Genomic DNA, 144,179 nt, shown 5'->3' with positions numbered 1-144,179 from the left:
ACCCATGATCCTGATGAGAAACGCTCCACCAGTCAGAGAATCATGATCATAAAAGTTCACCATTAAGCTCTGTAGCGAACAGCCATTCCTATGACATACTGTTCTAGCCTTCAGTTTTAAAACTACTTATATATATGCAAATACAAAGGCAAGAAAAAGTTACAAGTTTAGATAAACACGATGGTGCACTAACAAAACACAAAAATTATGATCTTTCATGTCTTTATCGAACATAGCCCATTAAACATTCACAGTGCTGTGGAAAAAGTGAGTGAACCCTCAGATTTAATAACTGGTCGATCCTTCTTTGGCAGCATTAACCTCAACCAAGCATTTCCGGTAGCTTTGGATTAGACTTGCACAAAGTTCAGAAGGAATTTCATCTATTGGGTTAAGGTCTGGGCTCCGAATGGGCCACTCCAAAAGGTAGATTTTCTTTTTTTTGAAGCCATTCTGTAGTAAATTTACTTCAATGTTTAGTTTACTTCAGCTGGCACAAAGCAACCCTGGAAGCATCCTTTAGGACATCTTGATAAACTTTAAAAATAGATTTCCCTCAATGATGGCAAGTGGTCCAGGCCCCGAACAGCCCAAAATCATAATGTACCCTCTGCCGTATGTGATGCCCCTTTTTATGTCACACATGTTCTTCCCAAACAATTCAGCCTTAGTTTCATCTGTCCACAAAAACATTTCCCAGTAGCGTTGTGGAGTGTCAAGTTGGTCTTTGGTAAACTTCAGGCGAGCAGCAATGTTTTTGTTGGAAACCAGTGACTTCCTTCGTGATGTCCTGCCATGAACACATGCCTGTTTAATGTTTTCCGTATTGTAGACTCATGAACAGAGATGTTAACTAGTTCCAATGATTCCTTCAAGTCTTTAGCTGTCACTCTAGGGTTCTTTTTTGCCTCACTGAGGATTCTGCTTTACTAAATCGTCTCCCTTTATAGACAGTTTGTCTAACTGTGGACAGATTAATGTCTAAGCTCTTCGAGATAACTTATTAACCCTTGCCAACATTACGCAAAGCAACAATTCTCGATCGAAGGTCTTCTGAGATCTCATTTTCTTGAGGCGTGGTCCATGTCAGCAGAGGGCTCTTGTGAATAGCAAACTCAAAATGTTTGAGTTCTTTTTATAGGTCAAAGTAGCTCGAACCCACACCTCCAATCTCATTTCATTAACTGGATGCCAGGTTTTCTAACTCCTGACTGTAACTAGCATTTGTTGGTGTCAATAGCATATGGGGATTCACATACTTTTTTCCAACCTACACTGTGAATTTTTGAATTATGTATTCAACATGTAAAATGTATTAGTTATTAGTTAAAACAGAATGTGTTTGTTCATTATTATAACTAAGATGAAGTTCAAACTAGATTATAAAACACATTTATACATAAATTCAGGTAATTCTAAAGGGTTTACATATTTTTGCTTGCCACAGTGTCTACATATTTTGCAATAAAATTAAATTGTATTGTTTCTTATAATCAACAACTCTACATCAATTGTTTTATATTTGTCCATAGTTTTTAATTTAATGTCATTTGCATTGCTTCATGGGATTGTAGATCATGCCCTGTTGAAATGCATTAATTAAACAGTTGTGTACCTTTTACGTTTTAATAAATTTACGAATTTATTTTATTGAGCATGTTGGTTTGGTTCATGGCTTAGAATTCTTTCATGAAGGATTTAATTAAATCCCTATGCAAGAAATTAATAAAAACAAATCTTCAAGAAAGATGGCTGAAAAAGTATGTGCCCAATTCATTGTAAAGTGCTGACTCAAATGAGCCATTCATTTGAGAATCTGACGTATTTACTACTGATTAAAAACTGGCCATAGTAAACACCGGGTCCATGGCATGGTATAGTGGTGTAGCTTTTGAGAGTGCTGAAAAGCTACTTGATTTAAAAACTAGCAAAGCTACAACCTCTCTACTTAGAAATTTTGTTTAGCCAAAAACTTCGCAATTTGTAGGGAAGCTACTGCCCATCACTGCATATACAGTATATCTGTCTAGATAATTTAATTTAAGTTAATTTATTAATTTTTTAGGAGAACACTAACATATAGATGACCTCAAAGCTAACAAACGTTGACTAAAATCCCTAAAACTCCTATTTATTTATTTTTCATGGGACCTTTAAGAGCTATTAAATAAAATGTGAGTAATATATAGCTGTGGTTCCCAAATGTGTACAGTGTCGTACCCCTCCAAACATTCAACATCCTTTTGCGTACCCCCTGATCATATGATCATAGTTTAATAATTTGTAAAAAAAAATAAAATGTATATTACCCATGGTTTATCTAGTGCTTACTATAGTGTAGTAAAATCAAAATAACCACAAATATGATATTGTTTACCTGTATTATTGCGATGGTTTAACTATGAATATCAAGGATAAAATATGCTTATTTTAGTAAAACCATAGTACATTTATTGCGAGGACACACACAACTATTTCAGAAAACATTTTTTATCCCGCTCTGTCTTCTCAGGTGCTCCATACTTTGAAATGCTTTTTGTGTATTTGACTGTTTTAGCCTTGTCCCAACATAGACTTTCAAAATGAAACTATGAGAATTCAGTATAAAATACAAATTATTAAACTATGATCATCTAAACAAAGTGTTAAATAAATGTAAAACATGTCCATATTTATTATGAAAAAAAAATATTTCTATCATTTTTTCAAAAATATATATAGTTTTTTCTTTCCAAAAGTGACAATACTGTCAAACCTCAGGGATAACGTATCATAAAATCTAACCATGGACCTAAAGGGCCTCAAACACAACACACAGCTGACCTCAGAGGAGTTATCCTGCTCTGATGTTCCTCAGTGACACCTGTGAGAGCTAACAGAGAGATCCCTTGCCCCTTTTATCTGTCAAACTAGTTTTACCATTTCTAAGCAGTTTAAAATTACACAGCGCAGGTGTTTTTGAGGCAGGATTGGGCAGACAGACAGGTATGTCAGAGCACAGCCAATCACTTGTATTCACCACAAAGATCTTTCTTGTCTAACAACAACCTTTCCACTGTAACATCATGGCTTTGGTTACTGATATGCCCCTCCATCACACACATTCGAGCGCCGCCGGGTGAGTTTCAAAGCATGTAGCTACTTTTTAGGAGGTCCTGTTTGAAACACAGGGCACCTGTCACTGACAAGGCCCAATGCTTGGATTTCTGGCCAACAGCCTTCAATCCTTAAAGGGGCTGCAGATAAATGTTTAAACAGTCCTATCCTCTGTAGCATCCTCAGAAGTTTTTTTCATGAAATGAAGAGGGTGATTGTGGTCAAATGTCTTGTTTGTCCCTCCCACAGGAGTCAAAAAGAAGACGAGGTATTTCTTTACATTGAACTGAAAGATATTTCTTTTGTTCTATTTTCTACAATGTAAGGGGTCAAATTGACTCAAACTGACATATAATTTTTAGACCTGGTATATTAATGCATTGATTCAGTCTCATTTCTGAGTGCATGCCTTCCTTGTGGTAAAACAAAGGATTAAACTTCAAAAACTTCTGCCAACTGGATTTTGATTAGGTTTGAGAAACATAATAAAATAATCTGAATTTTGAAGCTACAGTACTACTATTATTAATATTCTATTATTATTATGCTAACACATACATTCACTGTTAGTTCCCTTACGAGGGAACTCGCGATGCGTTGATGATGCTTCCCAAAGCATCATCGACGCATCGTCTCGTTCCCTTCTCAGGGAACTAGGGTTACAGTCGTAACCTGAGACGTTTTCATATTTTTCCAACATCAACATTACAGTGTGAGATTTTGTTAACACTTTTTTTTGTAAAAACAAAGGCAGGAAACACATGCCCTTCAAGCAAGCACCCTTGAGGCTGCATTTCATGCAGCTAATGCATGTTCATATTTGTGTTTGGATATGTTTGGAACATAGCCACGTTTGATTGACACCAATCTGTGGTTGGTAAAACACTTTCTACTGTGAAACAACAACAGTCAGTTTGTCAGTAGCCCTTCATTGTGACCTGGGTGTTCAGCATTATGCAGCTAAAGCATGAACTTCTACAGTGGTAAAATATATCTAGAAATCCATCTCAGAATGGATCTAGAAATATTCTCAAACATCCTGATAGTGTGGGAAATTATTTTATCAAAAGAGGAGAGTCATTAGATGTATAAAACCAACAAACATAACAAAATAGTACCAAAGAGTACTATTGGCAATACCAAGTGTTTTTGGACATGTAGGGTGAAGTATGGTATTCTGGGATATTTTGTTGCAACTCCGATTGCTATAATGCCATCACAACACTTAAAGGGCACCTATTATGCCACTTTTCACAAGATGTCATTTTAAATCTTTGGTACCCTCAGAATGTGTCTGTGAAGTATCAGTTCAAAATACCCAACAGATAATTTATTATACCATGCTGAATATGCCAATTTTTGGGTGGGAAAAAAACAGCTGTTTTTGTGTGTCTTTAAATGCAAATGAGCTGGTGCTCCCCACCCCATATCCAAAATAGGGCGGAGTTTTGACATCTCTGCCTCAGATAACTAGACATCATAAGCAATATGACTGCCAGTGAAAATAGTGGTGTTCAGCCCTATATGTTTGAACCGGAGTCAGACACTGCTGAGGGAGAGACTCCGTCAGAAGTAACAAATCTGAGAATGAACCAGGAAGTTTCAGAATGGTTATTTGATAAATGTATTTATTTGTTGTAGAGTTTTTTCAGCATTTTTGCAACGATGGATGAGCAACACACACACATACAAATACTGTTACAATGTTCGTTATGCTCTATAACGAAAAAACACACACAAACAAACATGTCCGTCGGCAGCATCCGTCGTGGGTAGGGCCAGTACAATGTGACGTCACTTTGTACAGAATCTGCAAATGGCTTGTTCTGAGACAGTTCTTATGATTAATGGGTATTCAAAAAAGATTACTGGGTGGGTTTTTATCATTATAGGGTGGTTGTATACACTCTCTGCCAGCACACATTTATGTTCAAACACCATGTAAAAGTGAATTTTGCATAATAGGTCCCCTTTAAGACAGACAAATGACTTAAATATCTCAGATTGTTCACCATTTAAAAATCAATCATTCGATCAATAAACATAAATAAATAAACAGCACTTATTTACAGAAGGCTGTATCACCCTAATTCATGCCGGCTTGCAATTTTGACCAAATGTCAGAGCAAGTAAATGATTGAGTGAGAGAATAGTAGAGAGAGGCAGATGGAGGGAGATTTGAAATGTAAAATTACATATTAGATTGTTTGAGTTTAGTAATAGTAATGCTTGAACATTGCAATACTATAAACATATAAATAATATAAAATCTGCTGATAATTACTCACTGAGCACTTTATTAGGTACACCTGTACACCTACTTATTCATGCAATTATCTAATCAATCAATCATGTGGCAGCATGGCAATGCATAAAATCAGATGCAGATACAGGTCAGGAGCTTCAGTTAATGTTCACATCAACCATCAGAATGGGGGACAAATGTGATCTCAGTGATTTTGACCATGGCATGTTTTTTGATGCCAGGTGGGTTGGTTTGAGTAACTGCTGATCTCCTGGGATTTTCACGTACAACATTCTCTAGAGTTTACTAAAAAACTAAAAAACATTCAGTGAGGCCACTTTATAAGGAACATAGTGTTTGTATGCACTTTGTAATCTCTGTTCTCTTTACCCCATATACAGTGCATGCGGCTATAGGTAAGTTTCCCTTCTAACGTTATACTCCAGGGTTCCCCCAGCGCATACGAACATGAGCACTCTTCAAAAACCTAAAAGAACACTGCTATCCATTTACATGGCCACATAACCTGAATCCCTTTATTGGCATAAATAAACTGGCCGTGGATGATGTTTCAGAATGCCACTTTCTACAAAAATCTCTGAATAAGAAGTTTCCTTAAGTGCACTGACATGAGGTCTTATGACTTACAGAATGATATATATAGTATACAGTATACACCATAAACAAACATGAAACTATGCTTCTAACCACAGGTGGAGAACTGTAGATTCAAACTCATAACTTTGTGATGCTGTTTGCAAATATTCTTTGGAACTACTGTTTTGGGAAACACCAAATCTTTGAACTATGTTGGTAACGATTGAACTTGCAACTATTGTTGGCTAATGATGCTTTTTACACAGCAAACTTGGCTCAACCATGCAAGGGCATAGATTTGGTTTGAACATTAAAGTGTGAAGCATTTTAGGGGAGGTTCCTCTATGTACATGTATATACATATATGCATGCTAAAATATAACACAGTTTTGATTTATTTTGGATTTTGTTTAGTCACAACATAGTGTGTGTGTGTGTGTGTGTGTGTGTGTGTGTGTGTGTGTGTGTGTATGTATATACTGTTTGTATGTATAATATATATAGAAAACAAACGTCCAAATGCAGCAGAGTAAGGCATGCTAAGAGTGCATTTGTGTCAGTAAATAAATGTGGCACAATAATGAACTAAATCTTAAAAACCATAAAACTGTTGCTTAATTTGATCAATGATCCGTGAATTTATTAGAGCTCACATGTATATTCATTCTCTGGGAACCAGGCTAAATAAGCAAGCCCGGTTATTGCATTCCAGGCACTCAGACACTCCTCAGAGATCAAATACATGAATGACCTGAACCATTAATTATTACACATACACAGTAACTCTCGAGAGTGCGCTATAATCAGCCAGTAATCAAGGTAGTTCAGTATGCGAATGCCCACTTCCATTAACGGGGTAACGGCTGCCTCTTCGACCTTCGTGAAGATGTGAGGGGACAGGGACAAGCCGAAGTGGAGGACCTTGTACTGATACGCCTGACCGTCGAACACAAACTGTAGGAAGGGTCTGTGTCGAGGTAAAATCGAGATGTGAAAGTAAGTGTCATTTAGGTCTACCACCGCGAAACAATCTTGATGCAAGATGCACGTCAAAATGTGCTTTTGTGTCAGCATCTTGAACAAGAGTCTTTGCAAGGCCCTGTTCAGAACTCGCAGGTCCAGGATTGGCCACAACCCACCGCCCTTCTTGGGAACGATGAAGTAACGGTGAACAGAAAAGGAAAAGGGAACAAAAGATTTTTCTACCGGCCCTCCACCGGGGGATGGAGTAGTCTGACTACCAGCTCTGGAGTTCCCGCAGACATCACGATTCTCAGGTCTTTCATCTCAGGGGCACTATGGGCCCTCCTGGGGGTCTTCACAGCCGGCTGAGAGGCGAGGGGTGTCCCTCTCCTGTGGGGGTCCTACACCGGGGCCGAGGGCTGGGCTCGGGCTGGGGCGGAGCTGCTTTGGTTTGTGTCGCCGCAGGGGGATGCGGCGACAGGATGCGGCGAACAGACGGGGTGCGCATATTTAAGCCATGCCGGAGCAAGATGTGCTGGATGGCCTCCATCTATTGCTCCACTGCCGAGAACTGCTGGGCGAAGTCCTCGACGGTGTCACCAAAGAGGCCGACCTGGGAGATGGGTGCATTAAGGAACCATACCTTATCTGCATCCCTCATCTCGACCAGGTTCAGCTCCCTTTTATACCCATATGTCGGGTGCAAATGCATGCAAATTCTACTTGCCAATTCTCATTGGCCTTTTCTAAAAGATCTGAAGGTGTCTGGGGCTCTCAAGATCGACCCCTAGTGTCACTACATCGACACAACTTTGAGAGAGTGACAGAAGGGGAAACATATATTTCCATTTATCATGGTACTAATATGGGAGGGGGGGTTGTACTTGCTTGTTTTTATTATATTATATTTCTCAATATTTTGTCCATAATTCATGTAAGTTTCAACCCCTTTATTCTAAATTATGTTTGCCCCTATGAAAGTTTACCATATTTCTTCCATTATTTAACAGTGGCATTTGTAATGATAAGGTCATTTCCACAAGTAAGACCATGGATGGCTCCTCATTGCTGTGGTAAGTGCATGTACATGGTTTCTGGCCAAATGACCAGTCAAATACATTGCCATTGGTCGCATATATGGTGTGAGGGATCCTATCGCAATTTTAAATCCTGTTTGTCTAGTAGCTATATGACTAACTGGACTTTATGACTAACTTGAGGTAAAATTGAGTCAGGGGCCAAACTCTCTGTATTGAAGCCTGTAGGGGGCTTCAAGCTCTACCCCGGGCACTCCGGTGCCATCAACCTTGCCACGTATCATACATAGTTCCCATATCAAGCATCCTAGTTCTGTGTCCCCTTACCCTATAGTATCCCCAACCTCTTCCTCATGTCAACGAATCCTTTATAGTGCCCACTTACCCAGTATTCATAATCCGTAGTTTCCCACACATCTACAGACACAGTATTGAGCCCATATACCTAGTAGCCTTAGTCCCCATAGTACATTGTTGAGGGGCACTGGACGTGTCACCGTGTGAAATTTGGGGTCTGTCGGACCTACCGACGCGATGCCACGCCTTACTCCATGTGCAACGTATACCATACATTTCTATATTCTGTTTATGGAAACCACTCCGAAACCTCCAAATGACTCCAATTTGAAATGTATATCTTCTCAGGGGTCCCCTAGACAGTGTGCAAAGTCTGATGTCTGAATGAGTTGGTTAAGTACTATATTGGTCGACTTGTGAATGAAAAGTGACTATAAGTGAATATTTCTAGAACATATTTCCTGATTTTTTTTCAAGTACTTTCCCAGCACCAATCGAAATAACATTTCAATATGTTATTCATGAGGGCTCAATGAATAAGCATTTGAAGCCCTTAGGTGTTTGCATCACATTTAAGGGTGTTTTCAATCTGTCATACAGGAAGATTCCACCTGCAATATATGTAATGGCCGCCAAATACATGGTCTGTGGGCACTCAGTTTTTAAGCATATTATTCACTTTTTTACTTGTAAGGTAGATGAATGTGTTTTATGAATAATATGACATGTAAATCAATTTCAGACAATTTCAGATTTTGCTGAGTCACACAGGAAGTGCCCAACTAACCAGCTCAGCTCCAAATGTCCAAAAATCTACATAATCTTGTGGGTGTGTCCTCAGAGAGTGTCCAGATTTACTTGACCCTTTGACCTATTTTGACACAAAATTTCCCCCTTTTTTTTTTTTTTTTTATTTCCCAAGAGGGGTCAAAAGGTTGCTGGTACATGACACTCTAGATCCTCAAAGTCCTGGGGGCCCCCGATCGAGCCCCAGAATTTGGGGGCTCTATAAGCTTTCAGATTGAATTTTCAAACCCTACCCTAGCTGACGCTGAACATTCAAAAATCTCTGTCCATGCATAAGTGGAAGAGGGCTGTGTGAGTGATTCTTGCATAAATGGCAAAAAAAAAAAAATTTCTAGAGCCTTGTCCTCTTAATATGATGTTTGGGGTGACCTCAGGCTACCACTGGGTGAAACTTGGGGCCTGTGGGACCTTTCTAGAAAAATTCCACCTTCAATGTATTCCATTAATTTTTTATACAATTTGGTTGGACAGTGCTCAAAAATCTCTAAATGTCCAAAAATCAACATATATGTCTCGTGGGGGTGTCATCAGACAGTGTCCAAAGTTACGTGACCCTTTGACCTCTTTTGACACAAAATACACCCATTTAGGGATGGCTTCCAAAAACCAAGCATGAAAATTACATTGGTTTACATGGCGAGTTGGTCGTCTCAAAAAAAAGAGGGGTCAAAAGGTTGTAGGACCTTGAAAATTTACATCCTTGACCATCAGGGGCCCCCAAATCATGTCCTACAATTTTGAGGCCCTGGGTGCTTGTTAAGTATTAAAGGCTCTAATGAATGTACTGCTGCACTCGGGCCTACATGGCAGGCTGTCTTGTTGTTTCCTATGGCAGGCAGAGAGATCTATTGAAAATAATGAAAAATAGTTTTCTGCATCCTAGGTCTTAGTCCCCTATTGAGGGGCACTGGACGCGTCACCGTGTGAAATTTGGGGTCTGTCGGACCTACCAACGTGATGCCACGACTTCTTCAACGTGCAATGCATACCATTAATTTATATACTCTGTTTATGGAAACCACTCCGAAACCTCCAAATGAATTTGAAATATCTTCTCAGGGGTGCCCTAGACAGTGTGCAAAGTTTGAAGTCTGAATGATTTAGCACCCTTAAATGAGTGCTAAATTGGCTGACTTTTGAGTGAAAAGTGACAGTTATTTTTTCTGAATATGTTTCCTGATTTATTTTAAGTACTTACCCTGCACCGATCAAAATGAAACTTCACTATGTTGTTCATTCGAAGCCCATAGGTGTTTGCAACACATTTAAGGGTATTTTAATGTGGCTAAACAGGTGGTTCTATCAATAATATTTATTACAAATATTCCTTAAATACTACATTTAAATTAATGTTCATAAACCTAGAATTTGGAGGCCATTAGGAGGTGTAGAAACACTTCAGAAACCTATTAGAATGTTTATTTACTACAGGAGACGCAAATTGACATGAGCAAACGTCAGCCAATTGGTGCTGATTGACATACAAAGTAACACAAAATCAGTACTCATTGAAATTTATAGTAATTTACAGTAAAAAGAAGGTAATAAATAGAAAGTGAAAATAAATGGACAGTGAAAGTATAAAAACATTCAAAGAAGATGGTAATATTTGAAACTATTAAGTAATAACAGTTTGTAAAATTGGAAAGTACTTTATACATTGTGAATAATGTTTATTATGGTTTATGCAAAAGGAGATTGTATTAAAGAGTTATGCAGAAGGTGGGTTAACATTGGTCTGATGTTTTGTCACTGTGATCAGCAAGTCTGTGGATCCAAGGGCTCTACAAGGAACATATTATGGGGAAAAGTACATGACTTAATATTAAGATCTTAAAATAGGCTATATACTCAGAATAACTGGAGGCCAAAGCAATACCATCATACAGAACTGGTGTGTGCTCTTTTCCTGTTTTATCCGAACTATAATACACATAACAGAAAGGCCTAAAGTCTCTGACACCTTGTCATTTTGCACTCGTTATCTAATGTACCTGTGGATGGTGTTGCAGGTTGTGGCCCTAGACCTGCTGGTGTTGTGCTGATCAGGGTCTGAAGAAGAAAATAAATAATAATAATGCCAAGATTGAAAAAGTAAAGGGCATAGCATTAATGTAGATCCCCTAATATGATAATGTTTTAAACACTGACATATTTTATTAAAAAGATATCAACCTATTCATAGATTGCACAATTTATTGGCAGCTGCCCCAAAAAGACAGTCATCACAATAAGGCTCAAATATTAACTGATGTCCAGAAGCACAAGTACAGCAGGCTTAGCATTTATAGTTGTATATTTGTACTTTTTGTTTTACTTTTTCAAAAAATGTGATTATCAGAGATACTTCCTTCATTCTGGTCAATTTTGAATGCATTTGAATCATAATGTAACCTATGAACAGCAAATCAAATTTTAGCACAAATATTCTCTACTCGAATTGGTAATGAAAATGTTTGTAATATTTGCTACCTGCATGTAGGAACCTCATCCTGTAAATAATAGCTATAAAAACTTCTTATAAAATAATATTAAGTATGCCAATAGAAAAATGCTTTTTGATCATATTGTATTATAGATCATGTATTAATGATCATATTGTATTATAGATATCGTAATTGCTTGATAGTCCCTTACAGTGAGTTCTTAAAAGTAACGTATAACAGACGTTATTCTCATCACTGGGAATACTCAGTATTCATATACAGTGGTAGTTGCAATGTAAATTCAGTAGCATAATTCATAAATAGCTGCATCTGCCTCATAAATTCACTGGCATCATTCATATACAGCAGCATCTCCCGTAGAAATTCTTTGGTATCATCCATAGCAGAGGTAGATGCCATAGAAATGCATTGGCATCATCCATAAACAGCGGCAGATCCTGTAGAAATTCACTGGCATCATCCAGAAACAGCGGCAGATGCAGTAGAACTACACTGGCATCATCCATAAACAGCGTGATCTTCCGTAGAAATTCACTGGCATCATCCATAAACAGCGTCATCTGCCATAGAAATACACTGGCATCATCCATAAACAGCGGCATCTGCCATAGAAATACACTGGCATCATCCATAAACAGAGGCATCTGCCACGTAAATTCACTGGCATCATTCATAAACAGATGCATCTGCCATAGAAATTCACTGGCATCATCCATAAACAGCGGCAGATGCCATTTAAATTCAGTGGCACCAGCCACAAACAGCGACACATGCCGTAAAGTCAGCGGCATCTGAGCATGACACTGGAAGTGCCGCTGCTAGATGGCGCTGCCGCGATTTGAGCCTGCTGTCTCTCCATCTTCGTGGCACCTCCGGTTGCTCCAAAAAAAAATCTCACTGCTCTACTCTAACAGCAAGACCAGTGGGCCGGCTTAAGCAGTGTCGACGATAAAGTAGGCATTGATCTGCTTATGCAGAGGCTGGCCTGTACTGATGCCATACCTCACTATGATATATTAGTGAGGAGGAAGTAGAGAACAAGTCATTTTGGCACCTTGCTTTCAATAAAGCCTTTTTTTTCTTTTGGTCTGACAAAGTGCAATGAACTCTTATATGTCAAGATATCATGGTAAGTTTGATTTTCCAATTCATGACCCCTTTAAAGTGAATCCTCGCATGTTCATGTGAAGGGCAGTCAACAAACATTTGTAAAATTGCTTGGATAAAACGCTCTTAACGTTAAGATCGATTGTTATTTGGAAACACAGCCCAACCGTTCTTTTCCCATTCAAGTAGATAGGAGCTGCACTGGCATGACTGGAAATAGCCTCCTGAGAGCATTGAAAAATGGCTGACAGTGGACTGACTTGCTAGATAAACTTTCTGTTTGCTCTCATTGGAGCTGTTCCAAATTGTACCAACAGCCTTGTCAATTGATAAGGTACACTTTCTCTTTTCAAATACTTTTTTGTGTGATTTATTTATTTTGATATTTTTTGCAAACCAAAAACATTTCTTACCATTTTTAAGACATTCAGTCTCTCGGAGGTCCTCTTGCAGCCTCAATGTTGGTAAAATGAACAAATCCACATATTCTGAAGACAGAATAAGTTATAAAGGGCTTCACTGTCAATGTCATCTGCCAGTCTCCTGAAGTGGAATCATGGTGGGTCAACAGCAGTGTCATGGGCTTGCCCAAGAGGGGCTCAAACATTATCCTAGCTAGTGAACGCTCAGAATTTGGCATTGTGTACAAAGTACAAACCTGTCCCCCAAAGATCAGCTGGTCACTCCAAGGTGCTTTAACTGTGATCAAATTGATCCAAGTTACGCTGGCATGCAGTACACCACAAATATTGCATATTTAATATAACGCTTCTTGTGTTTAACACGTTTTATTTGCGACTGGATGCAAATACCACGTGTTAAACACAAGAAGCTTTTTTTTTGCAGACAATACATTTTACTTTAAAAGAGAGACTTTAGGACAATGTTTCTTAAAGGGAAATAGAAGTGCAGCAGTATATGAAAAACTGTGTTTCATTCTCTCAAATGTCATAGAGATTGATTCTCTTCCTGCATTACCATTCTAATCAGTGGTGTAGAACCACGTGTAAAAGAAACACACCAAGCCTTGGGCTATGAAGAAATTGAACAAGGTCTGGGAAATTGTGTCCGTGCTTGAAACAAGTGTTATGTGATTGTTTACTTCATGTCTTTAAATTGCATTTCTTCCGTTTTAATTCCTACGGCATTGAGGGTGGGAGGTGGGAGGTATTTTTTTCACAGCAGCCCACTCATAACATTAACGTAGCCTCTCCAATGCTTACCAAATGCAAATGTCACGACCCAGTACAGGCAGCCCAAGGGTGGGTTTGACAGCACTGTCACCATGAAATTCAAGGCAAAGTTGAGGGACACCGCATAGCAGGTGACTGCTTTTGACACCTGCAATTACAAACATGGGCTCTGGAACATGAAGGCAGAGCTCTGAGAAAATGAGTTGTGTGCACGCGGGCGAGAACATTTTGTAGTATGATATTATAACTCAATATACTATCGTGTTTTCCAGTTCAGCAACAGAGAACACAGGTTTAGCAAGGCTGTCCAATCAGCTCCTCATATACAAGAGATAAGAAAAATGTTTAGCTTTAATATTTTCATGGTTCAAAGACGTGTCCATCACCGCAGTCACTGCACCATTCTACTGTCACTGCAGCTCTTTCACAAAATTCCCAGCTTCAACAGTAAATGTCTAAATAAGTCAAGATTCCTCATTGTAATAAGATGTCTGAATTATGTCCTTAAATAGTTATATAGTTGTTTTATCATTACTCCACTCAACAGTCTAAGTTGAAAAATAACAACTTATAGTTTCTCCAATGTCGTGGTGTAACCTATAACAAGGCACATTGAGGAAAAATGTTATAAATATAAAGTGGAATCCATTACATGGGTAGTTGCTAAGTGTTCACTTCTGCTGTAGCTGCGGAGGAGTAAAGAACAAGGATATTATCAGCAGGTAAACAAATACTCAAAACCTTTGTTTAGAAATATAAAAAATATGAATCAAAGATTTAGAGACTTCATAAATGTAATTACTGCATCTCAAAACCAAATATGAATCTTTGGGCAGGGGCGTTACAAGCATTTTAAAAGTGGGAGGCACAGCTGTGAATGGGCATGCATGGCTCTCAAAGACCCAACACTTCGACACATGCACACAACAACTGCTTTGTGATACACTTTTAGTACAGTCAACGGCTGGCACACGCACCAATAAGGTAAACAGATGGGGACTGTGCGTGTGTCAAGAAAATCTGGCCTAAAGTCCAACAGTCTATTCTGATGATGAAATTTGCACCACGCATACTGTGCGTGGAGCGATCAGCAATGCAGACAACTGTAGTATAGGGGACATGGACATGTAGGGCTTTACAGTACAGCATTAACCTTTTCGAGAGAGTTCCTCCAGTACTGACGGATCCTTTGAGTTCTTTAATGCAAGCTTTTATAAAAATCTCACAGCAGATGCACTGGATGACATATTATATACCTGAAGATCAGATTATATATTTTTGAAGGATACTGTATTAGTGATTTTAATGGTGCAGGATAAGATGAACAGGCTGGTCACGATTAAGTGACTAGGATAGATTGATCATACAGAGACTGTTTGACATTCCCATTACCCTTCAAAAGGCCTTTTATTTCCCACAAACTTTTGAGTGTTTGTGTGTGTGTGTGTGTGTGTGTGTGTGTGTGTGTGTGTGTGTGTGTGTGTGTGTGTGTGTGTGTGTGTGTGTGTGTGTGTGTGTGTGTGCTACAGAAACAAAACAAAATCAATCAGCATGGTATAGCAATTATCCATAGGTGCAAATAATTATAAACAAATGTCAAATATAAACAGGAATTGATTTCACGAAAGAAAGACAGATGTGCAATACAAATTAATAAATTCATTTTTAATGGCTATTATCATCGCCATTACACCATCTAAACTAACAAACTTCGATCACAATGGTCATTTTTAAGTAAACAAATCAATCCAATAACAAATATCACCTATACATACTACAATTGCGATAATAGTCACAAAAACATCAAACAATGAATGAAATCAAAGCGGGAATCTACTACATCACACTCAATAAAATGGGCAATTCACACATTAGCATGCTGTCACTATAACCTGCAAGCTCAAATCTACAAGTGAACAAATACATCAATGCAGTGCACGTCATAAAGATCAAGTGTATTTCTCAATTAATGAATTAACCGAGAAATAAATGGAAAGACCAAACAAATCTCAAATATTCTGTTGTATGTTAAGGGTGGTATTGGGTTTGTCCAGTAGGGGGCGGTGGCGCACTGTGTTTGTGGGCTGTAGCACTGTTAAAAGCAGAGAAATGCAAAAGACTGTAGATTTGCCAACGAAAAGTGTTATAATTGTGGTGAAATTGGACATGTGAATAGAGTATGTAGAATAAAGCCACAAGAAACTGGATGAATACCAGTGGCATCCACTTTGTGTCCCAGAAAAATGACATCCTTTTCCAAGAATTTACACTTTCCCCTCTTCAACCTCAAACCATACTCCCAACCGCTGCAACACTTGATCCAGTGTCCTCAAATGCTCCCCATCATCAAATGCTCCCCAAGGATGAAAGGCCTGGCCAGGAGTTACCTGTGGTGGCCAAATTTAGATGCTGACATTGAGGCCCTAGTAAAAGATTGTACTGTGTGTCAAGTACAGAGAAACGCCCCTGTGGGTGCACCACTTCATCCGTGGGAGTGGCCACGACAGCCGTGGAGAAGAGTGCATATGGACTATGCTGGTCCATTCCTGGGGAAGATGTTTTTAATCTTAGTTGATGCCCATTCTAAGTGGATTGAGGCATATCCAGTAAATTCAGCAACAACAGCGAATACTCTTGAGTGCCTCAGAGAGAGTTTCAGTACCCGCCATGGCATTTCTGAAATGATGGTGTCTGATAACGCTCAGTGTTTTGTAAGTGAAGTTAGCAAAGAATTTATGTCTAGAAATGGCATAACGCATGTTACTTCTGCCCCGTATCATCCATCATCTAATGGTCTTGCTGAGCGGGCAGTCCAAACTTTAAAGGACCTCATGAAAAAAAGTTCTGGGAACACTATGGAGACCAAGTTGCACAGAGCATTGTTTAGTTATCGTATTACACCCCAGTCTACAACGGGATTGTCACCTGCAGAAATGATGATGGGGAGGAAATTGCGATGCACTCTAGACCAAATGCATCCTGACTTCACCAGCAAAATTGAATTGAAACAACAAGTTAAAAAAGAGCAACATGACCAACATGCAAAATCTCGCTATTTTGAAGTAGGAGATACGGTGTACACTAGGAACTGTGAACCTTATGATTCTGATGTTGTGTAAATGGATGCTGATATTAAAATGCCTGAATCACTCAGTACGGTGTCAACACTTGAATCTTCAGATAACTGGGAGCCTGAGAGTTCGAAATCTGGATGTCAAAGAAATCAATTGCCAGATTCACCCAGTGCTCAAAGAATGCCTGAATTGACTCAAACTGCAGATAGAAATGAGCCTGAGAGTGCATCCTCTGGATGTCTACGACGTTCAGTAAGAGAGAGGAAACCACCAGCATATCTTAAAGACTTTGTGACATAAATAGTGTCATCAAGAAGAACATTAGATCCTATTGAATTATGAATTGTGTGAAAAAAAAAATCACTGTAAAATTGTCCTAGAAGATTTTGTGTCTTGGGAAAGGATTGCCTCTGAGTTAAGTGGAGGGGAAATGTTGTATGTTAAGGGTGGTATTGGGTTTGTCCAGTAGGGGGCGGTGGCACACTGTGTTTGTGGGCTGTAGCACTGTTAAAAGCAGAGAAGAACGCGCAGTGTGGGTGCTTGTGTGTGTATTGCTGGCAACAGAGACCAATCCGAAGTTTTCGTGTTCTCTGAGTTTTTCCTTGGTATCTACGATACAACAATTCACATTAACATCAAAGACGCACACTAGGAAAAGGAAGAAATTGCTACCACAGTGTGCAGCGATTTCCATTCAAATGAGCTTGACCATGAAAAGGTGCGCTCGTCTGTAAAGCACCAAGAGTTGTATGGCTGAATCTACCTGACATGCACTTCAGAATCAGAATCAGCTTTATTGCCAAGTATGCTTACACATACAAGGAATTTGTCTTGGTGACAGGAGCTTCCAGTCTACAACAATACAAACAATACCAAAAACAGCAGCAAGACATAGGTAATTAAAAACAAAAGACTGGTGGTGCAGTCATTGGTGTACAGGGAGAAGAGTAGTGGGGAGAGCACACATCCCTGGGGGGCACCAGTGCTGATGGTACAGGTGGTGGAAGTTAATTTTCCCTGCCTCACAAGCTGCTGCCTGTCTGTCAGAAAGCTTGTAATCCACTGACAGGTAGAGGTGGGAACAGGGAGTTGGTTTAACTTAGTCTGGAGTTTATCTGGTATGATTGTGTTGAAAGCCGAGCTGAAGTCCACAAAAAGGATCCTTACGTATGTCCCCGGTCTGTCCAGATGTTGCAGGACGTGATGCAAACCCATGTTGACTGCATCATTCACAGACCTGTTTGCTCGATAAGCAAATTGAAGAGGGTCCAGAAAGGGTCCAGTGATGTCCTTCAGGTGGGCCAACACCAGTCTCTCAAATGACTTCATGACCACAGATGTCAGGGCGACAGATCTGTAGTCATTAAGCCCTGTGATTTTAGGTTTCTTAGGGACGGGGATAATAATGGAGCGTTTGAAGCAGCATGGGACTTCACACTGCTCCAGTGATCTATTGAAGATCTGAGTGAAGATGGGGGCCAGTTGGTTAGCACAGGAACGAAGGCACGCTGGTGAGATGCCATCTGGGCCTGGAGCCTTCCTTGACCTTTGCTTCCGAAAGACACGGCACACATCGTCCTCACAGATCTTGAGTGCAGGTAGTGTAGCAGGAGGGGGTAGGAGGGGGGGTTGCAGGAGGTGTTAATGGTTGTGTGAAATGAAGGTCCGAGTGCATGTGGGTTGTGAAATTGGGCCTTTCAAATCTGCAATAAAACACATTCAGGTCGTCAGCCAGTCGTTGGTCCGCCACAGGGTTGGGGGTAGGAGTCCTGTAATTAGTAATTGTTTCAGGCCACTCCACACTGATGCAGGGTCGTTAGCTGAAAACTTGTGAAAACTTGTTTTTCAGCTTCTCAGAGTAGCTTCTTTTAGCCACTCTGATTTCCCTATTCAGTGTGTTCCTGGCCTGATTATACAAGACTCTATCCCCACCCCTGTAAGCCTCCTCTTTAACATGACGAAGCTGTCTTGAGTTTTCCTGTGAACCATGGTTTATCATTGTTGAATGATAAAAATGTCCTAGTAGGGATGCACATATCCTCACAGAAACTGATGTATGATGTAACAGTATCTGTGAGCTCGTCCTGGTCTGTAGCTGTAGCTTCAAAAACACTCCAATCAGTGCAGTCAGTTCAGAATGAAACTTAAAATGGTTAAATCACACATCTACATTTATAAACCCAAAAATATATTTATATGATTTAAAGTGTCTTGTGACAATTAGCAAACATATAATGTGTTATTTTAGATGCTTATAATTATTGATTATAATAGATTAGATGCAAATGTGCTTGCTGGCTATGTGAGCCGCCATATTGTTTACATCGCAATGCAGCATGGGATTCTGAGTTTTCGTTATAGAAGCATAGTAGTTTCTAAAACAAACTAGCCCTTCCACTAACTCAGCACCAGATGTTGTTTAGAATGAATGATGTACGGAATGGGAGAAGGCTCGAATGGACTGACTAGTTTATATATTCTTTTTTTGATGTCAATAAACATGGCCGAATCACTGCATCAAAACAGTGCTCTCCGATGGTAGGCCTAATGACTAAACTTTTATTTAATGATTGTAACTTATAAAAATAAAGATATTGTGATGTTGAAAAGACTATTTGAGCAGCTGGTTCATTATGACAGCCGATTTAGTTCCTCTCTTGCTGGTAAACACCAGCATGAATGCAGATTGCACCGGTTTGATCATACACCTCTAAACCCAGTTTATTGTAATCACACCGGTTTCATCGAATGTGCGAAATGGTTAATAATTATTGTATTTTTTTGGACAAAGTTGAATAAGTTTTAAGTTATTTCAATTATTAAAGTATAACAAATTTACTGCACAAATTTTGCATAATTAGCAGCAAATATAAAAATCCAGCCTTTTGCAATCTGTGTGGATTTCACCTAAAATCATGGCAAAGTACTAGAAAAAGTGTGGGGGACCGAATCATAATTTTTAAAGACTGGGCGGGACATGTCCCCACGTTTTCGTGGCTTCTACACCCTTGGATATGGGCACAATTATGTCATTACTTCAACAGCATTGAACCACAGCATGAGCAGATCTCTGCACCCTTAAGCCCAAAGCATCCTTCTATTTTGATGCGAACGCTTAGCATCTGCGTACAGTCGAACACTAGCCTTTCAAAGTCTACTTCACTTGACTGTGTGCGCATACACAGACGGTTGGCGCATGTGAGCTACGACTGCTATGATATACTGGACTATTTATCTTCAAGAGTTTAGATATATAAATATGTCTTATTATTCCATCAGACCGGAAATATAGGTACTGTATCTCCAGACCTCACACATGCGCCCTAGACGTGCACATCCACTGTTGTTTCCACATTCGTCTTCTGTTGTTTACTGGTGATAACATCTTTTAGCACTTCTTTGTGAAAGCAACTGCTCCATTGTGAGTGTTGCCACCTTGTGGACCCATTTATTAGTGCAAATAACTCCAAACGCATGCTGCACGTTCAGAGCTATTATTTATTTGAGCTTGTCGTAAACAATGACTTTCTATCAAAACACTAAAATAGTATTTGAAATGATTTATGATTAACCTAATCCTTAACCTAATAATTTTATGAATGATTTTTGCCACTTTGTGACGTCACAACAAGGACGTCTGTGCAGTGCACTCCCACTACCCGAAACTGTCCTCAACAAAGTGACGGCTGTACTGCCACCCAATTCCATTACAACATTTGTTAGTCCTCTGTTAGTCCTCTGTTAGGCATTAGGCTTATATGTTTTCTATTATTGTGAGATAATTTAGACAAATTAATGAAGATTTTTAACTTAAAACTTATAATAAATGTCTTTCAACGCTCAATACGTGTGGTCGCATATCCATCTGTTTAAATGGACATTATGAGTACTCCGGAGGTCTGTGTGCAGCGTTGGTAAATTTGTTCCTACTAAATGCCTTCCCTGCCTTTTGATTTTATCACTGAATAATTATTTTATTTTTCACAGTGCTGAAAATATGAAATTTACCTGAATTGAAAGAGTATCAACTGATTAAAAAGCAAGCACAGGTTAGCACTCAGACAGCAGAAGAAGCAAATTGGCGCCCTCTCGCGGCTGATATTATTGTACTATGTTATTGTTATTGCCTATAATCTGCCACCAGAGGGCGCCAAAGCCTATAAAAACAACATCACTTGTACTGTAGCTTTTGCAGCTCAAAGGTTATATTCTCGCAGGCTATCAAGCAAAAATTAACTTGATCAGTTGATTATTGAATTCGAACTTGTTGTGGGACTGTCGATGATTAATGTGCACTGTCATGTTTTGTGTGTGTGTGTGTGTGTGTGTATAGAATCCAATGGTGCAGACTCGGCTAAATGATCAAGATAGAGGGATACTGCACTCAAAAATTTACATTTTGTCATCATTTACTCACACTCATGTTATTCTAAACCCATATGACTTTCTCTTTTTTCCCTTGGAACACAAATAGGGATGTTAAGAAGAATGTTAGCCTCAGCCACCATTCACTTTGTTGGTTGGTTTGAAACCAAGTACGCCTAAATAATAAATAAAACAGTAGAAAATTAGCAACGTCAAGATCTATTCTCAAGAACTGTAACTATTTTGCAGTGATATAACCATCATCGAGAAGTTTTGTTGAATATAAATAAAGGGCATTCTAATCCACTATAAAGAGGCAAACCAATCAGAGTAGACACTAAACATCACTAAATAACAATGTTAAGCTTTTGTTTAATTGGCCTACATAAGAGACTGTATTTGTATTTAGAGTACGGAAAGTCGAATACATTTCTCTTCGTTCAAGAGACCAGCAGCGCTCGACTGCCTCAGAAAGTTCAAGCATGGTTGGACCTTCAGATAACTAATGTGTGGTCAACATGAGGTCACGTCCACTTTAACACATACTTTGTAACTCATGGCTTCATTATTATAAGGCAGTGATTCATATCAATAACAGATTCTGCTGCAGACAGAAATTTTACTTTACTAAGGAACGCCCACAGGTGCTTTATAAATCTTCCCCTAAGTCTGAAAATAACACTCATAATGCCCTCAACTCCCACCACCACAAAGCAAGATATGAGCTAAACATAGCTCCTGACCATTCCTGTCAAGTTAAAGTTTCCGCAACAGACAACTACTGCAAACAGAAAGAGAGACGTCTTTAGGTATGACAAGAATGGCTTCAAACAAGATTATTGTATGCTGTTTGTCACAAACTAATAGGTATATATGGTACTAGTAGATTTGGTGCTACATGGTGCCTTAAGCATAAAGATGTTAAAGGCTGCAAAAGCCCAAGTGAACATAAAGATTTTGTGGAGATGTGAATATAGCAGAGAAGATTAAGCACTTTCTATCCCTGTGGAAGGCTTCTGTATGAATCAATATTATGTCAAGAAGTTAATTCGATTTTACTTCATTTGATACCATTAAAAGTTAAAACCTAGCCATCATCCATCATCCATTTGCCCATCTACTATATCTGTACTGCTGCGTTCCAATTTGCGTTCAGTGATTACTGCTGCCTACTTAGCATGAGATATCTGTTGAAGTTCACTTCACTCAAGAAAGTGCATTCCAGTCAGCCAATAGTGTCTTACAAAATGGACTTCACATGGTATTCAGCCATTTTATGTAAGATTCCAGTCCGAAGGGAGCATACATGTTCAAGTGGAAGGGCACTCCAAATGGACTGTGTAGAAAAGGAATAAGTGTAGACTGAGATATCGCTTCATTGGATGTGGAGAGGAAATATTAATCACCAATCATTGTGAACCATCATAATACTGATGTAGCTTGAGACGCTGGCATTTTTACTCAGCTTAACTGGCCTCAGATGTGCTTTCTATGCAGTTTTGCGTGAATGTAAAGAACACAAGATGCGACCATTACATACATTTTCATGACAATAGGTCCTATAATGGATAAGAAGACAGATATATTATATAAATATATATATATATACACATTTATTTCCCCCATCTGTAGAGTGTCCTGCCCACAACCAGGCATTGGTTGAGTCAGTGTTATTGTCTAGAGCAAGATGGGTCACAAACAGAGGAATTTCCATAGCGCCACAGAGACAGTGTTTACAGTTTTTGAGAAAATTAGCCTACAAATGGCTTACTTATATTTGTCATTGTATTTTACTCTGGGATAAGACAAAGTAATTTGACACAGAAACAGTTACACTCTTAGAAGAAAAGGTTCCATATAGAACCCTTAAGAGTTCTATCGCCCACTTCGTGTTTGGAACCCCTAAAAATGTCTTCAGTATATAGAACACTTTTAATGGTTTCATCAAAAGAATGTCCCATTCTTGGGACATGTTCCATTGCTGCTTAATGTAGAAAACATAACTTTTATTGCATGTCGTTTGGCGTCTAAGTAGGACATTATAGCTACCTTCTGCCCCATCTCTTTGTTTGATGAGGACTCCATTGAAATGCACCTATTCTTCCACTACAAACTCTTCAGTTCTGTTCTCTGGTTTGTGTCCAGCTTTGTTGTGTTTTCTGTTGTTAATATCGTTGATAGTCCTGTTGAAGTGAAACAAAATAATTTTTCGCTTGAACACCCCATCTCGCGAGCTGTGTAACTACTGTTGCTTTTGTGAAAAGAGCTCTAAAGGTTGCTTGCAGACGCAGACTCATGAATATGCGCAGGAGAATAACAGTCAGTGAACATTTTCACTAAATAATACATTTGATTTCGGTTTGTTTTGCACCAAACCTTATGGTATACTTTCTTAACAATCATGACTCTCATGGAGTAATTTATTAGACTTCTGAATTATACTTTTGTGTCCTTTTGAAGCTTGAAGAGGTGGTCACAATAAACTGCCATTATGACATCACTGAGCACAGATTTGTTACACAATTCACTTTATGTTATGAAAAAGAATGAATGTCATATAGGGTTATATAACATCACAGAGGTGAGTAAATAATTACTAAATTTGTGAGGAAAAATAAATGTAGTTTTAATTTTAATTGTTTTGTTTATTTATTTTTTAGAAGAGATTTATTTGGTGATTATCTTTCAGCCCTATACAAAATGTAATTATTGCTTTGTAATTTTTTAGCTCTACATTTTTGTGCCTTGCTTTTCTGCTTATTATGAAAGCCTATTTCCACCACATTGAATAAAAAAAATAAAATAAATGTGTTTTGTTAAGTCATATTCATGAGATGAAAAGTCTTAATTATTAGATCCAAATTCATAACATTGAGAAAATAATGTCATAATTATGAGACACTAAGTCGTCATTATGAGATTAAAAGTAATAATTATTAGATTTAAAGGCATATTTATCACAAATAAAAAAAAATATAAGATACTATATCATTTAATGGCATATAAAGACTAAAAGTAATACTTATTAGATACAAAATCATAATTTTGACATAAATAGTCAAAGTATGAGATAGTAAGTCATAATTGATTTTCAATAAATGTATTTGATAAAAATCACAATTATAAGATACTATTCTATTTTTATTTCATAATTATGATTTACTATCTCATAATTGTGATGTTTAATCTCATAATTATGAGCGTTCACTTTTCCATTGAATAAAACTTTTTCATTCTCATAAATATGACTAGGTATCTCATGATCATGAGGGAAAGGAATTTCATAGGGCTTTTACTGAGTTGCTATTGTACATGTAGAATTTTTGTTATAAAGAAGAAAAGGCAACATTTGTCGCCTAATGTAGCGGATGGGGAACATCTGCGCATGTGCACTCCACACACAGCAGAACATTTTGTGGCGTGAGCGGACGGAGGAGCGGGGCTGCGCATGCGCACTGCGGGCAGTATTCAGCCCTTCCATGACATCCAGCGGGACTGACTGATTCTGTTGCGCACACGGACAGAGGAGCGATCGTCAAATACATGATCCGCTTAATCCCTCAACCCTCCCCAACAGCCAGGACTGCAAGATAATTGCGTGTTAAAGTGGAATCAACAGGCTGAACGGACGCAGAGACGGATATAACGGTGATTTTGTGTCTTTAACGATCGGAATTTGTCGAGGATGAGGTTGATCAAGAGCACACATGCGGATGGAGGCGAGAAACACGAGCTGGCTCCTCCTTTCAGAAACCCGTTCGTGCATGATTTAAGATTCACAACACTTCAAAAGCTGCAGGTACAATATGCGTTGCGTGTTTGTGTCATGCATGAGGTGGATGTGTGATGTAGGCCATGGACAGTAAGCGATGCTCCTTTGCTTGTGTGCTATCAGTTCCTCTCTGGCCTGCTCAAATGAGAGTTTGCGTCCTGTGATACATGTTGCACACAGTTTCAAACAGCCTAACAGGACTTAGCATATGGTAAATGTTGAGCAATTGCGCTTTTATAGCTGTAGGGTCATCAACACATGCTCGCATGTGAAACTACAACGTGGCTTTTGTCTTTTGTGCAGATCTGCACCATGAGCTGCTGTTTGAAACATGCCAATGTGTTGCATACCAAACATGTGTGAGATAACATGGTGGCCTGGTAAATGTTGTTTGGATGTGTGTTAGTTTGAGTACTGCAGAGAGATGGCAGGTGCTGGTCAGATAATCAGCTTTAAAGGGTGAGGATGAACACATGTCTGTGCATTCATGGAGGTCCATATCAGTAAACTTCTATTTTTTTTTCTTTACAAAACCAGTGCTGTTCAATTAAATTGAACTCTGCTCTGTAGGTCCATACAATACAAGTGAACAGGGACTGAAACTTTTAAGCTCAAATAGCATATAAAGGCAGCATTAAAGTAATCCATACGACTCCAGTGGTTAAATCCATATCCACATTTATCATTTCACTTCTGAAGATAAGAAAATCTCCAGTTTCACTTTCACTTTCAAAATGTGGAAGAATGTGAAAGTGGCGATTTATAGTAAAATGTGACTTAAATGGTAATCTATTTTTCACCCACTCCTATCATGTCACTTCTGAAGATATGGATTTAACCACTGGAGTCATATGGATTATATTTATACTGCATTTATGTGCTTTTTGAAGCTTTAAAGTGCTGCTTACCATTCACTTGCATTGTAACCACTAACAGAGTAGATACATTATTCTACAAAATCTTTGTTTGTGTTAAGCAGAAGTAAATTATAATTTTGGGTGAACAATTCCTTTAAAGGTGCACTCAGTAACTCAGTAACTTTTTTCTTTTTTTTAAGATTCATTTTGACTTGACACCTAGTGGCAGGAGGCACATAATTCAAAATCAATAGTTTTCAGTTTCAGGCGCCATTGTAGAAATTCACTATTCACAGTTGGCCATAATTACTTTAATCCATGAGTGAAAGTGTCCAATAACAGGGAGGTTACTGAGATTAAGCAAGTAGTATTCAGTTGGTCATGTGATTCTAACATGGCAGCCCCCATTTAGGGACCCTCTCCATGTAGATTTAAACAGCTTTGATAAGGTTACTGATATGACTACAGTCCTCTTCTCGTGTAAGTATTCATGATTTTAAATTAATATATATATATATATATATTTTTTTAGTCAATGTTTTTTAATGAGGAATGAAAAATGACTGCGTGTGCCTTTTAAATAAAACAAATCTTAGATTTAATTATCACTACATGATTCACAGTGAATAATCCATGTTCTGTCATCTATTACAACATGCACAGAGTTATGCTCTACTGTGGTGATGTTAGCATATGAGTGGGTTCACACATTTGCTGTATTAAATTTGGCTGAACAACAAAATATAAACTCCAGCAACATTCCTCGCATCCAGCTCCCACCTTGGTCCATCCCATTCAGCGGCAGATGCACTGAATAGTTGTAGGAAGAGGGTGGGTATTCTTACTAGAAAGCATTTGATTGGACAAGGTTTCTCAACTTCTGTGACGTCATTGATTTTTCTGAATCTTTTTTAGCTGGAAGAGAGAGACTGCAGATTTTAAAATTGTATATCTTCTGTAAACAAAATTTGTGAACATTTAGAAGTACACTAGCATTAAGCATTACTTTAATGGGCTAAAAGCAGCAAAACTTACATTTTGATTTCACATGGCCTTAAGCAGACAAAATTACACACGCCAACTTTAACATGGTCAGGGTCACAAGGTTGTTTGCATTTGAGAAGCAACCTGGAGGTATAGAGACCGAGCGCAACGTGTCATAATCTGAAGACCACGGCCACCGGGGGGGGGGGCAATCCAGCCGTCTCCGTTGACTTTGCATTGCGAGAGGCTGCCTCCTTGTCATTTATAGCATATAACAAAAGACAGAAAAATGCCTAAAAGCTGCTGTGTGACAAGGTGTACACAGCAGCTTTGAAGCGCAATTGACAGTTCAATTTGACTTAACAATTGAGAATATGGACCAATTGAGAATATGGACCGTCTAAAACTTATGTGTTTTTTTTTATGCACATTAGTGGAATGGGATGCTCTTTAACAGCCAGGAATGTTCTTTGCAATAATATAACTTGGCGCTGTATTGTTTAGTTATCCAATGCACCCCAGGGCTTGACAATAAGGACTGCCCGATGGCCCGAGGCCAGTGTGAGAGATTCAGGCCAGTTGCTAGAATGGTCAATTGCCGATCGGGCCAGGGCTGCGTTTATAACATTAGTGCAAGCAAATAACAAGCAAGAGAGAACAAAGCCTTCTAACCAAGGAGCGAGCGCTAGTATATTTATCTCGCAAAGACGCGCAAATGCATAATATACTGAACGCGCCAAGGCACAGTCGCGTGCATGCACAAGATCGTGCAGACACAGAGCGCACTCTCTTAGCACAGTCCTCGCTCTTTTCCAAGTGTCTTTGCAGCAGCTATTACCAATGTGTAGAAAATGGCAGGAAAAAAACACAATTAATGAAGTTCTTAGTGGGATTTAACGTTATGTGCAACATTTTGAGTATCCCCGCACGTTCCGTGTTCACAGTGGTGAAAATTGGTAATCCACACATTGGAACACAAGAAGCAACAGTTTCAAAAATCCATGTCTCTCCATGCATATGTCTCATCTCTCTTCGTGCAGCTTAGTCTGTTTAACATGCATGTGCTCTTTTTAAAAAAATTTTTTTTTAAAAATCGCTAGTTTTATTCCCACTGTAAAACAAACAAACACATTTTCTCTCAATAATTTGCCTGAAGTGATTGAATAAACTTTGTTAAACCCCAGTTATAGACAAGTCTGGAAATCACGAGCTGCTCAATATCCAAAATGTAAGAATACCTTAATTAGGTAATGTTTCAAATCGTAAACATTAATTCGACATGAAAATGTCGTTTGATATGAAAAAAAGCAAGATCACTACGGCTATTATTGCATGAGCTGTTCAGCTGCGTGGTGAAGATGAATATTTGAAACGGTCTACTTCAAATCATCCTCATGAAACACCTGTTATATGTCTCATTTCTGGACCATACAGGTGTTTTTGTTCTTTGTATATTAGTCAGTGTTGGTCTTGTTTGGGTTGTCTGATTTCATGTTATATACACATTAGGCCTAATATCTACTTACTGTATATTACACATCACAACTGATTTAGTAGCAAGTCTGTTCTCTCAGCCAATAATCAAATCTTTAACTCAGTGACTCAATCTTTGATCCTTCTTGTGAAAACACTACACATGGGCAAAAGTTGCATGACTAAACAGGTGACTGAAAACCCATCATCTCCCCCACACAAATCTTGGCTTAAAAACACATGAGTAAATGGTAGGACGGCTGAGGTTAATATGATGCATTTATTAATTTATATCTGTAAAGTGCACATATGGGATTAAATCATAAATCATATCTTGCAAATTGTAAATGTTATTCAATTCTGGGGGACATTTGTATTTTACATTTTTTTTTCTCCCCAATTTGGAATGCTCAATTCCCAATGCGCTTTAAGTCCTTGTGATGGCATAGTGACTCCCCTCAATCTGGGTGGCGGAGGACGAATCTCAGTTCCCTCCACGTCTGAGACCGTTAATCCGCACATTTTATCACGTGGCTTGGCAGTCAGCATCTTTACTCGCTGTGCTACCCAGTCCCCTGGGAGACATTGTATTAAAAACAAAAAATATGTACGAAATATTCATCTTCGGACATATTATTTTTAAAGCCATGATGGTAAATACAGCTATTTGTCATTTTTTTTGTTGGGGCCAGTGAATATTTTGGCAGGGCCAGTAAAAATCTGAAGCACTGGCCCAACCGGGGGTGTTGAACGAAGGAAACAACGTCAATTTAAAAATCAGCCGAATTTAAAATTAAAATGTAGTTTCTCAGCCCAATTGACAGCCCTAGTGCACAGTTATTCATTACATGCTACGCATGTCCCCGGCATAATAAACACTGGAGCGGATTTACTTTATGGAGAATAGAGACTTCATCCACAAGAGGTGAGTCAGTTGTGTGAGAGAGATGGGCACTCTCTATCATATGAGCCAATTTAGTCAAAAACTAACATACACAAGAGAGACCCATCGTGTGCTTGATAGAGACTGAACATCAGCCAGAAAAAAATATATAGTTTTAAAATTTTAAACTTCAGCAAATTATTATTTTTCTTATTTTTTTTTTATACAGTATCTGTGTATATATAGTAGGGGTGTGCGATATTGACAAAAAATGATATCTCTATTTTCTGGGATTTTGCTGATAACGATAAACGGACAATATTCTGCGTCCAAAAAAAAAAAAAACATTGTAGAAATCTTATATTGTACTAGTTCCCTCTTATAACATATTAATAACATAGCATGATAATATTGATTGTTGATTTTATTAATCAAAATAATATATTGAAAGAAAAGAGGTCTTTATTATTTAAAACTGAAGCATTTAAAGGTGGGGTATGTGATTTTCTTTTTTGATCATTTTTTCAAAATAACTTGAAATCCTATTCCTAACCCACTTACTGGCTGTAAATTAGAAGCACTGAAATGAAAATTAAGCAATTTAATCATCTGTGGAACGGGCAGGACTCGAAAAACTCCAGCCAATCATTTTCAAGACCATCTAGAATCATTGGACAGAAAATGTGTCAATCAAACGGTCGTACCATGCCCCCTCCCCCCACCACCCTGGCGCGCGTGTCCCGTTCGATGCGCATACTCAAAGCTCGTGACCCAGTAACAGGAAGCGATTGCATTTATGTATGGAGAATAGAGCTTTTATAGTGCTAGTGGGGTTGTTCCACATTTCTATGAATCCTGTTTTGAATAGAAGACCGCTGTACAGACGCCAGGGCTGGCGATGTTCTTTTTTTACAGTTATGAGAAAATCAGCTCTACACCTTTCAAGAGTGGTATGCGACCCCCTCCTCCTGCTGTGTCAACAATTTGCTCTGAAAAATTGTCTGACAGGTGAATGCACTGTTTGACTAGTGAGTCTAGAACACTGCTAGAACACTGCGCATCTGAGTTTTCGCTCGTGCATGATTGCGCGTCCATGTTTTTCGAATGGGTGGAGTCAGGGCCAGCGTTGGAGGAGAGAAGGTAGGACCTTAGAGTTGTGTTTTTTCAAAATCTGCCGGCCGTTTTGCAAATCACATACCCCACCTTTAAGTAAGAACAATACAAAACCCTGCTCTGCTGTAAGGTAAACTGTGCAGCATACAAGCAAGAAGCAAAAATATGACATTGTAAGAGCACGCGCACACACACACACAAACATCCAAAAAAAAAAGAATACCTTGATCAGACTTCGCTTTGGATAAAAGCATCTGCCAAATGCATGAATCTAAAATGTAAATTTGGCCAATGTGATACTTTCGGTATCTGCCAATGTTTGGTCAGTGTTACTGTTAGTTCGCAAATCTACCAACACCCTTGTCAGTGGATAGTGCACATACATATATATATATATATATATATATACACACACATTTTAATTAGGGCTGTGAATTGATAACATTTTTAACTAATTAATCACACAGTTTTATGTGATTAATCGAGATCAATAATTTTAAATGGTACATTAAAACAAGCATTCAAATATAATTATAAAAATATTTAGCTCACACATTTGCCTCAAAGAACTTGCAAGTAATTGTTTATTCATTATTAATGTTTTTAATAATAATTAAAATATTTACATGTTAAAACATGTTTTGGTTTTAGTTTAGAGTTAATTCAACAGTTTTAAAGGTATAAATCTTTGGTATACACTATGGTTGCCACGGTGTACGGTGTTACCGGTTTTACATGGTACAACACCGCTGTGAAATTTTATCAAAGAAAGCCAGATGTTCTTTAACAACATATCACATTACACAGGCAGCAAAGTACACAAACTGACAGAAGACGTTTATTTGCAGGTAGCGAATATAATGTGCATGGTGGGTAACTGTAAGATGTCTCGGATTCAGAATGACTCAAGAAAAGCTATTAAAATAACAAAGTGGTCAAACTTACCATCACATTTACCGTCAGGCAAAGGCGGAAGATTACTAATACATATCAAGATTTAAAAACAATTATAAATGCTAACATAATAATTATAATGATGATAATAATCACTTTATAATATACATCATGGTTCGAGGTGAACATGTTTTTGTATTATTTTATGATTTAATCACAGATATACACTCTATATATAGAGTGACCCTGCAGAGTTGCGTTCACAATGAACTGCTCTCTGGAAATGAACCGAACTAAACTCAAAGCACCTCCTGAGCTGAAATGGTCATTTGCAGCATTCTCTTAGATGATACTATTCTTGCTATTTTTTAAAAATTTTTTCAGAAGACTGAAACAAATAAGAGTGAGAACCCTTTACACGCGCGTTCCACCAGACTGCACGACTCTGAACAAATAGTGTGTCAGACATGCACATAGATGGCTTTTCTATCATCTGTTGTTAAAAATATAATGAAGTGGGTTTCTTCAAGCACGTGTCTGTGTGTCTAACGGCATTTCTTGTGTCATTCTGAATCTGAGATGTCTTGCAGTTACCCACCATGCACATTGTATTCGCTTCCTGCAAATAAACATCTTCTGTCAGTGTGTACTTTGCTGCCTGTAAAATGTGATATGTTGGTAAAGAACATCTGCCTTTCATTGCGTTATTTAGGTTCATTTATCATGGGTCGCAACTATTCAACTCTTCATCAGGCAACTATCATTTTTTTAAAGCTATTCTATTCATTAGGCTATTGTATTGATTTATTCGAAGCGGTATCACCGTACACCGTGGCAACCATTGCGTATACCAAAGATTTATACCTTTAAAACTGTCGAATTAACTCTAAACTCAAACCAAAACATGTTTTAACATGTAAATATTTTAATTATTATTAAAAACATTAATAATGAATAAACAATTACTTGCAAGTTCTTTGAGGCAAATGTGAGCTAAATATATTTATGATTATATTTGAATGCTTGTTTTAATGTACCATTTTAAAATTATTGATCTCAATTAATCACATAAAACTGTGCGATTAATTAGTTAAACATTGTCTATCAATTCACAGCCCTAATTAAAATGTGTGTGTATATATATATATATATATATATATATATATGTATGTGCACTATCCACTGACAAGGGTGTTGGTAGATTTGCGAACTAACAGTAACACTGACCAAACATTGGCAGATACCGAAAGTATCACATTGGCCAAATTTACATTGTAGATTCATGCATTTGGCAGATGCTTTTATCCAAAGCGAAGTCTGATCAAGGTATTCATTTTATAATAATTATTTTTTTTTGTGTGTGCGTGTTCCCTGGGAATCGAAAACTTTACCTTGGGGTTATTAACGCCATAATCTACAGAGCTACACTGTCTTTCCACAGTACAATGAATATAATTTTTTTTACAATATGAGCATTTTTGCAATTATACGGCAAAAAAAAATGGTTATCTACTATATGTACATTGCATGGACCCGATTTCTCACTAACTAATCATATTCACATGTAAATCTGTGAGTAAGTGCATAAGTAAAGGTGTTTGACCAGCAGTCTTTTCAAGGACTGACAAACAATTAGCATGGACTCAATTGACCTCATGAAACCTTTAGCATCACAATGTCAAAGGCTTCAGTTCTCAATACCATGCCTCTGAAATCTCCCAGCTCTCTAATTAACAGATAGATCATAAAGCCTCAGGTAATGAGCCATTAAAAACTAAATGTGCTTGTTTGTCAGACACCTAGACATGGCCCCTTGGCTAGTCTGCTGTTTCATTGTTTTGTCACACTGCATTTGGACTATGTCCTAACATGACCCTGTTAATCTTTCCTTGCCTTGTAATGTGTCATGTGTCAGATGAATGTGATTTCAGACCAATTTGCCTCTTAAAAGCTATTTTATGATTAAAAAGAATATATCGACTGGGTCTTATGTTTTATGCATAAATCTAAAAGTAATCAACGCAACATCTCAAGTTGCCAAGTATAGGACAGTTATTCCTTTGTGTGATGATGATTTTGTAAGGACAATAAGTTCAAAAGTTGTGATCACAGTCTTCTAAAAGGATTTAAAATGAACTGCTTTTGGGGCCATTAGTAGCACAAACACAGCAGTTTTGTCCAAGCTGGGACTAATTATTTGCATTTGTACAATGTCCTAGCAGAAAATTACAAGTAATCACCTTTTCAAATCAACAAATTCCAGACATTTTCAGCAATTGTGTCCCAAATTGTCTTAGCAGCAAAACTAAAAACAAGTGAAACGAATATCACAAGTTAATATGATACAAAAGACTACAAACCCATGATAAGAATGCATGGGGTGCTTGGGATGCCCAGTCCAGTAGCAGTTGTGTCCTGTTGTTGGAAAAGAAAACATCAAAGAAACACTATGAATGTCATGAACTATGTTTCCAATGGATACAGTGTTTCCCCATACACATACTTGCATCATAAATGACTAGTAAGAATTAAATTTGTTTCTAGTAACTACAATAAGCCTAAACCTCGCACGCTATATTTGCGCAACAAGATAATAGTCTGGAGAGGATCCACTGAGAATTGATTACACGGCATCTATTAAGTCGGACCAATCAGTAAACTAATTGGGAGGGAGCAGCTAAGAATCAGCCTGATCTCGCATAATAATTGCCAGGTGTGTGCCAATTTCTCTTTAGCTGAAATCGGTATACATTGACCGAATTTGAAAACACTGCCTCCTGAGGCTAAAGCGGTAAGTATCGGTATACATTGACCGAATTTGAAGACACTGCCTCCTGAGGCTAAAGCGGTAAGTGTTTCAGAGCATATAAACAAGTGTGACATCTATCTATAGCTAGGAGAGGATGCCAGAAGCCAGTTGTAAAAAAATATATATATATATATATATAATGGTATTATTATTTTGTGTGTGTGTGTGTGTGTGTGTGTGTGTGTGTGTAGGGACAAAAATGTAACCACCTTATCATGCTCATGATTGTTTATGCAAACGTGATTACTTCCTGGTTTGATTGTTAATTGAACTGTGGTCTCCCATGCAACTGATGCAACGCACTACCAGTCCAGCCAGGAGGGAAAGTAATAGTTTTTGAGCCATTCCAAATATGTCCGATGGGAGATGGGGCATGTCAGTGAGTCTGCATACTATTGTCGATCCTAGGGTACTGGAACTTTTGGAAACAGCATGCAGACTTCCCATGTGATCATGTTGTAAGCATAGATCATAGTGTCAATGTTAAAAGTAAGGATTCTGTCCTGGTCAGGAATTCCATTTGTTAGGAAACAAACCAAAGAAGTTGGATTTTACTGATTTCTTTGATTTTTGGTTTCAGGGAGAGATGGGTTAACAAGGTGAGAGAGACCATAGAGAGCACCAGCAGTGCAAAGTGGGTCAAATATGAAAAAAAATATTTTTCCTCTAGACAAATATTAGCCAGTAGCTCATACATAACGTTTTTTTTTTTCTCCAGTTAATAATGAATCGTGTTTTACTTTCTTCCCATGTGTGACTAGAGCAGGTCATCGTTCAGAGAATTCACATGGAGCGAGTGGGCATGTTGATGATGTTGATGACATGGTATAGCTGCTTTGTACCCCTTGCCTGTATATTGCTTTCCATCTCCTGTCCAACATCCAAGAGAATTAGCCACCTCAAAAGCATCTTGAAAAAGCATCACCTATACGCAAACATTGCATAAGATCTAGGGTTGGGCGATGTCCCCTAAATTGGCAGTTGACGATGTTGACAGTAAAACATCGCGATGGACGATGATATCGTCGATGGGGTGGGTTATATAATTTCATATAGGCCTAATTTTCATAAATTATATGACAAATTATAATTTCGTTATTTTACTAACCCAACTAATGACTCGTCGGCGCTTTATCAGTAGGTTGCACGACACGTGAAGCATTTTTTTTTTTAGCTTTCACTTAAGAAGAGTTGTGCACTATTTATTTTAATATATCTCTTTACATAAATACTATTTTCCACTTAAAAACTATAATTTCGTTATTTTACTATCCCAACTGACTCATCCGGCTTTCCAATAGGTTGCACGTAAGGGGGAAAATATTTCTTCCACTTAAGAAGAGTTGTGCACTTTTAAGCACTTTTTATTTTAATATATCTCTTTACATAGATATTTTTTTTCTACTGAAAAACTATAATTTCGTTATTTTACTAGCCCAACTAATTAGTAGCCTACTCATCCGGGATTTTTAATATAATGCGCCTAAGAAAAAAAAGTCGTCTTTGGGCAGCCTTCTTGCGAAGAGAGCAGCCACAGCCACGCTCACTGATGAGCAAAAGGTCGAGGCAGAAATGACCATGTACCTGCAGGAAATGGCCATTGATGGGGAAGAGGACCCGCTGACTTGGTGGAAAACGAACGACAAAAGGTTTCCGTTCATTGCAAGATTAGCACGGAAATATCTGTGCATATGTGCTACCAGTACTCCATCAGAGCGGGTCTTCAGCACAGCGGGTAGTGTAGTTACTCCAATCCGCAGCTTATTAAAACCAGATAAAGTGAATATGTTGGTATTTCTGGCCAGAAACATCGAAATTTAAACATGGTCTATGGTGAAAGATAGTAGACTTCTTTACGCATTTTTCGCCATCCGTTGCGGAGCTATTCGATTTTGCACATTATTTTGTAAACGTTCATTTGTGTAGTTCATATGACCACTTTACTATATTTCAATAACATAATTTATTTTGTAGCCTGTGCTGAAGTTAATTGTGCTGCTAATTATAAGTGAAATGTTAATGCCGAGTTTCGGTCTGAGTGTTGTCCCGTTTTCTTGTTTTATTTGTTGTTCTTCTATGTTTTAATAAATGTGTGTTATTCATATTCACCTTGTTTCTTTCATTTGATTTGACATTATGGATTTATGGCCAAGGAAATTTTTCTTTAAAAGTATTAACCAGACAAAAGTTATTTGACGTTCGCTGGTTTGGGTTTATCTTAAACTGCCGCTTCAGTGTATACAAGAGCTATGTGACAATGAGCAAGATTTTCTGAGACACTACAACTACTAATAATGAATTAATAAAGGCTATTTTCTTGTAGCCTACAACATAAAATATTTTAATCTAAATGTACAGTGTAAGACATGTAAAAAAAAGACGAAGCTAACAATCAATATTTGTGTAGCCTGCCTGACACGGTATTTTCACAGACTAACACGTCACGTCTCTGGCATATACTACAGTATTTAAAATAGCATATATGCATTAGTTATATTCTCAATTTAATTTACAGAGCAATCCCTGCAGAGGTTTTAGGTTAACTATAGAAGAGACTAGGATTAGTGAGTCACACTAGCAAGACTCGCAAAAGGGGGCGTGGCATCACGATGGTGGCTCTACATCGTGATGTTGGTCAGCCATCACGATGGACGATGATATCGTCCATCGGCACAACCCTAATAAGATCTAATGACATGCCCATCAGTGAAATCACAGAGTGTACCATATTCAACAAGAAGAGGGTTAAAACTGCTGAGCTGCACTGCCTTCTTTTAGCATTGCTCTGAAGCTTTCCAATACTGAAATGTAATGATAGTGCCTCTTTTACCCTCTATCATTGTACCCTAGTGTGACTTTAACAGGCTGAACATAGTTATAATGCGTCTTGTAATATTGCTTTCGATGGTGTGTCGTTAAAGGGCCATTTGCACGTAAGCCCTTGTGCACAGGGCTCTGCTCGTATGCGCTCTTCCCAAGACATCTTAATGTCTCTGTTCGAACACCATACTGTTCAAGTTCTCGAGATAGCACATCTATTGTATACTCCTGTTTAATATCCAGAAGAGATTTTCATTTGCTATATCTTCAGTTGTGGAGGCTGGAACTAAATACTTTGCCTGCAAACCCAAGTAAAGCAGAGCCAGATTCTCTTTGGTATCTTGCACTTTAACACTCTCAACATACCTTGGTCTGCATCAGTTACACCAATTCCTTCTGGTACATTCTCTGCAACATGTGCTCCCTCACCTGGAAAAGACTGTTCTGCAACTTCGCATGGATGAACAGGTGCTATCTGGGTGACATTCCACATTCCTCTATGATATCTGGAAATATAAGATGAAAAGGATGTCTTTACGTTAAAAGACTTAGAACGTCCATCAAAGGGACAAGTTACAGTCAGACCATCTTGTATGAGGCCACTCAAGTGAGACACAAGCCCTTTAACATCTACATATTCTCCACTCAAAAATTAAATGAACACTTTAACTGTACAGACACACCTCGGTTCCAAGTTTGTCTGGTTCTTTTGTCTGGACTTGTTTGTGGCTTATGAACAGCTAAGCAATTGAAAGAGGTAAACCTTTCACAATCTTTATGGCCACATAAGAATAATACATTGTTAACATGTCTGTGTGATCTGCAGTGCTTCAGGTATTCAGTAAATGAGATGCATTTAAATACACATACATTACAAGCCAACATAACGGTAAGACTGCCTTATCTAATCTTGCACCAGACTAAGAACAGGTTGTGAGGGGACTCGGATGAAGGAGGAATGATTGCTATGCCTTGTCAGGCTCTCATATGCAACTCTGATTGAATTTAGAGCATTGACACAAGCGTAAAGCTTTCACATGATGAGAAACAGATGCTGAAAATGTATATATTTTATTCAGAAAGAAAAGGTAAACTGGATTGTTAATAGATTAGCATGGTTTGGGTTCCCTCTCACTCTCTCTCACACCAGAGGCTAACAACTGAGCTAGGCCAGCAGCAGTCAACCACAGCCTCACCAGACTCAGCCGTTTCAGATCAAGATCATCACACGAATACTAAGATGTAATGTGTCAGCACCACCACTGTTGACTGATAAAGGCATATACACTAGCATTGAACTTCATGCATTTTATCACAACTGCTCAGCAACACCACTGCAGCAATATGCCGCATGCTTGAAACTATCCACTCAGCAGTACATAAACTGCATTGCCAACAATCAAAGGTTAATCAAAGTTAGGACACAGTAACACATATGCAGTCAGGGTACCTCTGGGAATATCAACAAAATCTTTCAACGCGTGACAATATGCACACGATGATTAATGTGCCAGGCCCTAAGTTAATTTGCCAAACAAGCCAGATAGCAACTAATTTAACGTTACTTAAACAGTTTAACATTTGCAGTCATTACAGTACCAAACTTTATTTATGTTGGCTAAGTTAATATAGTAGAAGAACATACCACGGCAGCCCAATATCTTGCTAACTAGCAGGACCAAGTTTTGCAACCCTGGTGGGGAAGCAGATGGCTAATGTTAGCATTTGAACATATCGGACCTTGTGCGGACTGCCTGAGGCTAAATTTGGGGCTAGCAAAGCCTTTATCTGCCTGACGTCCACTAAAGTATTAGTAATGGTTAAAAGTAAATAATTTTAAAATGAGTCTGTTTAATATTCCTGGCTTATCTGGTAACGGTAGACATGGGTTAACAAAAGCTCAGCAACTCTTTCCAACAAAAACTATCCTTAACATACCGTAAATCATTTTAGTTAAAAAAATACATTTTAATTCTTGATTTTTACCACAGAAGTGAGAGAGGTTACTCCAACTCTGAAATCCAAATGAAACTTTGACAGTGTTAAATGACAAGCATGTGTGATTGCCCCTGACTCTTGCACGTTTCATGGTTAGTGGGGGTTCTTGCTCCCACAATGCAATGTGTAATTCAAAATACCTGAAAAATCAATACAGAAAATTCCTTCATTTTAACGGTACATTGGGCCCTATTTTTGCTAACTTTTCTTAGTGTACTGCTTGCTCTGCTTTTTACAATGTTTGCCTTAAACAAATAATTACATGAATTTAAGTAGTTCGCATCTTTTTGAGAAATCTTTATGATTTAATAAATCTTCCACCTTTGTCTAATGGACATGTTAACAAGTGAGATGTGCATTAGATTTCTACTAAAAGTCCCTGTGAAGTGCTTTGACAAGCACAGTTCGATTTGGTGTTTTGATGTATTTTCTAATGAAACAGGAAGTGGGGTTGGGACATGTCAAATGACTAATCCCCCTTTTTAAAAATAGCCAGTAGACTTTAGTTTACAGCCACACTTGCATGAAATCCATTAGATTTCTTCCAAATTCCATTTGATTTTTTTCTCATTCAGTTTTTTCCCAAAAGCTGTGTTTGTCATTTTATATTTTCTGAATTCCGTTTTTAAAATTAAATATGATAGTGTTATTAAAATGAATTTATAGAATTTGAATCAACTGAAAAACAAAATATTTTAATGAACCATTACCTTGTTTTGATCTAATGAAGTGCTTCTGTACAGATCCTCACAGCACAATCCAAAACACAGTACTAGATTTCTGTAAAAACCTGTGCAGCAGAGCATCACATCATAGTTTAAATTGATGAAAACAGTATATTGTGAGATATTCCTTAAATGTAATTATAATTATTTGTTTTATTTTTTGTTACTACAGTCTAGTCAAATTGAGCTTTAATTTTGATAGAAAGCCGAATGAAGCAATTTGAATTGGTTTGAATTATTTTGACGACAGCTTCACATCTCCGGATCATCAGTTTGATATATGACTTAAATGTACTTAATAAACCACAAAAGGCTGCAATTTAATTAAAATAAATATGTAGTCTGCATGTGCTGCACACTTCAAGCTTAATGTGCGCTCTGTTGTCTGTAATTTATTACAAGAGCGCACATGATTATGATGTGTTATCAGTGTATGAGCGACTGGCTTCATTAAATGTATATTTAAAGGTGCAGCATTTTTTCCTCATTATGGTTTTACTCGTAAAGACATGAATTGTAATTTTGCAGTATACATTGTATCCGGAAAGTATTCGCAGCGCTTCACTTTTTCCACATTTTGTTATGTTACAGCCTTATTCCAAAATGGATTATATTAATTATTTTCCTCAAAATTCTACAAACAATACCCCATAATGACAACGTGAAAGAAGTTTGTTTGAAATCTTTGCAAATTTATTAAAAATAAAACATAAAATAAATCACATAAGTACATAAGTATTCACAGCCTTTGCCATGACACACAAAATTTATCTCAGGTGCATCCTGTTTCCACTGATCATCCATGAGATGTTTCTACAACATTTTCTACAAAAATTCAAACAAACTTCTTTCATGTTGTCATTATGGGGTATTGTTTGTGCTCAAACACAACTGTTTGCAGACCAGCTGTATCAAACACATGACCATTTGTGCCCAAATTAAACTACGATCCCGAAATTCTGCAACAGGAGAGTTTATTCGTGATAACAAGCAACAAACAACATAAAAGACGAGCTTGCACCCATAATTGCACTGATTTGCACACAACTAGGGAAAACACAGAAGAAAATAATGAGGCAGCAGTTCAGTAGATTTTGATGTTTTCATTTAATTATTTATTTTTCTCCCCTGATGCCTTTCTCTACCCTTGCGCTCACTCCGTTTCATTGGCTTTTGCTTTATTGCTGGTCACTCGCTTGGCAGGACAGTGCGCATTCCTGATGATAAAGGTTTGAAATCCATCGTAGCATTTGCGACAGGGTCGTGCGATCTTCTACTCGCAAAGCAAACAGATGGAACAGTGCATACGAGACACTTGATACATTTCTGAAGCAACAACTGTGTTTTTTAAAGCGCTTTAATATCACCTGTGCAGGTGAGGAGAGGAGAATCTGACAGCTGCACTCTCATAGAAGAAGATATGTCTCTCATCCTGGACCAGCAACTTCCAGTTGTGCTTAAAAATAAAAATGAATAGTATAGATGAATTTTAAACAATGTTTAAACAAAAATAAATACAATAATATAATCAGTTGAAGTAATAATAGTATTGTGTGTTTTGACGGAGAACCAATATTTTTTTTTCTTGTGCTTTAAAGAGATTGTTTTGGTCAAAGGTTCTAAAGAAAGACCTTTAGATCTTGTCTTAAACTATTGGCTGTTCCAAGATCCAGATGCAAAACAAAAGGTGATGGAGCTTTTGAAGTGAAGGCCCCACGATTATGGAAAAGCCTGCCCTGGGATATTAGATCTGCTGAATCTGTGTCTGTTTTATAGTATTGTTTAAAGACTCATTTGTATAGACTTGTTTTTACTACTTTGTGTTTTACGGAGTGTGCTTTGATTTTTATATTTTGTGAAGCACTGTGCTAAATTGCTAAAAGGCACTTTAAAAATAATGCTATAATTGAAAGTTATTGTTACAGTGGGTAGTTCCACACCTCTGGATAAGACCTTGGCCCAGTGTGATTTATTAAATCTTAAAATTCTGTGATTGTGTCTGCTGTAGTGTTTTCAAGACACCAAAATTTCAGAAGTTGGTACCAATACAATTTCATAATACTCAATACCACAGAACACATAGGTAATATGCTATTGAACACACTCCTGCCTCCTTCCAATTATATCCCTTTACAGTACAGTAAACAAGAACATGTTTCTCAATTCAGGGCTCAACACTTAAGGATTTTTTTCTACTGACCTGGTTGGGCCAGTGCTTCAGATTTTTACTGGCCCTGCCAAAATTTTCACTTGCCCCAACACAAAAATTACAAATAGCCATTTTTATCATCATGGCTTCAAAAAATATGTCCAAAGGTAAATATATTTTTCATATCTTATGTTTTTAGTACAATGTCTCCCTGGGTAGCTTAGCGACTGAAGATTCTGACTACCACCCCTGGAGTCATGAGTTCAAATCCAGGGCATACTGAGTGACTTCATCCAGGTCTCATAAGCAACCAAATTGGCCCGGTTGCTAGGGAGAGGAGAGTCATATGGGGTAACCTCCCATGTGTAGTGTTTTCACAAGAAGGATCAAAGATTGAGTCACTGAGTTAAAGATTTGATTATTGGCTGAGAAAACAGACTTGCTACTAAAACATAGCAATGCCCTGTGCAAGTTAAGATTTCATTACAGAAATGCATTACTATTGTATAATAATCAATATAAAATTAAATCAAATAATATTCAAGTTGACTGGTTCCAAAAAGATGATGAAGATGATGATGAATACTGGGCTGACATCATATCTCAAAGTAGACAAAAACAGGTTCTCGGTGGAATACGAAGACTGTTTTTTGTTTTACTAACTAATTTATTTGCTTGTTTGTTTGTGGCTAAAAAGTTCTGATTTTGGTTAGTTTTAAGAGGACTCAAGTGTGAACCCTCAAAGAGTAACCTAACCTAAACACTATCAAATTTTGGTCAAAAGGATCATTTAGCCTTTTTTTAATGTATGTGTGTGTATGTGTGTGTATGTGTGTGTGTGTGTGTGTGTGTGTGTCATATTGCTTTTTAAATCGCAATCGCAAATTTTTTAAAAAAAAAATCGCAATTATTATTAATTTGTTTTTTTAGATTGTTGCTGCTCTAGTCTGAATCTCCTTTTGTCTTCCATGGTGAAAAGACATATGGGTTTGAAACAATATGAGTATGTGATAAACCTTTTTTGAAAGAACTTTAATTACCTTTAATTTGCATTATTATAATAATTTTTTATGTTTACCTGCACGAAGCTGCTGAAAGCAGCAGAATCAGTTGTTCTCCTGGCCCTTGATTCCTGTACTCTTAGATGGAGAGCAACTGTATTTTTACAGTGTGCTCATCCCCTGCCTCTGTGCATTGATATGGGATTTGGCAGTCTGTTGGTCTGTTATCGACTCCATTCGATCGGCTCAGTGGAAACCAGACATCTTGAGCTTTTCCAAGCCACACTTTGCCAATGTTGTTAATTGGTCCACTTTGAAAGCTATCAGTGCGCAAATATGGCCTAGTGCTGATAAGAACAAGACAAATATTGACAATAGATATTCTCCGTGTCCATAACAGCAGTCTGCAGATAAGATTTGCTTCTGTTTTGGCATGCTTTTTGAATCGAAAGATTTAATTTTTAATTGATGCTTTGGGGTAAGGAATGCTAATATATAGGGGTGCACCGATCTAAATCGGGCAATATTAGTCTTAAATCCGTGATCGGCCGATCATGCCTAGAATCAGGGCCGATCTTTTTTGCAGCACGCAGGGAATCACACATACACTGCTACTATAATGAATGAGCACTTGCTCAGCCCTTGAAGCATGAGAGCCATTGGAGGTGAATTGTTGGCAATTCTAAGCAGTCATGAATTTAAACTTTCTGATATTATGTAATTCACATAAATATGCCTTTTTAAAAAATATATAAGAATTAATTGTGTATGAATATTAAGTTGCTAATTTCCTACAGACATTACGGTAGTTATTCTGACTCCAAGCAAAGTGATGAGGCTAGAGGCTGCTAACGGGTATAAAAATGTATTAAACATGTAAATACAAAGCTGAGTGAGTACACGTGATGTAACTCGAGTCATGACAATCAGATGTGGAAGGATAGAGACTGTTTGGAACGTTCTCGGTGTCGATCAAAGATGCAGGTGCTCTCAATATCTCATTAGTCACTCATCTCAGCACTATTCTGTGATTATCCCAATTTAAATCAGATAATGTTGGCCACAATAACACTAATAACAGATGTAACTGTTTAACCTTCAATAACGTCACCGCATCTTCATGCATTTGCTGAATAAATAGTGATTTGTGGTACAACAATACACCAAAGAGAGTAAACAAATGATAGATATTACTCATTCTCACTGGAGCAGTTTTACATCTTGCAATGGATATGTTTTTCTTAATTTTGTAAGTATCTCTGCTGTGTGTGATGCTCTCATGGTTTCTGGTTGCCTGTATGTCACAATGACCTTTTGATATTGCACCAAACTTATTCATAACTGTTTTCAATACAAATAAATGTTAGCAATTCAAAATGTATGTAATTTTGGTAACACTTATAGGGCACCTATTATTGCATTTAAAATGTTCCTAATATTGTTTTGGGAGTCCCCAACAACAGTTTTACATGCATGCAATGACAAAAAACACTTGTTGTCTTATAATATGCATTTATGTTTACCTGATTTGCTCACCGACTCCCAAATGATTCGTTCAACGACTCATTTTTCCAAACCCGTCCTTTGCGTGATGCTAATCTGCGGTGATTGGTCAGATGACCCAGTCAGTTGTGATTGGTATAATCTGTGCAGAGATTGTCGGAAACGGAATGCCCATCACCGCTTTGTAGTAAAAAAATCAAAATCAGAGAAGGAATTTGAGTTGATTTATGTTAGCGATCATAGCCCAAAGTTCGGTGGTAAACACCCAATCAGTTATTGTTTGCGTTAGCCCAACGCATAAACATATTGGTAAAGCACTGCATTACTACAAGTTATTGCTCTATTCTTTATGACAACTCCAATAACATCGACAAACATTTCATATATTTCAAAAAAATTGACATTGGAGACCTAGAAGCTGCGCTGAGCATAACTTACACAACACACACAAATACTTATTAAGCATGCTAAAAAACACATAAAAGCAACAATTATTAATAATACTTACAGGTTGTGATTCGGAGGAGGAAGCTGATCCAAATAAACTTGGTACTGAACCTTCCTTCAGTATCAGCCGGCTCGCGAATCCACACTTGAAAGCATTCATGTTCGTAAAGCAATCGTCATTAAAATGACGCGAACACAGCACAAGGGTCGGGCTATACTTGTGTGGTATAGTTGTAAATATAAACTCTAGCCACTGATTCTTCACATGCTCATCCCTGGGCAGTGAAAAAAAGGTTGCTTTTGATATGCACTTCAGAACAAAGTGTCTTGTTGTCGACATGATGTTTTCAAGTTTTCCCTGGTGTCTGCGCGCGCAATGAGTGGGCGCGGCCAATTTGATAATTTTTCGTCTTGACGTCACAACGAAAAGGAAAATGACTCGTTGGAAAATCGATTCATTACATTGACTCAGAGTCGACTCCTACGTTTGAGAGATAATAACTTTTTTTACGGTGAACTTTCATATATAAAACTTTGCAGGATGTTTTTGTTCACTTAAATCTGTTACACACTACATGAAAGGTAATTTTCAAAATTCCATAATAGGTGCCCTTTAATAAAAAGGTAAAAATTTTGTATCATTAGTTAATGCATTGGGTATCATGAACAAACGATTGCTTTTAGAGCATTATCTTGAATGAGTATATTTTTTTTCTTTACTGCTCTAGCAGAAGTATGAACAAGTGAAAAAATACACTTATCAAAATACACTAATATTTAAGATACATTCTCTTAAAGCAAGTCTAAATCAAGTAAATATTGGTACTAGGGTTGAGGATCAACAACTACATCGTTATACAGTACACATCGTGATGTGTGTATATATGAATACTTATCTCAACATCACTATCCTTCACATTTAGGGATGAACAATATATCAGCGGCCAATATATTATTAATTTGTTTTGGTTTATTTGCTTGCGGCTGAGAATCTCTGACTGCTTGCAGCGACTTTCCTTCAGGCAGAGACTCGGACAGCCGCAAGCAACAGTGTGTGTGCGTACACATAACGTGTCTGTGTGAGTGTGAGCAGGTAAGAGCCAAACTAAAGCTGATGTCGCTCTGTGTGGATTTCAACATCTCTGCACCTTGTTACGTTGTTTTGGGTCTGGTTTTATTTATTTATTTTATCACTTTATCTAGGCTATTAGTACTGAAACTGCGTCACGATGTGTGAGAGAGATCTGTCTTTTTTGTGAGAGTGAGTCTTTGGGTTTGGTGTTAATCCATCTTGAACTTTTGTCCAGTACATTGCCTCAAGCATTACAAATATCATTGCTTATTCTTTGAGTTGGTGGTTCTCGATACGCTTAACTATATGTGTTTCTGAAACCCACAGCGTTTGTGCTACAGAATGAAATCACGTTGTTTGTTGAAGAGAGGTTTTATATTACTTTTTAAAGTGACTCGTGATATTTACTCAGCAAGCCATATATAGGGACCAGAATATCATCAAAACTGGGGCTATTTTTTTTTTTACTTGTGTCAGTGAGTAAACAAGTGAAACAAGCTTTGTACTTGTCACTTTCTGTGATTTTAGATTATTGTTTTGATGAGAAGCTTGCTGAAGTTTAGAAACTGTCTTATAATCAGTTATCATATTATAATAATTGTTTTCCCCTTGTCATTTCTTCCTTAGATTGGCTTGATGACATTGACGCTCTTCCCCATCCGCCTCTTCATCGCTGCGTTCATGATGCTGTTGGCCTGGCCATTTGCCTTCATCGCTACCATTGGCCGCTCCGAGTTGGCAGTGGAGCATCAGTGCTTATGGAGAAAGTAATCCATCTTTGAATATACACTAAATAGTTAAGATGCACAAATGGTATTGCATTAGGGCTGAACGATATGGAGAAAAAAATATCTAATTGTGATTATTTTTGAAAAATATTGTAATTGTGCTTTTATTTTATTAACATGAAATGAAAAATAGTAAGTGGTCCCATTTGACCAAAACCAAGTCATGGGCAAACATGCTCAACTGCCAAAGATTATTGTAAGAGGGTGTTCACACTTGAGACATCTTAAAAGAACCAAACTACATGTATTAAAAGTGAAACGTAGAAGACAAATTCACTTCGGAGTCACATCGTACCTGTACACTTTATTATAAGATCTCTTAATGATTAGTGGTCGACCGAAAAGGGTTTTTCAGTGGCTGATGCCGGTATCTAGAGAGCAGGATGGTCAATATAAATGAAAAAAAATATATATATTTTTTAATAATAATTACATGTCTAACAGCAAATCAGAAGCACGTGCAGACTTTTTATCTATTTAGATAAAACGCGATAAACATACAAGGTCATATCATGATATAAGTTTTATTTCAATTAATCATTCAGCCCTATATTACATGACTTTAATCTAATTAACACTATTGAACAAAGACATTGCATAGACTTTCATTCTTCTTTCAAAACATGCTACAATATTTATGGTTTGTGGTTGTATTTGAGTTCACATCCGCTATTTCTTAAATGAGGAAGTTGATGGGTTGGACTCATTTGCAACATATGAGTGATAGTTGTACATTTGTAAACATTTACAGTATCACAGCACTTGCTGAAGGCATGTGAGAAAACATATAATTTTTTAATCTAAACATGCATATATTTTTTTGGTGGCCTGAATAACTGGTCGACATACAGTGCATCCGGAAAGTGAAAGAATTTGTTTGAAATCTTTGAAAATTTATTAAAAATAAAAAAACGAAAAAATCACATGAACATAAGTATTCACAGCCTTTGCTCAAGACTTTGTTGAAGCACCTTTTTACTTTTGAAGGCACCAATTACAGCCTCAAGTCTTTTTGTGTATGATGCTACAAGCTTGGCACACCTATTTTTGGCCAGTTTCTCCCATTCTTTGCAGGACCTCTCAAGCTCCATCAGGTTGGATGGGGAGCGTCGATGGACAGCCATTTTAAGATCTCTCCAGAGATGTTCAATCGGGTTTAAGTCTGGGCTCTGGCTGGGCCACACAAGGACATTCACAGTGTTGTCTCGTAGCCACTCCTTTGTTATCTTGGCTGTGTGCTTAGGGTCGTTGTACTGTTGGAAGATGAACCTTCGCCCCAGTCTGAGGTCCAGAGTGCTCTGGAGCAGGTTTTAATCAAGGATGTCTCTGTACATTGCTACATTCATCTTTCCCTTGATCCTGACTAGTCTCCCAGTTCCTACTGCTGAAAAACATCCCCACAGCATGATGCTGCCACCAACATGCTTCACTGTAGGATGGTATTGGCCAGGTGATGAGCATTACCTGGTTATCTCCAGACATGACACTTGCCATTCAGGCCAAAGAGTTCAATCTTTACTTCATCAGACCAGAGAATTTTTGTTTCTCATGGTCTAAGAGTCCTTCAGGTGCCTTTTAGCAAATTCCAGGTGGGCTGTCATGTGCCTTTTACTGAGAAGTTGCTTCCATCTGGCCACTCTACCATACAGGCCTGATTGGTGGAGTGCTGCAGAGATGGTTGTTCTTCTGGAAGGTTCTCCTCTCTCCACAGAGAAATGCTGGAACTTCCATTTACAGATGATGGAGGCCACTGTGCTCATTGGGACCTTCAATGCTGCAGAAATTTTTCTGTACCCTTCCCCAGATCTGTGCCTCGATACAATCCTGTCTCGGAGGTCTACAGACAATTACTTGTATTTCATGGCTTGGTTTGTGCTCTGACATGCACTGTTAAATTTGGGACCTTATATAGACAGGTGTGTGCCTTTCCAAATCATGTCCAATCAACTGAATTCACCACAGGTGGACTCCAATCAAGTTGTAGATACGTCTCAAGGATGATCAGTGGAAACAGGATCCACCTGAGCTCAATTTTGAGTGTCATGGCAAAGGCTGTGAATACTTATGTACATGTGATTTTTTTTTTATTTTTATTTTTTTTTTTATAAATTTGCAAAGATTTCAATCAAACTTCTTTCACGTTGTCATTATGGGGTATTATTTGTAGAATTTTGAGGAACATAATTTAATCAATTTTGGAATAAGGCTGTAACATAACAAAATGTGAAAGTGAAGCGCCGTGAATACTTTCCGGATGCACTGTATTGGTCTTAGCGAAGCATTAAATAATTAGGCTCCTTTCAGGTTTACCTGACCCCCAGGGATGTTTTACATAAGACACAAGACATTTTTGCATTTAAAAACAAGACGAAGCACAAATGATTGGAACAAAATACAGATGTCTAAATCTAAAGATGCAACATTTCCAAAGGGGGTTTGTAAACTGTCTAACAGCTCAAGTGCAGCTCGCTGTCAGCACGTTAATTAAAGGAATGGTTCACCCAAAAATTATAGTTGTCTCATATACTCACCATTATGCCATCTCCTTTCTGCGGAACACATATTAAGATATTCTGAAGGAGGAATTCATTTTTTTCTGTGCTATGTTTGGGGTCCAACCAACTTATATTAGTGTGTGTGTGTGTAATATATAAATAATATATATATATATATATATATATATATATATATATATATATATATATATATATATATATATATATATATATATATATATATATATATTAGTAGACATTAACTTATATAGACTATATAATAGCATGTAACACAATAATACTATAATAATCATGAAGGAAAATTGCAACACACACATAGATGCTAGAGAAACGACAAACACAGAAGAGGATCTTCATGTGCAAGCACAATTTCTGAAGCTACACTGAATTATTATGAGTACACATGAAAATTTACCTGATGTCCCAGTGTTCGCTGCATGTACAGTACCTTTGCTTTGTACAGTAAATATGGGAATGATCATTTAAAAATACAGTGAACCTGAGAGTTACGTTCACGATGCATCTAAAACATGAACTGTTCTGTGGAAATAAAGCGAGCTAAACTCGGATATCATTAGCTTCGACGGCTTTTATTTCATCTGTTCTTAAAAATACAATCGGGTGTGTTTCTTTAAGTGCGATTCTGTGTGTCTGAAGGCATTTCTTGTAATATGTCACTTTGGGGTATCTTTACAGTTCACCCTCCACACTGGAGGGCAGATGACCAAATTATTATTAATTATTGCTAAATTGCTAATTTCATACACTGGGTTCAGACTCCAGTGGATCAGTCCATGTCTTCTGAAGTGATAAGATCGGTTTTGGGTGAGAAACAAACCAAAATGTAGCCTAACTTCCTAACTTTTTTCACTTTAAACCTTGATATCTGCAGTCTCATTGGTGCAGTTATGATTTGAAGCTTGATTACGCTTCATGCTTGATCCAAATGGATCACATCATTAAACATGGATTTAACCAGTCAAGTCTTTTTGGAGCTTGAAAGTGTTGGACCCCATTGACTTGCATTGTAAAGACAAAAGCACCTCATAACTCTATCAAAATATCTTCGGTTGAACCATTCCTTTAAAGCACCACTGCTAAAAAATGCAAGCAAAAATCACTATTCGACTAGTTGGTTAATGGACAACAAGGCATCTACTGTATGTTGACCCATCACTTTCATTGAAGCAAAGCTTTTTTACCTGTTAATATGTTAAAAGCAATTAAAACTACTCTCATTATTCTTATAGAATTTGTTAGAGGTGAGTTGGGTGATTCAGCTGGCTGTCAATGATTACAGTATGTAGTGAGATGTGACTCACACTAGATAAATGACAGTCACACTAATCTGACAACACGAGTCTTAATGACGCACACTCGTGCTGTTGCCTTTGTAATGGCTATTTCAAGATCCCATTAGGAAACTGCCTGTATTTCCAGCCTCAAATTAAACACTTTACAAAGATGTAAATTAAGCCCAGTAATGTTAATAACTAGTAATAACCTTGCATGACCCCTAATTAATGCAATAATTGCCTTCTATTCAGATGTCAAATTGGAAAGCCACTTTCCAGTTTGCCCAACTTCCCAATCAGAACTCTAGCAAAGAACCCGATACCAAGTGAAAAAAGTGTAAACTGGGTCCAATGCACCATGTGATCCTGACTATTTCCAAAAATGGTTGGGACACGTGTGATTACATCTCATTTGTATTGTAAACACATATGCATTCTGATGTGTGTGCACAAGACTTCACAGAAAATTTTCGGCATGTCTGGCATCAACATGCAATGACACAAGTACATACTAAGTGATTTAACCACAAACCATACTATTGTTCACATGAACTGAATGGGCACAAGTGCGGCACCTCTCTGCTTGTGAGGTTAGAAGACAACTTTCACACTGAACAACCTAAGGTCTACATTAAAACTCTCTGAATGTAACCCTAGAATGTAACTCGATCTCTCTAACCCAAGCTTCTTCTGTAGGGTAGTGGACCTGGTGCTAAAGACCATCATGCGGGTCATGTGGTTTGCAGGCGGGTTTCACTGGATCAGCATTAAAGGCAGACAGGCTCTGCCAGCGGAGGCGCCCATCCTCACCCTCGCCCCACACTCCTCATATTTTGACGCCATGCCCGTCACCATGACGATGGCATCCATTGTGATGAAAGCTGAGAGCAAAGACATCCCTGTCTGGGGAAGTAAGTATTCCATTCTTGGCTTGATTTGTTGTTTTATTTCATTGGTCATATAATGTATCACATCATTTCATATCATAAGGAATCTCATTTCCCTTGGTCTTTTGAGATTAACTAGTTCATTGTACTATGAAAGCATACTACAACCTCCCCGGAAAAGACATTTGAAATTAAGCTGCAAAAAGGTCTCAAATTCCATAACTTATTGACACAAGTCAGATGAGTACTTGAACACGTGACCGCCAGTGTCAGAAATGAACTTTCCCATTAAGGGCAATATTTGCCTCATGGATTTGATTTTCAGGGGCATTATTTACATTTATGAGGGCTACAGCTGGGTATTGATACAGATGTCCTGATTCGATTCCAATTCACAAGCTCTGGATTTGATTTTGATTCAATATCGATTCATCGAGTATATTTCAGTTATAATGTCCCTTTTGCTTATATATGAAAGACATTGACATAGGGGAGACCACACCATTTGTTAAGTTAAATCAAAAACAGTTTATTTAAACATTAAATTATACGATGACATAATTTAAATCAATAAATACATAAAGTCAGTAAATGAGAAACAAAAGGAAACTAATCCAAAGTGTAGTGCAAATCAGTTAAATGTAGACTATGTGTAATGCAAACAAACAAAAAGGAGTAGGATGGTGTTGCCGCCGTAGCCATGCCGAGACGCACAGCCTTGAGCCTCCTAGAGACCTCTAAGCAACTGGCAGGAGAGGTTTTTAAACAGTCCCGTCCATCAGCTGCTGCCAGATGGACCGAAAACAAACAGCTCCCCCTTCAGACTGGGGGGAGAGAAACGGCCCAAACATTATTCGGTAATTGGTGGAGTGAGCACACCCAGCACGGCAAAGCCGGGCGTGACATCACTCCCCCTCACAAAACAGAGACCCGTATGGGACTCTGTAAAACTACATTCTACTCATTACACCATTTACCATAATCAATACTAAAAAACAAACCCAATACCACAAAACCCTCCGTGACAAACGGTGCATAATCCGTTATAACAGATACAGAAAATTCAAGCTCATCACATTGTACATTACTCAAACCTTTATCAACTGACGCTGTACATTGTGGACGATTCAATGTCTTTTCTGGAATTTTCTTATCTTTTCTCCCTGAGCACACACCAGGAACAGATGAGGTGCAGAGACTAACTTTTCCTCCATCAACCTTCCCACGATTTCGCTCCAATAACACCGGGCAATTTCTTTTCCAATGATTTTTCCCAAAACAGTAATTACAGTCTGTTTTAAGATCGAAATCCGATGGTTTACCACTTGTTGAATTTGAAAACACAGATGTGTCCGTATTAACACTACTATAGCGACGTTCTTTGTAATTCATGTTAGGACGCTGACAAAAATCACGAGCTGGAGTTTTGTGGATGAGAGAAAAATTATCAGCAAGAACAGCGGCATCTGCTGCTGTTTTCACGTGATGTTCGCTAATATAAGTAGCTATGCGATCAGGCAAAGTGTTCTTAAGTTGTTCTAATATCATAAGATCACACAACTCATCAAAAGAATCAACCCCTTCAGCTGTAAGCCAACGATGAAAAAAACTGGTTAATTCACCAGCCCATTCAGCGTAAGTCTGCTTGTCTGACTTTTTCCGTGATTGAAAACGCTGTCTATAAGCCTCGGGAATTACCTCATAACACTTTAACACAGCTGTCTTAACGCATCGATAGACCCTCTTTTCAGAAGACGGTAAAGCCACAAATGCCTTCTGAGCACGGCCAATTAACGTAGTTTGTAACAATACAGTTTTATCCTCATCAATCCATTTTTGCTCAGTAGCAATATTCTCAAATAAAGAAAAAAACACATCTGGATCGTGCTCATTAAATTTAGGCAGGAACCTGATCATACCCGCCAGGCCAGACTGCTGCGATTTGTCAAGTTTGCCTTCAGCTACTAACTGCAGTCTAGTACGCTCAATCTCACGCCCCTGCTCTAAACTTTGAAGCCTTTCCCATTCCAGCTCACGGTCCTTGTCTTTCTGTGCAGCTTCTAACCTTTTACGGTCCATTTCATTATCAAGCCTTCTTTGAACCAAGTCGTCATCTAATTTTTTCCTTGCCAATTCTTGTTCTAATTCCAATGTCTTTTGTTTCACTAGTAAATCATGTTGTAGTTTTAACATTTCGACTTGTTGTTCAAATGTTAATACACTGGATTTTTGCTGTGGATCTACAAACAACCTCGGAGAGTGGGCTCACTATCTAAAGTGCGCTCACTATCGGAGTCCGACGGTCCCTGACTACAGCGCTCCTTCAATTTCTCGTCGGGTAAAACATCCTTGTTAATTAAACACGCACGAATGAAGTCAAGCAGCTCATGCTTCTTAGCTCCCCTCGGCAATGTTACATCAATTTTATAGTGCTTGGCCACACTATGCAATTGTTTAATATTCAACGCTGCAAGCAAAACCACTGAAGGAGCAACCAAAAACTCCTCAAGTCTACTCATTATTACAACTTAAATTACAAGTCACCCATCAACAATCAAACCAGGCTATAGTCTAAACACCCAATAACATTACATCTAACCAAATCAACAAAACCTAGATCTATACCTCAACGTCTTTTGGGTTACTAAATTCCAACCACACAAATTAAATCGGGCGAAGTGGAATGTAGCTCTTATTACAGGACAACTACGGAGTTTTCCCCCTAAACATTTACCCCCCTACTAATCTAACCTATCTTCACACTAAGTCCAAGAACAAGGCTAATTTACTCACCAATACCGATGGAATCGTACTGTCCCGACCGAAGTCAATTCAGCCGGTGCTCCACGGCGGTGCCCTCGTTCAGACTTCAGTGACCAGCAACCTAAACCCACAACGCCTAAGCGCACTAATTGGGGATAAAACAGACTCCGTAACATGCCATGCACATTAGTAGACCTACAAACACACTTCTCCACTCAGCAAATACCTCTGGTTGGAAAAAAATCGCTCTAATCTGCGCAAACTACTCCCAAAAATGTCTCTTTCACAACCCAAAGGACTAACTTTAGCGATCAAAATACTAAACTGCTAACGTAACATTCAATTCATCAACTAAACACCTGATGCGGAACTCCCCAACAAACAAACACAACCCGTGTGAGCTGATTAGACTACTAGGCTACTATCAGTTAATCACCGTTACGTTTCATTCACAAAATGTGAACCAATGACGTAGCACTACCCACGCAACCCAGCCTACACAATATTGCGAATTAATAGTAGTCTACTCACAATTCGGGATCCAAAGGCTGGACGAGCCCCCATATGTCATGACTACCTGGCTCACAGTAGCAATGACATAGGGGAGACCACACCATTTGTTCAGTTAAATCAAAAACAGTTTATTTAAACATTAAATTATACAATGACGTAATTTAAATCAATAAATACATAAAGTCAGTAAATGAGAAACAAAAGGAAACTAATCCAAAGTGTAGTGCAAATCAGTTAAATGTAGACTATGTGTAATGCAAACAAACAAAAAGGAGTAGGATGGTGTTGCCGCCATAGCCATGCCGAGACGCACAGCCTAGAGTCTCCTAGAGACCTCTAAGCAACTGGCAGGAGAGGTTTTTAAACAGTCCCGCCCATCAGCTGCTGCCAGATGGACCGAAAACAAACAGCTCCCCCTTCAGACTGGGGGGAGAGAAACGGCCCAAACATTATTCGGTAATTGGTGGAGTGAGCACAGCCAGCACGGCAAAGCCAGGCGTGACACTTCTTACAATAAGTTGCTCGTATTTTTGCCCATTCCTCCAGAAGGAACTGGAGTAACTGAATCAGGTTTGTAGGCCTACTTGCTTGTGCATGCTTTTTCACTTCTGCCTACAAATTTTTCAGATGAGGTCAGGACATTGTGATGGCCACTCCAATACCTTGACTTTGTTTTCCTTAAGCCATTTTGCCACGACTTTGGAGGTATGCTTGGGCTTATTGTCCATATGGAAGACCCATTTGTGACTGAGCTTTAACTTCCTGGCTGATGTCTTGATATGTTGCTCAAATATTTCCTCATACATTTCCTTCCTCATGATGCCATCTATTTTGTGAAGTGCACCAGTCCCTTCTGCAGCAAAGCACCCCCACAACATGATGCTGTCACCCCCATGCTTCACGGTTGGGATGGTGTTCTTCGGCTTGCAAGCCTCACCCTTTTTCCTCCAAAGAGAACAATGGTCATTATGGCCAAACAGATCCATTTTTGTTTCATATGACCAGAAGACATTTCTCCAAAATTAAGATCTTTGTCCCCATGTGCACTTGCAAACTGTAGTCTGGATTTTTTTATGGCGGTGGTGGTATGGTATTTTACTGTGGATATAGATATTTGTCTACCCATTTCCTCCAGCATCTTCACAAGCTCCCTGTTGTTCTAGGAATGATTTACACTGTTCATACTAAACCACGTTCATCTCTTGGAGACCGAATGTGTCTCCTTCCTGAGCTGTATGATGGATGCCTGGTCTCATGGTGTATATACTTGCATACTATTGTTTGTACAGATGAATGTGGTACCTTTTGGTTTTGGAAATTGCTCCCAAGGATGAACCAGATTTGTGGAGATTCAAAAAATATTTCTGAGGTCTTGGCTGATTTCTATTGATTTTTCATGATATCAAGCAAGAGGCGATGGTAGGTGGAATTGTAATTATAGTCAATTAAAAGTAAAACATTCTGTCTGTAAACAGTTGTTGGAAAAATGACTTGTCATGCACAAAGTAGATGTCCTAAAAACTTGCCAAATGTATAGTTTGCTAATAGTGCTGCACGATTAATGACATCGCAATTGCAATGTCAGCCTGTGCGATTATATGACGACAAATGCTGCTGTTTTATTAAACAAATAAGTGCATGTGTGGACATGACAGCCCATTCTCTCTGAGAGGGGTTTGCCCATTTTCTACACGGCTAATAAAAAGATGACCAGTCAGTCTCAGTTTAGGTAGTGGAACGTGTGGTCATGTGAGTTTCCAGTGTTCAGCGTGGAAATCGGGTGAAAATGGATGCCGAGCAGACCGACACTGAACTGGTGGTCAGAAAAAATAACACAGATCACAGCTTTGCAATATATCTTTATTTTATCCTTAATTAAAATGCATATAATACAGGATCGTGCCATGTAAATAAACACAAACTCCAAAACTGTTGTTCTCTGTGTGGTCAGAGCCGCTTCAACCAGTCGCAGAAGAGACCGGGAGGGATTTAAAGTTCCGCCGGCTGATGTGCACACTAACACGAGACACTCGTCTCTCACCCCCACCGTCTGCAGCTTGCAATGTGTTGCATCATTGATGAGATCATCATAAGATCAATCTTATGTGAAAAATAACATTAAAATTACAACAAAAAGTGTGTGTGTGTGTGTGTGTGTGTGTGTGTGTGTGTATGTGTATTTTTATACACAACAACAACAATGGTTTGAGTGAACCACACTTTTATATCCAGTTTGCACAAAGTACATGTTTATATGTTCTTATTTATTGTTCTATTTTATTTAGGTGTAATATTTAGAAAATATCAAGTTTGTTGTAATACAAAATATGTATTACAAATATTATACAAAATAATTTTGTAAAAATATTTTAATTTGGAAACAATATGCATTTATAGATGTTGTTGCTAGTTAGTATGTTTGAGTTGAAAAATACACATTTCAGCATTATCCATAATCTATTTGTGCATTTTCCTTGATAAACAAGCAAGTTGACTCATGATACCATTTGTTTATTATATCTCAATATTAACCTCAATAATCGCAATATGACATTTTCCCCAAATCGTGCAGCCTTATTTGCTAATATTAAATCTGTTGCGTGGTTAAAAAATTAGTGTATGTAAACTTCTGACTTCAACTACATGCATATCTTTGTCACTTTTTCATTTATTGCCTCATGAAACATGGAATGTGAGAAATGGCATGTCGTTACTTACAGATAATCCCGAATTAAAACCAGACCCAAAAACAACATATGGAGCAGAGATGTTGAAATAATCCACACAGAGCAACATGAGCTTTGCTTTCATTCATACAAACACGTTTTGTGTGCGCTCACGCACTGTTGCTTGCAGCTGTCCGAGTCCCTGCTTGAAGGAAAGACGTTGCATGTAGTCAGAGATTCTCAGCCGCAAGCAAATAAACCTAATGAAATTCTCTGCAAAAATATAGAGGTAATTCCATTATCTGCAGGATATTAATATTTTGATTTTACAGGGTAATGGCTAATAATACATTGTCCACCGATATACAGTGCATCCGGAAAGTATTCACAGCGCTTAAATTTTTCCACATTTTGTTGTTACTGCCTTATTCCAAAATGGATTCCATTCAAGATTTTCCCAAAAATTCTACAAGCAATACCCCATAATGACAATGTGAAAGAAGTTTGTTTGAAATCTTTGCTAATTTATTAAAAATGAAAAACGAATAAATCACATAAGTATTCACCACCTTTGCCATGACGCACAAAATTGAGCTCAGGTGCATCGTATTTCCACTTATCATCCTTGAGATGTTTCTACAATTTGATTGGAGTCCACTTGTGGTAAATTCAGTTGATTGGACATGATTTGGAAAGGCACACACCTGTCTATATAAGGTCCCACATTTAATAGTGCATGTCAGAGCACAAACCAAACCATGAAATACAAGTAATTGTCTGCAGACCTCCGAGACAGGATTGTATCGAGGCACAGATCTGGGGAAGGGTACAGAAAAAATTCTGCAGCATTGAAGGCCCCAATGAGCACAGTGGCCTCCATCATCTGTAAATGGAAGAAGTTTGGAACCACCAGGACTCTTCCTAGAGCTGGCCAGGAGGCCAAACTGAGTGATCGGGTTAGAAGGGCCTTCGTCAGGGAGGTGACCAAGAACCCGATGGTCACTCTGACAGAGCTCCAGCATTTCTCTGTGGAGAGAGGAGAAACTTCCAGAAGAACAACCATCTCTGCAGTACTACACCAATCAGGCCTGTATGGTAGAGTGGCTAGATGGAAGCCACTTCTCAGTAAAAGGCACATGACAGCCTGCCTGGAGTTTGCTAAAAGGCACCTGAAGGACTCTCAGACCATGAGAAACAAAAATCTCTGGTCTGATGAAACAAAAATTGAACTCTTTGGCCTGAATGGCAAGTGTCATGTCTGGAGGAAACCAGGCACCGCTCATTACCTGGCCAATACCATCCCTACAGTGAAGCATGGTGGTGGCAGCATCATGCTGTGGGGAAGTTTTTCAGCAGTAGGAACTGGGAGACTAGTCAGGATCAAGGGAAAGATGAATGCAGCAATGTACAGAGACATCCTTGATTAAAACCTGCTCCAGAGCACTCTGGACCTCAGACTGGGGCGAAGGTTCATCTTCCAACAGGACAACTACCCTAAGCACACAGCCAAGATAACAAAGGTGTGGCTACGAGACAACTCTGTGAATGTCCTTGAGTGGCCTAGCCATAACCCAGACTTAAACCCGATTGAACATCTCTGGAGAGATCTGAAAATGGCTGAGCACCGATGCTCCCCATCCAACCTGATGAAGCTTGAGAGGTCCTGCAAAGAAGAATGGGAGAAACTGCCTAAAAATAGGTGTGCCAAGCTTGTTGCATCTTACACAAAAAGACTTGAGGCTGTAATTGGTGCCAAAGGTGCTTCAACAAAGTATTGAGCAAAGGCTACTACTAAATAAATTTGCAAAGATTTCAAACAAACTTTTTATGTTGTCATTATGGGATATTGTTTGTAAAATTTTGAAAAACTATGATTTATAGTATGATTTATAAATTTAAAAACTAAATTTAATCAATTTTGTAATAAGGCTGTAACATAACAAAATGTGGAAAAAGTGAAGCATGTACATTGATTTGCTAAAACCGGTACTGTCTCTTTAACATACCCTGCGTTTCTGTAAAGAGCATCTGTAAATGCGCACATGTTAATGAAAGAATGGCTTTGTCTTATTTGTGCCTTGCATGATTGGAAATAAATGTTTATTTATTTACATTTTTTGATCAGCAACTGACTTAAGAGAACAGAAAAGATATTAAAAGAGACATTATTCAATGACAAATGGGCTGTGTAGATCTTGTCTTTGGGCCCGCATTACACAGAACAGAAGATCTGTTTCTGAGATAACATTTTTTCTTGAGTGCGTGGTTCAATCATCTCCAAACTAAAATGGGCCGAAGAACCACCTCCTCCAGAACGAGGAAATAATGGCTGTAAATCTCTCTTGTGGTTTAGCGAGGAGACTGTGAATCTCTGTGCGCAATGAAGGCACATCCTGTGGTCGGACCACAGATTACAAATCGGCGGTGAAGTGAGGTGGCTGGTGTTCAAACTGAATCGAAACAACCAGTTCTGACACACCCGTGGGGACCTGCCACGCATTCGTGTAGCAGACAGCAGGCTTATTAATTCATCTGAAATGACCTCTAGCGCGTTCTTTGTGAGAAGATTGTGTATTTCGGCTCTTAAAACAGTTGCGTCTTCAGACGGAACCGTGGAAGATTGAACACCTGTTGAAATGTGGCGGCCAACTAGCACATTGGATCGTATCACCATATTCGATCATTTTGGGCACACAGTCGGAAATGCCCATAAGGGCTCGCCACTTGTCCGCGTAATGGGACAGGGGCCTGGTTTGTTCATTATATGATATAATGTGCCACTCACCAATGGGAAGCGTTTGTGCATAATGTGTGGGCTTTGAAGTGGGAAAGATCTTTATTTGAAAAAGTGTGAGCATCAGCCGGTGTATCAAATAGAGCGTCTTATTCTGCGTCACGCATTTCCGTGAGGGTCAGCCAGATATGATGATCCAAAACCACCAGATTGCTCATTGACTTGTCAATAGCCTGTGCTGTGACTTTCATTTTTCGCAGCTTTAAGTCCGTTGCGGTGCGGAGCTCTTTGAATGTATCTGGATTGTAGCCTTGCTCAACCATGTGCTTGAGGAGCTTAGCTTGGAAAATTTGGAGCACTGCCGTCACGTGGAGTGCTGAACCAGCTTTGCCCGCCATTGAGTATGCTTTTCCAGCCAGTGTGGACGTCAGTCGACATGGCTTGGAAGGATGAATGTGGTGTGATTTCCATGCCCTGCTACTTGCCAGGCTGAGATGTGCCACTATCATCTCTTCCACAGGGGTTAGTTGGGCATAACCTTTGTCTTCCCTGTGGCCCACTTTAGTGAGAAGAATGGAATCGCTGTGTGAGCGAGCTGAATAGGGTGTGTGCTAGGAATTTGTCAGTTCTTCACAAACACACCAAGAAGAATGGGGCAGATCTGCGGAACACTGTAGCTTGACGTCATCCGGACTGAAAGAATCATTCATCAAGGCGAGATTTTTCAGGTTCCTCTGGAGGTGACCACTCAAGACCAAGCTCTTTGACTGCCCTTGAAAGGACACGAAGCATCTCCTTGTCAGTTCACGCTCCTCGTCCTTGCTGGGGGAATGTCCTACATTGACGACTCGCCAGATGCAGCGAGAGACATATCATCTCCAACGTCAGAACCGCTGATTGTGACGAGGCCGTGGGCTCCTGCAGAGGGCCAAAGCTCGTGACGCCCATACTGTATCAGCAAAGAGGCAGTATATGGAGATTGAGGTGCGTGAGGTGCATATGCCGGCATGAGGTCCAGCTCAAATTCATGCTGCTCGACCTTGCGGCACTACCGTGCCTCCTCATCTGATCCCTCGGGAATCACAGAGGTGGTTGTGAGGGCGCAGGAGGCTGAATGGTCCCTCAGAAGGAGGGTGATTTGTGAGCAAAGCATCTTGAGACTCATGCACTCACAGTGAGGGCAGTCTGTCTCTATGAGAGCTGTCTCTGCGTGGGTGCGTCCCAGACAGTGAACGCAGCTCTCATGCTGATCTGACAGCGGGATGTGTCCCTCGCATAAAGAAACACTTACAGAACGGTATCTTTAAAAATACTTTTCTAGTTTTATATAATGTAGTCAGGACATTACTGATGTAAAAAAAGAAAAAACAGCACCATCACTATTTGAAAAAAGGCTTTTTTTTGTTTCACAAAAGCATTTGTCTTAAGATGGTTATTTATATCTTCAGCTTTAGTGTGTCCGTAGGAAATATAAATGTTAGACTCCCAAACATTACATATACAAATAGAAAAGATTAGAATAGAAGAACAAGGAGCCCTGCAAGAGATGTCATGGCACCCACAAAGACCCCCACTTAACATTGTGTCAGTCTGAGATTACATGAAGAGACAGAAGTAATTGAGACAGCTTAAATAGAAGAACTTTGGTGAATTCTCCAACAAGCTTGGAACAGCCTATCTGCCGACAAACAAGAAAAATGTCCAGGTGTACCTAGGAGAATTGGTGCTGTTTTAAAGGCAAAGGTGGTCACACCGAATGTTGATTTTAGCTTTTTATGTTTACTGGACTTAGTATAACATTAAGTGATAAATGAAAAATATTGATTTAATTATTTATGAAGACATCCTCACTATGCAAAATTTTTCACATGTGCCTAAAATTTTTGCACAGCACTGTATATACACAGAATCAATATTTAACCCGCACTATTACCCCTCCCAATCCCCAACGCCACCTTTGCCCTCAACAACATTCCAGTGGTCATTCATGATTATATATATGCACAAAATGAGGCTGTGCGCTCCTACTGAGGGCCGAAGCTTGTGACGCCCATACTGCATCAGCAAAGAGGCAGTATATGGAGATTGAGGTGCTTGCGGGGCGTGTGCCGGAATGAGGTCCACCTCAAATTCATCCTGCTCGACCTCACTGCCCTACCATGCCTCCTCACGTGATCCCTCGGGAGTCACAGTGGCGGGTGCGAGGTCGCAGGAGTCTGAATTGTCCCTCAGAATGAGGGCAATTTGTGAGCAAAGCATCTTGAGACTCATGCCGTCACAGTGAGGGCAGTCTGTCTCTGCGTGTCCACATCCCAGACAGTGAATGCAGCTCTCATGCTGATCTGACGGCGGGATTTGTCCCTCGCATAAGAAACACTTAAGGAATGACATCTTTAAAAAGACTTCTAGTTTTATATGGTAAAGTCAGGACATTACCGATGTAAAAAAAAACAAAAAAAAAACAGCACCATCACTGTGCAAAAAAAAATAAATGCTAAAATGCTTATTTGGAACTAGAAAATCACTTAAATTAAGCTTAACATTGTGTTTGTTTTTGAGTTGCCACAATATGCAGTAGACTGGCATGTCTTAAGGTCAATATTAGGTCAAAAATGGCAAAAAAGAAACCACTTTCTCTTGAAACTCATCAGTCAATCATTGTTTTGAGGAATGCAGGCTATACAATGCTTGAAATTGCCAAAAATCTTAATATTTCATACAAAGGTGTACACTACAGTCTTAAAGGACAAAGGACAACTGGCTCTAACAAGGACGGAAAGAGATGTAGAATGCCAGATGTACAACGAAGCAAGAGGATATTACGTCAGAGTCTCTAGTTTGAGAAATAGACGCCTCACATGTCCACAGCTGACAGCTTCATTGAATTCTACCCACTCAACACCAGTTTCATGTACAACAGTAAAGAGAAGTCTCAGGGGTTCAGGCCTAATGGGAAGAATTGCAAAGAAAAAGCCATGTTTGAAACAGGAAAAACAAAAAGAAAAGGTTAGAGTGGGCAAAGAATCAGACATTGGACAACAGATAATTGGAAAAGAGTGTTATGGATCTTAACCCCATTGAGTTTTGTGGGATCAGCTAGACTGTAAGGTGCATGAGAAGTGCCCGAAAAGACAGCCTCAACTATGCAAGCGCTACAGGAAGTGTGTGGTGAAATGTCACCTGAGTATCTGGACAAACTGACAGCTAGAATTATTTATTTTATTTATTGTAGAATGGTTTCAACTAGGTCTGATAGAAGGACACTCCCCATAGCATCAGCTTCCTGACACAATGTCAAGTGTAATGAGTCGTAAGAGAACACTACAATAGGTATTTATTTAGGATTTATTTCTGCTGGTCTGGTCAGGCCAGTATTTCAGATTTTACCATCCGTGCCATATTTTTTATTATTTATGTTATTCAATGACTGATATAATTTAATTAATGCACTTGCTGAAAAACTATAGCATACGATGAAAACAATACCTCATGTGTTTTCAACTAGTCAACTTGGAAATATTTCCACGATGACAAGTTAATATTTTGTGGTCTCAATTTGCAATAATAATGTCCAATCTATTGCAAAAATCAATTGTTTATAGGGTGTAAAAACAAATGAGCATGATAAAAAAAGATAAGACATGGTTGACAGTACAGCACTAGCCCTATAGGGCAAGTGACAGTTCCGTCAGCAGCCCAACCTTATCGTTGAGACCCTGTAATAGTTTTTTTTTTTTTTTTTTTTTTCTTCATGCATGCATCATTATCACTGTGTTATCATCATGGCTGTTTAAGTTTATTGACTTGTCTGTTTTCTCCTTGTGAAAATGCTACCATTTTTAAAACCGCTGTTGTAAAATGAATCAACGCTGACCTGTGCTCCACTTATTGTAATAGTGCGACCATCTCATCTGTTTGGTTTTTAAATTGTTAGTCGGCAGGCCAGCTGTCTAATGACATTTGAGGACCATGTGGAGCTCAGCAGACAAATAGAGAAAGAATTGAGCCGACACTGATGGATTGCATTAGTAATGCACCGTTGCAGGCTGCATAATCACTGCTACACAGGTGTCTTTCTCTTCTAAAATGCATCCAATTTTGCCACAATTATTGCATTATACTCACTCGCTGCTAGGTACTATGGGGAAAGAGACATATAGGAAGGCAATTCTACATATTTCTTTTTGAATTTAAAAAACTGTGCTAAATAAATAGTGGATTAGTCTGGTTGACAAGCAGCATGTGTTTACATGACGGCCTAGCACTAAAAGAGTGATTGATGAAGTGCTAGTTTAAATTTTGCTAGTTTTAATTTTGAAGTACTGTATGTTGACTGCTATATACAGCTTACAGAAAGATGCTGAGCTTCTGCTAGTCTCAACCTCAGATGGCACTCTGGACTGTCTGATGCATATTGTGTTTAAGCTGGCTAAAATTGGCTTGTCCAATCTGATTGACTGGCCTCTGAGTAACTTTCAGGATTTCACTGCGCACTGGTTAATATCCGTCCACAAGGATACAAAGTTGCACAAGTTCCCAGGCTTCTGCAGTTAACAAGGAACAAGTTGTTGGAATCATTGGCCATAGTTTGTGAAGTTTGCATTGAATCTTTAAAAGAAATGCAATATAATTTTTTTAGGCAGCACACTGGATTTAAAGGGATCTTTTTCTTTTACTATTTTGTGCTTTATTGTCATTCATTAATACACAGACGTAATAATTGATGTATGTCCATATGAAATCATAGACTGTCCCCTCAAAATCCAAACACAAGTGGTCAAAGAGGCGACCAGGTGTAACAGTGATGCGTCTCGCTTGTACACTTGTGATCGGATCACACAACGCATTAATACCAGGTGAACACGGGCCTCATTCAGGGACGAATGGTCATTTAGTTGATACACCCAATCAGTGATCAGTCTTGTTGTGTGTGTGTGTGCATGATGGAAAACAAGACTGTGAGTCATAGGGTGCCGACTGCAAGTCCCGTAGTGTGCGTTTGGCTTTAGCAAGCAGTGATGATCATTTCCACCCGTTGGATGTCGGAAACAATGCAAGGTGGACACATGCATTCTAAACTATTTGAATATTAATTTGGGTAAATAAATGAGGACTGTGTCTGTTGTAAGAGCTACACTTCCTGCTGCCAGGTGGTGGCGCTATGACCTTGACCCAAAATAGTCACATCCATGTGATTAGGCCCCAAGACTAAACATACTTTTCAATTTTTATCTTAATCACAAATTGCACACAGAAGATATGAGACCCCTCCTGTTTCCCATTTTTCGTCATTAATTTAAGACTAAACATACTTTTCAATTTTTATCTTAATCACAAATTGCACACAGAAGATATGAGACCCCTCCTGTTTCCCATTTTTCGTCATTAATTTATTGCCTCGCCATGGCAACACCATTCTAAATATGGTGATAGTCTCATGAATCCCCTTGGAGGAGTATTTAAAAGTTTAGTGACTGCAATATTAAAAAATTCCAAAAAGCCCAACTTCCTGTTGGGCGGAGATAATAACTATAATTATGACAGTTGTCTGGCTTGATGAGAACTATATATGTACCAATTTTGGTGACTGCGAGTTAGGGCTGCACAATAAATTGAAAACGAATCGCAATTACGGCTGCCACGATAATGTAATTGTGAATACTGATGATTACAGCGTTCAATTTATGTCTGCTGCCATTGTATCAATTTTTTCAATTTACAACGTGTTTATGCAGCGGTTGAGTATTCTAACCAATAACTAACATATCCATTGAAAACTGAAAAGGCAATGGCCAATCAGAGCAACTTAGATTAGTCCTCCGTCCTATCTGTGATGACAACTGATCCTAATGCGCAAGTTTTAAAGCATCTAAATGCACAGATGCTTCCATGATGTTCTAACTCTGTTCGCGTGGCACACGGCAATGAATACTGAAGAAACATCACCTGACACTTGAAAAGAAGCACTGGCTTTGAATGTAGCGTCAATACTCTGCAAATGAGCAACACAACAAAACTAAAACGATCCCATTCTAATCGAGGCACGGACATGGTGTAAATAATTGGTTTATTATGCTGATTTGACAGCTATGTTTTAATGAGAGCATTCTATTTAAAATAGAGCAGATGAAACGCAAGAAGACGTCCTGTTAGAACTGGACAGATTGACAAACTCAATTGAAAAATGTATTGCTGTCTACAGTAGGCTTTCTATCATGTCTGTCAAATCAATTTTTTGAATGCAAAAGAAAAAAAGTATTTGACTGCTTGGTTTTTTTGTTTTGTTTTTTGCTCCCTTCAACTTAAGCTAGTTGGCTAAATATATAATTTCACACCCTGTTGCTAGTGTAATTTTGTGGTACCATTGATTTCAAATAATTGCATGCTCATACTGTGCATTCAGAGTATGTGCGGTAAATAAAAAATCGAGCTATACACATTTAGTGCTCGAGCACTCTTCTGATGACGAAATATGCACCACGTGTCCTGAAATTTGCATCATGCGTTTAATTGCCATAGTCCAAAATATCCCTGTTTTTAGATGAAGCACATACTAACATGAAGTTCCCAAGCACTTTATCCAAAGCAAACTGGAGCATTGGATCTGTCCAGGCAATTACACCAAACACAAGACAAAGCTAGTTAGTGCATGCTAATTTTGGTGAAGGTTCTCCACAGAAGGTGTTAAGTCCCTGATCAGTCAGGGAAGCGTTGGGCTGCACACTGCAGTTTAATCCCTGCATAGTGGACAACTACATCTATCTCCACTCTCCCACTCAGCAGTGACCTGTCTTCATCTAAATCATCAGCCTCTCCTCCATACACCACCAGAGCATTGAGGGCTGTGCTGATGGATCATACCCCAGGGACGGTGACTCATTCCAGCCTGCAGCACAAGCTCTCGTTCCCTATGGCTCTGGTGCACAGTGATTGGATGTTCAGTATAGCATGGTTTGATGGACAGGTGGAACTGAAGGATGCACAGAGCATGAAGTGCGATGAGTTTCAGCAGCAACTGTAGGGAAGTGAAGGAGGAAGTTTCTTTATTGTGACACTCTGAAGTGTCAAACTAACTGTTAAGTAGAGAGAGAGAGAGCTTGAATTTGTTTCCATAGTAGCTTTTATTTTCCTCCAATGTGTCATTAAATCAGCTCCTGCAATCAAGCAGCTCATTAATGTCTTGATACTAAAAATAACTCCCCTTTAGTAAACCTTGTTTGCATACCCATGACAGCAGAGCACATGGATGTTCACAACTTTGAGTACTGTGCTTCAAATTACTCATGTCTTATGGGAGTCCTAATGCACCCGCATCCCATATAATAAAATCAATGAATAATTAAGGAAATTAAAAGGAAAACTTACATTAACACTTTACAATAAGGTTCCATTAGTTAACATGAACTAACAATGAACAATATTTTTTACAGCATTTATTAATCTTTGTTCATCTTAATTTCAACATATAGAGATACATTAACTAACATTGGTTAATGGACTATGAACTGACATGAACTAACAATAAACAATTGTATTTTTATTAACTGAGATGAATAAATATTGTTTTTTAAATATATTGTTCATGATAATTAATGTTAATGAATGCAACCTTTTTGTAAAGTGTTACCAAACATACATATGAATTGTACTATTAAATTGCACAATCATTTAAAAGTCAATAATGAGAATGTGTGAAGTGGTTGGATCTGCCACTGCTTTTAATAATACTTCCCTACTTTTAACAATAATATCAAATGGCTATGGGTTTGTTAACAACTACCTCTCTATAGAGCTGTTCATAACACTTTATTTCTGATGTTTTTAAAGAGAAACAACAAGTAGCATGTAAACAAGTTAAAACACAGATTTCTGTACATATTTAAAGAAACAGTTAGTCAAAAATTTGTAATTCTCTAATTTACTCCACCATGTTTTTCCGAACCCTTATGACTTCCGTGAAACACAAAAAAGTGCATTTTCAAAAAGTTTTGGACTTAGGATGGGTATTGATACAGATTTCTCCGATTTGAATTTGATTTGGATTCACAAGCTCTTGAGCTCTTGATTTGTTTAGATTTTTGATACAATTTGATTCAACTCTGATTCTTTTGGGTACATTTGAATTATAATGTCTATTTACTGTAGCCTATTTAGCTTTACATATAAAATAAAGAAATATTGTTAAAATTTAAAATATTTGCCCAAACTCTGCCATTCAGTAGCTGTTTATTTTACAGACATAATCAACACAAAAGTAAACTTTTTAAAGTAAAAGTAAAAAATGGATCTTGGGATTTTAAAGGTGCATTCGGTCATTTGTTTTATTGTTAAAAAGGTTTATCTCCTAAATACATTGTAATTTTGCAATATATGTAGGAAATCATAAGTACTCACATAAATATGAAGACTGCAGTCATATCAGTAATCATATAAATGCTGTTTTATTCTACATGGAGAGGGTTGGGGGCTGCCATGTTGGGATCACATGACCAGCCGAATACTACTCCCTTAATCTCAGTAACCATCCTGTTATTTGACACTTATTGTGTTAATTTTATACAATTAAAGTAATCATGCTGACTGTGAATCCTACATTTCTACAGTGGCATCTGAAACTGAAAACTATTAAATTGATGCTACATCCAAGCCGCTAAGTGTCAGTTTAAGTCCAAGAAGACACAAAGACAAAAGTTACTGAGTGCACCTTTAAGAAACAGTATTTGAAGTTCAAATGAAGATCGCGATTAATAAGAAAATCAATATTTTTGCCCAGTCCTGGTCTTAACGGGGTTTATTTGCCATATAATGAAAGTAAATACTCTGTCTCTCATACTTGGAAAAAGGCCAAAAAATATAAAACCACAGTAAAAGTAATCAGTATGAGTCATGCACTGTATTCCAAGTCTTCTGAAGCGATATGATCACTTTGTGCAATGAACAGCATAAAATGTAAGTTATTCATTCTCAAATCAAATCATTAATCAAGCGCTGTAATCTAATATTGCGGCCACGTCGATGGCATCAAACCTTGTTTATCATATCTGGTGTATAAAGGAGTTTGGACATATTGACCATATTTTGATTCCAGTATTTGTTTTATTATTTGTTGCTTTATTAATTAGTCATTTTGATTACTTTTAGTGCTTTATGTATTTATTTATTTTAAGATCTTTATAGACCACTATTCACTTTCATTATATGGCAGATTTTAAAAATGTCTTATTTGTGTTCAACGGAATAGTCATATGGTTTGGAACAACATGAGGGTGAGTTAATAATGACATAACTAGTCCTTTCAATTCTGGAAATTAACCAGCTTTCTGACTGCTTAAAGCAAGGTGACTTATGTTATTATCTTCATTACAAAAATATCTGGGAGATCCCAAATTTTTTTCATATCTTCATATCCTTCAGCTCTGATCAAATACATCCGACCAGTGTTTGTGTCACGGTCGGACCAGGACTCCAGACGGAAGACCGTGGAGGAGATCAAGAGAAGAGCTCATTCAGGAGGAGAGTGGCCTCAGGTACAATACAGTCACACATACGGACTATAAAACAGCCTTTGACTGAATGATTTGAATGTGTCTTTGTACATGCATCACATGTTTATCAATATTCCCATAGTTTCATGAAGTCTGCAGTCTTGACTGTAAAACAAGCACTTTTTCTTAGAACTCAAAGAGTATGAGCTCATTCCTTTCTAAACGATTCCTCATGTGGACCAGTTTTTTTGTTTTTTTTCCCCTCCTTCCCTAGGGTGATTTGTCATGTCAGTCCTTTGTTTAACAGCATTATTCAAGTTTTTACACTCTGTGAACAGATTAAACTCATTAGCCTGATATCTCTCTGCTTTCTAGATAATGATATTCCCAGAGGGAACGTGCACCAATAGATCCTGTCTGATTACATTCAAACCAGGTTTGTATGTCTTTATACACTTGCTGCTTAATATACCAAAGTACATGTTTTCAAAATTGTCTAGTTGGTCTTAAGGAAGCCTTTTATAATTAGGCTAGTTCAGGGTCACAGAAGAGATGAGCTTTTAAGGAATACATGGATGCTAAGGACTTTTATTGTACAAAGCTATCCTAGTTTTCACAGACATATGGGAGACCTACAGATATGCATAATAATGGTAGCATTGCGCACAGCGGATGATCTGAAGTCTGACTGTAATTGACTTAAAATTTATTGGTGAAGGCAGAACATTTGTTATAAAAGTATTTATATATGTCTATATATATATTAGACATATATATTGTTTTATATATTATTTTGTTTTAGAGAAATAAGTTTTTTTTTAATGTGATATATATATATAAAACGTATTTCTCTAAAACAAAATAATTTGTGCATTAAGGAATAAAATGAAGTGTGTCTGTTTAAAATGCCTAAAAATGTTTTTTTTTTTTGTTGTTTTTTTTTTAAAGGAGCGTTCATTCCTGGTGTACCTGTACAGCCTGTAGTAATTCGCTACCCCAACCAACTGGTGAGACATTTGCATTCTTGTAAAATTTGAGTCGGGAAATGTTCAAGGGATAGTTCACATAAAAATCGATGCATGATTTTAACTCACCGTTATATTGTTCCAAACCCACATGATTGCATGCAGGACACAAAATGAGATTTGTTTGCTGGTTATTGTACAATGGCAGTGGATAGTGATAGTGGAAGTTACTTTAAAGCTTTAAAATGTTTCAGAAATAGTCCATGTGAATCGTATGTCATATTCTTAGTCTTCTGAAGGCATACAAAAGTTTTTGGTGAGTAACAACCTGGAATTTGTTATTTTTCAGTAAAAATCTTGACTTCAGCCATTGCCACAAGAAGCAAAACAAAAGTCAAGATTTTGGCACTTTTTTTTTGTTTTGTTTTTTTGCTTTGCTTTAAAGTGGTTCACTATAAACTGCCATTGATTTGAAATCGGGGAACAGGACACCCTTCAAACTTTTTGATTTTGGAATGACATATGAGTGAGAAAGTGATGACATAACTTTCTGTAACACTTTTTATGTAATATGTACAGTGGTGGCCAAAAGTGTGGAATAATGTACAGATTTTGCTCTTATGGAAAGAAGTTTTTAAAGTGTTTTCTCCTGCTCATGTAATACAGTGAGCACTGGGATGAGTCTTTTCAGTGTGAGAGTGAATTTGCACAGGGTTTACAGATGATCGTACTATATTAAACTGTATGTAATGCTGAATATAATGTAGAATAATGCTAAGGGTCTTGATATTTGAAAGTCCTCCTGATAATTCGACGTAATGTCCAAGTTCACTAGTAAATTTATGCTATGGCAAACATTATAAGCCATACAATTTTTTTTAAAAGAATAGTTTATAAACATGTAATCAGTGAAAATACTATTTTAAAAACTATAATATTAAAGTACTTTAATGTATGTAATCGGTGTGTACAAGCATATGTATCTAACATAATTACTGGTATGTATTTTTCAGCTGGGCAGAATTATTAACATTTCTATTCTCGTGTCACTTTTACCCTCTGCTGGGCTGATTTGTTTTTTTTTTTTGTCCCACTCCATGCCCTTTGGATCATTTTACTCTTTAATGATGAGAATTTTTCTGCAAGTTTTACAAATAAAGGAACTGTTTCTAATAATAATAATAAATAATCCAAACGTAACATTTCAGGGTTTGTTCAAACTTTTGTGAGTATAGAATCATGAATTCAGTAATGTAAATCAAACCAAATCCTTAAGCCCTTTATCATATAGTTTAAAAAAAAAAATACTTATGTTTTAATAAAATACAGGAAATAAAACTTCAGTTTTTAGTTTTGTATAAATAATCGAAGATTAATTGATTATCAAAATAATAGTTAATAACTTGAAAAATTTCTATTACAATTAGATTTTTTTATTTTTTCTTAAACTACTTCAAAGAGTTCTCATCAAAAAATCCTCCACGTGCAGCGATGACCGCTTTGCAGATCCTTTTCATTCTAGCTGTCAGTTTGTCCAGATCCTCATGTGACAGTTCACCCCACACTTCCTGTAGCACTTGCCATAGATGTGTCTGTCTTGTCAGGCACTTCTCACGCACCTTACAGTCTAGATGATCCCACAAAAGCTCAGTGGGGTTAAGATCCATAACACTCTTTTCCAATTATCTGTTGTCCAATGTCTGTTTCTTTGCCCACTCTAACCTTTTCTTTTTGTTTTTCCTGTTTCAAACATGGCTTTTTCTTTGCAATGCTTCCCATAAGGCTTGAGAGTCTTCTCTTTACTGTTGTACATGAAACTGGTGTTGAGCGGGTAGAATTCAATGAAGCTGTCAGCTGAGGACATGTGAGGCGTCTATTTCTCAAACTAGAGACTCTTGTTTAGTTGCACATCTGGCCTTCCACATCTCTTTCTGTCCTTGTTAGTGCATCCTTTGAAGACTGTAGTGTACACCTTCAAATGAAATCTTTTTCAATTTCAAGCATTGTATAGCCTTCATTCCTCAAATATGATTGACTGATGAGTTTGTAGAGAAATCGGTTTCTTTTTTGCCATTTTTGTTTTATGTAATATTGGCCTTGAGATATGCCAGTCGATTGCATACTGTGGCAAATCAAAAACAAACACAAAGACAATGTTAAGCTTCATTTAACGAACCAAATAGCTTTCAACTGTGTTTGATATAATGGCAATGAAATGGCGTTGGAGTGATGGTTGCTGGAAATGGGGCCTGTCTAGATTTTATCAAAAATTATATTACTTTTTTCAAATAATAATGGTGCTGTTATTTACATCAGTAATGTTCTGACTATACATTATGATCAGTTGAATGTCACTTTGGTGAATTAAATTACCAATTTCCTCCTGAAACCACAAAATCTGTACATTTATTCTAAACTTTTGGCTGTGTGTGTGTATATATATATATATATATATATATATATATATATATATATATACTATATATATACATATATCATATATACACACACACACACACACACACACAGAGTATCTCACAAAAGTGAGTACTCCCCTTACATTTTTTTTTTAAGTATTTGATTATATCTTTTCATGTGACAACAGTGAAGAAATGACACTTTGCTACAATGTAAAGTAGTGAGTGTACAGCTTGTATAACAGTGTAAATTTGCTGTCCCCTCAAAATAACTCAACACACAGTCATTAATGTCTAAAGCGCTGGCAACAAAAGTGAGTACACCCCTAAGTGAAAATGTCCAAATTGGGCCCAATTAGCCATTTTCCCTCCCTGTTGTCATGTGACTCGTTAGTGTTACAAGGTCTCAGGTGTGAATGGGGAGCAGATGTGTAAAATTTGGTGTCATCGCACTCGCACTCCCTCATACTGGTCACTGGAATTCAACATGGCACCTGATGGCAAAGAACTCTCTGAGGATCTGAAAAAAAAGAAATGTTGCTTTACATAAAGATGGCCTAGGCTATAAGAAGATTGCCAAGACCCTGACACTGAGCTGCAGCACAGTGGCCAAGACCATACAGCGGTTTAACAGGACAGGTTCCACTCAGAACAGGCCTTGCCATGGTCGACCATAGAAGTTGAGTGCATGTGCTCAGCATCATATCCAGAGGTTGTCTTTGGGAAATAGACGTATGAGTGCTGCCAGCATTGCTGCTGAGGTTGAAGGGTGGGGGGTCAGAAAATAATGGTGGCCACAAAATATTGATACTTTGGGCCCAATTTGGACTTTTTCACTTAGTCCAAAGTTGCCAGAGGTTTAGACATTAATGACTGTGTGTTGAATTATTTTGAGGGGACAGCAAATTTACATTGTTGTACAAGCTGTACACTCACTACTTTACATTGTAGCGACAAATGACAAGTTTAATTTCTTCAGTGTTGTCACATGAAAAGATATAATGAAATATTTACAAAAATGTGAGGGGTGTACTCACTTTTGTGAGATACTGTATGTGTGTGTGTATATCTATATGTGTGTGTGTGTATATCTATATGTGTGTGTGTGTATATATATATATATATATATTTAATATAATATATGCTGTAAGTAAAGTGGCAAAAACAATGTCTTATAAATAAACATTCCTATAAGTGTTTAAAAGACATTACAAGTCAAGCTTGTAGAACGGAAGTTTATACAAATGCATGGAATACAAAGACGCATTCAAACAAATTTTGCATGTTATAAGTATTCATCCAATTTACTTTATAACTATGAATAGATTAAATATTATAACTGTAGTTACAATTATGGGCTTCATAGTGTTCAAGTGTTACCTATTTTTTGGTGATCTATCCCTATAAATTCAGAGTTTCGAGTACTAATGGATTAATCACTGTATTGCCTTGTTACAGGACTCCATCACCTGGACGTGGCAGGGACCTGGGGCGTGAGTATTATATTTCACACAGGCTTTTTTATAGCTTGAAAGCATTATTTTATAGCTTGAACTCTTTTTGTGTTCCTTTTTAATCAGTTTAAGGTGTATATTTATGAGTCACACTTTATATTAGATTGCCTTAACTGCTATGTACTAACATTAAATACATACAAGACTATGTATTTACTGTGTAACTACATGTTGTTCTGCAAAATATTTACATTTGCTGCTAGTGAGGTTGAGGTTTGTGTAGGTTTAGGAGTAAAGGCAGGGTTGGGGTTTGGTTTTGGGGTAAGGGTTGGTTTAGGGTTAACAGTGTATCTACCGATGTAATTAATTCAAGTACTGTAAATGTAATTACAATGCAACAACATGTATGAACATAATACGTACATTGTATCAAATGGATAAGGACATAGTTAAGGCCACCTAATTTAAAGTTGGTCCAATTTATGTCAAAGAGCAGAAATGCAACAGATTTCAAGTGTCTTAAAGGGGTCATATAATGGTACATGCACTTTTTCAAGTTGATTGTACTGAAATGTGTATTGGCTGTTCCTGTACACAACCATCCTATTATGATAAAAATCCATCCAGTGTTTTTGTTTTAATCTCCTTATATATTTTCCCCTGCCTCAAATCGAGCCGTTCGACCGTGTGACGTCACACGGTCGGACGCCCCTCCCAGGATTGTTGATTGACAGCAGTGTTTCAACACAGACCCGCCCTCGCTCGTGAGCGAGCTGTCAATCATAGTCCGTCATCATTGTTGATACACTGGAGCAGTGGTGTTCTGTTCTTCGGTGTAATAACGAACACAGCAGTCATTTTGATGTTCCTAAATCTGAACCGCTGAAGACGCAGTGGCTGAGTTTTGTTTACGATGGGAATATTCCCCACGAGCAACGTCAATGCATTCGTGTTTGCGCGAATCATTTTTCACCAGACTGCTTTATAAACGAGGGTCAGTATAAAGCTGGTTTTGCTAAGAAGCTGAAAAAAGATTCGGTACCAACTATTTATATTCCCTCTGCACCTCCAGAAGAAGCAAGTGTAACGTTTTATTAACCTTTATATTAATCTTTGCAAATCGCTTGCATGCTTCACAATGAATGTGGCTAACGTTACACTTTACGGCATGTTTTCCATAACGTTACGACGTTCTCAATATAATTCATAATCCCACGTTTATAATGAACAACGCGTTATGGTTATAGTGTTATTAAAAACTGTGTACGCAGGTGTTACAGTTAACATGGTAACACTAAGTTACACCTGGTTTACTTGTATGTTACTGATTAAGAAGTAATGTCAAAAAAACAGTTATACGGAGAATAACTCCAGAATGGAGGGGCGGGGTGACCAAAGCTCATTATCATTTAAAGTCATATGCTCTGAAACGGCGTGCTGAAAACAGAGCAGTTTTTGAACAGGTAAAATTAGTGTTTTCTTAAAATACTAATGAGAATTTTTAATAAAAGTATATTACAAAGTTTTCATTTAGACCCTAAAGATTCATATTAACTTGTACAAAAATGGCATTATATGACCCCTTTAAACAAAACCACTTTTGCCTTTTTTGTTTGCTGACTAGTTTTTCATAGTAATTTACTTTAATGATTGGACAACTTTGTGTCAGCTTGTTGTAAATCTTCAAACCCTGTATTAATGAAAGATTAATGATGATGTAACTGCATTCTCTTCTGTTTCTCATTCTCAGCTAGAGTAAAAAAACTAAATTTGAACACTGACTATAATTTTTTGATTTTTGCAGCTTTAAGATTCTGTGGTTGACTTTGTGCCAGCTTCACAATGAATTTGTGATTGAGGTGAGTCTCTCTGAAACAAAAACGTAAAAACCCATCTTGGTTTTGTTCCTTTTATGTTGTGTTGGCCTATTTCCTGGAATGTCACCTATTGACAATAAACCTATTTTTAAGCCTTGTTTTCTGAAGAAAATGAGTTGTGTTTGCCTGTGCGTACATTGCGTAGTCCGACCTTTGACTAAATGGCAACAGGTCTGGTCCATATTGCAGCTTATTCTGGTCAAAAATCACCTTTGTGTAGTTGATAGGCATTCAACTGTGTGGATCAAAACCAATTATGGATAACATTGGTACACAGACCAAGTAGTAGTCATTCGAACAGAACAAGGGGTACTGCATGGTTCAAAATTGTAAAAGTGTATGGCAGTGTTGTATCTTTTTACCTTACTTATTCAATCTGTATGCTGAACAATTAATCCAAGATGGATGGTACGAAGAACACCGCATCAGGTTTGGAGGAAGGTTCATTGTCATCCTGCAATATTCAGATGACAACCTTGTTTACCAAAAATGAAACCCTTTACTGATGAAGATAAAAGACTACAGCCTCAAGCATGAACGAAACCTGAATGTTAATATGAAAGTTGTCAACGATTTAATTTTACTTGGGACAACAATCAATGTCCACGGAAGCAGCAGTCAAGGAATCAAAAGTCGTGTTGTGTTAAGGACCCGAAATAAAAGTTCTTCTGCGTTCTTCGTACAAGAATAAAAAAAAAGTTCTAAACAGCTGAGCAATGGTGTACAGTTTGCGAACATTCAGACACCCACCACACCGCTGTAGGAGGCGTTTAGAAGTACATTTAAATAATATGAGAACACTACATGTAAAACCTTAAAAATCAACTATTTTCTTTTTGGCCAGATTTAGTTGTAAATTACGTCACACCTATTCGTTCTTTGATTTCGTACGAAGTATATTTGTGGCCAGTTGCATAAAGCACTTTAAGTGTAATTTTCCCTTAAGATCACCCTAATGTTTCTTTTAAACTTAAGGGTGTTGCAGGAAATAACTCTCAAGTGTTAATTAAGGGTTGTTATGGGTAAAACATCACAATCTCTTACGATTTCCCTTAAGTATTTATTTTTTACTTACTGGCCCATAAAAACCATTAAGTGTTGCATAAAGCCCCTTATCTGCCATTTTCCGAAGTAATTCCTAAGGTTAGGAAAACGTCACCTTAAGTATATGAGTTTGAAGGTTTATAAAAGTGAATAAATAGCTACATTTATACAACCAATTAAAGAGTATAGTGTGCCAAGGTGACTTTTTGGTACGGAGAATCCAGTTTAGACCATTTAAGCGATGTTAACAGTTGTTGCAGGAGGACAGATTTGACGGTCAATCTTGCAATATGAGAAATCGTGAACAAGCTGGAGGGCAATCTAATAGGAGCACACACAAACCAGAAGTGTACCCAGTATTATCTGCTCTCTGTATATTTATAAACCGTTCAAATGGATGAATTAAAGTCATACCACAAGTTAATTTGCGATTTATCACACATTTTTATATATATCCTACACCCCTACTGATCACCACTAATATTCTTAATTTAGGATGGCAATCAGTTCTCTCTACAGTTGCATCTTAACATCTTGCACCTCTAATCCAACTCTTACCGGGTGTTTTTCCAACACTCAAAGGTGTTTTTCTCAAAAGCCTGTAGAAGCAGAATCCTCCATTAATTGGTCTGCAAAATTTGTACACAAAAAGTATTTGAATTGATTCAGTTAGAAGATTGTAGCTTGGATACAAATGGAAATCCACCTGTGTATCCACCAGAAAATGAGTTAGAACAAATATTTATGCATTAATCATGAACTTCTGTGATTGGTGCATACTGATAAGTGTTGTGAAAACTAACAGGTGACATGCGACAACGCTGTTTACGTGCTGCTTCAGAAGAGGTCGGACAAAAATGTACACATGAATAATGATACAAAGAAACTTTAATAGTCATTAATATTAAAATTGTATCATAGTGTAAAGTTAAAGTATTTTCTATGTGGTAAAATTGCCCAATTGTTGGTCGATCTTCTGAAAGTTCGCAGAGAAATGCCGTGTCCATGGTAACAGTACAGTTTTATTACGGTAAAACCTTGCTCACTGTAGTAAATCCCCTAATGGTTTTCCTTACCCAATAGAAGTGTATAAGGGATCAAATGCAACACCCTCAAGTAAGGGGAAGTCATGCTTTAAGAGTTATACTTGAGGGAAAAGCTTGGTGTTTTATGCAAACGGACACTGGGCTTTTAGGCAAATCTGATGCAAGAGACCTCTTCAGAGCTTTCAAAAGCAAAGATGTCACCTTGAAGATGAAGGTATGTCTGTCCCAAGTCATGGTCTTTTCAATCTCCCCATTTACTTGTGAAAGTTGGACATTGAAAAAGGAAGACAGAAGAAGAATTGATGCATTTTAACTGTGGTGTTGGCAAAAAATATTGAACATACCAAAATACAAATCATTCTCAGAAGAAATAGGATCAGAATGTTCCTTAGTATCAAGAAAGGCGAGACTTCGACTCTCAAACTTCGGACACGTCATCGATTGCTATAAAAGGACATCATGTTTGGTTAAGTCGAGGGTAAATGAAAACTAGGGCTAACCTCATTAAAATGGATTGACACAATAGCAGCAACAATGGACGCAAACATAACTACAAACACTAAGATGGTGCAGAACCAAGCACATTTTGTTGTTATACATTGGGTCGCCATGACTCGCAGACAACTTAATGGCAATTAACACCAACAACAAGACAGGAAGTGCCATCTAACTGACAAATAAAGCGATCAATCACACTTGAAAATGTCTTTCAGAGATTTATTGTCACTAGCCACAACTTGTTGAATCCATCCAATATATAGTTTTGCACATCCCTATTCTAATCCTCTTCCATTTTCATACACGTGTACTGCGATGGTAGTTGTTTGTATTCTGGAATGTTTCTGAGCAGCTGGCTTTGGCTTTTCCTATCAGCATGCGAATGGTGAATTGAGTCTTGCAAATTCTCCAGACTCATACTTTTCATTAGGAATCCATTAACAGAGATGAATTATGAGCGGTAAAGAGGGACAAGGTGCTGTGTGTAGATCCTGCTGCTGTCATTATTAACGTGAAGCAAACACTCAGCTGTGTCAGACTGTGACCTCATTTACCCACTTGCTGAAGATGAGCACAGTCTTTTGGGGAGCTTCATTTGGCCTACATTTGCTATAAGTAATGTGTGTAATGACACTGAAGTATGAAAGTTCTGTGGGTTTGTTTGGGCTATGTTACTGTGTCTGGACTTTGCTTGACCTGGATATACAAAGATGTATTTTCTACAGATACTAGTGAGGCAGCCCACTCAAGAGAGTGTGAAGAGAACTGCTGACTGTTTCTTTGTCTCTTTGTCACAGTATCTGCCCATCTATACTCCCTCAGAAGAGGAGAAGAAGAATCCAGCGCTCTTCGCTCATAATGTGCGCCACTTGATGGCAAAGTAAGTTCAGATGGAAACTAAACTATCGTCACTGCCTGAATGTCATCTTTGTGTCTTTCAGATTCTGAAATATTTCTAGTCTATAAACATACTGTATATATTGTTTTGGTGTGAAAACTTTGTGAATTTGTTAGTTCTGTCAGACTTGGTTCACCATAAAAGACTTTAACAGGGGAATCTAATGAAACCTGTCAAGAACATGTTCAGATCACATTTCAGCCTAAAATCAAAAGATAAAAATTAAATATAGTTTGCAAATGAACACTTTCACATGTATAACTGGGACCCGCAGAGTAGCGTCACACATATGTGTTTCTGCAACAGCCAGTTACATTGCAAGCTTTTGCACTGACACATGTTGCACTGGTCAAGAGTCTGTAATGTATATTCACATAGTTACTCATACAGTCTTTTAAACCACAGGACAAGTTTGTTTTATATGCACACATCAAACTCATCACCAAAATACCACGATAAAAAGTTTATAGCTCTTATACGCACAGTCAATACATCAAACACATCCTCTAGTGGTTGTCATTCGTCAAACAAACAGAGATACTCAAGAGTCTTTTCAAGCTCATATGTTTATTTTATGTAACAAACAGCCTAATTGTCACTAAAGTACCATGATAAAAGTTCATAGCTTGTATATGCAGAGCCATCATATCTAAACACTATCTTCCCATGCACGCAGCCATGTCTACTTATTAGGTGCAGATGCGGTTTTCATTCACACAAACAGCAACTCGAGCAGTCTTTTTGAGCATATAAGATTTGTTTTCTGAAACAGATCAAACTATCACAAAAGCACCACGGTAACAGTTTAAAACTTATATACTCAGTGAAAAAATGCTGATTGAGCATGATTATCTGGTGCATGCAGCCAAGTCGGTTTACATTAGCGCTTGTCACACGCACACAATGTCTGATGCCAGACTGCTGATAATATTTATTCATTTGTTTTTTTTGTTTTTCAGCTATAAAAAATTATAAATACAAAAAGTACAGTACAGCAGACATAACCCATTTGTTTACATGTTTAATATATTATATACAGTATTTTATTAAAAGAAATTATGGCAAGAAACCTCTACCAGTTGGGCAGTGTCACATGCAAAAATAACTCACTCCAGGGTGTACTACAGGAGAATTTAGAAACCTTGAAAAAGTTTTGGACAAAATCTAATTTACATGGCTGTAATGTGGATAACATTTTTTTTTTTTTTAAACTTGGAAATACTTAAGTATAGATCTCTGCTGTACAATAATGGCCATTCCAATCTGTGGGCATTTTCAAACTGGGATGGATGTTTTTCAGCTATCCAATGAAAGTAGGGAATCTTGATGTAGTAATCAGTGGGCGTTTCCAAACCAGGATGTGTATTTCTCAACTATTCAATGAATGTAAGGACTCTCAATGTAGTAGATTTGAATTGTAATATGATAAACGTCATCTAATATTTCTACGCTGCTCAGCTTGTGCCATACACACGCTAGAGGGCACCACTCGATCACGCATAGCTGGCTGAATTCAGACTGTTTTATAAAATGGAGCCTTTTTCTATTTAGTAATCATGCAAGGCCATATGTAATGGTATCGCACTACATGATCTCTGTTTCTGACATAGTTGGGGCAGAACTCTAGGTCTATAACGAACCGTGGTATAAGTGGGATAATCCACTGCTTTTTTGCCTCCATGTCGTCCATTAAAATTGTTTAAAACAAACCTAGCCGTGGATTATCTTTTATATGAACGGTGGCAAGAAAATGTTTTCTGCATTAATTGCTCATAAATTGTGATCTCATCTTCATTAGTCACAAGTATAGACAAAATACAATGTGCTTAAGCTGACAAAAAAACAACAATTGTAATCTTTCATGTCTTTAACCGTTTTGTGGACTGGTAAGTGAATGCCTAGACTAAAGACAGCAAAAAAAAGCTTAGAGACCGGAGTAGGCAAACCTGGCATCCAAGTAATGAAGTGTGGGTTAGAGCTACCTTTACTTATAAAAAGCACTCTCTAGTCTGTTCTGCTGGTATAAGTAATGTCTCTGTGCTCGGCTCTCAGTTTGGACTGTCTAATCATTCATTTATTGAACTAAGTTATGAAACCCCTCTTCCCAGGTCATGTCTGAAATCCATTTTAACCTACCACAAATTCAAATCTATTGATTCTGTATCCTTTTCTGCATCAGTACAAACGTCATACCTTACAGATATTGACATCCTCACTAGATACAATGCATCCATTTCTAGTGCACTTGATTTAAATGCCCCTCTTAAAGAGTAAACTTCCACTCACTCATCTCAATTTGTTACACCTGAACTTTGCACTCTGAAAGCTGCAGGACACCGCCTTGTGTGTCTCTAATAAAACTGGTTTAACTGTTCACTCATCTACCTAAAATGGCCATTTGCAGACATACAAATCTGCATTGCTGCACGCTCAGCATATTTTTCTTCCCTTATCAATAATGCCTCTTCCAGACCCAAAACACTCTTTTCCACTGTTAACAAACTCACCAACCTGTTATTTCTGATTATGCTGAGCTCTGGCAGTCAGTTTTTCACTTCTTTCAAAATAAAATTAATTCACTATACAAACTTTTCCTCCTATCGTATCTCCAGATGCACTACAGGATTTCCTCACTGACCTCAATATTGGTGCATTTTCTGACTTTGCCCCTACTAGCGCACCTGCAATTACTTAGTTAATCAAGAAATTGAATTCTACTTCCTGTCAGTTAGAAAGCAAGTAGTTTTAAAGCTGTACATGGCCTTCCCCTCACTCAGGTCTTCTGACTCCGGTTTACTGCTCATACCACATTATAAGCTAACATCACTGGGTGGCAGGGCTTTTAGCACTATTGTTGCTAACATTATGGAACTCTAACCAACAATCCTTCCGTGACCTCAACACCATATATTATTACAAAGCCCACCTCAAATCATCTCTTTGCCCCATGTCATTCTGATTCTTAATTGATCTGGTGCTCTGATTGATCTGCCAAAGGAGGATCGACCAGTTATTAAATCCAAGGGTTCACTTTTTCCAGAGCACTTTGAATGTTTAATGGGATGTGTTCAATAATGGAGTGGTGGTGGTGTAGTGGTCTAAACCACATAACTGGCAAACTGGTAATCAGAAGGTCGCTGGTTCAATCCCCACAGCCACCTCCATTGTGTCCTTGAGCAAGACACTTAACTCCAGGTTGCTCCGGGGGGATTGTCCCTGTAATAAGTGCACTGTAAGTCACTTTGGATAAAAGCGTCTGCCAAAATGCATAAATGTAAATAAAGTCATGAAACATTATAATTGTTTGTGTCTTGTTAACTTGAACACATAGTTTTTTTCTATACTTGTGACTTTGATAAAGATGAGATCACATTTTATGACCAATTAATGCAGAAAACCAGCTAATTCCAAAGCGTTCACATATTTTTCTTGCCACTGTATTATATTGTGAAACATAAACTGGACATGTTCTTGACCGGTTGTATGACATTAGTCTTTATTTGGGGGGTTTATACAGTAACATGTCCAAACAGTTTAAGAGGGTGAAATGCTACAGTAAATTAGAGGGGTGCAAGTTTCAGAATATCACCTCTGTCAGTGAATGAAATGAGTGAGATAATTGTGTAATGTTGATGTGTTGTTGTGTGAAGAGCCCTGCAGGTTCCTGTGACAGACTATTCATTTGAAGACTGTCAGTTAGCTATGGCTGAGGGTCAGATCAGGCTGCCAGTGGACACGTGTCTGCTGGAGTTTGCCAAACTTGTCCGCAGACTGGGGTGAGTCACATTACAGCATATTTTTTAGGGAGATGTAAAAGACTCTGAAAATTTCCATTTTGAAATAAAAAAAGAAAACAAACGGATAACGAAAAAACTGGTGTGTTCTTTTTCTGCAGAAGTAAAACAAAACATGCACATTAAAATACAAAAAGTACATTTATAGCGGTTTTTTTTTTTACATTTTTTTTTTTCTTCTCATTCTCCCTTCTCAAAACTGAAATTGAATAGAAGAAAAGCAAAAATAAACACTTTTTTTCATTATTTACAAAACTCTTCTCATCAACACTTAAAGTCAGAGCATGTGACTGTTCAGATGATAAATATTGATATTCAGATTTTGTAGAAAAACTATTGTTATGGTGATTTTAAGGGTTATGGTAAAGGGGACTGGATTAGTTTACCGGACGTCTGTATGTTATTACTCCAGATGTCTGTACTGTTGATTTGCATGGGACTTAAGTTATGTCTGCAGAAATAAGTGATGAGAGAATATCTCCTGCATTTAACCACTGTAAAGGTTTCAGCAGATCCTTAAAGTCTTAAATTTACTTTTTAAAATGTAAGGTCATAAAAAGTCTTAAATATCTTAAATTGGTTACAAGAAGTCTTAATTATTTAGCTGAGGGCGTGAATAGAGGAGACGCTTAAAACAGCTAAATCTGCGTGATAATGATCATAATCATCTCTCTCATATGCATTTAGCAGCTGACGCTTAAGTTTAGTGTGAGCGCACGCAGGGAAATAAATTTTTACTGAACTTACGATGTTACAGATGTATAAACCTTCATAAAACCATTAATCAGAAATGCAAATGCCGTTATTCTGCATCTCCAAAAGCTAGCGATGCGCTAACACTGCCACTCCTGCTTATAAACGACAAAGCTATCAATGTTACATTTCAGCGTGAGGTTGGAGCAGTCTTTAGATGCCTTTCAAATCTCTGCGCTTCCTTATTTGACATGACCTTTGACAATAATTGTAAAGCTAACAGAACTACTCGGCTGCAGAGTTACACCTGTTATATCTCTCATCTCCATCTGACTTATACAGGGATTTTCTCTGACATCTGAATCAGTCGATATGACATATATTGTAATAATATACAAAACAATAATAATATAATTATAAAATATTATAATATTAATAATATACATAATATGAAAATATATTATCTATATTTAGTATGTAATCTGTTTTCGATATACAACATAACTAATTATTCTGCACATTTCTCTTTCATAATTTAATCTGTTTACATTTTCAATACATATTGTCAACTTTAAATGGCCATTTTTAAGGTGACTGACGAGTTTTGACTTTTACTTCAGATATTTCACTCAATAATAATAATTGTTATCACTTACCTTCATGCTGTTGCAAACCTGAATAACTTTCTTATTTCAGTGGACATCAAAAGCAGATATTAGGGAGTTTTGGTCACCATTCATTTTCATTGAATGGTAAAAAGATGCAGTGACAGTGAATGGTGACTGAGACTAAAACATTTTTAACATCACCTTTTTTATTCCATGGAAGAGAGAAATTCATACAGACTCAAGGGTGAGCAGTGATGACAGAAATTTCATTTTTAAATGAACTGCCCTTTAACTGCCTTTTAAGTATTTGTTAAAGGTATCTGCCAAGAAAAAATATATAACTGTTATTCGGCACATGCTAGACCTTATTCACAGTAGCGCCATATAATTGTTTTGACTCGAATGACAACGAGGCAGTGCGGGATAGACGTACAGTCTCGTCAATTGGCTGGACTGTAGTTTAGTAGGTAGTGTTTTTGGATCGTTCCGCAGACAAAACATTGGAAAAATATCTTCAAGAACACTCAGTAGATAAAAAAACTCCAGAAAACTTGTTGTGGAAAATCAGATGGGATATTGGAGCTTTTTACAGATTTACACCGTGCATGCCATTGAAGAGATGGTAAGTCTCTCCCTCACAGCCTCGTTTCCATTCCCATTACAAATCAAACATGGGGCTGCTGTGAATAAATTCTATAGACCAATTCTCTTATTTACAATAATATCCGTGCATGCGCTGTAAGTGGCGGTAGAAAGCCCGCTGACTGTTGTGTTAGATTTGATAGATTAGAGGATTAATCGAAAGTATGACACAAAACCATCATAAATACAAACATATAATATAAGCGATACAATTAGTAAAATAAAATGAGTGTAAAGTGATAAAGGCGAGAACCAGCTTGACAATATAAATAATATTTTAATGTAAAACTGAAACCAAAAGACACAAACATAAACACACACATGACTGTCAGCTGACCGTAAATGATCTCTCTGTCGCACCACCATTCACAGTCGGCCTTTATCCCTCTCTGAGGCTTAATAAGCCTGATAAGGGACCTGCTGTGCAGAATCACCACCTGGCCCCGCCCTCCGCCCTGTCACAATGAGTTAATGAATAACATGTAATCATGTTCAGTATAAATGTTTGCTATAAAGTTGTGAGTTGAAATGATCTCAGTCCAGTCAGATCTGTTGATGATCTTGAAGCCAGAGCAGTCAACTGGAGCCCTCTGAATAATTTCGCAACAACGCAATCCGATAAAGGTTTACATTTTACACGTGGATTTTGCCACCAATTCCATGTTTGTCATGAGCGGTAACATTGCCCAAGCACTGGTCTAATGCATCATGTCTTGCTGGAAAGCAAGTGACTAAAGAGAAGGGTCACAATATTTGCTGCATACTTTAGGCTACGCACATTCTTAATGAATTAATGTATAGTGTTAATGCACATAAATGCACAATAAAATATAAAAAACAGACATCCAAGTAGTCTCAGTGGTTTTGTATTTTCCAGCTAATTCATTTAATTTTTATTATTATTATTATTATTATTAAGAAAGTGTTCTTAAATGTCTTTTATTTGGCCTTAAAGGTCTTCAGTTTCATTCCTTGAAACCTTGACGTAACTGACCTATCAGAAAATGTATAGCAGGGCTGATTAGTTGTGCAGGAAATATTAAACATGATCATATACAGTATCTAGGATTATTAGAATACAGTTAATGGAATATCTGGCGAAACACAACAGAACTGGCGGTATTAGCCAGCCTGAAATCATATAATAAATTCTTGAATATAAAATATGGACAACGTTACATTTGTCACTCTGCAAAATATGTTCTAAAATGTGGGGGTGAATAACAACATTACATGCTTGTGGAGCTACTTTGCTCATTTTATATGCATCAGTCCAAACGCAACAGTCAGCGTTATCAGCAGTGAAGCGCGTTTTACCATTTCTGGTACTTGACCAACATCCACTTCAGACACTTGAGTAACTTGAGAAGCAACACAAGTTAAAGGGTTCACAGGTTGGACAGTGTAGATTCATTTGCTTTTTTTACCAGCTTGTCAATTTGCACAGGATTATAAATGGGTTATTTTTACTGGGTGTTTTATAGAAGGTAAAATAGCTACATTATAATCTTTATCGGCACAGGAATGTGCAATCCGGGAAAAGTCTGGAAAAATGACTGGCAGACCAATTCGCACGAGATTAAAATCAGGGAGAAACTCTGGTAATTATTACCTTTCCCCACGTCCCCGTATAAAACTAAGATCCAGAATGTACAGTATGATTCTCACAGGAACAGTAGAACATGAAGTAGGTTAAAAGTGTCAGTCCTCATTAGCCTTTACATGAACTTCCATGGACATTTCAGGAAATAACAGCCTACAGAGGAGTTACAGATAATTGGAAAATCGAATTTACAAAATCAATATTAAGGTTATTTTTCTAAAATGTAATTTTCCAAATGCATAATGACGTTTTTTAAAAGGGGAAAAACAGTTTTAGTTAATAATTTACCAAGGCAAATAAATGCTAAATAGTGCGTGCATGTGTTTTATTATTAATAATTTGAAGGAATATTAAAGAAGTAGTGATGCAGAAATCACACAAACCAAAATGGAAAAATATTTTCTTTATTTTTTACTAATTGTCGGCACATTAAGCTGGGATTGGAGACAATATATTAACATGGAAGGAAATGAGACACCGTTGGCATGTGCTTCTGCAACAGAGAATATTGCACTTCTGTCAGATGATTGTGTAGACATGTTTGACCATTTAAAACATGGCCAAACATCAGTTAAGAAACATTGAATATCTATATTTTGTAATACAATGTGAATTATGGCTCATTTTATAATTTTGGAAGTTTGTGAGATTTGTTTCATCCATGTGTGAAAGACCCTGTTTACACCTGGTATTAAGATGTGTTTTTGTTATCGGATCACAAAAACCACATAGGAGGCAGCGAAGCACCACCCATCACCTGTCAGTCAACCACTACGCTAAAACAATTGATTAAACTTTGCCGGTTATAAGCAGCTTTAAAAGGAAATATTGGATCAGATCGGGAAATTTGAAAAAGCGAATACGTATACAAGCATGAAAACTTGACAGATTTTCTTCAGTGTGCTTGATATCAAAATGCAGTGACACTGATGAGAAGCACAAACATCTGAGGCTGAACTAATAAAGGTACTCCACCAAAACAACGAATGATTTTGCTCAAAATGTTGTGTCTGCATCTGGGAGAAACAGCGCTCCATTTATTTCCGTGCTTTATTTTTTTTACTTTTGACATTTTGCAGCTCATTATCATGCAAAAACACGATGGCACAGTGATTGATGTATGTTGTCATGAAATCAGAGACCCACCTCTTGAAATCCGAACACAAGTTGTCACAGGTTACGCATTTAAGCGACCAGGTGTAAACGGTGATGTCTCGCCTGACCACATGTGTTCAGATCACCCGAGACTCATCTTAATACAAGGTGTAAAAGAAGTCTAAATGTATGAAAACTTTTTGTATTTAACATGTTTAATTTAAGGTTAAAACGTGAGAATCCTGAGAGACGTCTACAGGAATATGGGAACAGAGCGCAGAAACTCCAGGGAGAAAGACTGAGTCTGGAAGACTTTGCTCAGTTCCTGGACCTGCCAGTGTCAGATGTGCTCAGAGATATGTTTTCTCTCTTTGACGAAGTAAATCTGTGTTTCTTCTATTCACACATATATTTGAGTTCTAAATCCCAAAGTATACTTCGGTCAGATGTGAACGTTAGTCGTCTACGTGAGATGCAAGATGCTAATTTCGTCAATAGCAACCTGATTTTTCGAACCGTGCATACTCTAAATGCACAGAATGCACATGGGCCTGAAATTATTTGAACTATTTAGTGGGTCCAGAAGCTAGCAACACTCACAAATGAGCTGTTGCTGTCACGAAGAAGCACTTGATGTAATCGCCAGACATATTTATGGGTTTAAACTCTTGAAGATAATTCTCCAATCTCTCATAGCAGTCGTAGAGCGCATGTGCCCAACAACCTGTGTATGAGTGCAGTCAAATTGAACGCAGTCTCTAAACTTTCGCATTCAAAACCGGAGTATACTTTGGCTTAATATATTATCAAATCCAGATGACTGTGTGGTTATTTTAGGATATACAACCTACTTTATGTCTCTGAGTTGCATATGTGAGGTCTATCATCCATTTTTCATACAGGAGTTGTTGCTCAGGCTCAGTGAAATTAAATGTATCACTCTTTTCTCTCTCTGAGCAGAGTGCAGATGGATCAATGGATATCCGAGAATTTGTGATCGCCTTCTCTGTTGTGTGCAGGCCCGCAAAAACACTGGACACCATGAAGTTGGCTTTTAAGGTGTGTGTCAGAAAACAAGTGGAAAACCATCTACATTTCACTGGACTACATTATTTTTATCCGATAAAAAGTAATAGATTAGGCAGGTTTAAGATGTTATGTAAAGATCATTGTAATCGTGTTCATGATGCTCAACCTTGTTCTCATGTTCAATCATGTGGAGTTTTATTGGTTTGAGATGTTTATTTGTTGAAAATGGGTTTGTTTCAGATGTTTGAGGCAGAAGAGGATGGTGCGATCACAGAGAATGAGTTTATCTGTATCTTGAAGTCTGCACTGGGGGTTGGAGAACTTGTTGTCAGTCGTCTGTTCAGATCCATCGATGAAGAGGACTCTGGCAAACTCAATTTTGGTGAGTATAAGGGTTCTTCTTTCCTGGGTAAATATATAGATTTTTCGATGCATCGCAATCTTTATTTGAACAATGTCAATATTGATTCTTCAATCCCAAGATCGATGGAGAAGATTAGTGGAGATGTTATCAGCACAGAGGTCCTTTCCCTGTGTTGAGAGTAAAAGTTTGGTTTAACTCGTTCTGTGTTTCCAAAGAAGAGATTCACATATCCATATGTAATTGAATAATGTCTCTTTTAATCCATTTTTCTTTCAGTCAGTTGTTGTTTAAAAACAACAAAAAAGAAACATTTAATTCTTATCATACATGGATGCACTAAAGTACTGAAGTCTTCCCTTTTTAAATGTGCTGATGCCTCTTGTCTTAAAGAGACCGTACTGATTAAAACATGTTCTACATACCAACGTAAAAACTTTTAACATGCATGTGTGTGAGCGCGTGTGTGACACAATATATGCAATTTCAAGACATGAATTGATGGAATAGACTAAATTTGAACATTTTCCAAAGGTAAAATGTAACAAGTTTAATGAAAAACTAATGTTTGTACCTAGAAGGTTCCTTTTATCTCTCAGCTAATGGAAGTATATCAATTCCCAGCCCCAATTTAAATAATTTTTTTTTGCACCTAAAATAGTTTTGCAAGTTAGATTTTCATGACCATTTTCCACCTTCTTTAGTTGTAAAATTTAATTTGTCATATTACCCCTGTAACACAAATATCTTTCCTAGGGATGCACCGAAATTTCGGCCGCCGAAAATGTTCGGCCGAAAACCGGAAGTGCCATTTTCGGCCAAAAGAGAAAAAAGGCCGAAAATATGAGCCGAAAATATATACCTCCTCGCCCCGCCCTGCAGTGCTCAGATTTCAATCTGGATCGATGTAGCCCTTATCACAGCTGTTAGATAATTCCACAACGGCGCTACCAAACAAAGGCGATCATGTCAGCGGTGTGGAAATTCTGGAAAGTTTCTGATAAGGACATCAAATTTGCGATCTGCAGTGTTTATTCAGCAGAACTTTCAAGATACATATATGCAGAATACAGCAAGTGATTCTACAGGAAAATGTCACAACTAGCGCAGCTACACCACAACTTGAGACGTATTTATCTGAACTACTCCAGAAGCGACAATCCCCTTGACTACGGTCGCATAAACAAACACCGATTTCCTTTGCTTGCGCGGATTGCGCACAGGTATTTATCTGCCCAAGCACCAGCACAGAGAGTGAGAGAATGTTCAGTGCAGCATCTCATGTTCTTCATGAGCTTTCTGACAGGTGAGACTGTCAGAACGTTTAGCAACTTTTGTTCTTGAAGAGAAACCTGTCACTTGTACTTAAATAGAAAGCGGTCCAATATGATGTGTAATTTAGTTCAATTACTGCCGTTTTGCACAATAATGTTCACTTAAAGTGTACATACGTTTACATAAACAGAATAGAGCACTGATCTATATATATAATTATATATTATAGTTATATATAGATCAGTGGAATAGAGGCCCTCTGCCATTCTGTGTTCTGCCTGTTGTTTTAATTAAAATTACTGTTGCATATTTAAACTTTTTGAAAGATGAGTTTAAAGTTCATTACTTGACTCTTGTTTTGCATATAATAGTTTTCTAAAACTTTACATTATTTGGATAATTGTTAATAAAATCTGTAAAATTAGATTTTTACAGAACTGAAAGAAGAATAATATTTAATATAGTTTTAATATATTTTTTGTCCAATTTTGTTGTGCTACTTTCAATAAAAGTGTGATTTATTTTATTGGTTTGTAGTTTTTCAATTCAGATTTATTAAATTCATGAAATTAATGAAAAAGTATAAAATGAATACAATTATACACAACATTTTTTTTTTTTTTAAATAGGTAAAAATTTCGGTTTCGGTTTTCGGCCAAGTGCATCCTGGATTTTCGGTTTCGGCCCAGAATTTTCATTTCGGTGCATCCCTAATCTTTACTCTGGAAATCTAGAGCAGGCTTTCCCAAACGGGAGTTTGTGAGATTGTGAAGAGCTTGAGTAAATATATAAACTCAGCAAAAAAGAAACGTCACTGTATTTTAAAGATCATTTTGTTAGATCTTTACTGATCTTTACTGTAAAGGGTTTAAACAATGTTTTCCATGCATGTTCAATGAACCATAAAAAAATTAATGAACATGCACCAGTGGAACGGTCGTAAAGACTCTTAACAGCTTACAGATGGTAGGTAATTAAGATCACAGTTATAAAAACTTAGGACACTAAAGAAACTGTTCTACTGACTCTGAATAACACCAAAAGAAATATGCCCAGGGTCCCTGCTCATCTGTGTGAACGTGCTTTAGGCATGCTGCATGGAGGCATGAGGAATGCAGATGTGGCCAGGGCAATAAATTGCAATGTCCGAGACAGTGCTACAGGGAGACAGGAAGGACAGCTGATCGTCCTCACAGTGGCGGACCACATGTAACAACACCAGCACTGGATCGTTACATCCAAATATCACACCTGCGGGACAGGTAACGGATGGCAACATCAATTGCCCGAGTTACACCAGGAATGCACAATCCCTCCATCAGTGCAGGTGTGATATTTGTGGAGTGGTGGTGGCGTAGTGGGCTAAAGCACATAACTAGTAATCAGAAGGTCACTGGTTCGATCCCGCCAGCCACCACCATTGTGTCCTTGAGCAAGGCACTTAACTTAAGGTTGCGCTGGGGAGATTGTCCCTGTAACGTGCTGTTTGGATAAAAGCATCTGCCAAATGCGTAAATGTAAATAGGCTGAGAGAGGCTGGACTGAGGGCTTGTTGGCCTGTTGTAAGGCAGGTCCTTACCAGACATCACCGGCAACAACGTCGCCTATGGGCACAAGCCCACCGTCACTGGACCAGACAGGACAAGTGCTCTTAACTGACAAGTCGCAGTTTTGTCTCGCCGGGTGTGATGGTTTGACTCGATTGAATCAATGAGTGGTGGTGGCGTAGTGGGCTAAAGCACATAACTAGTAATCAGAAGGTCGCTGGTTCGATCCCCACAGCCACCACCATTGTGTCCTTGAGCAAGGCACTTAACTCCAGGTTGCTCCGGGGGGATTGTCCCTGTAATAAGTGCACTGTAAGTCGCTTTGGATAAAAGCGTCTGCCAAATGCATAAATGTAAATGCATAAATGCATTACACCGAGGCCTGTACTCTGGAGCTGGATCAATTTGGAGATGGATGGTCCATCATGGTCTGGGGCAGTGTGTCCCAAACCATTCCCAAACAATGTGGGCAGGGTGCATTATTCTACTGAAAGAGGCCACTGCCTTCAGGGAATACCATTGCCATCAATGGGTCTGCAATGATGTTTAGGTAGTTGACACTTGTCAAATTGACATCCAAATGAATGGCCGGACCCTGGGTTACCCAACAGATCATTGCCCAGAGCATCACACTACCTCCACCAGCGACTTCCCACAGTGCATCCTGGTGCCATCACTTCACCAGGTAACACGCACACGGCCGTCCACGTGATGTAAAAGAAAACGGGACTCATTGGCCCAGGCGACCTTCTTCCACTGCTCAAAAGTCAAGTTCCAACACTTGCGTGTCCATTGTTTGCATATGCAATGGTGGTCAGGGGTCATCATGGGCACTCTGACTGGTCTGCGGCTACGCAGCCCTATACGCTGCATGGTGCGTTGCACTGTGTGTAGTGACACTTTCCTCCCGTAACCATCATTAAAATGTTCTGTACTTGTGCCACAGTAGACATTGTGTTGGTTCGAACCAGACAGGATAGCCTTTGTTGCCCTTCGATGAGCAGGGTTGGGAGGGTTACTTTTTAAACTTATTCTACTACAGAATACATGCTGTAAAATGTAATTTATAACATATTCCGTTAGATTACTCAAGGTTCTAAATACTTTGGATTACTTCAGCACTGGTCGATTTTTTTTCACTTGTTTTGACTATTAAAAACTCTCAGTACAGTAAGACAAAATACAGATGTTAAAAATACATACTCTGAAACACCTAAATATCTTATGCAGTGTTGTTTCTAAAACAAGATAAATCAAATCGATCATGTTTTTTAGATATTTTTACAGGAAAACAATACAAAAATTATCAAGAATATGATTTTTGTCCTAATATCAAAGGTCTTACTAGAAAAAATTAATTATGATCTAACTAATGATCTTCAGTATTCAAAATAATTTTTTGAATGTAACTATTTTAATTACCAATTATTTAAATTGTAACTGTAGTTGAATACTGTTGCTTATATTTTGTATTTTAAATACATAATCCCTTTGCATGTATTCCATTAATCCCCAACACTGTTGATGAGCCTTGGGTGCCCAACACCCTGTCTCCGGTTTGTGTTTTGTCCCTCCTCGGACCACTGTCGGTAAGAACTCGCCACTGCTGACTGAGAGCACCCCACAAGCCTTGCCGTTTCAGAGATGCTCTGACCCAGTTATCTGGCCATAACAATTTCTCCCTTGTCAAAGTCGCTCAGGTCTTTCCTCCTGCCTATTTCTCCTGTAGTCACCACGTTGGCTGTAAGAACTGATTGTTTGCTTACCATTTAGTCTACCTAGACCTTGACATGTGGCCTTGTTAGAAGATGATACATTTTATTCACTTCACCTGTGAGTGGTCTTATTCTTTTGGCTTATCTGTGTATATTGGATATATATATACATTTTGGATAATTCCTAATATTCTCTTTCGTTTGACAAATAAAAACAAGAAATGTGTTGTGAGGTTGTAGCCTTTTAACCATCCTAGTGGTATATAGGTATATGCACCTTCAGTTGTTTTCGGCTACTATTTCCCTGCATGGTGGTCAAAGCACCTACAAAATAATGTTTAATTTCCTAAAAATATAAATGTTTCTTTTCCTACATTCATTTTTCTATAAGTAACAGGGACCATCCCCTCACCCCAGGTTATAATGGTTGCTATGCCCCTGGCCCATTAGTAAATTATTTAAAGTGTAGATTTTTGCAGTATCATATCTAATGTACAAACGCAAATAGAAATGCGTAACTTTATAAAATGATAAGGGAAATTACAATAAGAATTATGGAAATAAAAATAGACTGTAATAGACATTTTACATATAACAAAAATAAGAATAAAGTGCAAATACATAAACTGATTTTGATTTTGAAAGGTTATCATTACTTAAAATATCAGTAGGTCTTCAATTAAATAATTCAGGTCCTAGAGGTTCAGCTGATTTGGGAACCCTTGATCTATAAAATGATAATCAATTATTAATTTGTTTTGTCATACTTAAACTAAAGTTTTGTGAAATATGTGAGGTGGTTTCATATTGTCAAGTTTTGTTTCATGATCTGACTGTTATTTTTTCTCTTGACGCCACCTTGTGGTAGAGAGCTTTAGGAACTTTGCCGAACAACATCCAGACTTTGCTGAGGAGTACCTCTACTCAGACCATGCAGGATTCGGGGGCAGTTCCTCTTTTCATGCCTCCAATCCCGTGGCCAATGGTTTCTGTGCTGATTTCACCCCAAGCGATCACCACCACGCTCCTCAAAAGAAGCTCGACTGAGTCCCTTCCTCGATGTTCAGTCCCCTGCCAGAGAAACAGAGGAAGGCAGTCAAGAGTCACAACATTGCAAAGTTTGCTTCCTGGTATCCAAAACATTTTGTGGTTATTTTATGCCTGCTGGATTTCTCCTCAACCTTTCAGCTTGTTTTGTTTTTTAAGGGGCAAATTAAAGGGATTTTTCTTAATTTTGAAAAACGTAAATACTTGAAAGCCAAGCACTTATTTCGTTTCTCATTGGGTGATCTATTTGTGTGATATTGACTGCATGTGTTTTTTGTTTTTTTATGGGGTGAAGATTACGCAAGCAAAATATCCCATTCAGGAATGAACTGAGAAGTTTTATTTCTTTTAACTTGCACTCTGTTTTACTCACTGCCCAAATTTCCCCCCCATAATGAGTGTAGATAAGTATTTGCATGGGCTCAATGCTTGATAACAGTATTTCTCCATATTTGGCAAAAAGATCATTTAGCACTAGTGAAAAATATCTGTACGAGAGTGTCAGATTTGAGGTGCAAAATGGTCCAATGAAGTGCTGGTCTGAATCCAAATGAGCCAGTTCAGTTTTTTTTTATTATTTCTCTTTATTATTTCATTTTTTGTCCATTAGCTCAGGGGTGCAGGAAAAGTGGCTAATGGTGTTTTTGTTGTCATTTTTATTTTTTGAGGTGAACTGGATTATTTTGGCAATAGGTGAGTCATCTTTTTGTACTGTCAGTTACACATTCTTACATTCCCAACGTACAACAACCAATATATGACACAATCACTTGTCAGTCCCAGGTAGATTTATTTATTTTATTATTTTCTTCTTTTTTTTACATTTAGGTACTGAAATAAACTGCTAAAGTTGCTAAAATCTTGAATTTATATGGACCAAATACATGATAACGACTGTGTTGTAGTTAGTCTTGAGAATCAGGAATTCAAAGATTTGTTTTTTCACCTAAAACAAGCATAAACTAAATGAATAGAAAGTTTACCTTTTTGATAAATACCATTTTCCTGTATTTTTCTATTTTTCACTCATAAAGGCAATTTAAAAAATCAAGCAGAACAATTTGGCTTTGAAATCCCAACTTTGTGCGCACATTTACTTCTTAACGGGCCCAGGTTTAGATATTTTTTGGTAAAATAATTCCCAATTTCTTCCTACATTTTTACATTAACAAAATGTTTCCTTTTTCTTGTTTATTTGAGCTTTGCTTTTTTCACACGATCAAATGTCCAAGTAAAGTCTTCGTTTTTTTTTTTTTTGTTTTTGAACTAAAGAATGAACTTTTGAACACAAAAAAAAAAAACAGCCTAAAGGATAATGTTTTGTATTTTTACAATTTTAACAATAGGTTTTCATGTTCTACTTTCATAAAAAGCTTAATGACCGATGATATGAAATACCACCGTCTGATTTAAGGGAAAACATAATCCTTTTCATTTGTTTTTTGAAAACATGGCATGAATTGTTATGGTTTTTTCTTTTTGACAATTTAATGTGGCCGAAGTGAAGCTATATTTCTAAAACTTTTATTTTCTTACATTTGAGTTACCACAAAGATTGCAAAAGTTGCCAGAGTTTATTTTGCTATAAGATACTGTTAGATACTGACTTGTTTGTATGGTCGATTAGCTATTGAGATGATATAGCTTTGCTTTCTTTGATGAATACCATAAATAGTCTATCAGTTTTTTATTTGAACTTTTGAAATCATCTTACATTCCGTTGTAAAGCATCAGATGTGTCAAAAATCTCTTTAATGTCACTGTGTTTACTGGTCTGTCCACAGCTGTACCACAGTTTAACAAATCCAAGGCCCATATATGCGCATTTAAACACCTGTGACTAAATATACAGGTCTAGGATCAGTGCCATCTGTAAGAGCTCTATAAGTATGTGAATAGACTGATCCTAGATCATCTCCACTTATAATCTGAGCGATCTGATGCAAATTTGAAATCATGAAATCAGTTCACTTCACTAACCGTTCAGTTCTCGACTAAAATCAAGTCACGTTCTCAGTAAAGCAATATTTTATCGATGTCACCACCTCTGACTTTTTAAAAGAGATGATTTCTGATATGTATTTTGAATATTCCAAATGCGGGGCATTTTGTGAATTTTGATATACATAAAGGAATTTCTTTTTGAGTTTCACTGCCATGAAAGATCTGTGATCTAAAGTGTTATTTTCAAATTATAGCGACAACAGAACTGATAAACTAGTATCTTTAGATCCTCTTTTCTTTTCTTTTTTTGTGCTGTTTTCCTTGAATGACTATGCTGAATGACTATATTTACTGTTACAATCTTTTTTTTTTCTTTGCTTATGAAATAATTCCAATTTCATAATTGTTTGCCTTGAATTTCAATGTAGTTTTTCTTTTTTTATATGAGTAAATAAGAGAATGTATCGACAATCCATCACAATCGATAGTAAAATCTGTATCATACTGAAGTAACAATATACTCCGCTATCTGCGACACTGTATCACACCGCTCAAACAGGAAGTTGGGAGCAAAGACGCTTTGAACCTGACGTACAGTACAGTCTCTGTACACATGACGGTTCGAGTCATCAGCTCGCCACAGTGTCTTGGTTCACACTACCCCACCTGTTTTCAAAGTTTAATGTATATTTACTTGTGCTGGCACTTTAGATTTTTAAACTTTCTTTTTGTTACTACTTGGAAAAATGTGATGCCGTATGCTGGTGTGCATGTGATCGGCTAAGATGTTAAGTGGTTTGTAATGCCATCATTATGGCTTTGTATCTATACGTACCCTTACAGACCACAGGGAGACTTTATCTGATTGAGCAGAAGGGAATTGCGGGTTTGTTCAGGGCTCTATTTTTCTTGGGACCAGTAGGAATTGTGGTTCTTACACATTTAATGGACACCAAAAATTTTTAATTCTGTTGACATGGGCTCACATGTTACAAACATAACTTTTTTTATTGGAACATAAAAGGAGTTATTTATACATTATATCCACTTTCATGGTATGGCAAAGAGTCATACACATGTGTATATATTAGTTAACTATCCCTTTGAACTACATCTTTTTGCAGAGGATAAGCTCAGTGCAGTGGAGAAAAACAATCTTTTTATTGTTATTTAATTTGATGCAAGATTGATTGATTTGACTTTGCTTCTGCTCAGATTCTTTACTGAGCAAGTGCTAGTAGTATACGGATAAATATCACATAACCTGACAAGATCATGTTATATTTCAGCTGAATGGTCACATTTCACTTAAAAGAGAGAAAATTAAGACCAAGTTGTTGTTGTTTTTTGTTTGGTGTTTATTTTTTATTTTTTTATTATTATTATTTTCTTGAGAATTACACAGCAAATTCTTGTTACCGTAATTAGACAATATAGGATTCTCATTACTGTTATGTGAAAAAACACATTGTACTATGAGGACATTAAAGAAATACTTTTTAAATATGTAAAGTAATTATACATATAATTAGTTGTATTGCTTTTCATTTATATTGCATACATTTATTTAATTTCTTATGAATTAATGAGATTCTAGTCAGAATGCAAGCAACCCATTGCAAACATTGATAGTGGTAACAAACAAAAAAAGTAAATTTAGACACATTACAGTAATGTAATTTTGTGTTGAAAATGTGTTTATTTGTTTTAAAATAATGTAACTATTCAAAAAAATAGGCTTCATGTAATGTGTGCTGGTTTGAGTATTTCTGTAACTGCTTATCTTTGGCACGATGGGGACCTACACAATATCAGGCAGGTAGATTTAATTGTTGGCTGATCTGCGTGTGTGTGTGCGTGTGTGTGTGTGCGTGCGTGTGTGTGTTGTTGTGTCTCTCTCTCGCTCATGATTTTAAGGGGAAATGTGACCTGCACATGTTTGTGATATTTACACATTGGCGTAAACTTTTACATTTTTGTAACATTTATTTTAAAATTATAAATGAAACGAGCACAAATGTTTGATAAATGGAGACCTGAGCAAACCCTAGTCAGCCTATTTGCAGTTTGGGAAAAAAATGTGACTCTTACAAATCAAACAAGGACCCAGCTGTCGCTCGGGCGTGTTACCCTTTTTTTATTTCAACTTAGTTTATTTAAAATACCTCACAGGAAAACTTGTTTTACTCCATGTTTTCAAAGGGTTTCTAAACTGTAAAATCATATTTATTTCTCTTCCTTCTGCCTCTGACGGTGTGTTCTACACAGAGCTAAAGAAGAGAGACTAAATTTGTCTTTTTCAAGTAATGCGTCTTTCTGATGGCTCTTTTGTCACCCGTTTGGCTTTTCTAGGTGTTTAGGTTTGTTTTCTATTTTTTGCCCTAAATTTTATTTTGTAATGTATCAAAAGAGTCATTTTTACAAGATACCTGGGCTTGTCTGTTTTGAATGCTAAGAAATGACTTGTCATTCTGACTCTTTAATAAAAAAGGGACACTTGACAACACTCTTTTGGATCTGGTTGTGTTTTCAACTCTTTGTCTCCCCCTAGAAGTTTAAACATGGTATTTTCATCTATAAAATGAGATTCTGCAATCTAAGATTTTAGATCCTTTATGTAATCAAACAAAGTTTATTTAGAAGCATTTGATCATATATCTGTTGTCATCTTTAGTAGATAACTGGACCCTTTTATAGATTTATGCTACATGTATGCCTTAATTTATAACAGTTAGAACAATTTTCTTATTTTTTTGTACATTTATAACTCTATATAACAAATGCTACTATATAACACGACACTGTATTTGCGTTGGTTTCCTATCTAACACTGTAACACTACAATAAGGTTCCATTTGTTAACAGTTAACATGAACTAACAATGAATAATACAGCATTTATTAATCTTAGTGAATTTAAATTAACTTGAAATGTTAATTTCAACATACGAACAATTTTTTTTTTTTTTTTATAAAAATGTGTATATATAACATTAAAGCACTATGAACTAACAATGAATAACTATTTGTATTAAATAGCATTTAACAACGATTAATAAATTCTGTAAAAAAATATATATATTTTTGTTGTTCCATGATGCCTAATACATTAATGAATGTTAATAAATGGAACTTTATTGTTAAGTGTTATAATTTTACCCTGTTATAGATTCATGGTTTATAAAGGGATTTATTCATGGCTAATAACCCATTTATAAATATATTTAAATCCACTGATATGCAGTCATAACATGTCTAAACAGTGCAACTTGCATGCAATGCATGCCAACTTGTGAGCTATTTTGCTGCATTTTGACAAATCATGAAATTGTGAATTAAATTACATATGATTAAGGAGGTTTATTAAGTATTAATTTTAAAATTAACCGTGAGTTTAAAAAGGCAATTTCTGACTATTTGGCTGGTATGGCATGAAAGTTAACCTTTTTGTGCCTGATTTATAATGCCTTTTACATGAAATAAGAATTGTTTTATATCCCCATTTTATACTCTTAACAAAGGGAACATTAATGCAGTGTGTTAGCAGTTTACTTCTGTGTTCCAATCTCAGAAATGGGAAAAGAGTCCATATAGAGCATACGCAAGACTATAAAAGTCATGGTATCCTTTAGTGGTGAACTTGCATAGAGTACTTTTTTTCCACATTAAAAACATTTTACACTAAAAGGAAAGACTGGTACTTTTGAACAGTATGTTTAAAATGCTTTATACATAAAATCATGACTGATCCGTGTCTTAAAGCTTTTTGATTCTATAAAGAAAAGTTTGGGGTCACAAACCCCAGTTCCAATGCATTGCTCTTACCTCTCTACCACACAAGTTCTTTTGTGTCAATAGAACAAGGGATTTTCTTACATGGTTATGGAGCACAACATCTTTTCCTCAGTGTTTGGCAGACTGGCAGCACTGCTGATTTAATCACTAACCGAAACGTTCCCTGCTGATATTTCTTGAAGAGCATCTATCATCACATTAATGTGCTGGTGATTTGCACTAGTCATGAGCCCTGATCGCATTACAGTCACATTACCTTTCCAAGAAAATAGTCAGGTGACATCATCAAAACAAGAGCACACAGCCAATCCATGCATATAACATCAGATTTATATATGTGATGTGTATAAGTCAGCACGATGTTTCCAGGTTTGGGATAATGAATGTGAGCAATATTCAAAAAGTATTTTAGAGCGAGTCGGGCCTTTGGTAAATCCATATTAGGGGACTATCTTAGACCGATTATATTTAATAAGCCAACAACATGTAAGGACATGTACACAACATTACTTTATCAGAAAGGGTTAAACCCTTTAAGCAAACAACCGACTGATTGATACAGGTAGATTTTTGTCAATTGCCCTGTTTTTGCATGTACTGTAAAACCCTACAGGCGTTCTTACCATCTTATTCAATGTTAACAATTGTGCAAGCCTGTTAAAAAATGTTTTTACTACATGCCTGTAGTAAAAGCAGAGAATAACCCGATGATTTCAAATCTCATGTAAATGTGTTTTTCTTGTACTGTTTTTTTTAATTTTTTTTTTAAGAAGCTGATTTGTGGCAGGTAGTAATGTATTAGTGTTAATGTAAACACACTCTATGATTGATATGATATAAACTATAATTAAAACTATGAAACGATGGAGTACGAAAGTGAGGCTCTGGTGGATACCCATAATAATTCCTTGCACCTGAATTTTTTAATTACATTTCCATGGTAAAGGGAATTTATGGATGCATTTAAATAGTTGTTTTTAAGAATGTATAAAGGTTTAAGATCTTTTGTAGTTTTTTGGGTGTTGTTGTAAACATTTGTTTGGTGTGATGTCACCATTAAGGTGATCTGTGTCCAGGGGTGTCGCTAGACTTCAGTGACATCCAGGGCTTAGCCCACAGGGCATATTAAAATATAAAAATAAGAAGAATTCTTCCTTACATGACTTGACCAAAAATGATCACCCTACCTGTCAAATAACAATTAGGGCCTGAGAAAACGTCAGGCACACAATGAATAGATCAAACCACACACACATATATATGTATGTGTATGTAGCCTATGTGTGTGTGTTTGTGTGTGAGTGTATAACTGGATCGCTGACGCAACGGTAAACTTCTAGCAGGAGGTGAAGCCACCGGAAGTGTTCAAGCGGGCATTTGGTATGCACAAACTGCCATTAAGCGTCAATGACCGATAAGCGAAAACACCCGTTTCACCATCTTTGATCTGCAGATACGGCAGTTGAATTTCGCCCTCTAGTGACGATGTCAGAGCGTTCACCTGGCTCAGTGTTCAGTCTGTCAGTGCAGCACAATGATCACAAAAGGAAGTGGCAAAACTGTCCACAAGTTATAATGCAAGCAGGAAAAGCTGTAATATCTGCTTGTTTTGGATGACAATACGTCCTTACCCTCCGGGACTTAAAAAAAATTCCGATCGGGATTTCTAAATCGCCTTAAATGCCCGGGACTTGCTTGTTTTCATTTTGAACTGCTCTCTGTAGTCATGGATATGGACATGGATACATCATAAATTACATACTAGTTTGTCATTTAAGCGTAGTGTATCAGTTTAATTTTTCCAACTTCGCTTTGCTTGTCTCCCTCAGGCGCTGCACGTGTGACGGATGAAGAGAACACGTGCTCTTTTTTTCAAATGACCGCAAGAAAAAAAGCACTTTTAAATAAAAACATAAAACAAGTAACTGTGAATAAACGCATATTGATATTCACATGAAATAATCTGATAATGTCTGCTTGTAATTTACCTCAGTTTCAGTGAACTTAACATTCAGTTGATCGGTTTGCTGATGAAGTTTGTTAGAGGTGGATTCTGTTTTATATAGGCCTACTGTATAAATAACTCGCTCGGGCTTTCAAGAAACAGGAACAATTCTCGATTTTTAATAAATAATGACATGCGTTGTAGGGATATAGGCTACATGCAGATTTCAGATATAAAATCGGTGATCGAATGACTAATTACTCGCTGAAATTAGATGATTTTTAATTAAGTCAATAGGGACATCGGGATGTTTGGGCATACAATATGGCAGCACAGTGGCTTCACTGTTATGACGTCATGAGCGATCACGTTCTGTATACGTATATCAGTGGATCAAACAAGTTTTTAATTTAAATTGAGATATAGGCTCACACTCAAGTGAAGCGAAAAATTATTGGAACTGCTGTGAATTATATATTATATATAATCCATATCAAGACATTGTGGTAACTTCCCCTCAGTTAAGTATTGTTTAAATAGGAAAACCCAATTAATCTGTATAGGGTTAAATCTCCTGAATAAATTAACTACATTCTCCACATCCATCTCTTGCATTAACGAAGCTGCTGTCTGGTCTATCTTTGTGATAATAAGGGTCTGTTTAGCCTAATATTGACTATTTCCCTCTAATATTTCTACTTTATTCACACAATGCAGACTTTATTTTGATAATTTTGACTTTAAACTCAAATTTAATTTAATAAAATGGTTTCATGATTCCAGGTTGTTTTTAACAAAGCAAAGTTTCAACACTTGATAAACGGTAAAACGGTGTCACCCCACACTGGTGACAGTTTGCACTTCCGCAGTTAATTAAGAATGTCAATTCTAAGACTTTAGTCCTTAATACAAAAGCTTTTTGTTTAAGCATTGGCCTCTAACACTTACTTAGTTTACTCATTTTAAATCTTGGCATTTACTACACATAAATAACTTAGATTGGCATTATATTCTTGCTGGTTAGTCAGAGGGGAACTGACCCCCACAGTGAGTCTGGTTTCTCCAAAGTTATTTTTCTCCATTAACCATTTTGTGCTCCTTGCCACAGTCACCTTCAGCTTGCTCACTGGGGGTCTAAATATAAATCGAATGATTATTTATTAAATATTTTAAGGTGCAATTTACAATCATGTCTTTTTATTATTATTATTAAACCACACTATTATGACTCGAAGACATTACTACATTACAGCTTTTTCCTGGTAAATCGTAATTTTCAATAAAGCTGCTTTGAAATGATGTGTGTTATGAAAAGCGCTATACAAATAAAAATGACAACTTACAAACTGTAAAATTGCTGTTGAATAAAATATCAGCTCTTTTGGAGTGTTGCTTCTCCAATCATGTTAGTGAACCGTAACTTACTTTACAGTATCTGCTTTTGTATGGTATGAATGTTTTAAGTTGTCTTCTCCCTTTTGTTTTGGTCTTTCCTTTAGTAATTTTGCTCTTTTGCTCTGATGGAACTGCTCACTGCAAGAACTGTGCAAAAAGGAGATTATTATACACCAATAAGATCCTCGCTGTGTTTATAACACTGTATCTCTTAAATGTGCAAGAGTAGTGACTCCAATGAATAGTAAAAAAGTACACTGATTGACAATGCAGTTTTTTTCTTCTTGCTGCATCCTTGTTCTCATAGTTGTCTGTGTGGTGTTTTGCTGGTATATATGAATGCAATGTTGTATTAATTGGCGCCATCTAGGTGTGCTCCGGAAAAAGAACTCTATTGAGGATTGTTTAAAATCAGTGAGTCTTGCGATGACTGTATTTCTGTGGAATGTTCACATTGTGTGCCTCTATGACAGTGTGAAGTCTATGAAAAGGCATGTGGGCCATGACTGAACTGTCCCATGAACCCCTGATGCTCACATTAGATTCATACATTAGAATTAATTTACTTTGAGTATCTGTCAGGATTTAAACTAAGGTCATTGCTTTCTGCCACAAACGTGTACGATTATGCAGTTTTTAATTTCTTTTAAATTTAATTTTGATTGTTTATTGACAAGCAAAATAGAAACTGGGTTCAGTTTGGCTTTAAATATGATTTTATATATATATATATATATATATATATATATATATATATATATATATATATATATATATATAAGCAAAGTGTTTCATATCCATGTCAAAAATTAAAGCTTTATGATGTTAGCAGGTGACATGTGCTGAAAATGAATATCCGAAAGGTGTCAATTATTTCATTAGCTCTGTCGGCCATTAACAATAATAATATTTGTGCAAAGGGCATCTGAATTACCTGATGCCGGGTAGTTTATGTAATACCAAAATGTTTTCATGTTACTGTTGTTACAAACATTTTGCATCATATTTTCTGTTAGGTACTAGCTTGCTATTACATGTTCATTGCATGTTGTGGTTAACTGTGCACTGTCAGGGGTCTAAGAAACCCCAACAGTGTTTTGATAGCTCAAAAGCATACTTTCATTCCAAAATATTTATGTTTTAGGTTGATGCATCTGCACTTTTCCTAATCATACTGAAAATAAGCTACATTTTAACTTGATAACACATTTCTAATGTTGTCCTCTATGAAAAAAATAAATAAATAAAATTACAAATATTTATAATTAAATTCCTTATGCAAGCAATCCATAAAAAAATATTTTGATGTTAATATTTTCTTATTGGTGTACTTCATTGCATCCCTGTAAGCATTTTGTTTTGTTGTATTTTCTCTTTATTATTATTGTTATTATTATTATTATTATTATTATTTCAAACTGGCCCTAAATAGAAGCAACATTAATTACATTGTATTAACACTTGTGCAGTGTTCGTTTGTGAGTCACACTCATGTTGTTCGAAGGTCAAAAATGACCCAAAAATAAATGCGTTATATTTAAAAAAAATTATTTGTGAAGATATATAAACACACATTTTTCTAAAGTAAAAACACTAAAGTTGTGCATTTCTGGGGGGATTTTATGGTATTTATACCTTATTTAGGTCTAAATCATCTATTTTCATATAAAACAATTTATGTTATCTTCACTTATTTAAAAACCTTTATTTCAGTAAATTGAAAGAGTGTCAAAACATCACAATTTGTCATGCTTTGGGGGTCTCTGGTGATATCTGCTGGAAAAAATGGCATGCAATTACAACTAGTATGTCCAGTAGATGGCTTCAGTGCTCTATGCATTGGTTGATCTCTATAAGCCAAAGTTGTAACAAACCTAATTTCTAGATAATATCACAAGACATTATAAACTAAATGATTTGTCAAATTGTAGCATTTTTTTCTACACTACTTATGTGGAAGTGTAAGATTTTGCAGTGATGCACCAATATGCTGTCAAACATGCCCATGCTGCCACAGTCAAATCTGATTGTGCTACAAAAGACAGAGTAATTATTGTGTTTCCTGTCATATACTTTGCCATACAGGGGTCAGACTCAGACTTCGACCTATGTGGTATATTTGGTATATATAGATATGTTTGTCTACACCTGTGAGGGCCAAATGTCCTCATCAATACAAAAAAAAACTCTTAAATGGGTCAGATGATGTTGATCTTCAAATCTAGTGATGTGCACATGTGTGTGATGTTTAGGATAAGGGGTAGAGTTTGGAAATTATATGAAATCAATGAAAGTCAATGAGAGATCACTAATATAGTAAAACAAACCTGTGTGGGTGCGTTTTCGGCATTGTGGATGTTTTATAGTCTCAGCCCTTCATTTATGTGTGGTCTGATTTATTAATAAAAAAAAAAAAAAGCTCAGTGAGTATTGACTCTGACTACCACCCCTGGAGTCACGAGTTCAAATCTAGGGCATGCTGAGTGACTCCAGCCAAGTCTCCTAAGCAACCAAATTGGCCCAGTTGCTAGGGAGGGTAGAGTCACTATAATGTGGTTCTCGCTCTCGGTGTGGCGCGTGGTGAGTTGTGCGTGGATGCCGTGGAGAATAGCGTGAAGCCTCCACACGCGCTACGTCTCCGCATTAACGCACTCAACAAGTCAAGTGATACGATTCGTGGAGATTCTGAGATTCCTCCTCCGCCACCCGGATCGAGGCGAGTCACTACGCCACCACGAGGACTTAGAGTGCATTGGGAAATGGGCATTCCATATTGGGGAGGAAAAAAAAAATCTCTGTATTTTAGTATTTCCCATTCATTCCTATGGCGGGTCAATTTTGACCTGAACACCACAAGTGACACGTTTTTATTTATTTTTTTACAACCACTTAGACTTATCGAATCAAGTCCAGATTTGTTGTGTGTGTTTAGATAGCCAGTGGAGGAAAAGGCACCATTTCTTGTATGCCTCAGATAAAGGATACCATTTTTATTAAAGAAACAAAATCAAAATGGGTCAAAAATGACCCGAACACCACAAGAGGGTTAATACATAGCATTGATATATAACATGTACATAATAATGGTCTCTGGTAACCCAAACATAAAAGCAATAAGAAATATATACATTTATGCTGCCAAATAAGACAGAAATGTGTCATCACAGTCCATGGAAAGGGTCAATTTTTACACTGTATGGTTTATTTTAACATTATATCTCTAATATGTTGACATAATCTAGCAAAAAAGCCCACATGAAAGAAAAATCACAAATGAGAGCTACTAAATATCTCAAATGTTTTTCCTTGACAGCAATTGCACTAAAAAGAGAGCAAATTGAGATTTATGTCTCCGTTTCTCATGAGAGTTTCAATTTGAATGCAAACCTTTCACATCAAATTCTCCCAAGGACAAATTCAAAGACTGCTACTACATGTCAACAATACACTGTGCGTCTGTTTTTATTTCTCCTATGGGATTTTCAGAGAAACACCAGACAGAATGTTGATACTTCAAAAAAGTACACAGTAAAAATAAACAGTTAATAATTTAAGTTGGATTGTAAATTTCATTAACTTAATAGGAGACAGTTATTTAGCAAAAAATGCATGTTTTCAACTATTAAGGTCAATATTGGTCAGGTCAATACATAAAAATAGACAATCCAACATCCTGATGAAAATATGACTTATTAATATTTACATATCACAAATACATTTTATTTTAAATAAGATAATATTCCTTGTCAAAGAATAAGGGTGGAACTGAGCATCAGCTCAAGCCTTCTATATTCACCACCAAATTGGACATTGTAGTTGCTCTGGCAAAAAATTTACTTTATTGATTGATTTAAAGGGACAGTTCACCCAAAAATGAAAATTCTCTCATAATGTATTCACCATCATGCCATCCCAGATGTGTATGACTTTCTTTCTTCTGCAGAACACAAATTAAGATTTTTAGAAGAATATCTCAGCTCTGTAGGTCCATATAATGCAAGTGAATGGGTGCAAAATTTGATTCTTATAAAGAATAAAAGTAATCCATATAACGCCAGTGGTTAAATCCATGTCTTCAGAAATGATATGACAGGTGTGGGGAGAAACAGATCAATATTTAAGTCCATTTTTGCTAGAAATTATTTTCTTTGCCCAATAGTATGCATGACAAATGTGAATCACCAAAAACACAAGAAGAATGTAAAATATAAACTGGAGATTGAATGAGCAGAGAGGAGAATTTATAGTAAAAATGGACTTAAATATCGATATGTTTCTCACCCACACCTATCAAATAGCTTCTAAATATATGGATGCAAACCACTATGGAGTCTTAAGGATTACTTTTATGCTGTCCTGTGTGATTTTTGGAGCTTCAGAATTTTGGTACCCATTCACTTGCATTGTGAGGACCTACAGAGCTGATAATGTCTTTATATGTGTTCTGCTGAAGAAAGTCATACACATCTGGGACTGCATGAAGGTGAGTAAATGATGAGAGAATTGTCATTTTTGGGTGAACCATTCCTTTTAAGTAATCTCAGCTTTTTCTTATCAAGAGTTACCTTTTATTCCGACATGGCTTTGAGTGGTGATCGTAATGGGTGGTGGATTTGTCATATCTGTGAAAAGGGTAAGATGATAACCCTCCTTTTGATCTGTTATTTGCTGTGCTTGAGCCAAACTGTTGTCTAATTTCAACAGACGTCTTCAAATGATTAATTTCCAGCCCCAGGCCAAGATTAACGCAGATTCACCATGGAGCTCTGAAATATCAAATCCCCACAATTAAGCAATGGAAAATATGTGACGTGTTTTTGCATGTGTGGTAGTGCGCAAGGCTTTTATTTAGCATCCTTATGATAAAAAAAAAATAATCAAAACATTTTTGTTTAATTTGAGTGAAAACTCATGAGCGCTTCAATGGACGCAAACAAATCTGACCTTGTCAGTGACACGGATGTTTATGATTAGTGACCTATTAGAGCCAAACGTTAAATATGTCGGACTCACTTTATATTAGTTGTCTTCAACTACTGTGTACATATACATAGTTGTTACATTGATTTAAAGTACCTGCCTTTAATTGCATCTGTAATCACACTATTAACCTTAACGCTAATCAAAACTAACCCTTCCCCTAAACCTACCCGTGCCTGAACCGCAGTAACAGTAAATGTGAATCTTATAAGAATTTTGCTGAAAAATATGTAGTTGCACAATAAGTACATTTTATTGTATGTATTTAAATGTTAGTGCATAGCAGTTAAAGTCACCTAATCTTATTCCTATTTTTGACATAACATGATTTTACATTTTCATACTCCTAAAACTTTCTGTTAATTTCAGTGCAATGTTCTCTCAGTATATGTGTGGTAACATATTGACAAATTGACAGGCCATCTGTCTACCTGTCACACTCACTATATAGCAATATATAAATACAAATATATGGTTATGTGTCAAAAAGAGAGAGCGAGACATGAAGGAAGAGAGACAGAAGGAGTGTGCAGAGAGAGAGATGGGGGTGGGGGGGATGTGGGAAGGTGCTTGTCTTTCATATTTCAGATATCTACATACCCTCTTGTGGTCAGTAGAACTGTGTCTGCTTCTATCCTTAGTGGGAGAAAGACCATCATAATCATCTCTCTCATCCATACTTTCCTTCATTCAAAGTCTACAGTTTTGTGTTACGTCGATAAAAGAAATGGCCAAAATTGTCTCCCAAACTGACGAGGATCATCAATGCATGAAGTAAGAAGCTTTTATACGAAGAAGCACTTTACCCCCTAAAGGTAAGATTTGAACAGTTTTTTTTTTCCCCTGCATGATTTATGTTTGACACAATATTGTGTAATTGGAATTTATAGGGTATTTGGATTTTTCGGAACTCAACAGGTGCTGGCTTTATGACTCAACACAGTATAATACTAAAAATAACCCTTTGCATAATCATGGTGAGAGTTGCAGAATTTATCATATATGTTTGCTTCAAATTATATGTTGTATTTACTGTTGTTTTTTAATCATTTATTTCAATATTTGCATCTTACATGTGGACAAAATTATTCACTTATTGTTTATTTATTTCCCACTTTATTTTTGCTATTTAAATGGATCGAACCACATTTTGGTAATCATTTATCAAATAAATAACTTTTATTTGTGAATTTCTACCTGATCTAATCCACAAAATAAAAAATTAGACTCTGTTAGTTAATGTAGTTCATATTAAATAATATTCTTGACTTAAAATAAAACTAGTTATTTTAGAATATGTTACCTCAAGAAGCAAATTTGTTTACGTTACCAGCCAAAAAACAAACAAAAAAAACAAACATGTTATAGGTAGAAAAAGGTCATTAAGGTAAAAAATTCAGGTTGCCTCTTTTTTAACAGTGTTGTTAAAATGTTTTAGGGACATTTGCTTAAAGGATTTTGGCAGTGATATTTTTTTATTTTATAGTTGTTTTCTCATTCTAACAGAATACTCAACAAAATATTCATATTTTAGTGCTGTTGCTTTTTTATGAAAAATTCAGAATTCAATGAGAAATCAAAGGGAAAATCATTACTGAATCAATTTCCTTCTTTACTTTTATCTAGCACAGGTGTTTTCAACCATTAAAGACTAACCAAGTGACCCCCAAATATAAAAATCTAGATTATCTTGGTAGCACTTTATGATAACCTTCATTAATAACTCATTAATATAACACATCAAAAAATAGAGGAAATCAATCATTTTATATGCATGGACCCATCCAGGACCTTCATAGTAACTGGTTGAAAACTCTAGTATTCAGATATTTTAGTAGCTGTTCACCAAAATTGAGCTCCGTCAGTTCCATGTTGAAGCTGATCCAAATTTTGGTTGATCTTTTATCAACATGGCTGATTTGCCCCTCCCTCTGTCTCTCTCCTCATCTCGCTTTCCTTTCCTTCCATCATTCTGCTCTCATCCAAAGAGGCTACTGTATCTGCGTCTGGAGGTCATCTCTCCAACCTCTACGCTCCTGTGGCCTTGCCTGGCGACCCATGCTAAGAGGTAGACACCCGGTCACACACATGTCCTCAGCCATCACCCCCGTTAAACCCTCCAGCACCACTGGCCCCAAGGAGGTGGAGCTGATCCTGTTGAAGGAGCAGAATGGGGTGCAGTTCACCACATCCACCCTGGTCAGCCCGACCGGTCAGACCCACCCCACAGGAGAGGAGAGAGAGACCTGGGGCAAAAAGATTGACTTCCTGCTGTCAGTGATTGGCTTTGCTGTGGATCTAGCCAATGTGTGGAGGTTCCCCTACCTGTGTTACAAAAATGGAGGAGGTAAGAGAGAGGGGGAGAATATGTGTGGAAAATACAAATAATATCTATTGTAAATAATAGATGAAATTAATAATTTATTGTCATTTACAGACACAGAATTATGACCAAATGTGGTATCTTTAAAACAGGACTAAAGTTTAAGAGATTATATTTACAGTTCTTGAATTTGTACAGATGAAATTGATTAAACTTAGCTTTAAAGAAATTAAGTTTGTGTGTATGTGTGTGTGTGTGTGTGTGTGAAAGCTATAATTTACAGTTTAATTATTTATTTTTCAGACTTTTTTTTTTAAATATATAAAAGCATTACGATATACAGTCTGTAAAACCTCGACAAACCAATAATTTGAATTCTAAATACAGAAATTATTGTAATCTGCAATTATTAGCTCAATGATCTATTTCTTCTTGATCTAACCCTTACAAATTCACTAAATTTGTGCTACCTAATTGGTCAGGTAAATTCAGTCTGATTAAATAACATTTTTGAAATATATAACTAATTAATTTAGATGTAGATTACTTCGGAATTGTAATCTGGTACCGATTGGATACACGACTAAAATTGCAATAAAGATGTAATCTTTTAGATTACAATTTGTAGGTAATATAATTTGATTACTTTTAGATTACTTCTGACCTAACTTTTGTTTATTTAATGTCACATGCATTTGAGGAGCATAATCTTGCTTAAATGTATTTAATAAAAATTAGTTTATGAATCAGTATTATGAGATATGATTTTTTGTGTTTTAATATTTGTCTGTTCATTAACCAGACCGCACAATTCAAGAAATTATTACAAAAACACATTGCTATTGTATAATAATAATAATAATAATTCATTGTAATTAAAACAATTATATTACAGAAATATATAAAGAATATCAATTGTATTATTGTTATTTAGTATTACATTACAATAATATAATTGTCAAGTTGTCTGGTTTCCAAAAATTAAGAAAAGTGGCCTTAGACCCTTTCACAAAGTGGACAAAAAAGGTACACAGACAGTGTTTCAATGTAAATACGTACATTTATTGATTATTGTTTTTTTTTTTTTTAAGAGGACTCAAATGTTGGCACCCTGTTTAGGACCTAATGTTTATCATATAGTAGTTCAAATTTCAATTTTTTGGTCCAAATTGTTCAGCCCTAACTGGTCCCTAGTTGAGTCAGGGGGCATTTGAAGATTTAGTTTTTCTGCTAAAATATAAATACCTCTATAATCTATAACAACATTACAAGTGTTTACATTTCAAGTTTCATCAAAATTCTGTGCTTTCTTGAGTGTCAAGATGGGCACACGAAAGGTCAATGGACCTTATTCATGGATTATTTGCGGCACAAAACAAACACCTTTCATTCAACAGAATCTCTGCTTGGAGAGAAGTACATGTGTAATTCTTTCCAAATTAAAGATCCAACATGTAGGAATTTGCATATGGTGTTCAGAGTTAAGCAGGTCACTTAAACCTTTTAAATGCATTTGTCCTCAAGTTAGAGAAAACTGCAGGATGTTTTCGATGGCTAGCTCTCAGTTTAGAGCTCTGAATATCTATAGTAGTTAAACACATGCAAAGGTGAATCCAGTTGAAGGGGAGGATGCAGTTGACACTAACTGAACAGTAATAGCGGTACACACCCCTGTTTATGTGTGTGTGTGTGTGTGTGTGTGTGTGTGTGTGTGTGTGTGTGTGTGTGTATGTGTGAGCGTGTATTTATCACTTTGTGGGGACCAAATGTCCCCATAAGGATAGTAAAACCCGAAAGTTTTGACCTTGTGGGGACATTTTGTTGGTCCCCATGAGGAAAACAGCTTATAAATCATACTAAATTATGTTTTTTGAAAATGTAAAAATGCAGAATGTTTTCTGTGAGGGTTAGGTTTAGGGGTAGGGTTAGGTTTAGGGGATAGAATATAAAGTTTGTACAGTATAAAAACCATTATGTCTATGGAAAGTCCCCATAAAACATGGAAACCAAACGTGTGTGTGTGTGTGTGTGTGTGTGTGTGTGTGTGTGTGTGTGTGTGTGTGTCAGGGCATGAAGAATTATTTTTTTTCCAAAGTTTTGACTTAGGTAGGCTGTCACCTCTGACTTTCTCTCCACTTCCCTGTCAAGTCGATATCGGCGAACACACCAGGAGCACTGCATAATCTTTATCGACGGTAACAGACAAAATCAGGAAGCGATTCATAAAGTAACATTGTCCTGTGTATGTGTCTGGTTAGGACACAGTGTAAAATTACAGTGTGGATGGACTTAAGCCCAATGTATACTTCGAATTTGACGCAAACGCTTAGCGTCTGCACACAGTCGGACACTAGCCTTTCAAAGGATACTTCATTTGACTGTGCCTGCATACACATGCGGTTGACGAATGTTTGTTCCGACTATTCTCCAGAAGTTTAGACCCTTTAAGACATCTTTAAATTCCTTCAGACTCAAGTTTCTGACCTCTTCACACATGCGCTCTTGAAATGCACATCCACTGGTGTTTTTTTCTACATTTGTCTCTTGATATTTAGCGGCGATTAAATCTTCTTCTCGTACTTCTTCGTAACAGCAACAACTCAACCAAGGAGCTCAATTGTGAGTGTTGTCACCTTGTGTATCTTTTAGTGCAAATTATTCCAGGCTTATGTTCAGAGTATGCATGGTTAGAACATCCAAGTGTTGAGCTCTCTGCTGATGCCGATATTTGCGCCACACGTCCTGTAGGCAGAGGCCTATCTTTCATGTCTAACTGAAGTATACTTTGAGCTTTAATTGAAGTAACTTCTCGGTCTGAGGTGTGTGAGAATGTGCACTGATAGAGACACATTGCCATTGGCGGCATGTATTACCCTGCTGGAAATGCACTCCCCAGAATCAGTACCCCCGCATCCCCCCATTTCAAGCCCTGGTGATCTGGGTCTTGCTTATGAAATGTCATCTTATTCCTGCAATTTCAGCATTAAAAATGTCATCCGTGTGAGGTAACAGATCAGTATTAATTATGAATCAATGTAAAAATAAAAACTCAAAAGTTATCGCAAAAGCACATTCATATACATTTTTGAAGTTGAATACAAAATCAATATATGAAACTGAAACTAACTTTAACGTGCTAACACAGTCGGTTCGGCATTTATGTGTGGGTTAGAACATGAATATCGAAATGATGTGTTTGATGGACAAAACATTTTTAAATACATGGTAACACATGGTTACATGACACACAGAGTAATAATTCAAATAATAAACCCATCTCCTTCCCCACTCTCCTGAAAACACTCAAAGACTTACCAAATGCATATCAGAACATTTTTATTTGGGGAATCAAGCAATTAGAAACAATTTACTGCTGTTGCCAGCTTAAAAAGTAATCACTGATATGGAAGTATATTAATTACAAATGTCTTTGAAAAACAAAAAGCATGCTGAATTGCACCAATTGAACAATAAATGCATTGGATTAACAGTGCTTACATTTTTGGGGATGCAATTTTATAGGGTACATATTAAAAGTTGCACTAAGAAACTTGTCTTTGTGTCTTCTTGAACGTACACTGACACCTAGCAACTTAGATGTAGCATCATTTAAAATCAATAGTTTTCAGTTTCAGATGTCATTGTAGAAATGTATTATTCACAGTCAGCCATGATTACTTTAATCAATGAGTGAAAGTGTCAAATAACAGGACGGTTACTGAGATTAAGGGAGTAGTATTCGGCTGGTCATGTGATTCTAACATGGCAGCACTCATGTGTGGAACCTCTCCATGCAGAATAAAACAGCTTTTATAAGATTACTGATATGACTGGAGTCTTCATTTTAATGTGAGTGATCATGATTTCCTACATATATTGCAAAATTACAATTTATGTATTTAGGAATTAAAGGTTTTAAATTAGTAAATAATTAGTGAGTGCACCTTTTAAGCTGTGAATATTTCAACAGGAAACATTTTGCACAAAAATTCATCATAACAATTCCATAATATATTTTCACGTTCCAAAGTACAGTTACAAAACTGTTTCATCTTCATTATTCAACAGGTAATATTTGGTCCATTCTATTTTGCTTAACAAATTTGCCTCTAAAATTTCAGTGGTTTAAAATTCAGTAGGAAATTCAGCCTTCAACAACCTGGCATTGCAGAAAAAGCAGTAGAGTGCCAATGCACAATCTTCACTTGCTGCTGCTACGCTTGACCAGTATTGAATCCATTGGTGATGAAGATCAAGAGCAACTGTTTTTCCTGCATTGCCTGGATGTACAAGAGTACAAGAGTCGAAAACTATAGAGGAAATAATATTATAATTGTATATTTTGGAACTGAACATTGGAAGGTGAATATTTATTATTGAATTTTTAAAGATGACATTTTGTTTGAAATGTTTTTAATTGAAACATTTACAGCTTAAATATACAACCATATAAAATTGCATTCCCAAAATATGCATGTAGTGTTAATGCAATGGGTTTATCAAGGGCAATTTAGAGTTTTGTTTGTTTTTAAGACATTTGTCATTAATATACTGCACTTCCATACATGTAATCCATACACAAGTACTTGTAATCTGATTACAAGTATTTTAAAATGTAATGTGATCTGATTACAAGTACATGATTTTTGTATTGTCATTTAGATTACTTCACAAAATGGTTTTACTATGTGCACTACTGTTTAAATCTTTGGACATATTGAATTTCTTCCATTGTTTTTAATCAAAAGGTTTATGATAAAATGCTTGAAATCAGTTTTGCAGACAAATAATAAACTGTGCCTAGATGTGAATTTCTTTATAAAACAAAAATGATATATATTTTAAATATATTATATTTTTTTAATAGCTGAGTTGAAATTGATAGTGAATATAAAAAGTGTCCAGCATGCATGGGAACTCTTTCTGTTTAAAAAGCATGAAGTTGGTTCAAAGAATACCCACAGTTATGCAAAGCTTTTATTGAGACAAATAGTTGTGATTTTGAAAAAGCTAAAATATGAAATAGTTTTGATTTATTTAACATTTCTGATCATTTTGGTCAATTCCGATACTACCCTTTATGTTACTTCATAACCAGTAGCTTTGATGACTACAATGTGGCTAAATCATAATAAAAAAGAATGAATAGGTGTGTCCAAACCTTTGACTGGTGGTGTATATCTATAACATTTGAACATCTATTTGGTTCTGTTTTGGTTTTGGTTCTATTAGGTGCGTTCCTGGTTCCATACCTTTTCTTTATGGTGATTGCTGGAATGCCGCTATTCTATATGGAATTAGCATTGGGCCAGTATAACCGTGAAGGAGCAGCAGGAGTCTGGAAGATCTGTCCCATCTTTAAAGGTAATACGACAATCTCTCTTGCAAAAACGTTTAATTTATCAAATGATTTTATGCATCCAGCATGTTTAAGTCTTTATTAAGGTGACAGTATTGCTTTGTTACTCTTTGTTATATAAGGTGTATTCTGGATTTTGAGTGTTCTTTTATGAGGCAGAAGGTGTTTGTGTCCCCTAAAAGAACTCATCAGAGCAAACACTCAGTTAGAAAATAGACAGGTATTGTTTATCTCTTCCTGAAATCATCTGCAGTCAAATGGAAGACAGAAAAATTGGCTTTTAGTATGAAATTTGCCTGCCAGACCTCAGATGTTTGTGGCACGCAAATTTTGTGTCACTTTACTGGTATCAGATCGTGATGGTGGACAGACACTAGCATGCAGGAGATGTCAAACTAAACTCACCTTCACTCTCAATGCAACACAGCTCCTGTAGAACCTTGTTGAAGAGTTTTCAGAAACGTGGACTGTTGTTGGTGGTTTCTTCATATGGGGCTACCATGATTTCTCCAACCCTAACCCTGAGAGCATGATAGCCCAGCCCTAAACCTATCCTTAATCCTAATCTGACCCCTAAAATATGATTGGTTGATAGGAATGTTGTCCCAAGACCCACATGGATGTTAGTCCAGTAACAACTTCACAAAATCACATTTCGAGAAATACTCTTAGTGTTAACTGCTGTTTAAAAGTTATACCAGATATCAAATTGGTAAATTGTTAGGGAGATTATGTATGCGACAAAAAAGTATTGATCAATATTTTGTTTCCTGAGAGAATTTTATAGAGTACAATATTTTGTAATCCCAAACAACATGTTTTAACATCTAAATATTGTTTGAAAAGAGAAATATGTCAATCTACCTAAATTATGAATTTACATTTGTTTGATTTGCGCTGTCCTCTTCAGCATATCGCTGCCCCCTTTGGCATATCACGGCGCCATTTTGTGGCCCGTTCTGCATAACACGGCGGCTCATTTCAGCTAGTCCCGGTTCTCCCGATGGCCAGTCCACCCCTGATTGGCCACAAAGTGCGTCAGCCCACCGGGAAAATGCTTGGTGTGCTAGATTACCAATCCAGCCCTGATCATTCCCTGATTCCTGTCCGCTCACTTTAGCCTAAAGCCTGACTCTAAATACACTCTTCAGGGTTATACTGAGGAAAACAGATGATGGTTTTGTACAGATGCCTGTTTTCCGTGTCCGCAACGGGCTGTCAACCATATTGCAGAGGGAGAGAGAAGGAGACAGACATTTTAATCACAAGCTTGGCTCTCTGGAAGCCTGGCACTCAATGAGAGATTACAGTAATTACTGCTGATCAACATGTTTGCTTCCTCAGGGATCAATGCTCTGAGAGGGGCTGGGAATCACACATGTGCTGCTAATATATGATAGGAGAATCCTTTTGTTTGTTTGAGACAAAGAACTCAGTCTCCAGAACTGCAGGGGTTTGTTGGTAAGTGGTGTAAATAGGTAGAGAGGTACCAAACTATATCTTTTTTTAGTTAATGCACAGAGACCCGGAAGCACGTTTGTTGACTTTTGGTTTGTTTAGTGATTATGAATCGTTCATGTACTTCCTCTCTCTCTTTGGCATTCAGTAATTTGTTCCTCTTTAAAAAAGTGTTACTTCTAAAGAAATGAATTGCACTTTTGAAAAGTATTTTATCAAACGATCTCACATGAGTTATATCATTAGCCCAATAAAAACTGTTTTATTTAACATGGAATGGGTTATGACCAGCTACTTCACTGTCATAAGACACCTTTTCTGTGTCTGATTACTAAAAGTGCATTTCTACAATGGTATCGCTAACAGTAAAATGTAGCTTTTACATGATGCTGCATCAATGTCACTTAGCCTGGCCAATGGAGCCAGAGCGAGTGTTCAGGAAACCTGTTTCTCTATTTTTGCAATAGAGCACAACAGTTTGGTTCCAGAAGTAAAAATACCATAATTATTGACCATAACTTCTAAACATTTAAATACAGAGCTACTGTGAGCTCAGAGGTTGTTAAGTAAGGGATAATGTACAGTAAGCTGGTTGTTGTCGCAAAATAAACCCTGACACGTTGATCAGGATACCTATGCAAAGCAGAGATGCGTTGAATCACCCTGAAAGAGTTTATTTAGAGATTATAACCAACTGACTGTACATTACTGTGCTTATTACACAGCTAATAACCAAATAAATACATGGATATGAAATATAGTGATTTGCATTGAAATTATTTTATTGTGGGAGAAGAAAGAAATTTGCTGTACAGCTGATTTGTACCTCCGGTGTGCGTTGGAGGTCTTTTTCAGTTTATTTTGCAAATATTACCATCTGACTGCTCATTATCCAGCTTATTACAGGTATGCTTGCCAAATAAATAAATAAATAAATAAATGAGCATGAAACATTGATATGAGTTGAAATTATTATATTAGCTTACTTGTAGAGACTGCAGAGTGATAGGAGAATGACTTGCAATACCAGGATGACCGGTCTGATATGTATTAATCCCCCAGATATGAAGTTGTAACTCAGAAATATCCAACTAACCAATAAAAATAGAGTATTCCAGAGATCAATGTAATAATAGTTGGTATGTACTCTTGATGAAGCCATCAGTCTGCATCATATTTATTTTAAAAATGGTGTTTAATTGTGGAATTGCTGGTGAACAACTACATGAGAAAAAATACACCAATCAGAGAATTGCAGCAAACAAACCTCAGCCAATGACTAGATGGGAGAAAGGTGCCTGAGGTTGTTCCAAAAATACTTCCGGAACCAAGACTGATGAATAAGTGAATATGGCATTGTTGTGCTTTATGTGACACTAGTGCCACAGAAATTATACACTCTTGTATGAAGAATTTTATGAGATCCCTATGGAAAAAATGTGTCAAGTGTCAAGTGGTTTTTATTGTCGTTTCAACCATATACAGTTAGTACAGTACACAGCAAAACGAGACAACATTCCTCCAGGACCATAGTGCTACATAAAAACAACAAAGGACCAACATAGGACCACATGAGACAACACAACGAAATAAAATACCTATATAAACTACCTATATATACCTATATAAAGTGCACGTGCAAACATGTGCAAAAAGTACAGGACAGTACAACAAATTTCTGACAATGAACAGGACAATAGACACAGTGCAGCGCCGACCAGTACTCAGTAGTGCAAAAAGATGACAGTTTCTAAAAATGTAAACATAACATACTATGAGATATTTTTCTATGCACATAGCAGTTATTGAGGTAGCAGACAGTTATAAAGTGACAGTAATTAAAGTGCAACTCAGGACACGTGTGTGTGTCAAACCAGTCTCTGAGTATTGAGGAGTCTGATGGCTTGGGGGAAGAAGCTGTTACACAGTCTGGCCGTGAGGGCCCGAATGCTTCGGTACCACTTGCCAGACGGGAGGAGGGTAAAGAGTTTGTGTGAGGGGTGTGTGGGGTCATCCACAATGCTGGTTGCTTTGTGGATACAGTGTTTTTGTAAATGTCTTTGATGGAGGGAAGAGAGACCCCAATGATCTTCTCAGCTGTCCTCACTATCCTCTGCAGGGCTTTGCGGTCCGAAGCGGTGCAAGTCCCAAACCAGGCAGTGATGCAGCTGCTCAGGATGCTCTCAATAGTCCCTCTATAGAATGTAGTGAGGATGGGGGTTGGGAGATGTGCTTTCCTCAGCCTTCGAAGAAAGTAGAGACGCTGCTGGGCTTTCTTGGTGATAGAGCTGGTGTTGAGGGACCAGGTGAGGTTCTCCGCCAAGTGAACACCAAGGAATTTGGTGCTTTTGATGATCTCCACAGAGGAGCCGTCGATGTTCAGCGGAGTGTGTTCACCTTGTGCTCTCCTAAAGTCAACAACCATCTCTTTTGTTTTGTCGACATTCAGGGACAGGTTGTTGGCTCTACACCAGTTCATCAGCCGCTGCACCTCCTCTCTGTAGGCTGACTCGTTGTTCTTGCTGATGAGACCCACCACGGTCGTGTCATCGGCGAACTTGATGATGTGATTCGAGCTGTACATTGCTGCACAGTCGTGAGTCAGCAGAGTGAACAGCAGTGGACTGAGCACACAGCCCTGGGGGGCCCCAGTGTTCAGTGTGGTGGTGGTGGAGATGCTGTTCCCGATCCGGACTGACTGAGGTCTCCCAGTCAGGAAGTCCAGGATCCAGTTGCAGAGGGAGGTGTCCAGGCCCAGCAGGTTCAGCTTTCCAATCAGGTGCTGGGGAATGATTGTGTTGAATGCTGAGCTGAAATCTATGAACAGCATTCGAACGTATGAGTCCTTATTGTCTAGGTGGGTGAGGGCCAGATGGAGGGTTGTGGTGATGGCATCGTCCGTTGAACGGTTTGAACGATCACGCAAACTGCAGTGGGTCTAGTGAGGGGGCAGCTGGGTCTTAATCTGCCTCATGACGAGCCTCTCGAAGCACTTCATGATGATGGGTGTAAGTGCGACGGGACGGTAGTCGTTGAGGCAGGACACTGAAGACTTCTTTGGCATGGGGATGATGGTGGTGGCCTTGAAGCACGTTGGAATGACGGCGCTGCTCAGAGAGATGTTGAAGGTGTTGTCTGGTCCAGCAGCCTTCCGTGGGTTGACTCTACGTAGAGTTTTCCTCACATCTGCCGTGGTAAGACAGAGTATGGGGATGTGTTTCCTCACATCTGCCGTGGTAAGAAATGTATGGGAAAAATTCTTCCGGAACCAAGACAGTTCAAATGTGGGCTTGACCTGTTGCACTTTAGGTGACACTAGTACTGCAGAAAAAGTTTTCCTCTTTTAGATTTTAAGAAACACCCTTTTGAATTTTGTTTTGTTTTGTTTTTTACAGTTTACAGCTTTATTAATGTCCCAATTTTGCTTAGGGCAACTGCTGAAATGCCTAAGTGAAAATGTTTACAGTACCGTGTAATTTGGTCCAGGACTTAATTTGACTTTAATTAAACTTAATCTAATAATAGTTGAAATTTCAATCAATTATAAATAAGAAACGTTTTAAGAAAATAGCTTGCAGATTCTAGTGTCAAATGTGTATGCATGGACATATTGCACAGAGGGATCAATGCAGATTCATTTTAGCCTATTTTGGATTAATAAAGATTATAATCACTTTTTATGTTACTTGCTGGTTAAAATAGTTGTTAACAAGCCTGGTTGGGACACCAACATACCAGCATCCCATGCTATGAACCAGGAACTAAAAAAAAACCTATTATGGTGGCCAGCTATCAGGTTTTATTATCATGTCCTTATAGAGTATGTGGTTTATTTATTGCTTTTTTCAAACTCTTTTCTCAGGTGTGGGCTTTACGGTGATTCTGATATCATTGTATGTGGGATTCTACTATAACGTCATCATTGCCTGGGCTCTGTTTTACCTGTTCTCCTCTTTCTCCGGTGAACTGCCCTGGATCAACTGCAACAACACCTGGAACAGTCCAAATTGCTCAGACCTCAGTGCCACCCTGTTGAATGATACGCACAAGTCTACGCCTGCCCTAGAGTACTTTGAGTACGTCCAAATGACAGATATTTTTAGGTTTTATATTTTTATTTTATTTATTCTTTTATTAGATTTTTTGTTGTTGTTGTTTAGATTTAATTAATTTAATTTCTATTTTTATCTTAATAGGTAGTTTTTTTTATATCTCACACACACACACACACACACACATATAATTCTAAAAAAAAGCATGTATACGTTTTGTTAATTTAGATTTTTATTTGAATTTATATTTTTATCTTCAGGGGTTTATTTTTGTGAAGGGAGCTATTGTTGCATATTTTCATCTGTGCGAATTTAGACACAGTTTTTCACTCTCAGGCGAGGAGTCCTCCACCTTCAGGACAGTACTGGAATAGATGATCTGGGTCTGCCCCGCTGGCAGCTCACCGCCTGCCTTGCCGTGGTCATTGTGGTCCTCTACTTCAGTCTGTGGAAGGGAGTCAAGACATCAGGGAAGGTTCGACCTCTCAATTAAATTAACTTTCTTCGCTAATTGTATGACAACAATCAGTTATTACTGATGGATTATTAGTGGTGTTTGCTAAAGAAATCATTGCTATTACGGTTCCTCTTACTCTTAGGGATTTAAACAAAAGTATAACAGAAGTATCAGCCATGTAACTTGTCCTGCACAGTTTATGCTACAGACATAAAATGATACCTCAAATTGTGTGGCTTATTAACCCTGCACTGCATTTATTTTTATATTACATGGTAGAAAAATATTCCACATTATTTCTTAGGTCATTTACCATAAACCTGGAGGCCAGGGTAGACTGCCTGAACCTCCAGAGGTGAATTATTCTGCATGACTTGAGAGTCCAGTCTTTGGGGATCTGGTTCTGGGTAACATTTTTTGTGAACCGACACATGGTGTTTGAGGTGTCGGTAGATTGTGTGTGTTTTCAGAGTTCACTGTCAGCTGGGAACAACCCAGGGTGTCACCACTGCTCTCTGCGCCATCCATATGAATAAGATGTTGTCAATTCCTACAAACAGTTCTATGAGGTACATCTGTGATGTAAAAGCATGGTGTTGAGTGCTCCTCCACCACCGTATCATTTGATACATAACCCACACCTGTTTTACATGTGAGAGCTTTCCCAAGTCATACACTCGATAGTGCTTATTGAAATATGTCTGATCTGCACCTCTTTCCTCTCTCTCATGTAAACAGACAGTGGCACCTTCAAGGGGCAAGGGGGCCAACAATGTTAGGAGAATAGGCACAGTGGTGCAAAGTCGATGCCCCATCAGTAATTGGGCTGGACTGTATCCATTATGAATAACACAGTAATGCAAGATAAGGATCTAATGCTTTTTTGAGAAGGTTCTTTACTGTCTGCACGGCATGTTCTGCCTCTCCATTGCTGCGTGGGTACTTTGGGCTACTAGTGATATGTTTGAATCCGTAAGCAGCTGCAAAGTCAGAGAAAGTACTAGATGAGATCCGAGGTCCATTATTGCTCTACAAAGGAATTCCATGATGTGCAAAGATGGATTTGAGATGGTGTGAGGAGCTGTGATGTCTGTGGAGCATGAGAGTGAAATTCTTTCCACTTCAGCATACCGTGAATAGTAATCCATTACTAAGAGGTATGTTTTTCCCTTCAGGATGAACAGATCTATCCCTAGCCTATGCCAGGGCCTTTCTGGAACATCTGTTAGGATTAACTATTTTGTGGGATTGGTTTGCTCTTTGATGCATGTTCTGCATTCAATACTAGCTCATTCAACTGATGGCTTATTCATGGCCACCACACGATTTGCTGTGAACATTCTCTGCTTTTAACTACACCTTGATGGACCTGGTGCAGCTTGGCCAATACATATTTTCTTAAAGCCGAGGGAATAACGAGTCTTGTACCTTTCAGAAGAAGGCTGTTCTGGACCTTGGGGAACGCTCTCTTTGCCCAGTAGAGCTTTTCTGGTCCTGAACAGTGGCTGGATTCAGGCCATCCTTCCTGACATATTTTAATGATGATGGAGCACACACTGTCTGCTTTTAGAGGTTCTCTCAGGCTGTCCAAGTAAGATCCACTTGCTGGGAGATGTTCCATGATACTGTTCACATAAATGTTCAAATGTTCATCGTTTGGGCTTTCTATGTCTGCCGGCAGTGGCACGTGTGACAGAGTGTCCATAAGCTCTTTCCTGGAACATAAAAAATCTGATAAGAATAACGCATGAGTCTCATCCTAAAACGTTGGAAGCGAGGAGATAAGGCATCCAAATCTTGGACCCCCAGAAGATTTAAAAGCAGTTTGTGATCAGCCCATATTTAAAAAAGTCACAAAATCTCTTGCATACCCAGGTAAGCCTAGGGGGCTCTTTTTTTCCAGCAGAACTGCCCCCAGCCCAAATGATGACACATCTGCAGACAATGGTTGCCTTGTTTGGGTAGTATAAAGCCAACACTAGTGCAGATGACAGGTCCTCTTTCAGATCATTAAAGGCTTTGAATTGTGCATCCCCACAAACTCAACCATTCTTCTTCAACTAGAGGTCTCTGAGGAGTTTGTCTTTCTCTGCCAGCTGCGCAATAAATTTGCCAAGCTGGTTGACCATTTACAGAATGCTTCTGAGCTCTGTGACATTTTTTTGATCATGCATGTTTTGTCCGCTTCTGTCTTGGCTGGGTCTGGTTCTACCCCTGCGTCTGAGATAATGTGCCCTAGGAACTTCACTACATGCTTTGACAAGGCACACTGTCCAATGTTAAAACCACCAGCCACACCATCCAGACACTCACTGACCATGTGTTTGTGGAAGTGTTTGGGAGCTGAACTATTCCAAAGATTAAGCGACAGAAGTAAAAGCACCCAAACGGTGTGATGAAGTTTGTGAGCTTGACAGACTTTTCAGCTAAAGGGATTTGCCAAAAGTCCATGTAGCAACCAATTTGCTATACGCACTGGCACCCGCTAACAAGCCAAAGGTCTGCTTGACAGAGGGAAGTATGAATTTTTCCCTGCACACAGACCCATTAAGCTTTGTGAGGTCAACACATATATGTGGGTCACCAGTCTTTTTAGGCACCACCACAATGCCTGTGCACCATTCACTGGGTTCTTGGACCCTACTTATAACCCCAGTTCACTCCATGCATTGAAGTTCATTCTTGACTTTAGGCAAGAGTGGGAGAGGGATACATTGTGAATTTTTTTACGAGAATAGAATTGCTCTTGGGCTCAGCTTAACAGTATAAGATCGCTGAACCAATCCTAGCCCACTGCACAGCTTTGGATAGTGTTCTTTTTTTGTCTTAATGTTTATGCTATCAACACGGGTGACCAGGCTTAGTTTGGTGATGGCCAGTTTACCCAGCAGTGCTGAGTCAATTAATTCCTTCAACCAATCAAATCAATCCCTTCATAATGATGTCCGCTTCTTCGCCTATGCAGTACATTAGAGTTTTTACCTGGTTGTCTTGTGAAGAAGTATGGAGATTACTGGCCTGACCAAAACATTTGAATCCATCGTTCCCATTTATGAAGGTGAAGTCAAATGATTGTGGTGGCTGTATGCGGCTCTCTTCCCCCGGCAGCTGCATCACCTGGAGCACACTATCCTCTCCCTGCTTAATCCATCACTCGCAAACTAATACAACTTCACCTAACACTGCAAAACTTCTTCCGCAAACTTCTGTAAGACATACTCTTACACCATGTCATGCTTTCTGTAAGATGTGTGGATAATAAACACACCGGGTTGTCATAACAAAAACACTTCTTTATTCTTCACTCTAGTGACCTGCCATATTACGCTTGAACCAGCGTTAGTGGGTGGTGCCAAAATGGCTCATCAGTTCCCTACCTGGGCTAAACCAATACATGAAATTGTTCTGATAGTTGCACTATACATATTACTCTACACTTATAGAACATATCAGCCTGATCATTCAGATCTTGATCATATTGATCCTCAGAAGTCTCTTTAAATGAATAAACAAATAAAACCAGATTAGAATAAATGATTGTAGTTGTGTGTAAGGTAAGGAGAGGTGATCTTTTACTGTTCTAAGGTTTTAGTCTAATGTAAACTGGCAAACAAAAAAATCTGGTTAAAAAAATGCATAAAAGAAGGCACCTACAGCAAGCCACAACTAGAGACCAGAATATCAGAAAGACTAAAGGCTCGGATCATATGACTTAGGCCAGTAAGCAACTACCCAGTAACCACCCAGAAAATCCTAGCAACCCCATAGCTACGTACTAGGACTCAGATTACCATAGCAACCACAAACAGGTAGCAACACCTAATATTTTGGCAGCGAGTCTTGCATGGCACTACTCACATTTTCTTCAGAAGGTGTTTTGGTTTGCAATTTTTAATTCTTAGAAAATGTAGTTTAGTAGTTGAAAATGTGCAAATGTCAGAGTTGTGTGAGTATGTTACACAAAATCTGTGTGTGTGTGTGCGCTCGCAGGTGGTGTGGATCACAGCCACCATGCCCTATGTTGTACTGACTGTTCTGCTGCTGCGTGGTGTCACTCTGCCTGGAGCCATCGATGGCATTAAAGCTTACCTGAGTGTGGACTTCCTCCGTTTGTATGATGCTCAGGTACACACACATACACATAGCCATTCCAAACCAAACCTTCTCATTTTCTAAACACCCACACACACACGCACCTGCTTACATCTATAAACACACACACGCACACATATATATGCTGACAGCCATATCTGCCTCAGTTAAGCATTAATGGAATATAATTCCATAACTAGTGCAAACAGAAGTCTGTGTTTGTTCATCTTGTTTTGTGCTGAAAAAAACCAATCTGGGACTAATCTGCTCTTTAAAACCAAAAGCATTTATGCAAAATAGTTTTGACAAATGACAAAAAGTAAATGACAGAGAAAGATACCTTTTGTTTGTATGTGTGTGTGTGTGTGTGTGTGTGTTTATGGATCAACCTCTCACAGCTAAAACGAATCGCTCATGTCATCATCACAGAATGCCAGGTGAAGTTACGATTAGCCTTAAGTTTTTCCAGGATCTGCTATTCTTTTCTGGAGGAACACTTAGCAAAGAGACGACCTCAAAGCGGCAATTTCAGAATTAGATTAGACACATGTGTGCAGCAGCAATTTGCAAAATTACCCTGTATTCACAAGTGTCTTTCATCTTTCTGTTGAATGAGTTTCCTGCAATTATCTCTAATGATAGCTGTTGTGCGGCCTCTTTTGTGTGGCCGGCCGGGGCCGTTTGTGTCGCAGGTCTGGATCGAGGCTGCCACACAGATCTGTTTTTCTCTGGGAGTGGGGTTTGGTGTGCTAATCGCCTTCTCCAGCTACAACAAATTCAGTAACAACTGTTACAGGTGAGCGAATCAAACCTTGGGGATAAAGTTTAACAGGAGTAATAACGCAAACGTACACAGCAGGATTCATGGGGCAGCACACATAAACACACATATTTTGTCAGAATTTGTATTGCTGAATTAAAATCCCTTTGATGCTCTTGCTATGTCTTTGAGCAGATGAGACTGCAGTAAACATAGAGGGGGAATTCTTTAAGAATGAATAAAGTCCAGAGATAGTGTTGTTAACATCAGAAATACATCAAGCAGAATAAAGCAGTTCATTAAAAGTGTTTGTTAAAACTTGTGTTCTCTCTCTTATAGAGATGCGATCATAACCAGCTCCATAAACTCTCTGACCAGCTTCTTTTCTGGATTTGTCATATTCTCCTTCTTGGGATATATGTCACAGAAGCACAATGTTGCCCTTGATAAAGTAGCCACTGATGGTGAGTGAGTGTGTTTGTATTTTGAATCTGTACCAGTGATTAACCAGTGAACTGTCTGCTGACAATTATTTTTTTCTTTTCTTATCTTTTTTTCTTTTTATAATCATAACCCAAGTTCAGTACATTGAATACTACCATGATGCATAAATAAATTACTATTTAAATGATATATCAATATTATTTGCATTGCATTAACAAGAATGCAATTTTTTTTATTCCAGTAATGAGGATTAGGGAGACAATATGCTTCATTTTCATGAAAATAATGTAAAATAAATAAACAAACATTGTTAAAACTTGTGTTGATGGGCTAAATTATAATATTTAATAATACAATTATTTGTAGGATTAATTAATTATATAATTATATATATATAAATTGGCTTAAAGAGAACAACATAAGCTCATGGTTACCTAAAAAACCCTACAAAAAACACTTAGTTATTACTTACAAGTGCTCCAAAACCGTAGAACCGTACACTTGTGACATTGAATATGTTCTTGAAGCTTCATGGTCTTTCTTCTTGTCCTCTGTGAAAAAACAAACACTGTAAACTATTGTGGCACAGTAATTTCAGACTGATCTCATTCAAAGCCTGTTATTGGAGCTGGTATACACTTCATAAACCACTGTCTCGAGACAGATAATTCTTTCTTTTAATTCTGAGCGCAAAATCAATATATGTGAGTTGCAGAATGTCAATGGAATTGGAACATGTCGATATGTCAGATTGTCAGCAACGTTCATGCAATATTTCTTTTCTGCTTTTCTGAATTGATCTTCTTATTCACTGCCACAATAGACACATATTATATTATTTTTTTATTTCATAAAAAGCTAAATGAAAATAAAATCATACATATATACATATAGTGCATTTAGTAAAAATAATATATATATATATATATATATATATATATATATATATATATATATATATATATATATATATATGTCAGAAATAGATAGGCTCAGGACCCAAACGTAGAGTGAAAAATAAAAGTTTATTTAATACAAAAATAAAACACAAAAATCCAACATACATCTCCCATAAGAGGGAAAAAACAAACACAAACTACCCCGTAGGAGAAAACGTAAAGTAAATATAATCCTGGGCTGGGGTAGAGGGTGACGGGGAATCCGGACCAAACAGGACTGAACACGACACGGGGAGCACTTGTGTTATTTAGAGACAGACATACAGTACAGTTGACGCATGAGTGCATGCTGCCAAGCTGACATAAGCGCGATGCATCCACGTCAATAAAAGACAGACATGGAGCACGTGTCTTGACAGACCGAAACCGAACAAGACAGGAAGTCAAAACCCAGACACCATACTCCAGACCGAAGAGCGCACTGCAAGGAAAACAACCGAAGCCGTGCGCTCAAAGACAAAGACAGACAACAAAACACAAGACTATGATGCCATGTTCCTGTCAGACAAAAACACAGAGTGACAGGACCATGACATATATAGCCTTTGAAACAACATCAATATAAAACAGTATCTTTGTGTATGTTTATGATATAGGAAATACAGTACAATGCAACTTTTAAGACACGGTCACACATACTTCTTCACGGCAAAATTCCTGGACTTTCCAGGATTTCACATAGAGTTCAAGTTTGGTGAACATTTACATGCAAATCCGACACATTGGCAGTGACCTCTGTGTGGCGGTGTTTCATACACAGCTACACTGAATATTCACAACGGACAAGGATATCATATTAGCGGCAAGTTTCTTTTTAACATCACTCTCACAGTGTATAAAGTTGTTGTGCATCATGTGCTCAGATAGAAGACAAAGGCAGGCCTACACAGTCATAAAGCCTGACTGAGGTGAAAACGGCGCCAAAAAACAAACAAATGTAGTCCAAAAGGACTACAGATCCCATCTAGCCTTGCACAATTTACACAAATTCTGAAAGATCGAACTCTCAACTCCTATTGGATGAAATGTACGACAGAGTATAAAACCCCGGAGATTCCTCCTAAGCTTTGCTTCCAGCGACAGTATTCGTTGTGTCTAGTTGTAGTCCTGCTGCTCCCAGGTATAGCCTAGCTGCCCAAGGAAATATTGTACGTACCATGAACTGGCCATACAATCTCGCTGGATGAGCTGAGATGCTCTGTGTTCCACCGAGTATGCTAACAGATCCGAAGGAGACTGCTGAGCAATCTGCACCTCACCCTTTTGCCTGCAGAAGTGAAGAAAGAAGATTTATCTTCCTTTTTCAACCGAGCCGACTTCACTGATTCTCCCCCAATCCTCTGAGAATCAGCCGCCTCACTGCACGCCAACAGAGTGATAAAACGGCCTCCCGTCATCACCTGAGCTTCGAGGAACCAAGTCAGAGTCAAACGACGGATGAACACAAATTCTATCCGTGTCTTCACAAGACACAAGCAAGTCTGGGCAGAGATAGATTATTATAGTGTGTTTTTCTTGTGTGTCAAGGTTATTGCTTGTACAGTTTACGGAATGAATTTCGTTTATTACTGCTAATAATACTCAAGGAATTTCTGTAACTTACTGTTACCACGAATGAGATATCAGCATATCTGTTGTCGTCCAACCACGCCGGGCTGTTTGTGCATTTCCACCATCGCGGGTGAGACAGGCACACTGAGTTTCTTCATTACAGAACCAATGATCGCAGCGGACAGATTACGAACCCTTCACTGCGTCTCTGAGTGATTAACGGTAATGGTTGCCGTCTCTCCCACGAACGCTAAACCGGCTTTGGTGCCATCACCCTGTTCTCTCTCTCTGGTACTAATCACAAACACATGTGACCCCTCACAAACATACCCGCACACAGATATGGTGAACAGATAACTTGGCCACAGAGCCCAGCTTTGTCCCTAAGTTATCGTACCAGCAGAGGTACGCATTAAAAGGGCAGTCACCATTAACCAGTTGTGATATGACTGAGTTTGTGGGCAATGGAGGAGTCAGGAGACAACGAAACAGTTTCAAGGTCAGTGTCTTTAATTCAATACTTCTCTTGCAGACAGTCAATCGACAGTAACTGACTGTAACATAAATATAAAACTCAGTTGAAATGAAAATGAAATGAAAGCACTCCCAAATAATGAACACTCTCTCAGATCGTTGCTGTCTGGCTTTCGGTCACTCTGTCACCACACTGATGCTCTGGCGTGCCTTTTCAGGTCTCCCTTCACCATCACTATAATTAGAGACAGGTGTTAGAGTCACAACCCACGCCCACGCCCCAAACCCCCCCCACCAGTCTCTCCACCCATATTCGCGGCCACATTCTATGGCCAGAAACCCCACGTAACGTACTCTCCACGAGAGCCTTGCCTGGCATTTTGTGCACTCCTTCTCTCCTCACACACACACACACACACACACACTTTTATGTGTGTTATTCTTTAAACAGAAGTGTTTTGGTATTGTTCTGCATGCACCTGTGCTAAGGGCTGGCAGGGGATGTAGGTGCTCAGATTCAAGTCTTCATTGTTTTACTTTTGAATGTCGATGTTCTCCAGACATCGACTTTCCTAAGAGAGCATTCCTATATTGAGACTGCTATACTGTCTGGTTATTAGTCCCTGATTCCAGGGTGGTGCCCCGGCAACATTAATTCTCATAAATAGTCTATTGATTTTGATAATTGATAGTTATCTTTGATGATTGTTAATTTGAAGGATTAATAAGCTAATGTTGATTCTAATCAATGTTCTATTTATTTTAATAATTAATAATTATCACTAATACCCAAACCTGCTCCTGAACAAAGCCCCAACAAAGTGCAGCATTAATAATATGCTGCTTATCAATTATGTTTTTGCTGGTTTTACACGCACTCAACATCTGCCAATGCATCTTTGAACGTGGAATTTCGCTGTGCAAACGTGTGTGAGACTGCATTTTAAATAAGCCATTCTTATGTTGATTTCCCTGAAAACTGTAAACACTGTGGCCCTTGTACATTAAAAACATGCTCTGTTGGTTTGATAATCTTGACGAGCCTGACACAGCAACATTGGTTCGACCAGTGGTGTGGGTTTGGGGTGTGGCTATTTGTTTGCCTGATCAATGGAATACAGGGGGGAGTGTTTGGGAAACCTGTATGAAAACTATTAGTCAATAGTTTTGCAATTCCATTTGATGACACTAGTTGTGCAGAACTGACAATCAATTTAAGACTATTAAATTATCCCTTAAATGCATGGTAATTTTCCTAAACACTCTTAAAAATGTGGGCCTTTAGAGACCCGGCACTTATATCTATCAATAATGGATGTACAAAATGCCCAGATAGTGTCAATATTTTTTAAAGACAATTAGAAAACAATTAAATACATTTTATTTTTTGTATTATTTTTCATCAGTTAAAGAGATAATGCAACAAATCAGCACAAATCAAGAACACACTGAAATTGAATGAGCTGACAAATACATATTGACCTACACATGACACATAATCTACACATTTGTAATGTATGTGTAATTTATGTGTACCTTATGTGTATTTTCTCAGGCACTTCTTGAGAATAAATAGATGAACAAATTACACATTATTTCATTAGTACACCCAAATGGCAATAGTCATATCATTCTATTGATGTGCTGTACTCAAATCGTCAAATAGCAATGTCAAATGCAAATCAAGTCAATCACTGATACATAAGTGCCACCTTGAATAAGAAATAACATGTATATTATGTATGTATATACACATATAAAATACTTATATTTTGCCATTGTTGATAGTTCATTGTTGCACAGAAAGTCAACATAATATAGTATTCATTTGTATGAATATAGTACTCTTATTATCCACAAAGAAATATATATCTTTTGATAGTAAACTTTAATAGAATAAAATATAAATTTTAGAAGTGCAAAATAAAAATAAAAAACATGACACTCTTACATAGGTACTTAAAGAAAATATATCAATATTTTTTTTTTTTGCAATGTGTTTTTTTCTTTCTGTTCTTTTGCATTTTTTTTTTTTACACTATTTGTAAGAGATAGATTGAGTAATGCTACAGAGATTTGATCACAACTCCACAAAAAGGATGAGGTACCAGGGGTGGAATTAGGTTCCGGTCTTAAGAGACTCGGAAACTCATTCCACCCCTGGTACCTCAAGGTATGCATTTAAGGGTTAATTCAGTTAATTTAGGTAAACTACATGCACAATTCTGTAATATGTTCAATTGATGTAGTGCTGTCAGATGTATTGAAAGCAATGTATATACTGGCATTATATCTGTGATCTTTGCTTCTCTCTAGGTCCTGGTCTGGTGTTCATTATTTACCCAGAAGCCATTGCTACACTACCAGGCTCTTCAGTGTGGGCTGTTATATTTTTCATCATGCTGCTCACATTAGGAATCGACAGTGCTGTGAGTCCATGTGACTACCTTAATCTAAAATGTAAAATATCACACCTGTTTTCTGAATCTTAGAAACGAAGCACCTATAAAAACTAAGCAAAGAGCTAAAATACTCAGTGTATGATTAAAAAAAATGCTTGTACATATCACAATATAATTTAGAGGTACATTAGAGTAGATTTTATAATTATTAATCTTATTCATGTTTTCTTTTTTTTAACAATGATACAGAAATGACATTGGTTATAAATTATTAGATGACTGTCTTGTGATAAACATAATGCTTTTGCTTTGTTCTTGCTATAGCAATAAAGCCTTCAATATATTTGATCAAGTATACCTATTCAAAGACTTAACATCTGGTAATTTCATTCAGCAGCAGTTGTGTAATGGTTTAATCAGAGGTTCCTAATTTTAGTTGTGGAGACCCACAATACTGGACATTTTTTATTTCTCCATTAATTAACACACCAAGTTTTGATTATGGAGCCTCTACTAAAAAGCTAACATAGGTGTTAATAAGGGAGATATCACAAATGTGCAGTACTGGGCCCCCCAAGACTGGAATTAAGAACCACTGGTTTATAAAAATCGCCATTTCTTGTGGTGCCCCACAAGGTTCTGTCTTAGGACCCATGATCTTTTCATTTTATGTGTAACATTTAGGTGATGTATACATGAAGCATGTGATACAATTTCATAGCTATGCAGATGATTCTCAAAAGTATATCTCCATTCCTTCTGAATGTCAAAACAATTGATTAGTTGGTTGTTAATTATTACAATGGATGCCCCTACATTTTCAACAGTACATTTACATTTATGCATTTGGCAGAGGCTTTTATCCAAAGCGACTTACAGTGTACTTATTACAGGGACAATCCCCCTGGAACAACCTGGAGTTAAGTGCCTTGCTCAAGGGCACAATGGTGGTGGCTGTGGGATTCGAACCTGCGACCTTCTGATTAACAGCCCTGTGCTTTAGCCACTATGCCACCACCACTAACAGTAATATCAAGATGTTCCTGAAATATTGACAGTGGGTACAAGAATTACAGGATAATTTAAGCTCTCTGCCTTATATTGAATCTGAATTCTCTGTTACTTTAGATTCTTGTTACCAATATCTAACACATATTTGAGTCCCTTTTTCATCACATGGAAAATCCTAGTGATGTAACTTTAATTAAACACTGTTTTTCAGATGGGTGGAATGGAATCTGTGATCACGGGACTCATAGATGAATTCAAGTTCCTGCACAAACATCGAGAGCTCTTCACACTCTTCATCGTAGTTTCCACATTCCTCATTTCTCTCATCTGTGTCACAAATGTATGTGAGAGCCAACTATGAATTTTAGTGAGATAGTAATTACCTAATTAGCTTTCATACTGCATAATTATTAAATGGACATTTCCCCCCAAAAATGTAATTCTGTCATATGGACTACTTTTATCATGTTTTTAAGGTGTTTTTTGGTCCCTTTTGGAGCTTAAAAGCCATACCATGGTCACTATGAACTGTTGTACACTGAAAAAGTAATTACTTGCACTTGTTACCACAAGGATCTATTTATGCTGTACTAGATCTAAACCATAAAAATGACTTTCGTTGGTGTAACCTAATTCTATAAATTCTATACTAAAGTTTGTTTAGTCAGATTAAATAGCACTTTTGACAGTTTTACTCTAACGGTTTTACTAAGTTAATTGACAAAGTATTGGTTACAGTAACTTATCTTATATAACTATTGTCTCAAATGCTTGAGGACAAGAATATGTGACAAGATACTATAGATTCTAATGTGTCAAATCTGTGATCATGTTGATCTCTTTGTCTCTCTGCCAATTTGTTTTATCTCTCCTCCCACTCTCATTCCAGGGTGGCATCTATGTGTTTACCTTGTTGGACCACTTTGCGGCAGGGACATCAATTCTCTTTGGAGTGTTGATTGAGGCCATCGGCATAGCCTGGTTTTACGGTGAGGTTGATTCCTGTTCTTACATGTCCAGTGAAGCTGATGTGGCATTAAGGCAGTGATAGGCTATCAGGCAGTTGTGTTCCTGGGCAGATATGTCTTATTAGAGTCCCAGAGTTCTGACATGTGGCAGGCAGCTCAAGCTTATGGATCCATTTCATTCTGGAATGTTGGATGGTTCACTCTTCTTCAAAAGCATATGAAAAAACATGAGGGAATTTGGCATTTTATTGTAATTATCAGCAGTTAGTGAAGAGCAATTAAGATCTGAGCTGATTGATGATCAAATTCTCATTAGAGCAAGTGGTAATATGGTCCCATGCACATGTCACTTTTTCTTAATGGTGATGTTTGGTCCTGCAATCTACATATTTTTATTATTATTATTTACAATATGAAATAGCATTGTTGATTGTACTCTTGGTTGACAAAAACTGATAATTACTTTTATTATTTGTCATTGTATATAGTTTCACATTGCACAAATATAAAAAAAACCCTTAGAATTCTGTTTATTACTTTAGGATAGTTATTATTTGACTTTATCTTACAAGTTGAACAGATTTAAGAAGATGACCCCCTTGAAAGTCTCTGTATAATTCATCATTTCCCTGCCTTTTGCAAACTGGCTAATGTTAACATCAATTTGATCTTTCCAAGCATACCTGGGGCAATGAACGATTCTTGAGTTCAGTTGAAGACCTGAACTTCAGATTGACTCCATATGCTCAGGACAGTCAGAGCAACCTGCTCACTGATGGTACAACACCGGGAGAGCAATGTTTGGACCCCTTGCTCCAAGGTTACCCAGTCACAGGCTGCAGATTAGGCTGAGGGCTCTCAGCAATAGCAAGACAATCTACCCTGATGCATCAGTGGCCTTTTGGAAGTTCCATTAACTGACAAACACCTGCGCCTTTGGCCCTCAGCTTGTGACACAGCTCTGCTCTCTCTATTGAGCAATCACAGTGCATTTATATATCATCCTTTGATAAAAGCCCTGTGGGCAAGAAGACTTTGGGAGCAAGATAGTTGTTCTACATGGAAGCCACAATGGGAGTTTTCTTCCAATCAATGATTTGGTCATGTTTTCATAAAAAAGACAAATTCAACATTCTAAGTTATACACTGCCTGGCCAAAAAAAAAGTTGCACATTCTAAGATTTTGCTGGACTGCCTTTAGCTATGATTATGGCATGCATTCGATGTGGTATTGTTTCAACAACCTTATGCAAGTTCACAACATTTATTTCCGTCCAGAGTTGCATTCATTTTTGGCCGAGATCTTGTATTAATGAGACCACATTACCTTTTTCCATTGCTCCACAGTCCACTGTTTATGCTCTCTTGCAAATTGAAAGACTTTTTTTTTCTATTAGCCTCACTAACAAGTGGTTTTCTTGTGGCAAAACAGCTGTTTAGTACCAATCCTTTAAGTACCCGTTGCATTGTGCATGTGTAAATGGTCTTACTTTCACTATTAAAAATAGCCGTGAGTTCTACTGTCTATTTTTTACAATGTGACTTTACCAAGCATTTAAGTGATCTCTGATCACGATCAAGATTTGTTTCTGACCATGTTCCTTCTGCAAAGTTGAGAGTTCCTGACTATCCTTCCAGGTTTTAATAATGCATTGGACAGTTCTTTTTAAAAAATTTTTTTTTTTTTTTATAATTTTCTCCCCTTTACTCCCCAATTTGGTATGCCCAATTCCCAATGTGCTCTGAAAGTCTCAAAGTCCTCATGGGGGTGGTGTGACTTGCCTCAATCCGTGTGGTGGAGGACAAATCTCAGTTTGCTCTGTATCTGAGACAGTCAGTCCACGCATCTTATCATGTGGCTTGTTGAGTGCATTACCTTGGAGACCTAGCATGTGTGGAGGCGTCACGCTTTTCTCTGCGGCATCCATGCACAACTCGCCATGTGCCCCACAGAGAGCGAGAACCACATTATAGTGACCACAAGGAGGTTAACCCAAAGTTACTGTTCCAACCCTAGCAACCGGGCCAATTGGTTGCTTTGGAAGCCTGACTGGAGTCACTCAGTATGGCCTGGATTCGAACTTGCAACTCCAGGTGTGGAAGTCAGCATCTTTAATTGCTGAGCTACCCAGGCCCCAACGTTGGACAGTTCTTTACCCAATTCCAGTGATTTCAGCAATCTCCTTAGGTGTTCTCTTTGCTTGATGCAGGCCAATAGTTTGCCCCTTCTCTGAAACAGAGTAACATCTTTTTCCATGAACACAGGATATGTCTTCCGACATAGTTGCTTAAGAAATTATAAACTACACACTGCATCAGTTAGGATTAAAATAATATTTTCCAGCTGAAACATATTAATCACTGCAATAATTATCCAATCATAGGCTCTTAAGTATCTGCTTATTTAAATCCAAACGTGACTTTTTTTTCAGCCAGGCAGTGTATTTTCTCTGTGGAGCATGATTGAGTCCAAATGGTGTCACTCAATATTGTCACATCCATGCGTTAGAACATGGTTGCAGTGAAATATCTCTATATGATATAGCCAATATAGCCTTTTTTCAACTATTCTTTTCTCTTTACTGAGCCATGTTCTTTGCTCATTTGTGTTTGGGCCATTATTAGTTATCAACTTGGCAAAGGCAAAGTTAGATATGATTTGCAAAGGATGGCAACAGTCCTTTAATATTTTTTACAGAAATAAATGATTACCTGTTTAATGTGGACTGAAGATCTTGCAAGTGATTGAATAAATGGATTCCAAAAATTTCTTATAATTGGACAGATAGTGAAATTATTTCATTTAGTCAGAGGATAAAAAAATACTATTTGAGCAGACTATAGAGGAAACCTTGTAGTGTATGATGCTCCACTAATCAAATCTAGATTCTTTTAGTGAATAGCCAATGAAAATCGACTGTGTGCGATCATGACGCGGGAACGCAAAGAAGTGAATAAGGCGAATAAGCTATTAAATTGGAGAACATTTAACAGCACTAACATCCAATGCGTATGGATGTGTGCATGTTGAATAAGTCACCAGGATACCAGATTGCAAAGACAAATGGGGGTAACAGACAAAACATGTTATCTCCATTTCCAAGAATTTACATTTTGTTGGATTATTAAGCATAATTGGTGTAACATTGTGTTTATGAACACTGTTATTATCTTGAGAAGTTAGCATTGTTCCTTTTACCAGCGTATATGTTTTTAGGTGTGGATCGCTTTAGTGATGATATCGAGGAGATGATCGGACAGAGACCTGGTCTTTACTGGAGATTGTGCTGGAAGTTTGTTAGTCCATGTTTCCTCTTGGTATGTTTATAATTACACTATCTTTCTCACACATAGGTATTGTCATGACGTTTATGCCTAAGATACCGTTAAGCGATGCTTGTGTTCTCTTCTTTTCTTTCAGTTTATGGTTGTTGTCAGTTTTGCAACTTTCAACCCTCCAAAGTATGGTTCCTATTATTTCCCCACATGGGCTAACATGGTTGGTTGGTGTTTGTCCATATCATCTATGATCATGGTGCCTCTCTACGCCATCTATAAATTCTGCTCTCTACCTGGAAGTTGTTGTGACGTAAGTATTCATTAGTCATCTTTCATACAGACAGTAAATATGTACATAAAATGGTATCAAGACTAATTACTAATTATTTGTTATCACTGTCAGTGGAACACTTCTAAACATTCATCACTACACAGAAATTATAATGCAGAATTGCAATATGTGTTGAAAATTTTTCAATCATTGTTTCTGATCAGAGCAGTTCTGAGCAAAAACTGTGTGTATGTGTATATATATATATATATATATATATATATATATATATATATATACACACACACTGTACACCGATCAGCCACAATGTTAAAACCACCTGCGTAATATTTTGTAGGTCCCCCTCGTGCCTCCAAAACAGCACCAAGAATTGTACAGAGCAGCTATGTCACGGTTCTGGCATTCGTGCCGGCTCTTACTGTTGTTTGTTTATCTCCCTCGTGTCTCACAGGTGGAGCCGGCACACGTGATCAGTGTTTCCATGGGAGATGCTGATCACGGCAATGATACATTTGCCAGTTCCATCTGCTTCACTCTGATTGCTCACCCTTCTTATTCCTTGTGTTTCCCCTTTTCTTTGCCAGTTTATTATTTGCTGTCAAATATTAACTGTCCTTTCTTGTGTAGTTGTAGCTTGCTCGTGTCTCTGTTGGTTGCCTGTCTGTAGAGGTGTGGTTACCTTCCTGTTTTCCGCCACCTTCGCCAGTCCTGAATTGTCAACTTTGCTTTGTCTCTCCTCACCTTTTGAAAGGTTATCTTTTTTACTGTAGACTTTGTCAGTTCGAGCCAGTCTGGCCATTCTCTGTTAACTTCTCTCATCAACAAGGCATTTCAAATCACAGAATTGCCCCCACTGGATGTTTTTTGTTTTAGGCACCATTCTGAAATTCTAGAGACTGTTGTGTGTGAAAATTCAAGGAGATCAGCAGTTACAGAAACCAACCAACATTCATGCCACGGTCAAAATCACTGAGTTCACATTTTTCCCCCATTCTGATGGTTGATATGAACATTAACTGAAGCTCCTGACCCGTATCTGCATTATTTTATGCACTGCATTGCTGCCACGTGATTGGTAGATTAGATAATCGCATAGATGATTGTTGGTGCCAGACGGGCTGGTTTTAGTGTTTCTGTAACTGCTGATCTCCTAGGATTTTCAAACACAACAGTCTCTAGAATTTACTCCAAATGGTGCCAAAAACAAACAAAAAAGCATCCGGTTCTGCGGATGGAAACGCCTTGATGAGAGATGTCAACAGAAAATGGCCAGACTGGTTCAAACTAACAAAGTCTATGGTAACTCAGATAACTGCTCTGTACAATTGTAGTGAGAAGAATAGCATCTCAGAGTGCTATTCTGAAATGCGGGTTGGCGCTGTGCGGCATGAGGGGGACCTACACAATATTAGGCAGGTGCTTTTAATGTTGAGGCTGATCAGTGTGTGTGTGTGTGTGTATATATATATATATATATATATATATATATATATATATACACACACAGTATATACAGTATATTGTATATTATATTAATAGAAACTGGCATATGCTATAACCCCGGAGACTGAGCATCACTTGGTGGAGCGTGGGGAGGTTCGGCAGTTTACGGTAAGAGGTTATTTCTCAGAATTTGTGGATGGAAAAAAAGCAGACAGCTGTTTCATGTGTTTGGTTAAACTGGGCAGATTACATAAATTTTATGGGTGAACTTTTAATTATGCTAAACATGACATTTTACTGAACTGCTATCACAAATAAATGAATTTTGGGGCATTCTGATCCTCAGCAAAGATATGGTGGGATTGTTCTAGTCTCACAAATATTGGTTGATAAGAGAAGAACTCAAGTTGACCCTTCAGTGATATAGTTGTGCATTCTTTGATTTAGAGAGCTAAATATGATTCTGTTCACAAACAGTATAATTATAAAAGAGACTTTTATAGTCCAGCACTCAGGACACGTTAATTTGTGCAACGTGAACGTAAAAGCACTGGGCCACTAGTCGTCTGTCATGTCATCCAGTACTTTAGCAACTCACTTCTGTACTAGTTGCCACATACTTGTCTTGCATGTGTTGCGTTTTTTCATGTGGGGTTCCAATTACTCAAAAGAGAGAGATATATGAGCTGGGTTGACATTTCTCAAAGATACCTTTAAATGGTAATTACAAAGCACTCTATGGTACTACCATGGTACAAGTAAATATAAACAACTAATGTCTACTTGTTTCTTACAGCTTCAACATTGGCTGGTGGTTTGAGCAGCTCTGTATATTGAGATGGAGAGGGCGCAGAGAGACTCCGTTCCATTAGGGAATGCGTGTCAGTGCCAAAAGAAACCGTATTACTAGTTGTATTTTTCTTGCATAATTGGGCATGTGGCTGTATCGTGACTTTGATCACAATGTGGTTGACAATCTGTTAGTATCAATTTTACTCTCAGTATACAATGACTGTTATAATGGCTGATGTTGTCCCCATTGACTGTTTGTTTATTGTTTATATATTTATTTTGTGATCAGAGTACAACTGAGCCTTATTGATAAATGTGATTTAAGTGTCAAACAATGTACAAAGTAAATCTTTAGAGCCATTTTAAATTTTAGAAATGTGTAAATAGTGCAATTGCAAAAATAAATCCTCTTTGTGTCTGAGAAGTGCAAATACGATTTCTATTGAACAGCACAGTTCAATTGATCTCAGCAAATCTATTTCAGTTAATGCTTGCTTATATACACACAGTGAAAGCCCCACAAAATAGTTGCTCTTTGATTGCAGATATACAGAGAAATCAGTTTGTGGGCAAAAAATACATTGTTACTTTTGTGAGGTATTCACATGTACTGTATCTTTACATTTAATTAATGCAATGGTAATCTTCAGAATAAACAAAATAAACACATGGAACAAGTAATTTATGGATTTCTGTCATATTGAATGTTGTTTACTAAATTACTGTATTACTGGACAGTTGAAGAATTATTTTCATTAAAGTTTATTAAAAAGTACGTACAGTAAATCTCTAAATTTAATTATTTGAGTGCGTGCTGAAATTTGCCAACTACTGAAATATGTCAATAAAACGTTTTTTTTTTGGTCAAATAATAGTTTTAATTTGAGTTTTTAAATAAAACAAACACAGTTTGCATGTTGTTAGAGTGAAATTAATTGGCACAACATTTGTGAAAGGAATGACTTTAATTGAGCTATTTTGCTAATATCATATTTTGCAACACAACATATATACCTCAAACGGATTGCTCTTCAAACTCAAAATATACTCAGAACATATGTGATCTAGACTGTTAATGCAAAAGGTTACAGGTTGATTCCCAGTTGTTAACCCTAAAAAGAGGCTAGGGAGAGAAGAAAAGAGTGAGTCGGTAAAATGTATGTGAAATAAATTGAAATGGGGGGGGGGGTCCCTACAAATACTGAGGAAATTCAACTTTGTATGTAAAGTCTGGCATCAACTCACAATCTTTTTCTAAAAGTAAAAAGGCAGCATTTTTTGAGAAGGCATCTGGGGAAGTGATGGCACCAGGATGCATTGTGGGAAGACGACAACCCGGTGGATGGAGTGTGATGCTCTCGGCAATGCTCTGCTGGGAAACCCTGGGTCCGGCCATTCATGTGGATGTCAATTTGACAAGTGCATGCAGAGGACCAACAGCATATTAGGCAGGTGGTATTATGTATATACATAATCTCACAAGCCTTATCATTTGTGCTATAAGCATGATTTCATTCATTAAATGCTTGGATTACTTCTGATCATAGTCACATTATGATATCATAAATTCAGTTTTGGGCAAGTGAGTGAGCTGTTCAAATGATTCAGACTGAATCACGAACCAATTAAAAAACATTTTCTAACCTAGCTCAAAAGACTGACTTATTTGCAAATTGGGCATAGCTAGTTTTGATTCTCAAAAGCCAACAGAAATCACCAGTCACATGACTTAAGAGCAGAAATACTGAAATAAAAACCCTGTGCTAAATCAAAGCTATGGTAGGTTGGGTAGAGTAGCAAAAACTTTACTCAAGTAAAAATACAATTACTTGGAACAACAGAGCTGTTACTCTCACTCAAGTAATAGTAATAATGTTAAAAATTACTTGAGTGAGAGTAACAGCTCTGTTGTTCCATACAATGTAAGTGAATGGTGACCAGAATTTTGAAGCTCCAAAAAGCACATAGAGGCAGCCAGCGGCGGACTGGGAAGACAAATCGGCCTGGGATTTTATAAAGAAACTGCATAACGCGGCGGCCCATTTCAGCTTATCGCGGGCCAGTCCGCCCCTGGAGGCAGTAAAAAGTAATTAATATGACTTCAGTGATGTTCAGAAGCAATATGATGGGTGTGGGAGAGAAAGAGATAAATATGTAACTTTATAATATACAAGGTCCTTTTTTTACTATTAATTTTTCCTCCCCGCCCAGTAGGTTGCGATATGCACTAAGAATTGAATTGCCAAAAACACAAGAAGAAGAAAGTGAAAGTGGAGATTTACTTGTAAAAAATGATTAAAATATTGATATGTTTCTCACACACACTTATCAGATGATACCCGTCTGAAGACAGATTGAACCAGTGTCATTTGAGCTGCAATATTCTTCTAAAAATATTTATGTTCAGCAGAAGAAGAAAAAAAAAAAACACACACACATCTAAGATGAGTAAATTATGTTTTTGAGAATGAGAATTTTCAATTTCGGAAAAATGATTCCTTTAAGGAGATGTTAGACAGAATGCTAACCTTAATCATCATTTACTGTCACTGCATGTTTTTTTTTTCCCCCTCCATATTTTGAAAGGGAATGATGACTGAGACTGTCAGTCCCTAACATTCTGGTTCCACAGAATACAGAAAGTTTCACAGATTGGAAGAACATGAGGGCGGAGAAATTATGATATAATATTAATTAAAGGCCAAACTATCACTTTAATGATTTGGATGAATCTGTCAATTAGAAGAGAAGTTTGGAAACCTTTTTCTAGTTATTATTATGGTTAAAAAATGAACAATGTCACACAGTCCCAAGTTATATATAATGCTTAATTATACACCAAAGCAAGATCATGCTTTATTCATGCCTTCTGTTGTTATTTCAAAGCTTTATACGTCCTACGTGAACTTAGTTCAGTGACGGTCTAGCAATATCAGTGTCAAAAGAGTTTTGATCATTATTTCTGTACACTAAGGGAATATTGCACCTTATCTCTGTGTTTGGAAGCTTGTTCTCCATAAGA

General features: G+C 37.5%; 2 protein-coding genes across 2 annotated transcripts; both read left to right on the top strand.

Annotated features, from left to right (window-relative positions):
- Positions 1–24,717: 24,717 nt before the first annotated feature.
- Positions 24,718–99,433, top strand: LOC127655451 (lysophosphatidylcholine acyltransferase 1-like). The gene is made up of 14 exons (XM_052143279.1): positions 24,718–25,027; positions 46,356–46,495; positions 51,024–51,238; positions 69,305–69,417; positions 69,751–69,811; positions 70,324–70,382; positions 74,216–74,250; positions 76,016–76,070; positions 79,474–79,556; positions 83,225–83,350; positions 88,235–88,388; positions 88,970–89,068; positions 89,279–89,420; positions 94,805–99,433. The coding sequence occupies exons 1-14, from the start codon at positions 24,914–24,916 to the stop codon at positions 94,981–94,983; spliced, it is 1,575 nt and encodes a 524-aa protein (XP_051999239.1). The 5' UTR covers positions 24,718–24,913; the 3' UTR covers positions 94,984–99,433.
- Positions 99,434–109,672: 10,239 nt separating this feature from the next.
- On the top strand, positions 109,673–141,824 carry LOC127655450 (sodium-dependent dopamine transporter-like). The gene is made up of 15 exons (XM_052143278.1): positions 109,673–109,856; positions 111,030–111,388; positions 116,597–116,728; positions 122,044–122,257; positions 122,570–122,708; positions 126,681–126,815; positions 127,475–127,578; positions 127,882–128,006; positions 133,287–133,399; positions 134,595–134,723; positions 135,273–135,372; positions 138,569–138,669; positions 138,773–138,940; positions 140,462–140,533; positions 141,162–141,824. Exons 2-15 carry the CDS (start codon positions 111,100–111,102, stop codon positions 141,183–141,185), a joined length of 1,845 nt encoding a protein of 614 aa, XP_051999238.1. The 5' UTR covers positions 109,673–109,856; positions 111,030–111,099; the 3' UTR covers positions 141,186–141,824.
- The last annotated feature ends 2,355 nt before the right edge of the window (positions 141,825–144,179 follow it).

Source organism: Xyrauchen texanus, chromosome 15, assembly GCF_025860055.1.
Source record: "Xyrauchen texanus isolate HMW12.3.18 chromosome 15, RBS_HiC_50CHRs, whole genome shotgun sequence".
Lineage (NCBI taxonomy): Eukaryota > Metazoa > Chordata > Actinopteri > Cypriniformes > Catostomidae > Xyrauchen > Xyrauchen texanus.
This window is presented reverse-complemented; position numbering and strand designations above follow the sequence as displayed.

Bases quoted from the DNA above. Each gene is read 5' to 3' on its own strand.
- LOC127655450 (XM_052143278.1), top strand. From the start codon at position 111,100: ATGCTAAGAGGTAGACACCCGGTCACACACATGTCCTCAGCCATCACC. The intron at 133,400-134,594 runs GTGAGTCCATGT...ACTGTTTTTCAG, and splicing joins CATTAGGAATCGACAGTGCT to ATGGGTGGAATGGAATCTGT. The intron at 138,941-140,461 runs GTAAGTATTCAT...TTATATTAATAG, and splicing joins TACCTGGAAGTTGTTGTGAC to AAACTGGCATATGCTATAAC.
- LOC127655451 (XM_052143279.1), top strand. From the start codon at position 24,914: ATGAGGTTGATCAAGAGCACACATGCGGATGGAGGCGAGAAACACGAG. The intron at 74,251-76,015 runs GTGAGTATTATA...TGATTTTTGCAG, and splicing joins ACGTGGCAGGGACCTGGGGC to CTTTAAGATTCTGTGGTTGA. The intron at 89,421-94,804 runs GTGAGTATAAGG...ACCTTGTGGTAG, and splicing joins CTCTGGCAAACTCAATTTTG to AGAGCTTTAGGAACTTTGCC.